This window comes from Phodopus roborovskii, unplaced genomic scaffold, assembly GCF_943737965.1.
Source record: "Phodopus roborovskii unplaced genomic scaffold, PHOROB, whole genome shotgun sequence".
Taxonomy (NCBI): Eukaryota; Metazoa; Chordata; class Mammalia; order Rodentia; family Cricetidae; genus Phodopus; species Phodopus roborovskii.
In genome coordinates, this window is record NW_026125295.1 from 32,654,589 (window position 1) to 32,798,767 (window position 144,179).

General features: G+C 40.2%; 2 protein-coding genes across 4 annotated transcripts; both read right to left on the reverse strand.

Annotated features, from left to right (window-relative positions):
* Positions 1 to 263: 263 nt before the first annotated feature.
* On the reverse strand, positions 264 to 54,128 carry LOC127238872 (cytochrome b5 reductase 4). 3 transcript variants are annotated; one of them, XM_051207638.1, is made up of 16 exons: positions 53,909 to 54,126; positions 49,772 to 49,925; positions 44,847 to 44,947; positions 42,383 to 42,464; positions 32,869 to 32,898; positions 29,821 to 29,881; positions 27,872 to 27,929; positions 26,308 to 26,401; positions 23,447 to 23,479; positions 21,935 to 22,057; positions 12,411 to 12,551; positions 11,015 to 11,167; positions 9,275 to 9,425; positions 9,016 to 9,102; positions 4,004 to 4,168; positions 264 to 625 (listed from the first exon to the last, which is right to left on the reverse strand). In XM_051207638.1, exons 1-16 carry the CDS (start codon positions 53,981 to 53,983, stop codon positions 571 to 573), a joined length of 1,563 nt encoding a protein of 520 aa, XP_051063595.1. In that variant the 5' UTR covers positions 53,984 to 54,126; the 3' UTR covers positions 264 to 570. The 3 variants fall into 3 exon arrangements, with proteins under 3 accessions (XP_051063595.1, XP_051063610.1, XP_051063601.1); XM_051207653.1 differs by lacking the exon at positions 11,015 to 11,167 and having other exon boundaries at positions 53,909 to 54,128; XM_051207644.1 differs by lacking the exon at positions 32,869 to 32,898.
* A 2,000-nt stretch (positions 54,129 to 56,128) lies between these two features.
* On the reverse strand, positions 56,129 to 60,291 carry Ripply2 (ripply transcriptional repressor 2). Its single transcript, XM_051207664.1, is given in 5 exon segments — positions 56,129 to 56,325; positions 59,515 to 59,579; positions 59,889 to 59,984; positions 59,987 to 60,066; positions 60,069 to 60,291. Coding segments are annotated over 5 exon segments (621 nt in total). The 3' UTR covers positions 56,129 to 56,168.
* Positions 60,292 to 144,179: the final 83,888 nt, after the last annotated feature.

Below are 144,179 nucleotides of genomic sequence, written 5' to 3' on the forward strand. Positions count from 1 at the left end.
AAAAGTAAATAAAATTCTCCTTAAGGCAGCTACTCCATTTACTCCATTTGTTATATTTCAGTCCAACACAGGGAGTAAAAGTATAGGGGTATAATTTTATTCTACTCTGTATCAATGCCATGGACACCCATAGCATTCCATGTTTTAAGATTAATGAAGACATAGACCATAGATTCCTGAGTAAACAGTGCAGTGTAAAACTTAATCTGTATTGCTCAGAAAACATCTTGCAGCATAGAAAGTGATCAAAATGATTGCTTACCTTATCATGTCATAAAATACAAGTGTTTATTGCAGAACAGTGATACATTTCAGTGGTAAGGAAAACTTGCAGTTCATAACAAAGGTTCTTGTATGCATCTGCTGCCATGATTGACATCCCAGGTTAGGCATCAGTAGCAAAGTAAGTCACAGTACAAAATTAAACCAAGGTACCTGTACTGAAGACACATGACTTAATTCCATAAATGGAAGCCTGGTTAACCTTTCGTACATACAAAAATTCTTTTAAAAAATCCTAGGCAATCACAAATATAAACCAGTTAAATAAAAGACGATGGCAGCTTTTCGTTATGCTGTAAACCCATGGATCTCTTCAGTGTCAAAGTTAAGATCATGCAGCAACCTGAGAAACAGAAAGTGTATTATTTTTAGGGAAAGTGTTCACAATTAAAGACGCGAGATCAGAGCTTGCCAACATACCTTCCTCATTTTCCCAAGTCCTGTTTGTTTGTTTTTTTTAAAATACAATAATCACCCCAGAAACTTAACAATTCCTGAACAGCATTAGATAGTTAATAAATGTTCAAAAATTCAAATTCCACAAATGCCACTACTTTTAAAAGATTTGAGTCAAGACCCAATTATTGCTCACTCATTGTAAATGGTGAATAAGCCTTTGGATACATTTGATCTCTAACATTCCCCTGTTAGAATGGAAACGGTAAGATTTTTACTGTAGACTCCCCACAGTCATCTCTGCTGCACTCCTATGGCATTCTTCAATAGCATGGCCCTGTGTCCTCTCACTCCTCACACTCAGTAAGTGGCTGGAGTCTAGGACTTCATCATATACAGGTTTAATTCTTTTGGCTACTTCATCAGTGTTGTTGCTGTAAGAGCCACATAATACCTGGCTGCTGATCTTATCTGATGCTAGCAACCACTGGCGACCCATGATAGGTAAGATTCTACTTCCATCATTCTTTCCTCACTGATCAACTGAAGGAGTCTGTAAGGAAAACCTGCTCTGTGGTTGGTGGCTATCCAGCAACATGTTCACACGCTATCACACAGAAAGACAGAATAAAGGAATACAGTTCAGATAGAGAAGGCAGAGCAAAGCTTTATTTTCCTCCCTTTCCTCACCAGTTTTCAGAGTGAGGAGTAGGAAAACATACTGTGGAAATACATTTCGGCTTGGAGAATTAGATAACTAGAGACTGAGACGACAGAAGTGGCTGTGAAAATAATCAATGTTTAATCAGTACTCTCTGTCCAGAGCAGCAACATCCACACAAAGGGCCCATGTGGCACAGGGTTAGGGCACAGCAGTCAAGCCTCTTTTCTAGACATGTATCCTGTCTCTGACTGACAGGCAAGGGCTTCACTATAACTAGACAGTCTACTCATTCAAATGCCTTTAGCACACCCATTTCTCTCTGCCCTTCTCTATTTTCTCTGCATTTTTTTTTTTTTTTTTGGTGTGTTTGTAGTACTGTGAATGAAGATGATAGGCAGATATTCTAAAACTGAGCTGCATCCCTAGCCCCTTCTTGTTTTTTGCTTTGTTTTCATTTCTGAGACAGGGTCTAATTAAATAGCTCAGGCAGTCCTGGCCTCCAGAATTCTGAGATTATAGGTGTGCATAACAGGCCCAGTTCTGACTGGTGTTAGCCAACATGTATAACATAAGTCCTTTATGATCACATGGTTCTGTTCTCCTCAAAACTCAAAACACACCCTCCTAAGTGATAGTACCTGACTATCCATGATGTTCCAGGTTGTATTTTAGTCACATTTGTCTAATAGGACAGAGTGATCCTCTGAAATTGAGTCTACTTATTCAGGTCCTCAATACAAGGTAGTGAGTGGATCAAAGCATCCTTATTGGCCAAGGAATTTTAAGTTTTTTTTTTTTTTTTAGGGTACAGGCTTCTAAACCTTTATTATAGAAATTGACAAATGTTCCTGAGATCACGACATGTCGAGAGTGGGCTTGGGATACAGCTAGTATTCAGCTGGTATTATCTAGCTGGTATTGAGGGGGACTGGTTCTAGGCCAGTGTTTGGTGTTTGCAGAAACTGCATATAAAATGGCAGTGTCCTATGTAAGGATATCACTCAAGATACTTTAAATTACCCCTAGACTAGTTATAATAAATAAAAATGCAAATGCCATACAGCTATGCTGTGCTGCCTAGGGAGTGATGACAGCAACAGTGCACATGCTCAGTAGCATAGCAATGTTTTAGAGTATTTTCAATCCATGGCTTGCAGTGGGAACTGGAGGAGATGGAGATCTGACTTTGATGTAGCAGACATGAGATTAACTCCAGAGTTCTAGGAAAGGATGGCAAGGAAACTTACTTTACAGAGCCTCTTGCCACTGTTGACAGGTAAGACACATTAGCTGCTCAAGACAGTGCACACCTTAATCCCACACCAGAGGCGGAGGCCAGTCAGGGCCACTAACCCAGGTCTCAAAAACAAAGAAAGACACATTCCATTAAGATGGTAAGGACAAGAAATCAGAGAAATGAGTCTGAACTGAAAGTCACAAGGGAGACGCTATGAAATGCAAATACTGATCTGGGTCATATCACCTTGACAGGAAGCTTGGTGTAGCTTGCTCAGGGTAGGCAATCTCAGGCTGACATGGGGTATGGTTAAGAGCCCTGATGAGCCTCCTAGATAGGCCAGTTCAGCACTGCAGGATTAGTTTAGAGGCAACATTTAGAAAGGAGCTGTAGAGATTATAGTTGCTTTACAGCATTTAAAAAAATCAGTCATGACAACCTACTCTCTAATGCACATATCAAGTGGCTCCTGTGAGCAAAGGAGTGGCTATGATGTGTAGAAACAAATGAACAAAAATGAAGATGTGGCCCCGAGTTCGAGGCAGCCACCAATCATGGGAGAGGAATGGAGATGTGCAGATTCCTCTGTAGTCAGCCTTTCTACACTAAAAGTCTGAAGTGTCCATCACCTAACAGCATCACTGCAGCCAAAAAAGGGCTTGGAGACACCTGAGCCAGAGCTGTAATCCAGAGAGAGTGTAGCACTTAGCCTTTGTTTACTACAAAAGTAAATGCTTCTTTAAAATTCAGAGTCAGGGGTCTTTGTAAATAAATTTTACAATAAACTAAGACTCAAATTATCAAGTTAATGATAGGTTTATACAAAATAAATTTAAGAAGTCAGAACTTAAAATCTAAAAATCCAATACTGGGGACATTTAACCAAATATTTTAAAGTGTCATTTTAGAATTAGAGCATCTAAGGTTGTTTTCACTGTGAGGTCTTGCTATGGGTCTTGTTTACTTATGTCGTGCAACCTAACATCCTCGCTTGCTGCTTGGCTTAGGATCACTGTATTTTATTCACCAACTTCTACACAGATGCAGAGAATAATGATAGAGCCACAATGAAATGAAAATGGCTCATAATTATTTACATTAAAGTTGGTAGAGGATGAGATCAAGAGCCTAATGTCCCAAATGAGATTGTGGCCCTGGTCTTGTGACTATTCATGCTGACAGCCATAGGCAGAAGACACTGACTGCTGGCTAAATCTCACTTTTTTCTAGCGATATCTAATGGTAAGCACAATCCATGCCCCAACTCCTGCTCCTAGTATGGTGACTGAAAACACCACTATTTTCACAGCTACCACAGATTTTTAAGAGAATGTTGGCATGGCAGGAGGAACCAAAGAGCTTGCTGAGTGCTCTCTCTGAGCTTTCACATCATATTTCCAGCGCCCTGACTTACTGCTGCTCACCTTATCCCCTCATCTGTAAATGGTGTTGGTCCACAGATGCAAAGGAAGACTCTGGAGTTTTCTAAACTTCTTTGCAAAAATTCAGAGAGAAGAGCTGGTGACACGTGTCCCCTTTTGCCATTCCATTCCGAAGAAGGTGCTGACAGAACAAATTCAATATCAAATCTAGGACAAGCAAAGAAAAGAGTTTTCAAAGTCTGTTCTTTCAAACCCATTATTGTCAGATTTCAAGGTCAGCAAGGCTGCTTTCCCAAAGGACAGCTTCTCAAGACTGGACAGGTTCTATCAATATTAATAAAGATACACATGTGAATGCAAATTCACTAAGTACTGGCCTTTCTATGGGTAAGGGTAATCCAAGGATTAGCCTTGCTGTGGAAAAGGGCAATGACATGTTTTGGTTTTTGTTTCTTTTCTTGACCTCATTAGCAAGACTTCCATGGGATTGCAGAGGCTGTTACTCTGCTATTAATCTGCCTATGTGAGTCACAGAAAGGACTCATTTCCAGTGACAGGTGTTTTAATCCCCATTTAAATCTGCCCACGTATCCCAGACCCCGGGACAATTTGACCAAGAAGCCTATCTGACGTCTTGGTGGCTCCAACTTCATAAGGCAGATGTAGTCTCCTGGTCCAGAGCCTAGTACTAACCCTGTGAGTGGTACTCATTAACTTGGTTGTGTGAGGCAAAACCTTAGCCTTCCTCTTGGAAGCCACCCCTTCTATGCTTTGTATACAGCCTATGAGCAGCCTGGCTCTGGCCTCCCTCCCTCCATCTTCACAACATGCCACTGCCTACTCAGTCTTCCTTCTGTGATGCTCCCAGGAGCATCTTCTGGTCTTAGCTCAGCATAATGCTGAGCAAATGCTATGGCTCCATTGCTCTTGGCCCTTTTACTCCATGTGCTGTAGAAATGGTGATCTCTGCCTTTTCTTCACAGCCCTTACTTACTTCAGGTTGCAAGAGCTATCCCAGCCTTCAGACCTTAAACTCCAGGGAAGACAGGGTCATGCCAGCTGTACCTACTGTATCCCCAGTGACCAAAATATGGGAACACTTAACCATTATGATATCAGACATGTGGAAATTGAAGAGGGCACAGAGTTTAGTGAGTTACCAAGTGAACTGTTGGCTTAAAGCTAGAAAATCAAAGTCCTGCCACACCTGCTCCATTGCCATCTCCACAGTAGCGGGCCTCTGTACTTCCCCAGGGACTGCTCACATCAGGCTAAGCCTTGGGAAAGGCTTCCTGAGTGAGAGGAGCAAGAAGCTGAATGTGAGACTAGATTCACTGCTGCTGTCACAGCTGGCTCAGACTCCCAAGTACTGACAGGCCAGGAACAGCAGCATCAGACCAAGTGAGAGCACCAGGCGGAGATAAGAGAGCCAGTCCAGCTCTGCACACAGCCCCTGCCTCAAGCTTTTCCCCAGGGCATTCACTGAACATGGGGAGGAAACTTGCCCATCAATTACAATGGTTTTAGTTCTTCCCATCAAGGGTCCCAAGTCGATGCAGCCATTGTAAATCATGCTACTTAGATCTGCCTCCCCAGTCACAGTGGTGAGCACACTCACTTGAAAACCTCAATGAAAAATGCTCAAATATCACAAACTTTCTAAGTGCCAACACGACACTATTGTGTTCTATCAGATTCTGGAGCACTTATGACTTCAGATTAGACACCCAGTCAGTGATGTCTATGCAAACACTGGGACACCCTCACACTAAAATTGGAGAACTCTGGGTCCACGCATTTTGGATCCTGGAAATTCAACCCATATCCTGTGTCACTAAAATACCGTCACTATCTTTATCCAAATGCCTTTCAACCATGGTGAATTAACTGTTAAAGATGGTCTTTTATGGCTGTATTTCAAATGAACCTTTCACCACAATTGTTAAGATACAAATTCTGAGTAAATAGGCTCTAATCTGCGATGGATACCCATTCATAGCCTGCATTTACTAGCATGCTTTTTAAAGAAGGCTAACTCACCCATGGCATCGTTTCTACAAGCATCTGCTTAAACAATGGCGAGATGCTGAGCTCCCCGCATAAACAGCACACACTTTGCACTTATTCCCAGAACGGTTCCTTGACTACAGTCTGGTACTCGATGAACAAAATGAAAAGGTCACTGCGACGGTGCTGCTGTCCTGAATGAAAAAAGAGCTTCAACAGGAGTGGGAGCAAGTCCACCTCTCTTTTTCACAAGAATGGGGTCACTGGGCTGCGTGTGCTGGGGCAATCTGCAGACAGCACGGAATTTCATAAAGTGATGCCTGGTCTTCCCTTGGGCACAGAAACAACCTGTCCTTTGCGGCCCATTCCTGAGCTGCCAGGGATTCTTTTCGCTCTTGCTCCATTCCAATGGCAAACTAAGGGCACTAACGACAGTAATGCTGCTGCTGGGACAGCGTCTGTGCTGAGGACTTCTGTCTGAGAGTCTTCCCAGCCTGAGAACATTTTCACCTGTGCCGATTCAGCACGTTCATCCTAAGCAGTCAGGGTACAGAAGAACTCTCCATATCAAACAGCGGGGGTGGTTAAACTGTGTGCTCAAGTGACAGAACACAATGCTGTTACTATTAAAAGTCATGGTACTTCCCAGCCCAAACTTATGGCATTTTGAGCCACTACTGGCCTTTAATAACTACATGTCAGTGACTCTTTCTCTAGTTGTCAATAACAAAAAGGCTCCGGAAGCTACAGCTAGAGAGATGGCTCACTCAGTAGTTGAGAACACTTTCACTTCTGCTCTTGCAAAGGACCTCCAATCTTTCCCAGGACCTACATGGTAGTTCACAACCATCTGTAACTCCAGTTCTACTCTAATGCCTTTGTGTGGCCTCTTTGGGCACCAGTCATACATGTGGTGTACTTACGTATATGCAAGAAAAACACTCACACATAAAGTAAAAATAAATAAATCTTACAAACAGTAACAATGAAGCTGGGTGGTGGTGGTACATGCCTTAAATATTAGCACTCAGGAGGCAGAGGCAGGTAGATCTCTGTGAGTTCGAGGTCAGCCTGGTCTACAAAGCTACACAGAGAAATCCTGTCTCAGAAAAAACAAACAAACAAACAAACAAAAACAGTAACAATGAAACCTGCCTCCAAACAGAAGCATCCCTGAGGATGACTGATGGGGGCCTTAGGCTCACAGAACATATTCTATGATCAGATACACTAAGTGAGGGTCACTCAGCAGCTGAGTACCCTCAGCAGTCACAGGCAGGAATAAAAACAAATCCTCAACACTGTAGTCTAAGTAACAGACAACCCTTGATGTAGACCAAAACAAAACCACTTCCTGTTCACAGGTACATGCTCCTCATAACAGTTGATCAAAATGAACTCTTATCAACAGACTAAGATATAATGCCTAGTCATTAAAATAAATCTCTTAAATTTTATAAATTTTTTCCTTAAGGAACCCAACAATACTTTTGTCAAAAATTTACTAGAAGCACATATTTATTTCAAAGCTTACCCATGTCCATTTAAAATCTTCTAAATGTTGGGGAAAATAGGGGTACTAGTAAGGCAAACCTTTATAGTGGGCCTCTAGCCCACTCTAAACACCCCAGGGAGGGAGTCCCAGGTCCCAAAGCATTTATATGGTCTCTACACCTCACAGCTGGGTAGGGAAGTGAGCAGGACAGGTACCACTGTTTGAATCTCAGACAAAGGAACAGGTCCATGAAGCAAAGCAATTTTTAAAGAAGAGTTCAAGCAATCAGCTTTATTTTTAATTTGTTTTTTATAGGTTGTTTGTGTTTTGTTTTGTTTGTTTCCTGAGGCAGGGTTTCTCTGTGTGGCCCTGGCTATCCAGGAACTCATTCTATAGACCAGGCTGGCCTTGAACTCAGAAATCCACCTGCATCTGCCTCCTAAGCACTGGGATTAAAGGTGTGTGTCACCACTACCTGGCTTAACATTTATTCTTTATGAATGAGTGTTTTGCCTGCATGTACACACACCCATCATGTGAGTGTCTCGTGTTTCTGGAAGTCAGAAGAGGGCACTGGATTCCCTGGAATTGGAGTTATGTACAGTTGTGTGCCACCATATGAGTCTTCTGCAATAGTAACCAGGGCTCTTACTCACTGAACTAACACTCTCTCTCTCTCTCTCTCTCTCTCTCTCTCTCTCTCTCTCTCTCTCTGCTGTATCCTGAAGCAGTAAGGTTTAAAGCTGAGGACCTATGTCCTATGAACTAGGGTTTTGTCTATAGGCTTTCTCAGGGTGAAAGCTTAGAATGTGGTTATTTGTATTTGAATTCATTCTTAGCTCCCTCACCAGAGTAAATTTGCTCAGATAGAGGCTTTAGCTAGGTTAAACATAGTAGTGCTTCAAAGCTAAGCATATTCAAATTACAGCCTTAACTTATAAGGCATTCATTAAAGGAGACAGAGGACTGTGGGAAGGAACAGAGAACACAGCAAAGAGGCCCACAGCATTCCCTATCACTAACAGGGAAGGACCTACCCTATGGATGGTGGCGTCTAAGGGTGTTCAGGCTTTGCAAGGACTGGTGACTTGATTTTTATGAGCTTATATGAACATAACTAATCACCTCAAATATTCTATGCAACTTAGACACTCCTGACATTCTGAGAAATAGATATTGCATAAATGCTTTGCAAAGTATGGTGGCCTATCTAGCTCAATGTTCTTGACTTTGTACTGCTTGCAGCTGACTGTGCTATGCAGCTTTTCTTCTTTTTGTAATGTGTTACTCTCTCCCCCTGAGGTCTGCTTTATCTTGATAATAACAGCATAAAAAGAAAACCAGTGACAGAGTTATTAATACTCAAGACAACTAAAAACAGAGACTGTCTGCTGACAATGGTGGGCCTCACCTCTCCCGTATAGGCACAGAGATGTGGCGTACCAGAGGACCTAAGAAACCCTCCAATAGTCACAAAGTGTGCCACCAGCACACTTTCCCGAACTGCCCCAGGATACAGGAAAATTTAAATTTGAATTAGCATGTGCAATACCTTTTATCTTTAAATGCTAGTTTCTCTAGTTGGCATCTCCAAATTATATCATCCTCTGTTTTATTGAAGAACATCAATTTCACCTTCCTTAAAAGAAAAAAAGGGAACCTCATTAAATCTAAGTCACTATTACATTTAAAATATGCATAGGTGGAAATGTTCGAAGTGAAATTGGTGAATACTTTAGGTAGCCCCCATTATAAAAACATGAAATGAGGCAGAAGAACCCAAACTCAGTGATCAGAGAAAGCAAACGTACCTGAGACTGGACATGTGAGTCAAAGAGTAGTTCAACACATTAACCATTGGTGTGAAGCCTGTCCCCGCTGCCAATAAAAAGAGATCTTCTACTTCCTGTAGTCTAGATAGTTTAAAATTGCCCTCGGGACTGCTTACAGAAACAAAATCTCCTAAACAAACAAATAAAAGAAACAAAATCAGACAACAAAACAATACAAAAAAGCTAGAAAGGAAATAGGCGCAGAACCCTGATGAGTGGAAGGATGGATATTAGAGGAGTTTCAGAGGCAATCATCAGATACCCAAATATGTCAGGATTCTATCGCCACAAACAGATAAATGCGCAATTAATACAAGGTAGGTAGAGAATAAATATTTGCTATTGACACACTGGATAGTAACAAGAGTCAAACCTGGCAAGAGAGAGACTGGAAGCAAATGTAGTGTTATAAGTTTTCCAGTAAAATTTGAAACAAGAGCTCAATTCCTATGAAAACAGCAAGATCAGAAACCAGCTGTACTTAGGCAGCTGCCTAGTTTCTGTGGTGATCAGATGGCAGGGCTGTACACACCTCTCACTTAAGACCACCACCACCAGGGCAACATCCAGAAATCACCAATGTAAACTTGAAAGAAAAAAAAAAAAAACTGTTCACTATTTTCAACTTATTTCAAATACTGTATCAGAGTATTTGGGTGCTTATAATTTCTTTGGTTTTCCACCACAGGATAGTAATAACAGTACTAAGGGACAATCACACTACAGGACTTCTAAGTCAACTTTCAGAAGTAACATAAAGACTAAAGTGACAGATGGCTGTGCTGTCCCAATGTGAGTTGATGCTGATAGAGAAAGAGGAAGGATATTTAGCCATTGAGACAAAAGGAATCAAAAGGAGAGAGATTAAAATGAGAAAACACAGAGAAAGGATCTGAAAGAAGAAGGATAGTTTTTGCATTTTTCCAGGTCCATTTCCTGATAGCCTAGCATGTGCCAACTGTCATGCTAGGTCCTGGAAATAAGACAATTTCAACCTGTAAATGTCAATCTTACAAACAAGCTGTGTGCTCAATCTGACAACAATACATGAGCAGCTGTTATTAAGTGATTCAGAGGAGGGCTTCAGAATGGAAAGGCCATTCTGTTGAGTTTTAGAAGGACTATGGCCAAAAAAAAAAAAAGGGCTGATGGGCATTCTAGATGAGGGGGTCCTATAGGAACCTAAGAATGAGAACAACAAACTGAGACTGAGGCTACAAGGAACACAAAACCTAGAGCCTAGCAGACCTTGTAAGCCTTGCAGGGGCCTGAGCAGTACAGGTAAAGCAGACCAGCCCGAGGCTCCAAAGCTGGAGAGCAACAAAAATTGACTAGTCTCAGAGGAGCTTGGAGAAGTTCCTGGAAAATGCAGATGAGGAGACAAGACAACTAGTGAAAGCCACATGAGAGATTAGTTAGAGGACAAAACAGAAAGGATGAAGGCTTACTTTCAGAGCATGGGGTTGGGAGGAAAGATGACCTTAAACTTTAAAGCAGACTGGATTGGGGGAAAGAGCAAGTCTTCCAGAGCAGGGCAGAAATGAACAGAGATGCTGCAAATAATAAACATGAAGGACACAGGGTACCTGACAAAGAGAAGATGATGTCCACTGTAGACATGCTGAGTTTAAGGTACATAATAGACTCCCACATGGAGACAGCAGAGGGTCTCTGGTCCAATCAATAGTATAAACAGGGCTACAAATCAACATTACTAACCAATCTGAAGACGATCAAGCTCTGGTGTGAAGAGTCCATCGGGATAGATTTTGATCAAAAAGTAGATGTATTTATTTGGGGGAAGAACTGGTTCTTTAAAGTCTGAAAGTAAGGATTCTGACACGGGTGTATATGGCTTTACTATTTCTGCACCTGGAAAAAAAAATCAAAATAAAGAAAAGTGTAATACTTAAAAAGCTCTTAACAAAGATAAAACAAAATATTTATGATGCTGTTGGTGTGTGTTTAAGACTAATGTGTATATACCTCTAAAAAGATGGTCCACATCCATGTTTTAATTCAAGACTATAATTTTAACAAACCAATGCTTAACCATTATATAGACAATCTTTTTTTTAATTAAGTATGATCTATAATAATGAATCTAGATAGATATATAAAGTTTGTAACAGGCCACAATAAAATGGCATTAAAAGTTTTCCATGAAGATGTAATAATAAAAACAGAACAATTCCAAATATAAACCACATATTTAGCAATAGTTAGTAGTCACCAATGAGTTCACTAGGGAAAGACAGGGAGGCATTTCACTTTTAATTATATATACTGGATTGGATTGTCTTAATGTTCTAAAATAATTATTTTGGCAACTGAAAGGAACACTAATCCAATTATCTCATGGAATGTATTACTTTTAAAAAGTAAAATGATTTAATTAAATTCAAAAGAAAAGAATCACCAAACATTTGAAAGACTAAAATTTCATACATGGCTCTAATTATTTCACATGTAACTTAAAGCAAATTGGTTAAGAACAATGCTAAGGAAGATAGCAGCCAGTGAATGGCAATCTGGCATTAATGATGATGAAGAGAAAAACCTAAGACTACCTACACCAAAGCCCAGCAGGGATTCTACAAGATGGCCCACTGCAAACACAGAGTGAAGTAAGGATTCTGCAGCCCCAAGAGGCCAAGAAATGTTGGCTACTAGTAAGAATTGGGGTAACTGAAATAAGTAGATGCAGAGATTTAGGATGAAACGAGGGAAAAAGAATCCACACAGCAAGGAACAGTTTTGAATATCTTGAACTGGCAGCACACCTAAGGAAACTATGTGCATATTCACTTGTTTAGAATTGCTTTGGACTCAATCTCTTAAGTGGTGCAGCCCCTAGGAGACACCAAAGACATGGTCTGTTTCCAGTGGTGCTCTCCGTGGTGCTCCCTGTGGAGGACCACGTGTGCTCACTCCCTCTTTCCTACTGGAGGCAATGTGCTTCAGGTTATCAGTAGCAAAGACACAATCCTGACACTCCTCTTGCATCCACAAGTCCAGAGGCTTCCTGACATTATCGCCAGGTGCCCAGAAAGACTAGTAACTTAGATGAGTGTACAAAAGAGCTTGTCCCCCACCCAGTCTCTAACTCCCTTACCTGTGACACTGAGCTTGAGGTAAACATGGTGCCCAACTGGCACCTGAAGGTGAGTACTTGGAGGCAGCATCAGACAGAAAAGTCTTGTGTCATGAGTAACATCTTCCTTGGAAATTAACTGGCACTTTCTGTAGTACAAGCCTGGAAGGCAACACAACCAGGTCGTTAAGTGAAAACCCACACTCCACTCAGCTCTTTTAGAACTTCACTTTCATTAAAATACCTATACAGCTCTAAAACTCATTAACTGTACAAGGCTATTTTTATTTCATTTTCTAAGATAATTTATAAAACATAAATATATCTATAATCTGAAAAATTAATAATACAGTTATTAAAATGAACATTATTTCTTCATACTTGTAATAGCACATTAAAAACACGTCTCAAGAAATTAAAACCTAATTTCTTCTTATACTTATTTCATAAGTAACTTCATATTTTAGGCTTTATATTTACAATGATATTTTTCCCCAATGAAAACATTTTGGAAGTTGAGTACTTGGAATTTAACAGTACTATCACTGTCATGTAGGCTTAGCAAACATTCTGATGAAAGAAAAATATGTTATTCTATGCTTGTATTTATGAATTATATATGCATATGAATAATAAAACATCCTGTCTAAATGATTAAACAAAAACATAGCCTCTTACTAAGTGACAGCTGAAGATAGGTTTGTGACATGTACTGATTTCAGTAAAAGGAATCACACATTTCTATAAATACTAGAAATACTTTAATAGTCACACTTCCAAAATAGTTTACACCACATAAAACAGTTAACATTGGAAGGATCTGTTCTAGAAATTCTAAATATTGTCATTTATAAATTACCTTTTCATTATAAACGTTATACCCCCAAAGACTGATAATGATTTATCTCCTCTCTCAGAAAATATTATTTACAGAAACAGAATAGATTAATAATATACTTGTTCCAATTACCTTTTTCTCTTTCCCTCTGTCTCAACTAATATTATATAACTTGGTATAGAAAAATTTACTCGAGATCGCAGGAAGTGAAGGGCCTCCAAACTAGCAATCAGTGTTTAAAGGAAAACTAGAAGTCACATGCAATAGTAGTTCTCAGCCTGTGGCTCGTGACCCCTTTATGGATCGAATGATCCTTTCACAGGGGTCACCTAAGGCCATTGGAAAACATATTTATATTACAATTCATAACAGTAGTAAAATTATACAGTAATGAAGTAGCAACGAAAATAAATTTATGTTTGGAGGTTTCCACAACATGAGGACTTGCATTTAAGGGTAGCAGCATTAGAAAGGTCAAGAACCACTGCTCTAGTTCCTGGGCTCCATATTGAGAATACAACCAAAAACTCAGATATTATATGTCCAAATAGTAAAAAATTATACATCAGCCAAAAACTGTCACATGTAATGTGTTCTGCATTGCATCTTGAAAACATATGCCTTTATAATGTCTACGAAGGTTGGGCTCCAGGTCGGCATCCTTTAGCTCCTCAGAGCATCACACATTGAGATAACCAAGGCCTACAGCCCAACTCTCCCCTTTCATTTCTTCATTGTTACCTGTCACCAAGTGAGGTTTACACAGGGATGGATGAATGATTCAGATGTTCAAACTCATCCAAGTTCATTCATCAACAGTCCTGGGCACTCTTTGGATACTAGACTTGGGGCCATTGGGTAGGGAATTTCGAGGATTCAGACCCTGGGAGAATGGTGTTGAAGGACAAAAGGTGGAGTTCAGGAACATACATCTGAACCTCGTACATTCCTCCTATGTGGGAAGTTGTAACTAACTGGAAAACAACCTTATGCACTCAAGTGAGGACCCAGGAAGGTGCCTAGTCCAAGGGTCACAGTGTTTCCATCTAATTAGGTACTATGTATATATAGTTCATGTCATCCTGACTTTCCTGATGGATGAACACTATTCATCTTTTGACTTGCCAATTGTTTTGTACATTAATTTGTATTTAAATTAAAAATAATCTTATTTTATATACCAATCTCAGTTCCCTCTCCCTCCTGTCCTCCCATTCCCCCCATGCCCCCCTCATCCACTCCTCAGGGAGGGTGAGGTTTCCCATGGGGATCATCAAAGTCTGTCACATCATTTGGGGCAGGACCTAGTGCCATCCCACCCTCTGTGTACCTAGGCTGAGAGAGTATCACTCCATAGGGAATGGGCTCCCAAAGCTCATTCATGCACTAGGGATAAATACTGGTTCCATTGCTAGCAGCCCCATAGACTGCCCAAGCCCCCCAACTGACAACCATGCTCAGGAGTTCTGGTTTGGTCTTATGTAGGCTTCCCAGCTGTCAGTCTGGAGTCCATGAGCTCCCCCTTGTTCAGGTCAGCTGTTTCTGTGGGTTTCCCCAGCATGGTCTTGACCCCTTTGTTCATCACTCCTTTCTCTCTACAAATGGATTCCAGGAGTTTGGCTCAGTGCTTAGCTGTGAATCTCTGCGTCTGCTTCCATCAGCTACTAGATGAAGGCTCTATGATGGCATTTAAGGTAGTCACAACACAAGGACTATGTTCAACTATGTCTATAGCAGCATTATTTGTAATAGCCACAACCTGGAAACAACCTAGATGCTCCTCAACTGAAGAATGGATAGAGAAAATGTGGTACATTTACACAATGCAGTACTACTCAGTAGAAAAAAAACAATGGAATCTTGAAATTTGCAGGAACTGGAAGAAACCATAATGAGTGAGGTAACACAGACACAGAAAGACAAACATGGTATGTACTCACTCATAAGTGGATATTGGACATAGAGCAAAGGATCACCAGCCTACAATCCACAACCCCAGAGAAGTTAGGAAATGAGGAACCTAAGAGAGACATACATGGACCCCCTGAGAAAGGGAAAGGGACAAGATCTCCTCGGTAAATTGAAAGCATGGGGGGAGGGGAAAGGAGGTAGGAGAAAGAGGAGGGGAGAAGCAGAGGGGGAGGGGAACATGAGGAATCAGGAAAGTCAAGATGGGGGAAGAACAAAGAAGGAGAGCAAGGAAGAGATACCTTGACATAGAGAGCCATTATGGGCTTAACGAAAAACCTGGCACTAGGGATCCACAAGGATGACCCAACTAAGAATCTAAACAATAGTGGAGAGGCTACCTTAAATGACTTGCCAATTTTTACATTTGCCCCAATGGATTTGCTACAGTAGGTACCCCTTTCTTCAGCTGTCCTTGACCCATTGGGGAACCCAGGCTACTGTGACTTTCAGACTTCCCATGTTAAGAGACTTACATTCTTACCATTCAACATTACTGAGATAACGTCATCATTTAACCTACAAACTGCAGGCCTGGTTTCACATGACCTTCCTCAACATAGGTCCTACATTACAACTTAAAATAAATAAATAAGACTTTATCTTGTAATTGTCCTGTGGGCCAGAGAGGATGAATGGCATGAAGCCGATGCAGTGGGATGGAATGTAGAAGAGTAGACGGTACAAACTACTGTGGGGACAACAGCGTTTCTCACCTGTCAAGCTTATGACTTAAGAAAATGAGCAGCTGAAATTAACACAAGATGGTAAACACAGAACTTCCATTCCAAAAATCTAACCTCTTTTAATAAAATACATACAATGTTGGCATACATGAGATAAAGCTGAACTACTGAGGATAAGATGATAATTGACACATACACACAGATACACACACACACACACAATTTTGCCTAATATTGAAAAGACGTATTTTTTTTCATTGGGGGGGGGAAGAAAGGATTTCATGAGGTTAAAACAGAAAATACAGGAAAGCTTCCAACAGACGAAGCACAGAAGCAACTTTGGACTAACGGTCTGCAGTACCCAGTCAAGACCAGCTTCTTAGCCTTGGCATACTTTTAAACCACGAGGTCAATCTTATTTTCCCTGCTGGAAACAGCCCAACATAATTTGAAAAGTCATAGGGCTTCTGTCTAGGGCAGGAGACACGAGGTAGGATGTGAATAGGCCTTTGCAAGACACTGGAGGACCAGAGCAGGTAGTTTAGTGTCATCCCACTCAGTGTAACAAGGTAGAGATGTATAGACTAGTCCTCCAACATTTGTGACTTCATTATTCTGATCACATTTTCCCAAAGCATTCTTTGTTGTTATCTAAAGATTGTCTCATCTCCTAATTTACAATATTTAATCATTCATTCCTAACAAGAATTTCTTGAACCAATGTAGGACTTCTAAATTAGACACTAAAAATTGTAGTTTATAGAAAATAACTCAAAATATACTAATATAAGCTATTTTAAAATATATAGATATAAGTGACTAAACAAGTCCATGCTCCAAACACCCATATCCTACACATCGTGCACAGCAGACTCCTAAAAGAAACTGTCCCTGTTCTACACCAGTGGTCACCCAATCAATTTGCTCTCTGTTTCTAAGACATTAGCCAATGAGCAGTGAGCCTGACTGCAGCCAAAATGTTCTGAACAAATGAGAACAACTACTCACACATGTCACAAATGTTTATTAGAATTTGGAGGCTGATAAAACAACTCATTCAATAATTCACATATTATTGCATACTGAAGAAAAAAGTCTGAAGTCTTTCCTACTTTAAAAAGAATTAAATTACTGAATGTATTCCACTAGTGAACATTCAACCTTTCCACTAATTTTGAAAAGGCTTCATTTAACTTCTTGTATTATAGTGTCTAAATCAAATCACTCACAAATAAGAGAAATATAATTTTAACACATCTTTTAGTACTCTGAATGACAAATGTTACAGGTACATACCAATTTACACACTGGGGTAAAACATGATGAAACAAAATGTTCAAGAGAGTGAGAATTTTCATGTGATTTAAAGATTAATATTCCTGATTCCTCTTCTTTGTATTGTTAAAAAAAATATAACTGTCTGGTTTTCTAAATGTTGGTGACAAACCAGATCTTAAAAAAATACTCCTAAAGCCTACTAAAATGTTTTACTACTGCAAATGGAGGGATGGGGACTGATTCATTCAGTTGTGACTTTAGATTTAAATACTGGCTTTAAGCCACAGGAAAAATCTTTCTTGAAGGCTAGATTCAATAGAACATCAGAAAACAAAATATGTGGCAAGTCTGCTACTAATCCTATGCCTTCCCATGCCAACACTGTCTTACTGAAGTGCCTACATCATTTCAGTCCTAACTGTGTAAACTCCTGCTTTACACTATAACATAGCAGGGGTTTCTTAGTTATACATCGCCTTATCAGTTTGTATTGCTCTGATTTCATAATTTTCATAGACAGGGAAGCCCGATAGCAAGACACCAGAGCATATCCAAGTTACCTTGCAAGCAACAGCTTTTTGCAAGCTAAGCAGAGCAGACAACTTAAGAGAGTGAAACATTTACTGCTAGTCACAGAATTTACTCATTTCTAGTAAATATTAGAACACACGATGGAAATGACTGCTCACCATGTTCCAGCAAACATTCTTACAGGCATATGCTCCTGTTTCCTGTGTACTGACGTGTAGCTAAGAAGCCCTGGGGAAACTAGCAATAAATATTAGCAATTGCATATAATTCAACCTGAATTTAAGGTGTGTGTGTGTGTGTGTGTGTGAATGCAAGTATATAGATATGTGTTAACCTAAAGGGACACACATGGCTGTTGACATATCAAAATTATGACATTATTAAAAATATTTTCCCTTAATACCAATTTTCTAGGTTGTTTATTGACAGATCTTTAAAACCTCCTTTATCTGTTGATCAAAGTCTATATTACAAGAAAAAAATAAATAAATAATACATGAGATTAGGACTAGAAAAAACAATGGTTCCTCATTGTGTTCACACATACAGGCACATACATATGTACACACACACATACATATAACTATACATTCATAGTCTTCATTCCGGGGGAGGAAAATGCAGTCAAAAGCACCACACAATCTGGAAAATAGTAACAACTGCAGTTGGAGCAAAGGTAAACAATGGAATAATTTCCATTCTCTGATTCATGTGTTTGACTGAATCTCTGATGGCAATAGGATTTGCCCTGAAAACACACTGTACTATAGGTTTTCAACTTATAGGATTGTCTTCAAGCTAAAATTATTTTACCTAAGAAACACACTAATCTTAAAAAGTCAATAACTTAATTCATACACATCAAAAACCTAGGAACCATATGGTGACTGCCTTATAAAGCAAGGTTGACTGACAGAGAGTCAATAATACATTGGCAAGGTAAGAATTCAGCTTCACTACAGTTTAGGTCACGATTTAAGAAAGGGACAGGAAAATTTGTCTTTGCTCATTTGCCAAAGAAAATGGCTGCCTAAACAGTGAGCTATTACAAAGCGGGAAATCTACTTTGAAACACCCCTGGCTCCAATATCATGCAAGAACATGGCTGAAGCTTTCTGCTTGATTTTCCTTTCTTTTTTTTAAATTCAATCTTTTTTTCTTTCTTTCTTTTTGTTTTTGAGACAGGTTTTTCAAGCTTTCATTTTTAATGATGGTGCAGGACTAAAAGTAACTTATAGCACAAATAAGAGTTCACAGAAAGCCTCAAGAAATTACAGGGAAAAAACAGTTCAATGACTGTCAATCTACCTTCAAATGGAGGCTAGCCTTGGTTTTTAGAATGACTGATTTTTGACTAGGCTTTTATCTGGCTCGCTAGGACTTTGCAATCACTAGGTAGTCAGATAATCCTGGGCAACAGGCTCCATTCCCTTAGAAGCTCTTTTCACTTGGAAGTGTCCACTTTCTATTCTCTGCTGGACTGCTGGATCAGGCTATGACTTGTGTGTTCTTTTCCTACTAATACCGCAAGGCTCATATCATACTTCCTGCTTTTGCCAAATCAAATTGGTTTACTGTCCCACATAATGCTTACATTTGTTCCTCTATAACCTGTACAATGTCTGTTTCCCTCTATAGTCTGTACAATGCCTGGCACAAATCGGCCAGTAAGGACGTGCAGCTTCCCACCAAACATCCTCCGAAGATTGTTGCTTTTATGAAAGCTATAGATCTCACTTTCAAAACACTAGAAGCCCACCTTCTTCGGTAGTCACTCAAGATCAAATTCACCTGTCTGTTTACTTGAGGCTCCCTTAAAGTGTGTTGTGTTTGAGCTACATAACTCACCCTTGTTGGTTTCTCTTGAGTCTATCTCATTTTATGTTTGTATATGTCCTTCCTGGGAATATAATTTCTGCTTTTGTTGCACAGTATAGTGGCTAAATCAGCCTTCACCATATGGCATCACACACACACACACACACACACACACACACACAAAACCAGGTTGTTTGATATAAACACAAATTTATATTTATAACTGAGAAATAATAATAAAAAAAGATACTGGATTTTGCCTTCTCCAGCCATGGGAAGTTGGACTTCACGCTAATTCTTGAAGTCTCTGTAATTTCCTAAGTGAGGGTATGTCTGAGACAGAACTGCAAATCACTTGGAACGTCCAGGCAATAGGATCTTTTGCTCTAAGGAGGGAACTCTTAGTAGACTGTACTGGCTGTTGGATGGGGGCCTGAATGCAGAACTGATAACAATGGCCAATGATGTAGCCCCCACACTTAATGAAGTCTCTACAGGAACTCCTGGGACAGAGTTTGGGAAGCTTAAAGATTGCTGGACACATGGTACCTGGAGAAGGGCACAGCTATAGACAGCATAGAAGCTCCACACCTCTTCTCAAAAGCCTCTGTGTCCTTTATAATAAATGCATAAATATGTTGCTTGTCTGAGTTCTGCAAAACACTCTACCTTTTTTTTTTTTAAATACAAGGTGGGGGTAATGAAAAATGTCAGTGTGGGAACTACAATAACCCTGAAGTTTATGAGACCAAATCCTTAAACACTGGGGTCTACACTAGTTCCACTTAGTATCTTAGTATCACAATTGATTCAGACTCTCGGATACTCAACTGCAGTTTCTAAGTAACTAGTTGTTGGTGGTGAGAAATTCCCACCCATTTTTAGTTCTGTGTTGGACTGTGAGAGTAGAAAAATTAATTTGGCTTGTAATTATTTTAAAAATTAAAAGATGGTTAGTTCAATATAAGGAGTTACCATCTGAATCCACTAAATGACTGCAATAGTTGTTCATGCATGCTTGGTTGTTTATGGCATAAATCTACAAGGACAGAAAGAACAAGAGGGATGAAAAAAAATGCTGGGAAGGAGGCAAGCATATGACTATCAAGTGACTCAGCAGACATGAGAAAGTGAAATCCTAAGCCAGAAATGTAAGCAGCAACAGAGTAGCACTCTTTAATAGAAATGTCTCTTTAAAGCCCCAAGGCTAGCAGGATCTACAACTGATAACACCAGAGTCAAGGTAGAATGGAAACTTTCTGGTTAAAAGTTTAAGGAGCTCAGATGCTCTGCCACCCCACTTAATCTCTCTCCTACTTACCACAGCCATGCAGTGGGCCTCTAACCCTCTAACCTGAACAAGACAGTACAAATTGGCTGTCTAAAAAAGCAGCAGAGGGTCTGTGGAATGGACATGCACTAGACTAGACTGTGTCCTCTCAATTAGAGTGATAAAACTAATACCCAGTACCTTGGAATGTAGCTACATTTGAAGACAGGGTTTTTAAAAAGGTACTTGAGGTAAAGTGGGGGCAATAGGTATCCCTTTCCAGGAAGAGTGGTGTCCTTTTAAGAAAAGTGAACACACACACACACACACACACACACACACACACACTCACTCACGCACGCACTCACGCACACACACAGCCATGCACACACCAAGCAGAGAGAATTTAGAAGAGTCTAACCCTGCCAATACTGTGACTGGATTTATAAACTCCACAACTGAGAGAAAACAAATTTCTGTTCTTAAACTACATACTCAGCAGTCATTGTAGTGCCTTAGCTAAATATTATAGTACTCTGGGCACTGGGGGGGTGGGGGCGGGCAGAAGAAGAGGAAGAAAAGAAGGAGACTAAGTCACTTGCAGAACTGTAGGCTCCTTTGCAAACAGGCTTCCAAAAGACTGTGTGCAAGGGAGAATAGTGTTCCCCAGAGACTCACAAATCCTGGCATCAAATGTTACTCAGAGAAAATACTCAACTGCACAGGGAATATACGGGCAACAAGCCCAGCCCTTCATGCACAGCTGTTAATCAGCTGAAACATGAGCAGACATGAGAATCAGAAATATCAAAGACAGCATCTAGTATGAAGCATCAAAACAAACAACAAACATGATTGTGAGACGAGAGGTTATGCAGGGAGAAGAAAACCCTGGAACACCATCAGCTATTAAAACAAAACAAAAACAACAAACAAACAAACAAAAAAACCATGGGCCAATGGGATGGCTCAGTGGGTAAGGGTGCTTGCAGCCAAGCCTGACAACCAGAGTTTGACCCCCAGGACCCATGTAGTAGAAGAGAACCTGCAAACTGTCCCCTGACCCCCCACATGAAAGCCACACATACCAAATAAATACTAAAATGCAATTTAAAGCATTTAAAAAGCAAATATAAGAAACAAGAGTACTGCATACCTGCATCTTTCTTTGGAATAAAGGAATCATGCTTCTCCAAGGGCTGACCAAGACATTTCCAAGGAATATTTTCCCTCTTTTGTAGGATAACATCTACTTTTCCAACATTCTCAATGACCCGTACTAAAAAGAAAAGCAAAATTTCACTAGTTACACTGACACTAAATGTAAGATGTTATCGTAAGACCAAACTTTCTCACATAGCTACATTATCCTGCTCTTATATAATGATGATAAAAATTAACAGAAAAACATAAGATTTTGTTCACTTAGTAAAATTGGCTTTTGTTTTATCGATACTAAATCCAGCTTATTTTAGATTCAGATTGGCTTCTTTCAAACCAATTTATCAAGGCCACATGTTATACGTATGGCTTTTAAGGGGGCACAGATAGAGCCATGGATAGAGATCGAGCCACAGTTTGAAACACGAGTCACATGGAACAGGCCCATCAAACCAAACATGGTTTATTCCCTTTTAATATTTTTAGTTACGCCTGAGAGGTCTATATTAATGAGTTGTGAACAGACCTGAGCCTAAAAACATAAGAACCGACTCAGAAGACACAGGATCTGCTCTGTCAGGAGCGGTCTTTGTGGGGCTGCAGATCTGCCCTCCTGACCTTTATTCTGTGTCTCTGTCTTTTTTTATTGTCTATAGCTAGCCTTTCCCTTACCCCCCCCCCCCCACCACTCAGGTACAGACTTGGGGCTGCTCGGCTGGTTCTGACTGCAGCCCCACAAAGACCGCTCCCGACACAGCTCATTATTGAAAACCTTTTAGATACTCCTCTTCCTTTCTCAGTGACTAGAAAGGTTCCATATGTGGGGCCAATCATGAAACAAGGATTTCTAACTAGTGACTTAAATCTGATGAGTAGACATGCTTTTAAAGTCATAACACGCTTTACTTTTGCTCAGTACCTATCCTTCCACACTGTGAACTTGAGTCCTGTAACTGCAGCACCTCTTTAAAACAGATAAGCAAAGTGAATTCTACTCAGACTTCACTAGAAAAAAACAAGCTCCTCCAATGTCCAGAGCTTACTACAGTGTATGGTAAGGGGAGATGCTTAACCAGTGTGAGAAGCATGGAAGCCAGAAACTCTTTTGAGTCCTCAGCTACCAAGGAACCCACACTGCACATGGCATGTGGTGGTGATCACAGCTCAGTGTGCTCTACCGGCACCCACTTGAGTGTATGTAACAATGAAACGTGTGTCTGGTCTAGTACATGCCTATGAGCTGCATGTAAGGAGCGGAGCAGAGGAGTAACAAAAATGAAACACGAGTATTTTTAAGGGGGAAAAATAGAGGTAAGAGCAAGGAGAAAGAAAATAGAGGAAAACAAACCAGGAAGAGTGTACTTTAATGTATTTATGACATGAAAATGTATATAAGAAAAGTAAGACAAATGCCTGGCATTTTTTTCCCTTCCTATACGTGTGTGTGTGTGTGTGTGTGTGTGTGTGTGTGTGTGTACATAATTTGTTTCTAGCTTTTAGTACTTACCAGAAAAATTTTCTTGAACTTCATGGCTTAGCTCTGAGATTTAAAAACAAAAAACTTTTTAGTTATCACCAAAATTCATTTCAATAAACCAATCTTACACATGTAAGATCATTTTAATGTACTGAAAGACTAAAAGAAAATACATGCTCGAAAAAAGTCCAATTACTTCAATTTCTTGCATTTTTCCATACTTCTGGGGAATAAATGTTCAACCACTCACAGGCTGGTAACCCATCTTCATCCAAACTGACATCATACAGAGTCAGAATCAATTGGGGCAGCCGCGGGAGGAGGGGCAACACCAGGGATTCAGGCCCAGCTGTGCACCCTATGTCCTGTTCACACAGGGTGACAGAGTCTAGCACTTTCGGGAGGAGGGGCAACACCAGGGATTCAGGCCCGGCTGTGCACCCTATGTCCTGTTCACACAGGGTGACAGAGTCTAGCACTTTCAGGTATTAAGGGCTCAATGGTTAACAGGAGACAGATATTTGTACTTAACTAACATCTAGTTTACAAACGGAAAACAAAGGCAAGCTATAGCTTCAACACTCTCTGCTCTAAATCTCAGTATGATTATCTGACATCTGAATTCTGCACTGTTTCAGTCTTTCCAGTGTGGAATTGGCATCCAGGAGTTGCTCTGTTGTTAACTGTGTTCTTTGATAATTTCATATGTATATGGATGTACTCTGCCTGCTTAAAGCTCTACCTTCTCTTCCTCACCTCTCTCCCATCCACTGTCCCCTTCCTTGCTCATCTTTCTCACTTCATGTCTTTTGTTTGTGTCCCTCTGGGTTGGACCATGGTTGTTTGTGTGGTCTTTGCATTGGAATTATCCACTAGAGCCTGGTTCACCAGTGGACATACAACTGAAGACAGTTGTACCTGTTCTTCAGTAGCAAGGGACAGGGTCCCACAGCTCCCTCCCCTACATCCATCCCCCATCTATGAATGACTGTTGAGAAGGCCTATATCATGTAGATTCAGTACAAATAACTACGGTGACTGTGAGTCTGAAAATTACATTGGTTATATCATCTAGAGGATGGGATTTCACTCCCCTTCTCCCTATCTTCTGGTCATGAAATTCCCTCTGCTCCCTCTTCCACAGGGTTCCCTGAGCCTTCTGATGGGGTGATATAAATGACTTCTTTAGGGCTAAGCCCTCATCTGTCACTTACTCTCAGCATCTTGGGCAGCCATGAGTCTCTGTATTCACTACCATTCACTCTGAACAGAAGCTTCTCTGGGTAGGATTGAGATTAGCCTCTCTATAAAGGGTATGACCATAGATATTTAGAAGGCAGTTTGACTTTATGTCTACTTACATGTGCTTTGGGGCTGGGTGTACAGCGCCAGGCATGGTGTCCCTTATGTGGGGCACACTAAAATCTAATGAGGTGGATATCCCTATAACAGCCACACCACTGTTCCCTGGCAGGCTGAAGCTGTAGTTCATAGCGTTCACTGCTAGGGAAAACTCTTGTTGCCTTCTCCCACTCAGAAGCCTGCACCACACCCTGGCACTCTGAAAGCTGGGAAGCAGGGAAGAGGGTTCCAGCTCAGTTCCACCTTGACAACATTTGTTGAATTAAATAATTTTTTACTGGAATTTTTGGATTTTATGTGGGCAGGAGAGACATATTCAGTTTCTCCAACCAACTTCATCTGTCCTGTAGCGTACCAAGAGCTTTGATGGAATCCAGTCGTTACATGTTTTCCTCTGTGGGCTCGAGGTCAACCAGAGGCTATGAATAGTCTCAGACACTGAAATGGTCCAAAACATCTTAAGAAAGTAACTACAGTCCTGAGGCAAATCCTTATATATGCACAATTTGATTCCTCCTCTGCACCACTATAGTCACACCGAGGAACAAAATCCCCTCTTTTACAGTTGTCCTGTGCTGTCTAGAGGCCCTCTGAAATAAGTTTCCCTAGTATGTGTCTAGACCAGTGCTTATCAGCCCTCCTAATGCTGTCGCCTTTTAATACAGTTCCTCATGTTATGGAAACTTATTTTGTTGTTGCTTCATACATGAAATCTTGCTACTGTTAGGAACTGTACTGTAAATATTTTTGGATGATAGAGGTCTGCCAAAAGGGTCAAGACCCACATATTGAGAACTGCTTGTCTAAATGGAGACTGGTGGTTAGGGATTCCTTCTCTGAAGAATCTCATTTAGGACAGTGTGCAGACACTTCCTTTTAGAAATTCCTTCCAGCATTGTTTTGGGAACAACTCTAATTATAACTCAGAAACATGTGATAGTCAGAAGAGGAGAAAACAATGAAACCTTAGACTCAACTTCATTACAGATGACAAACAGATCCAACATTTGGTCTCTTTGGTTCCAGACTTTTAGTGCTGACTTCCTGCCCCTAATAGACCAAAACCAACAATGCATATCTCTGGCTGTGAGGGGATGAGCAAAGGAGTAACACAGTACACACTTGCAGTCCAGGCTGTCTGGTTGCTGCCTCTGACTTCCTGGGGCATCCCAGTAAGGAATGCTCAGACGGTGACCAGAGGTCTACAGAGACTTATTTATAGATATTATGAGACTTACAAAGTGGCCCAACATTTTATGATTGATTCTGATCACATCTGATTGCACAAAGTCAGGGCTCTGTCACACAATGGGCAGCACTTAGACTTCCAGTTGCTTCAATTTGGAAAGGGGACCATACTGCCATTTTTATTAGTATGAAAGCAAAATAGCAACTATAAAATGATCAGAAATAACAAACCAAAATGACAACAGCAGATAAACTATTACCGCCTTCTAGAATGCAGTCCATGAGATTGCCATTATGAAAGAAAACAAAAATATTCTCATTAATAAAAATGAGATACTCACCAATATGTATAAGGTAAGAATGATCATTGATAACCACTTCTGCTCTCAAGGAGTCATCCTGGAGGTCAACCATTACTGAGGCTAAATTGATATTCTTCAAAGAAAGCAAAAACAGAAAGATTACAAAGTAAGAACTGCCCCCCAAACAACTCCATTTGTGTGAGGTGATGAGTGAAGTTTTCATGATGCTACTTTATAGGTTCCCAAAAACATAAATACTATTCCCGGTTCTCATTTCTTCCTCATACAAGTCAATCCCTTCCCTTCTATGAACATCACTGTAACCCTAAACCCACATCTCCTCTGTTTGATAGCCACTGTGGCCATGGTGTTGAAGACATGAACCCTAGATACTATCTGTAGAGCACTGGTCAGCATCTATTAGTTGCTCAAAAATACTTTTTTAAGAACCAATGTAACAAAAAATAAGACTATGACCCAGAAATCAAGATCTTTAGTTGTTTTCACTTTAGTTCTTTTCACTACTGTGTGATGCTGGAAATGTATATAACCCATTGATCTCAACCTACCCCAAAATTGCTCAAGGAACTTCTTAGGTGGCTTTTGTTTCTCTGTAGACCTAAGAAGGGTGCTGGTAGTACTTACTACTCATACCATGCATTGAACACATTGTTCCATTCGTAAGTTCCCCTTTCCTTTGCCACTGGTTTTCAAACCCTCTGAAACTACTGTAGGAACAGAAGCCACTGTCTGTAGGCCCTACCCTCTTGGTTTTAGACCATGGGACTAGGAAACAATATTCAGAGGGAGTAGAAGGTAGGACTAGTGGTATGTTAGACCCACTCATCTTCATCAAGCAGAGGCTGGCCACTCCAGCACAGTGGTCAAATCACTGCTGCAAAAGAGGGAGGAGGCCCTGGCTCAGATAAGGCTCTGTGTGACTACAGAAGAGGCCTGAATTGTGAAAATCCCCAGCTGTCAGAACTTGCCTTTAAATTCATAGGGCTCCTCAAATGTGGAAGATCAGCAGGTGCTGGGGGATGTGGTTGGAAACACTGTAAATACGTTCATCCAACTTTCCAGCTGGACTGTCCACCCTGTGAAAGCCAAGTCTATATGGACATGGCCCAGAACCACATCTCTGACATCTAATAGTGCTTTATATAAAAGAGGTGCCTCTTGAAGACTCATAAATGAATGAGCTTCCTAACCTTTGTTCACTGAGGCATCCAAATGCCAGTAACAGCTGAAGTATATTAAGCCTCAGCAGTATAGTTTTTCTAATCCCACAACGTGTATCTCATGACAAAATTAACTGGGAAGCACACACAATGCTTTATAGGTTTAAAGGCTACACAGCATTTGTGGTAAGAGCATATCTGCCAGGCAGAAGCCTGAATACCTACCTAGTTTCCAAACACAAAACTTCTGGAAAAACATTAATCCTTTGTAAAATAGGGAGAAGCTTGCTTTCTGCCTCAGGGCTGTTGTGGAGAATGAATAAGTAAATATTTTAAAAGATCTTAGAAAAGGACTTGCATATAAATAAATCCAACTCCTGATTTCTATTTGTTTTCCCTTTTGTTTCTGACAGCATGTTTACCTTTCGTTTTGTGTATATAACAATGGTGACTGAGGACTCTGTTTGGAACCAGTCATAGCTGTAAGACAGTAAGGGAAATGAGAAAACATTCAGAATAATGCGCAATAACACATGACATCAGTAATGTTTAAAATCCAGAAGAAAATATATTTCTCCAGGTAAAACTCATCTCTTAATTGTAACCTTAATATGTTATAGTCATCACGATATATCTGACATTTATTTTCAAACAGACCAGCAAAATGGGCAAAATAAAGGCTATACATTTTTCTACTAAAATCTTCTCAGAGTAATAACAGTATAAATCCATGTGTTGTTAAGGAACACAAAGACACCAGCGTACTCATCACCTTCCTTCTCTATAATGAAAATGTCACTACTAAAGAAATTTCATTCTTGCCGGGTGCTGGTAGTGCAGGCCTTTAATCCCAGCACCCAGGAGGCAGAGGCAGACAGATCTCTGTGAGTTCTAGGCCAGTATGGTCTACAGAGAGAATTCCAGGATAGGCTTCAAAGCAATACAGAGAAATCCTGTCTCAAAAAACCAAAAGAAAAGAAAAAAGAAAAAAACCTTCATTCCTGAGCTGGGAAGATGGCTCAGTGGAAAAATGCCTGCTAAATAGATATGAAGACATGAGTTCCAACCTGCACAGCCCACCTAAAATCCAATGAGGAAGTGCACACCTGTAATCCCAGTGTTCTTGTGGCAAGATGGAAGGCAGAGGCAGGAGAATCCCTGAGAGCTCACAGGCCAGTTGCCCTTAGCACATGTGGCAGCAAACAACAGGAAAACAAAACAAAACAAAAAAACCTGTTACAAATAAGTCAGAAGGCGAGGGCCAATGCCCAAGGTTGTCAAAACCTTCACACATGCGCAGGTGCATTTTTGTACACACAATTTAAGAAAGTTCGTTCTTCAAGGCCATTGGGCCAGTAGTAACAAACGTTAAGGTAAAGTCTTCTGTTGTGCTCTAGCAGTTGATCAAATCATTGCTGCTGTTCACAGATTACCAGCCTGAAGAGAACCACATGGATCTAGAGGAGGCATCCCCTAACAAAACTGTCTACAACCTTATTTAACATGTATAGCAGGATGCTGCTGTTAGAGCAACACAGACTAGTGGAGGGGAACAACAAAAAAGAACCTTGAGTACATTTGAGGTATGATGAACAAAAATTTGGTATTAATTAATTATACAAGAAAATTAGTGTCTAAAACATCTTAAAGTATTACCATTAAAACTATAATTAAAAAAAATACCAAAATAGACATATAAAGATGAAATACTGAAATAAATGATGGCTATGTGATGGAATATAAAAAAATGCTTTCACAGAATATTAACAACAAAAGGTATTGCTCACCAATGAGGCTGTGATACCAATACTATAAAAATAGCATGGAAAGGTATTGCCATGAATCAATTAGCCCCAATATTAGGCATCTATGTCTATGGTTTAATGGGGTTACAATTGTTTTTTGTGTTTCCATGTTTTCCAAACTTTCTACCCTGAATATATATTTTATCATTAGAAAACAAAACAAAACAAAAAGGTTTTGTTTTGTTTTTTGAAACAGGTTTTCTCTGTATAACAACCCTGGCTGTCCTAGAACTCACTCTGTAAACCAGGCTGGCCTTGAAAATCACAGAGATCCACATGCCCCTGCCTCATGAGTGCTGGGATTAAAGGTGTGAACCTGGCCAGGAAAAAAAAAAAAAAAAATAGTGTTTTAAATGAGTCAAACTTCAGTTATCCAAAAATCACTTACGGAACAGCCTCATTCTGCAGCCACATCTCATAAGCAATATGCAGCCATTTGTATGCTAAGCAAAACTGGCTGGCAGTAAGCAAGAAACCATCCCCTCCCTGAGTTAGGTTCTTTCCTGCAGTATTTGTGGGTCTGTGTAAAACTGTTCTCTTTTTGAAATGTAAAAAAGAGTTCATACCTTGGAGAACTAGGGTCTTCCCTGGGCAGTGTATCTGTCACTTGGCTCTTGGGATACATGCCTTCACAAAGAAAAACAGTAATTTATCTACACAACATTGAACATGTACACACACATACACAAAGGGCATAAGTGATAAATGTGCTACTAAATGCATTGTCATAAAGCAAGAGAGACCCTTGTCACTAGCATGCTCTATGTGTTTTCCAGTAGCTTGCTCTCTCCCAAGGGTAGTCAACTGTTGTGATTTATGACACCAGACTAGCTTTTGCATTGATGGACATATATTAGTGGCACTATATACAATATAGAAAGAAGATCATAAGGCATGGCTTATTTTGGTCTGGCTTTTTTGTCCAACCTTATACACATTACAGTTCTAACAAGTCAAACCTAGAATTTTCTGTTAAATGCATAAGTAGTCTGTTCCTTTTCATACTGGAAAGTATAGTGCTGTAAAACTTAATCACAATTCACTTGCTCTTCTATTGGAAAGCATTCTGGTCACTCCTGGTCAGGAGCTATTATAGGAACGGTTATAAATCTTGCACACCTTCACACATATTCTTAAAAGGCAAAATCTACATTTCTAATGGACATGGAGTATGCATGAATGTTTAGATTTAGTTAAAATGGCTGTTATGTTCATTAAGGGTTCCATTTCTGTGATAAAACATCATGACCAAAATCAAAATCAACCACAGACGAGTGCTATTACTGGTCTTTGCCTCCAGGCTTGCTCAAGCCAGCTTTCTTTTATCACCCAGGACCACCAGCCAAAGGACGCCACCACCCACAATCAGCTGGACCTTCTCCCATCAATCACTTATTAAGAAAATACCCTACAGGTTTGCTACATCCTATGGAGGTATTTTCTCTATTGAGATTCCCTTCCCATAGATGGCTCTAGCTACATCATGTAGACTTAAAACACCAGCACAGTTGTAGGAACTGACACACTTTACCACAGTGCTTGAGTACTACAGTTCTATTAGATCACCAATATGGTATTCTTTTTCCATTATATTCATTCACATGGGTCTACATCAACATCGCCTTTAAGGGGCCACAGAAACTGGATTTCAAGTCATTTCAGGAAGCTCTGAGACAGGGAAGTGCTCTGGAAAGTCTGCAAGCACTCAGTGTTTTCTCCCTCGAAAGAAGGCCACTGTTTGCACCTGGACTGCTGGTAAGTAACTTTTGAAAAGAAGCATCAATTGTGTTACCAATTCTCAAAGTATAGGAAAAAATAGTCAGCCAGTTAGCCTACACCTTCCAAACTAGTCACAGTCTTTGCAGGAGGCTGCAGTTGGAAGCACCTTCCAGACGAGCCAGGCTAGAGGTTTTCAGAACCCCCCTGGATACACAGGCTTAGCACAGAGCACAGATGCAGAACAGCAATACTGTTTGCAATGGGGCTCCTGTGGAGGCTATGTGTCCTGTCCAGCTTTCTTCTCTTCCAGTGTATCTATGCAGAGCACACTACATTCTCAGACCAAGAAGCCTTGGAGAAGTGACCACAAGGCCTTGTTACTAAAGCCAGAGCTACAAGAGTTATTTTTTCCAAAATGAATACACTAAAAAGATAGTCTTATTAAATTATCTGAGAAGTACTGAAAAATATTTTACTAAAAGATTGCCATTCTCTTTTAGTGGGTCTCTTAAAAAAGGCATCAAAATTTAAATTTTTCTGTGAGAAGAAGCATCAACAGAATACATACATTCCCAGTCATTTTTTGATCTTATACAATCTTGTATGTTTGATTAAGATCGGAAAAGAGCTGAACTTAAGGTTGGTGTTAGCACTGGGATGTTATGTAAACCGCTGCTTTTTCTTCCTCAAACCACAGGAAAGCACAAAGAAGACCATTTCCAGATAGCTTTTAAAAATCAAGAGAGTAGCACAGAAATACAGCTATTAGAAGAGCAATGTCAAACTTGACAGACTTTATCCTGATTTCAACATGTGCAAAAGGAAACCATAAACTAAATCCTACAGCACATCCTTCTGGGAACACGGGGATAAGTCTTTGTTAGAGCAGAGTTAAGTGAGGTGGTCCAAAAGAACGCTCTCCCTCTCAAAGTGCTAATTGACAGTTTAAGGGCTCATCTATCCTACTCAGGATTTTAATCAGCTATTGGAATGAAGACATGGAAAGCAGGCAGATCACATTTGTGAACATATAGAATTACCACATGAAATTAGCCAAGCCAAATATGAGAAACAGTTATAAAATACAAGTATATACATATATGCATAGACACATACACAGAAATAGATACATATATACCCCACTACTATATAGAATCCAAGTCACAAGTTCCACATTACTTGGAAGATGCTGAAAGCGACATGTGCCAGGCAAGGAGGATGGTTGTTTCTGTAGCATCACAAAGAGCCAACCATCAGATGAAGCCTAAGATCAGTCATTCATTTACTGCATTTACTGCAGTATTATACCATAACAATTTCAACTTCATAAATTGCAAATTACAGATTTCCACACTTACAAAAAAGGAGGTGAGTCTTTTGAAAACCCAGCTTTATTATTTATAACTGTGTTTTACACAAACGTAGAAAAAAATTGTCGATCTACAGGCACATTATCATAGTTCAGTCAGAGGAGCCCCATGCATTTCATGAATCAGTATTGACCACCACACCACAACTGGGTGTGAAAGGGGCAGTGCCAACCATGAGGATGACTGTGCTGCTTAGTCAAGGAACAGAGCAGATTAATAAGCTGGTTGAGTCTGTCCTAACATCAGTGTGAACTCACACTCACACCTAAGGGAGCCACCTTAGTCCTGTTTTGGTCACTATAAGCATTTATGCTTTGGGCTTAGAGATTTCATGGAATATTGTTTTAAAGGTAATAGTTGAAATAGGGGGCCCATAAAGTTCTAGCAAATCCCCTAAGTTTGAACAAGCAAAGCAGCTTTTGCATTTTTTAAACAAATGTAAATACCCCAGGCAATTCTGAGAAACAATATCACATATAAGCATGCAAATAGAAGTCATTTTTATTATTAATTTACATAACTTACCATTTAAGACTCTCTTCCCTTCTTTACAGTCTGTATAATGATTTGGGAAAGAAAAAGTCGGGTAAGAATATTACAACAATAAAGATAGTTTTTATTGATTAAACTATTAACAGTCTCAAAGGGTTGCTTTCTTCTAAGGCCCGAGGACAAAATGGACATGGAAAACCTTTGTTTCAAGTAAGTCAGTTTGGTCTCTGGAGACCATCACTTCTCCAAGGTTCTGTGTGTGCATGTGTGCGTGCATACATGTGTGCATGCATGTATGTGTGTGGGGGCATCTCTATGTGCATAATGCCCTTGCCCCAATATCATGGTAAATTTATTTTTTGACCCCTAACCCCAAGTACTGGCAAGAAATCTGTGGACTCTGAGAAAACTCAGCATGTGTTCTACCACTGAGCCACAGTTCATTTCTCCGAAGAGCACATACACCCCAAGTTTTGTCTGAGATGTCATATTCTAAATTAGTATAAAGAAAACATAATTTATCAGGTTATATATTCTATAAAATACAAATATTAACACTCCAAAGAGTTTTTATTATCTATTATAAGTCTGTATGTCTATATCTGAATCTATACTGTTATAAAGTAGCCACAATGAGACAGATATGTTAAGACTTTTATATGCACATACATTTATTAGCAATTAGCATTACAACCCAGAAAAATGTCAAGAGATATTTTCTTTCAGGATAGCAGCCAACTCACAAAGTTCTAATATATCTTAGTAATCACAAAGTGACATAATGATGGTTTAATCCCCTCAGCAAGTTGTTAGGGGCTTTGAAAAGTTTTAAAGGATGATAAACTAAAATACATATCCCAAAGTCAAACTGAAAGGTAACACATGGTAGAATGACATCTCCTTGCTTTACAGAAAAAGAAATATGCTTAAATCAAAGTGCCCTCCCCTATCCCTCAAACCTGTGGCCCTTCTTTCTTATCTTCCCACATGCCAGAGTTACAGGTGTGTGCCATGTCTTCAAATTTCTAATAATCCAGAATCTCACCACAACTCTAACTCACTCATCCTACACAGAGTGACAATGACTAAGCAGACCACCTTGCCATCGTTTCCTCCTTTTAAACAAAATAATCCCATAACTCTTCTTCAAGAATGAAAATAAGAGGCCAAGGCCTAGAATGATCCAAAGCTCTTCAACAATCCAAGAGTGAATCAATCTCCCCTGAAGTCCAGCCCTATTTTTCTTGACATGCTGTTGTTTAATACTTCCTAAAAACATACAAGACTAACACACCATAAAAGTGGGACCTCAAGTAGCTATTGTTTATAACTGTCAAAGAAACATCGAGCCATTGCCATTTCTAAGGGATCACTGATGCCCACTGCCAGGCACTAACTTTCCTCCATCAGTCTTACCTGTTACGGCTATTGCAGCTGTGATTATCTACTTTACCTGACAACAAAAGGCAAAATTCACAGTGCTGTATATTAAATCCATCTCAGTGTGTTATAGAGCCAGCAATCTGATAAATCTCATTCGTCATGAAGGGAAAAAAAATGTTTTTACCCAAGACACTCATAGATTTTGAAAAATTACTCCACGTAATCTAGGAAAAAATACTACATCAGAGGACTATTTCTTTAATATGCACTGAATTTAGTCTGTCAGAACTTAATGGATTCTGCAGAAGTAACCTTTCCCCATTTTTTTAATATATGCAATTTCAGTGTGAAGAAAGTTTGCTCTTAAATTATTTAAATTGCCTTCAAAATTACACCAAAGTTTTAAAAAGCTGAGCCATAGGAACTCTTTTCCATGTTAAACATGGAAACATCTGCTTTGTTTTAGTTGGAAGAAAAATCTTTCCCCTGAGAAGAAATCCAATATTCTCTCTCGATAACTAGTTGAATCATTTGGAAGTCTCCATGAAAAATCAAACTGAGGTCTTTTCCTATGTTGGCAAAATGGTAATGCTCTGCCTGGCCAAAGCCCCTTGTCTCTAAGAGCTCAGTCACTCAGAATTTGCCCTGGCAGCCAACAGCACCCAGTCCTTCTTCAGAACAGGGTAAGGAAGAGGGCAGACTAGAGAGAGAAGTGACAAGGGTGAACAAAAACACGTCTCCAGATCAGCTTTACCAGAAAGCAAAATAAATCCTAACCAAATAAACATCAAAAGCCAGTCACTGCAAAACTGCAAAAGCCAGTCACTGCAAAACTGCAAAAACCAGTCACTGCAAAACACAACTGCAATTCAGATGTGCACCTGCCTCCTAACAGGGGTATCTCACCTCTTGTCTTGAATTATGTTGCTAAAATTCTTCCCCGGGGGGAGACATGAACAATGTCAACCCCTTCTTCCTGTTTCCCAATGGCAAACTAATGAATGATTCTACTAAAGTTCACTCTAGGATCCACTGAGTTTTAGGTTCACTTACAGAGCAATGTGTGAGGAGTTACAGGCAAAAGAGCATGGGTGACCTTAAAGCAGAAACGTCGAAACGTCTGTACCCAGCATGGATGATAATTTCTCCATGGCTGCGTAGATAGCGCCCTGTTCCCTAGTTCTTCCCCACCTATGTCCCCTAGCCCTTCTCTGGGACCCCCAAGGCCATATGCAGTTAGGGCAGAACTACACCCAACTAGTTGGGAAGGATGGCTGAATTCTCAAGTGAATGGTCCATGACTCTCCCTGCCCTTCCTTCTATGAATGAACGTCAACCGTTAACAAAGCCCAGCAATTGTGAACTTCTCAGAGGACTCTTGAAGATGGCAGTAGTTTGGCTCAGAGAAAAGTCCTGTCTAACCATTCATCACCCTTAAATCTGGCATGCATGTGCACACATACATACCACACAAACATACCAAAAAAAAAAAAAAAAAAAAAAAAAAAATCACCCAGACGATTAGCACTATGGCAGCAAGACCAAATTAAGACAACACAACTGAGTCAGCATGTTTCTCATCTAGTATAGGGTGCTTCACGAGTCCCTTTGCCCATGCTCACACCATGGAGGCCTTGCTGGCCTCTAAGCTTGTGCTCTGCCTATCTGAACTTCTCCATTCTACCAAAAAGGAAACTAAGGCTTCAGAAAAGAACCTCTGACTTAACTCTTCACCAAAGCCAAGCTTCCAATGGCAGCAGCCCATTCACCAGTGTCCTGAGCTTGCCGACAGTGCTGTAATAGTTACACTACTCCTTGAAAGTAATGGCCCAGCACCTCAGCCTGTAATCCCAGAACTCAGGACATATAGGTTTAGGCAAGGTGATCCTCAGCTACACAGCAAGTTTGAGACCAGCCTGGGCTAGATTCTCATTCTACAATAATAATAGTAACAATAACTACTACTATCACTGCCAACACATATACAAAGGTTTCTCCATCTCAGCACTAAGCACTAAGTAATGTTTTGAGCTGGATAATTCTCTGTCATGAGAGTCTGTTCTGGGCACTGACCTCCCTGTCCATGAAAATACCAGTAGCATCCATCCAGGTTAGTCATAACAATCAAAATGTTTCTAGGTATTGACAATATTCTTTAAGGATGGAATCAACCCCAAATGATAAGCATTAAGAACAAAGGAACAATAAATTATTCAAACGTGGACAACATTAGGCATGTAAGCAATGCTGTAGTCCTTAGTAAGGTATGTGTGCCCATAAGCCTTGGTATTTCTACTTTTAAATTAAGATGCGGGGGCAGCTCTAAATTCCCATACCCGACTGTCTTGTCCCTCTGATTGTTCTAGTCTATGTTTCTAGCTGTTTGCAGCCATTCACTGTTAGGAAATGATCATAAAACCTAAACACATAAACGTAACTGAAAATGCAATGAAAGATTAAGAATATTCCTGAGACTATACTTGGCCACTGAAACATAAGAGTATTTTTAAAATATGGTATCAAAATGTTAAAGTACACTTATAATCAATAACCATGCACCCAAAAAGAAAAATAGTACAACTCCAAACATAATTTAATGTTCTTAATAACCAAATTACCAAAGTAAAAGCAAGAAATACACTATATTACATTTAACATTACATCTGGAATATTACCACTTCATGTGTAATCAGTGTAAAAGTTAAGAGATACTTCACTTTGATTCTTTTTCATACTAACCTTGAAGCCCAGATGTATTTAAAGCACATCTGATTTGACACAGAGCCCAATAGCCACACCTGACTGGCACCTATCATGGCAGTGAAAGGACGAAGGCAGAGCATTACTTGTTTCTCATATTCACGAGAAGATCTGGTGCTTCTGTGATACAAGTTATCTTATTTCTCCTTTGTTTATTATTAGTAAATCTTTCTTAAGGCATAATACAATCTTTAACAACTAAGGACTAAGACAGCTGAATGTTTGCCTGATGACAATAACTCCTGCCAGGGCTTGGGTTCTGAGTCTGCCAGCTTTGCTGTTTTCATTCCTGGATTCTGGCATGAGTATTCACCATGACCACACTGCAATGTACCAGGTAAACTGAGGACTAGAAGTGCCTAGTGTGGAGATGCCCAACAAAATGGCCACTGTGGGACTCTCTGCACTGGGTTCTAACAGTTTGCCTCATGTAAGACAATTTTAGTAAAAGAGATTCGAATATTGTAGATATGAGATAGCAAAGAGGAAAAGAGAATGGGGGGTGCAGGAGGTGACTATGAGAAGAATACATTATATGCATGTATGGAAAAGTCATGGTGAAGTACTCACTTTATGTAATTATGAAAGTCTCAACCTTTGACACTAAAAAAAGCCACTGTATAACATTCTTCTTCAGCATCTCTACTGCCCACCACCAACTTCCACTGCAGGCAGTCTCTTCACTCTGTTCTCAGACATCCTGATTTGAGCTCTGTTCCCATGTCATTTATTTCTACTATGAGTAAGCTTAATGTATAATTCCTTGAGAGGCATAGAAGCTACTTATTGCTAAAAGAGTTTGCTTATTTCTGATACATCATCAAATCTTTCTCTGTTAACTGTTTAGTCCCTTTAAATGTTCTGCTCAGTCTGCATCTTTCTAGGTCTTACATAATGTGTCTGCCAACCCCATTGTTTGTTTGATTTGACTTTCAATCTTTTGGTTGGGGATCTTAAGACTGGGTTTTAATTAGTCCCTTTACTTGATGGCTAATTACATAAAGTGAGCACTTCACCATGAGAGCTCAATAGCCACATGTGACTGGCAACCATCATGGCAGCGTGTGAAAGAAGGATCTGGGAAGAAAAAGAACAGGATCAAAACATATAAAAATAGTTTTAAGGAAAAAAAGCCCCTTTGTTCACAAACACTGCTTTTCTGCTCTGTAAAATTCTTGTCTTTGCTTCCTAATGTCTTGCATGTTGTTTCAAATCACTGTCTGCTACTAACCCATAAAATATTTCTGACCTAAACAGCCTGACTCTCCCATACTCTCACAGACCCTGACAATAACACAGGAACAAAATCATCTTTTCATGAAACACAGCATCACATACTAGTTCATACCTAGCTAGTAATTGTAGAAATAGACTGAAAAATGAAAAATGGTCTCACTGTTATAAGAAGCAAAGCAAAGGAGGGTCACAGAAACAGCAGTGGCATTTCTAGCTACTACCACCACCTGCAACGTGTACACACACACACACACACACACACACACACACACACACACACACACACACACACAGAGAGAGAGAGAGAGAGAGAGAGAGAGAGAGAGCTTAGATTCTAGGTGGCTGGCAAATTTTGCTTCATTTAATTCTCATGGTGACTTTAAAATATTCCTTCATGTGTGCAAGTATATGAAATAAGTAAGTTGTATCTGTGCTTGTTGATGTGTGGCCAGGGAATACAGATAGAGAACAAAAGGCAGCCTTTGAGTATTGGTCCTGCTTTAAAACCAGGCTACCTGGGTACAGGCTAGTCAGCCTAGCTCCTGTCCCTGTGCTCCACCTCCTTGTAGGAGCACTCTGGGATTACAGATGGGGTACTACCACGTGCAACTTTTCCCTGGGTTCTAGAGATCTGAACTCAGGTTGTCAAAATTGTGTGTTGTGTGGTAAGCACATTTATCCATGGAGTCTTTTTCTGACGCAGGGTGCTTATTTTGTTCGTTTTATCTGTTGTTTGATTTGTTTTGGTTTTGGTTTTTCAAGAGTAGCCCTGGCTGTCCAAGAATCCCTTTGTAGACCTCAAACCTGGCAATCTACCTGCCTCTGCCCTCTAAGTGCTGAGATAAAAGATTAAAGGCATTAAAGAATAAGCTAAAGGTGCTTATTCTTAAAAATATTAAGATCTACTGCGGTACCTAAGAAAATCAGGTGTAAGTAGCAAAGATGAGACTTGGACCCAAACCTGTCTATGAATCTCTGTTCATTCCCAAGGCCAAATTGCCTGAGTAATCAGTATCAGGAACAGAGATGGAACAGGAAAGGAGGCTTTTTATTGGATTTCTGAAAGTCCATACCTCCTTTCCTAAGAAGCATGCTTGTCCTCCCCCAAACCAAGTGCTTATAACTTGGTCCTCTATGATTAGGACATAGTCTGAAGTCCTCACTTCCTACCCCTCATGGGTGGCAATTGATTTTTTTTTGTTGTTGTTGTTGTTGGTCTAATGTACATCTGTTTAACTTATCTACTGAGTAAGTGCACAGCTGTTTTTCCTTAATACTCTCAAAGTGCTTTCGTTCTATTTGTTTTGTTTGTTTTTTAATCCTCTTCTGTTGTTTGAGAACTCAGCTATGGTAGCCAGCACCAAACTAGCTGCTGAATGCGCGTCACTGCTTTGTTGGCGAGTCTCTTTCTGGTTACACTTCATATCTTACCATCTGTGGTCTATACACTTTCAACACAGGGAGTCCCCATGTATGCTATTGTTATTTTCCTTGTTTGGGGTTTGCTGAACTTTAGATATCTGACTTTATTTAATTCTGAGACATTCTAGGCCTTTTCCCCTTCATGCACTGCCTCTTCCTCATTCTCACAACGGCTTCTTCTAGAAATCTGGCTGCAAGCCTTAGGCTTAGGAGACTTCATGTCTCCTGCATGATTTTCCATCTTCTCATCTCCATGTACCATGTACTGCCTAAGTTCTGCTCTTCAATCTTGTGTTCACAGAAGTTTTCCATTGTGCCTAACCTACTGAACTAGTTATGTGACAAGCCTTTAACTTCACCTGCTTTGTTTCTTATTTCATTCCTATAAATCAGTTCTACCTAGTTCTTTTTCAGTTCTGCAGGGTTGCTTTTGATAACCCATTTTAAAATTTATCAATTCATTCCCCTTTCCCTAAATATTTAAAGCACAATTATTCTGGCTCTGGACAGTAATAACAAAACAACTGCCATTTATTTCTGACTCATTTCCTTGGGTGTCCTAAAAAATGACCCACGTTTGAGGGAAGAGTGTTCAGAACTGAGCTCATATTCTTCTACAGACCCATTGAGGCATTTGCTAGGTACACTGGGGAATCAGCAGTGAGAAGCAGTTCTTGGTCTTAGGTTTCTGGGAGCACACAAATAATGTGCTTAAATTCCAAACTTGCTTCACACTAATAGGTAGCCTGAGTCCCCAGGTAGAAATTGGTTGGTTAGGAAAGGCCTGGCAACACTGGTTCAAAGCTAGTAACAGAGAAGAACCCACGTTGTTTCAGGAAACAACCCCAACATCCTCCCAAGCATGGTCTGAGGCTGGCTTTCAAGAGTGAACACGAATAGAAGCAGCAAGCTCTAACAGTCAATGCTCTTCTAATATGAGCTCAACATCCCCAATGGAAAACACACTAACTCTCCTCAAAATTAAATGTGCAAGTATTGTAGATTGGTAGTAAAATGCTTGTTTAGCAAACATGAGGCCCTAGGTTCAATTGCCAGTACTATAATAAAATAAAATAAAGGTAGCTTGCTTGCATAGTCAGGAATGGCGGTATATACTTGTGATCCCAGCACTCAGGAGGCAAAGCCTATAGGACAGCTGCACATTTGAGGTGCACCTGCTCTACACAGCAAACAAGAAAAAAGACACATGCAATCTGTGAATAGGAGCACTGCTCTCCTATGTTTGCAGTTAGAAACTAAAATTCTTTCTTGCCATCTAATCAATAACTTGCTTCTCTTGTCTTCATACAAATCCATGCTACCATCTAAGTGGAAGACAATCCAAGTTGAAGAGCCCCCGGCCTCCTTGCTGGGCTGGAAGTACAGTAGAAATTTTCTTTTACTAAAAACCAACTTCCACAATATTGGCTTCAGTGCACACCAGAAGCGCACCCTCGCGGCTATGAGAACTGTGGCCAGATTCCCAGAGGAAAATTCTTTCTTCTCCCTCATCACCTTACAGAAAAGGCCAAGACAGACAAGACACTCCAGCCACTCCCCTTGCTGTTAAATATATCTTCCATTAAATTTGTAGGTCTACCAAGCACAGACCATAAACAGGGGCTAAGTTCCAACTTCCTGCCTCTTACAGATCTAAGTCCCTGTCTCTTATCCCTATGTGACAATGGATATTCCTGTGCAGATCTAAAACTCCAGGACCTACACAAGAGCTCATCAAGAGAAACTCCCAGCAATGAGGTGTCAAATTACAAAAATCACTGAACTATGTAGTGAAGACTCTGCTTCAGCAGACCAATTCATTCTAAACTTGAGAGTCAAAGTCATGAGTGACTAAAAAGAAATGGCTATCCCCTTCACAGAGGCTTATATGAAGTATCTGTGCTACTGCAATTCCATTCAGAGTCTCAGAGAGTGCTCTTCCAAAAGAGGTCCCGGGAGACCTGACCTTGAACAGCTCTAACTCAGAGGTAATTATGCTTTAAAAGAAGCTTAGCCAAGGATGGGACTACACAGATGAAGAGACAAGGAAGATTCAAGGTAAGCAGGGGATGAAATAGGAGGTGACACTGTACTGTATAACTTCTTATAGTCTTTGATTTTTTGAGTCATGTGAGAGCAATCAGAACAGATAAATTGTAAGCTGAGCATGGGGTCACACACTTGCCATATCTGTAATCCCAACCTTTCAGAAGTTAAGAAAAAGGATTGTGAGTTTGAGTCTAGCCTGAAATAGCACAGTGAGATACCAACTCTAAAAATAATTTTTAAAAAATTAAATGCAAAACAACTACATTAAAAAAAAAAAAAAAAAACAACTCAGCCAACATTCCTAACCAGGACTGTCACTAAACTGGTTAATGACAAAATGTGAGATTACTGAAAACAAGGAAGCAACTACAGTTTTTCCTCCTATATTTATTCTTTACAGCTTTCTACAAAACACATCCTATTTTTAAGGTAACGCCACTATAGAACTCCTTATTTTTCTTTTCTCCATTTCATGTAAGGTGTGTGTTTGTGTCTCACATGTGTGGGCATGGGGGAGCACATGTGGATTGGGTACGAATGCACATATGTGTGTGTGTGCATGCATGTGGAGGCCCAAGGTTGAATAAAATCTTTAGAACATCAGAAGGCCAGTGAAATTGGGGGAAATACCACATTTATTTACTCCTATTCACTGAGATCCAGTTTTATTTTTTAAAGCCCTCGCTCTTTTACTCACCTTTTGGAGCAGCAGGTTTCGTAGCCATCCTGCCAACCAGGCATTCTTTCAGCATAGATTCATAATTGACCCAACGATGAACCTGAGAGACAAATGGCCGACAAGCAACATGACTCTACCTCCAGAGGATGCTCTCGTTTTAGCATGAACCACACTAAAATTTCATACACTGCTCTGAGCCAGCAACAGATAGAGACTGTTTAGAATGGTATTCTCAATGTATTCTCTACAGACCTCTGGGTGTTTCTCACGCCTGTCCACAAGGTTCCAACAATTTCAAAAGAACACACAGACAGATGTAAGTTGTCCTTTAACTTGCGTTAAAAAAAATACCCTACACAATATATGAAAATTGTTGTCATATCTTCCTGTATGATGAAACAGAAAATTCTAATTTAGACTGGTCTGGAACTCACTATGTAAGCCAAGCTGCCATCTAACTCACAGTCATCCTCTTGCCTCAAGCTCCTGAGTGTTAGGGTTACAGGAGTACATTACTATTCCAGCAGCATAACACTGTTTAAATTAGTTCAATTGTAAAAAGATCAGTAAAGAAAAACACAACATTCAAAAACTTCAGTAAAGGAAAACCATTTATTCAATTATCAGTTTATTCAATACAATCATCAATAGTCATAATGTATTGTTCAAATGGTAAAATAATTAGGTCAAATAATATTGTTAACAGGGTCTTAAGAATCCGGAGGGAAAAAACACTAAATAGCAAACACATTACATAATAAACATGAACTTATTGTTGTTAGAAACTAAATTTTATTTGCAATTACTTACAGTACATCCACTATTGTGTAAATTCCTACCTTTGGGAGTGTAAGAATGGGGGTAATTTCAGCAAACAGATATAGGAGACAGAGATTCCAGGAGGAAAGGGTGCAGGGTTTGTCAATCACAGGACTCTAAAACAGCAGGCACTTAAGTATGTTCAAAGTAGAATATTCACTCTGACATACTATTCCATTTAGAGTCTCAAAGACCAGTCAGATGACTAGATTCAAAACTGGAACCAGATAAAGCCAATTAAAATATGAATCAATATATTCTTGTACATCTCTAACATGATGTGTATGGAAATTTATATAGTGAAAGATACCAGAAGTTTATAGAATACACTAGAAGCTTCTAAAATACAAAACTTTATTTCCACAGTGAGTTACAATCATAAATAATAAATTTTATTGGTTCATTAAAGCCAGGGGGATGCAGCAATGTATTAAGTAAAGCATTGCAGTTCTCATGTGTCCCACATAAACTTGGTGCTGGGGAACACAAGGTTTTATTGAGAATCTTCCTCAGAAGAGGTACATTCCACCAGAGAGCACAGGGAGAGCAGGGAAGGAGACAGCTACAGCAAACAAGTTAGGCAAATGTTCCTAAACTGATTTGGTTTGCACTGTTAGAAAGAAACAAACAGCAAACAACAAAGGGACTATCTTTTAAAGGAGCAAGAAGACTCTCCCAAGGGAATGCTAACACAACCAATGAGCAAAGAGGACTTTGTATCCCGAGGACCAGCACCAGAGCAAATAAGTCCCATCACTAAAGCAGATGCACCTCAGTGTTTTTAAACGTAAAAAAAAATTATAGTTCTGACAACCTCATAAAAAATACCTACCTATAACCTCAGAGATAAAGAAAAAGTATTAAAAAAATAACATAAATCAAATTATATTTGATCAAAACAACCATAAAATCCCCAATCTGATTCAGGTATCTTAAATAGTTAAAACCTAGCATTATATAACACAGTTATATTAATACAAAATATGAAACAAAGGCAAATTACTAAACTTCTAATGACTATTATTAGAATAACCATTAACAAAATTGATGGCAATTAACATATTCTATATAACTTTTAAATAATGGGGAAACTAATGTTCTTTTGTAAATTTGGAGAAAAGGATACTGATGTAAACATCTTTTGAGATACATGTCAAACTACTGCTATTAATTTAGAAAAAGAAAGTTTCCTATTCACTAATCAACTTTATTTAACTTCCTCCAAGATGTATGAGTCCCACATAGTAACGTGGACCGATGTACAACAACATCCCCACAAGGAAAGAGCAAGAATGCTGCATGCTAACTAAAAACTAAAATTAAAAAACAACAACAAAAATTAAAGTGATTGGTAACAGCTCTCCCCTTTTCCCATGGATGGGTGTTTTCTGTAGGTCAATTACCATCACTACCAAATTAAATCAAAATGAACACAAACTTTGCTGGCAGAGAAGTCAAAGTTCATGCCACATACTTGAAACCATCTCTAGAATTTTAATACAGTGATTTGAAAAATCACATGAACAGTTGCTACCTGTGAACATCTGCCTGCATTTCAAAATTCAAGCCCACCCATCTCAAATGAATACAAGTGGTTTCTACCTGCAAATGTCTCACTGCTAAATCCATGTGTCCCACGCTCTGACTACCTGTAGAAACTTACCTCATTGAAGAGATCCGTTCCATCTGCTCCTGCTGCCCTCATCAGTTCGTCCTCCCCACCAGGATGGTACTCCATATATGGGCTGACATTGTAAACAAGTCCTGCATCAAAGCAAAGAGAAATAAGATCCAAGTGAACTTCCTACAAATTACAAAACCTATAGATACAAGGTCCAATAAATGTTTCCCAACATTCCACTTAGGAGTTTATTTTTTCAAAGTACTATGAGCTGTAAAAGCTGTAAAATTTGAAATTTCACTGCTCTTGAAAGCTAGCTAATTAATCCGCCAGTTTCCTAGTCTCTTATAAACAATAGAGGACTTGTTGGTTAAGACAGGAAAGTTTAATAATCAATACCTGCACTAGAAAAGTAACATTTGTACCAGCTCCTTGAGCCCCAATTCCTACAGAGTTATGTGAAGAGGGGCCAGTAACCTGCACACTCCTATTCCTGGGGGAGAGGAAATTGGGCCTTAGGAAACTCAGGTCTTTTCTAACTGCCAGTGACAGAGTGCTCTCTACTCCAGAGAGAGACAAGAGACATGATCATTATCAAAATGACCCATGAGCAACCTGTTTTTGTTCTAGGAGAAGATATTATACTAACCAGTTTTTTTTTTCCAGAATTCAAACATCTATGAAAATATTGTCCAGAACACTGTCTCTGCTCATAAAACATAAAGAAATACAAAAGACCACATGGAATTGCCTTCCAGCACAAAGAAACTACATATTATTAATATTTGTACACACACACACACACACACACACACACACACACACACACCACAGAAATAAAATTTCATCCCATTGCTGTCTACTGCCCTGGTGAAAGTCTGATGAGAAAGTTGGATCTCTTCTTCATGAGTCAATCTTCATGATGAGCATTTGGTCTGTTTCCCAAAGAACAAAGGTTATCTGACCTTCATCTTTTGACCTTTCCCAAATATTTAATCTATGCATGTATTCAAGTACACTTTTATCTTTGAAAACAGATGAACAGGGAACAAAGCAGGAAATGTTTTGGAGACCTCATCAAGGAAGCAAGCATTCTATATCTGTACTAGAAAGCTAATAGCAGACAAATCCAGCTGTAAAAACAATTCACAGGTGCAATGAGAACTGTTTTTGTTTGAATATCCAAAACTGATTCCTCATTCAGGAAGACTTCCATACATTTAAACAACCCCAAACAACTAAAACGTTCATTTGATATACTCATCTTAGAGGGAAGAGGATTTTTTGTAAATCCAAAAAAGCTACTGTGATTTTTTTTTATTTTAGGAAATAATTTACAATTCAGTATAAAATTACAGAAGCAAACACAAAAGGTGGTGAATTCACAGACAATACAGCAGTCCTTCCTTCATATTTAGGAGGATATTTTCCTGTTTCTTACTGCTTCAAAAATCCATAGTTCAGAAATGTGAGTTGTAATAGGATCAAAATCACCCCAATAGGGTTTTTAAGACACAGAATACTTCTTAGACAAATTTCCAACTTTCTGGGCAACTGAGTCTTGATCGGAGTACTCAAGAACAAGATGTCCTCCCTGCATGAGTGTCACATGTTTCAGCAGCCAGCATTTCAAGCAGCTTTAATAGCTTTGTCAGTACATCTGGCATACCAGACATGTTCTCCACAGCCTTGCAGACCTTTATGTTAACAACCTTCTTGTACTCTTACCTTCTTTCTGACAGACCAGGACCACTCTGTGGATCTGAGAACATCATATTCTTTTCAGAGGGACAAAAATAAGGACCTTGAATATGGACTATGATATAAGAAAACAGAAGATCTGACCACAAGAGAAATAAATACTATTTGTGACAGCTTAGTCTCCCTGTTACTGTGAAAAGATACCCTGACAAAAGCAACTTGAGCAAAGTGGTTCACAAATCCAGGTGACACCATCACTGCAGGGAAGTCAAGGTGGCAGGAACCTGAGTGTTGTAGAATATTCCTTTACACTGCGTGATGTATGTCACTGTGATTGGTTTAATAAAAAGCTAAATGGCCAACAGCTAGGCAGGATTTTCAGGGGAGAGACAACACTGGGAAGAAGAAAGGCAGAGACACAGAAAGACACCAGGGATGCAGAGCAAACCAATGGCATTACAAGTAGAAGTAACCAAGCCACATATACAGCTTTGCATTGTTAGAGTTAAAACCTTTTCCATTTTATTTAGACAAAAAGGGAAAAATATTGTGGTATATTCTTACATTTTTGGTTGTGAGCCTAGCCTTTAATGACTGAGCCTTCTCTCCAGTCCAATTGTGGTATATTCTTCTACACTGTATGAAGATATGTCACTGTGATGGGTTTAATAAACAGCTAAATGGCCAATAGCTAGGCAGAACTTCGGGAACAGAGAGAATGCTGGGAAGAAGGGTGAAGGAGCCAGACAGATGCAGAACAAGTCAGACACACAAAATGGGATACAGGTAACAGCCATGTGGACACACACACACAGACACACACAGGCAGACACACACAGGCAGACACACACACACAGACACGCAGACACACACAGGCAGACACACACACAGACACACACACACAGACACGCAGACACACACAGGCAGACACACACACACACACACCAAAACATTCTGTTTGGCTAGGCTTCATTATTCTGGGCATTTCACAAAAAACTATGTTTTTTATGACTTCCTTCTTCCACTTACCATATCTGCAAGGTTCATCCATGTTGTTACAAGCCTAAGTATTTCTTGTTTGTTGGCTAGGTAATATGCCACTTTTTATCTACTCATCACTGTCTGTCATGTATATACCAAGTATTATGTCATCCCCCCACATGGCAATTCTGAATGTCTCAGTTTTTTGGAGAGCTTGGTTTTTAATCCTATCTCTAACTCTCCAGAGACAGGGAAAGCCTTTATCAACCTTCAGAACCTGCATCAAGCCACACGACCTCAGATGGCTAGGTTCGGAACTGCAACAAACTCCACTGTAATCTCACCCAGATCTATGTGACCGTGCCTACAGACAACACCATGTTAGACCCAAGTGACACCTGTGTCTACTCATCTATCTCCCACAAAAAGATGCCACAATGGCTCAGAACATAGAATTAGTGCTATCACCATACTTTGGACCACATGTTACTAACTGCAATTTTTCATTTCTTCTTTCTTCTCTTCCATAAGTAAGTCTCATAGTACAGCCCAGGGACTCCAGAAGAAGCTCATGAAAGACACTTCTGGTGATCCAGGGTGGAAAATTTTTCCAATAAAACTAAAATATTATGTTTGTTTAAAATTCTTTATCTTTCATAAATGTGGGGTTTTCTAGAAACTACATGGTCATGTAATATGAGACTGGAGACAGTAACACAATAATATATATATGAGCTGTCATCTATGAAACTATAGATTAGAGATATTTACCAAAATAGAAAATGATGCACTTCTGTATTTTTCTTTTAGAAAAGTTATTTTCATAAACATAGGTACTATTTACAAAACATAGTAGGCTTATTACTTTATTAAATTAATTTTAAATATTCCTTACTTTTTCTTAATTACTGGTAATGTTAGAGACATCATGCAAACAAAAGCCCTTTATTGTTTTTTGCTTGTTTGTTTTTTGTTTTGTTCTTTTGAGACAGGGTTTCTCTGTGGCTTTGGAGGCTGGCCTGGAACTAGCTCTTGTAGATCAGGCTGGTCTAGAACTCACAGAGATCTGTCTGCCTCTGATTCCTAAGTGCTGGGACTAATGTATGCACCACCAATGCCTGGCCAAAAGCTCTTTAATACTCTCATAAATTGTTAAAATATTAGGGAAATTCCAAGACCAAAAAAAGTCTGACTCACTCAGCTAAGTAAAGGTAAACATTCAAAACTAATTTTTGGTTTTAACATTCAAACAAATATTGAAGTTCTAGATTATATTCGTTCAATAAATGTTAACGTTGATCATGTATACAGAAAGTATATGCCATTATAGAACAGCATCTTCACTTACTTAAAATTTTTACCATTGTTAATTATATTGGCCCTAAGACATGATGGGAACAGATATATGTTCATAACGTAAAAACATGGTGTAACTCACTATTTTTCAACTAAAAGATGGGAGTTTCTCTAAGTCTTAAAGTCTAAGGACTGTGACGATTTCGCCATCTTGTGTTCAATAAAGAAACTGCATTACACTTTCATTACTGTGTAGTTTTAACAACTGCTGAACGGGATTAAAATTTACAACTCTCAATGAAAATTTTAATTCCATCCCTCAATCCTACTAATGTCATGTACTTTAAAGCTTTGTAACCACACATTAACAGGGTTTCCTAATGAACTGATTTTTTTTTTTGTGTGTGTATGTGTGTGGTGTATGTAGTTGTTAGTGTAGGTGTGTGCACATGTGTGTGGAAGCCAGAGGCCGACTTCAGCTGTCTCTTCCTTATGCTTTTAGACAATGTTCTCACTGAACCTAAAGCTCATCAACCTCTGGTCTCCACAGACACACATGGAACAGTGTTCTCACAAGCATGCAGGTGCATAAGCAAGCACATATACACATATAAATATGCACACACATGCATACAACACACACACACACACACAGTTTCCTTTAGATTCTCAGAGACCTTTTTTCTAACAGTATTCAAGGCTCTGATGGTGCCACTGAACGTTTAACTCTATCGCCTTGGTGGTAAATTACTTGGTAAACACATGCTTCCTTTCAAATGGAATGCAACATGGGGATGCTACAGAAAGATTTCCATACCAGAAGTATCCTGGTTCTGCATCAAAATGGGAAAGGTTATAAGGAAGAATTCAGTCCAAAGTGAGAATGACATTATCTGTTCCAGTGAGGTAATTTTGTTACCAAAGTCTGAAACACATCCTGACTTGGGCTCTGTACATTACCAATGGAAAGCCAGCAAGTTTCTACCTACCTCTTATGCATATCCAACAGTCATCTTTCTTGTTGTGTGTCTTGAGCTCATCTTCAGTTACATCAATTAACCTGCCTTTCTGTCCAGTTAAGTCCTTTCCACTTCTGGTCAATCGAATCCAGTCCATAAGACTTCTGCCTTGTTTTAAAGGTACCTAAGAGTAGAAAACAGAAATTACATCTGGTTTTAAGTTGGCCATTTCCCTTTCTTCCTCTTTTGACTTGCTTTTGGGTTATGTCAGTTCTTTTATTCTCCTTTAAAAAGAAACCCTGGGAAGCTGAGGTGGAAACATGGCAAGGCTGAAGAAAGGCATCCTGGACCACACTGCAAGATTCCATCACCAAAAAAGGAAGAAAAGACAAAACTAGAGCCCATCAATCCTACCTACAAATCCTCTCATCTGTTATGTTTGGGGGTGTAAAATTTGTTCTACTATATTAGAAGTTTACTTTGTTATCAACAGAGGAGTTCCTGCCACGTAGCTGCTCAGGCTGTTCATAAAACTATTAGCCACCAACCGTCCCAAGTACTGGAATTACAAAGGTAAGATGCCACATCTGGCTCTCTCTTTCTTTTTTATTTATTTATTTTTAAATTTAACTTCCCTTTTATTTTCTTTTACTTTTTCAAACTTTTGGATAATTAAAATGGCTCTATCATTGTTATTATTAAAAGGAGAGAGGGGGCCCTTCTGTCTAATTCAAGATGTCCAAGGAATTCAAATGTCTAGAATTTTAAACAAAATATTATTTAGGATACCTAGCTATGAGATAGGACTTAGAAATGCTCTCACAAATTTTCCTCATAATGGTATTATGGTATACCAGGCACAGTATTGACTCTAAAGTGGAGAACTGGAATGTCTGGGTGCTACCTCTGTTAAGTTATTGTTGCCAATTTGAATTAAAAATTTGTGACCTATCAAGAGATCTGATAGAAGACACACCAATGATTGAGTAAAGTGGACCTTTTCTGAGTTATCAATATAAACAGAACATCAGAAATTACTGTACAAACACACTGATAAAGTTTATCAAGCTCTGGGAAATACTAGCACTGTGCAGAAGGGAGTGGGGAGTGGAGGAATACGGTAAATAAGTCTCTGATAAGAGCAAAGTGCAGCAATGTCAAGGACCTCAGCACCTCAGACACAGGGAAACTGGCAAAGCCATCTTCTAGCCTTGAATGTGAATGCTGATAGTGTATGTAGAAACTACCAACCACAGCTTCCTCCTTTGGGGTGAGCTCCCTGCTGAGACCTCATACCAAGATTAGCTAGCCCTTCCTAAAAGATCGCCTGAAACCAAGGACAGCACCAAACATCCTATGGATACTTTTCTTTTTAATTCATACATTTTCTTTTTTCCTTCACAATTCATGGAAAGTAATTTTACTGTGGGTATTACTGACTAAGAACTGTCACATTTCCACTTACAGGAAGCATTTCATGGTACAGGAGATTTTCCAGTATTGCTATTCCAGAACTTGGGCCTTTATTAAGTGATGGTAACTTCAAGACAAGAATTTTCATTTTCAACTATCTATTTGGTAACAAAATAGATGGCTACTGAGTGACTAAGTGATGGGCAGTACATGCACCTTAGACACAGGACAAGACGACTCATGCTGTTGACTGTGGGTAACAGAAAACATGGGCACTGAATCATGAACTGGGGGGAAACTACTGTGTTTATAGTGGCACCCTTTGCAAAAATGTCTACCAACCCCTGCCTACAGGATTTAGTGATAATCTGAGTTCTGTTTTCTTTTACAAAATAAATTTTCAAGGTTTTAAGATGAAGGATTAGTCCAAATGTGCTCCCTAAAAAAAAAAAAAAAAAAAAGTAATAAACCTACTCTCCAAGGTGGGGCCCAATGAGAGACGTTTAGGTTCTGAGGGCTTATTTTAATTCACCACATTCCAACAAAGCAGATATCTTTTAAACCCCCTCCCTTATAATAAACAAGTCTGTCCTTTATCCATTATCCAATCTCAGGTATTTCCTTACAATAACACAAAGTGTACTGACATGAAACTGCACCAGTATTTTAATTGGTTAAGACAATCTAGTGGAATAATCTGTATTGAATAGGGCCACTCTTTACATCTGTCCAACTACCTCATTACAAAGTACCAGGAGAATGGTACTGCAGAATCATGCACACTCGAGGAAGCTGGTATAACTCAGTTTCCGGAGTCCTATCTCTCTTAAGCATTCATTTACCTCCAAAATAAATAGGTCAGTAGCTCTGAGGTACATTCTATCATATCATTCTGCACTCTCATTCTGGATAGTCATGAAACTCTTCTGGTGTTTCAATTCCAACCAAAGAAATGAAGAGTGAGAAAAACAATGCCTATCCCAGAGAAAATCCCTACGCTCTCTCCAGGCTGTAATCCCCAGGATTCTTTTGGAAATGCAAAACAAAGCATGGGTACAGTGGTTCCGTACAATAATGTCTTCAAATCCCTCAACTGTTAGTCACACCCTTTATAACCTGGTCGTGGTTTGCATTACGTTTTAGCCTCAGCTCCTTCCTATCAAATGCTTTGGCCAAATGGGAATAGGTTACCACACTGGTGTCAAGTACTGGCTCACAGTGCTTCTCCAATCTGACGCCAACCCTTTGTTGGTGATAACACCCTATTGAAGTATCAATTACAATTGTCTGTCTACTTATCTGTACTTCCTGTGAGACCAGAGACCACATCTTCACTACACCATACTGTATTAGTTACTTTCTGCTGCGGTGTCTAAAATCAATTTATGGAAGGAGTTTGTTTTGGCTTATGGTTCAAGAAAGGTTGTTCTTAACGGCAGCAAGGAAGGCATGGCAGCTGGAAGCCAGAGCAGGAAGCGGACTGATCGATCATATGTCACCTGCACGCAGAAACGAGTCAGAGAAAACAAACTACAACCATGGCGGTTATAAACCCCCAAAGCCTGCCCAAAGTGCACAGTTTCCAACAAAGCCAAACCTCCTAAGGGTCCCTTAACATCCCCAAACAGCATTTCCAAGAGGGGACGGCAGGTCCAAATGCCTTAGCCTATGGAGGATATTGCGCAGTCAAATCATTACACGTTTGCTTACCACATCTACGTAGCTTCTCGCCTTTGCTTAGCTTTTTCTTCTTTAAATGACTGCTGAAAACATAACAGTTTTTATGGAGAAAGGCAGTAACTCATTCCCTCATTCTGCAAAGGGTAGCCTTTGACTAGGAAGCCAAGCATTCAGCTTAGGGAGAGCAACAGGTGGATGAGATAATGACCAGATGCACAGACAGCAATGAAGGAAATGTCATAATCACATCACAAGCCTACATGACTAATGGCAGACCTTTGCTAACCTATTTCGTTTTACCAGGGATGTAAAAGCCCCTACTCCATACAGTAGCTACGAAGATTCAATGGACATAGGAAAAATACTCGAGATGCACAAGGCCATAAGTGAGCACATAAAACAACTCAATACTATGTATGATTAAAGCTGGGTCCCCAGACTTAGGAAAAGCAAATGTAAATCTCAACTCATTTTCTGATCTAAGGTCAGAACTCCGGGTCTAAGTGGAGTAAAACAGGAACGTTCAGTGAAGGTCTCACCAAAGTCATGTAAAGTAAAACTCAAAACAGAAATCAAGTGACCCAAAAGAAAAACACCGAGATGTAGTTACTGAAAAAGGAAGTACCGAAATAACGTAAGCAGCTAGCATTTGCCTTGCAGTGAACACAAGGCACAATTTTTACTGAATTTTGTAGATACATATCCGTATTCCACCTGCTGCTAACAGTAACATATTCAAAAACTATTCAAAAACACGGTATCAAATTCAGAGTCAGCCAGGAGTGGTCATAGAAGAGGCAGGGCTGGAGCAACTGGCTATCACAGACAGAGAGTGTGACTTGGAGAGGTTTACAGACTCCAGTCTTCCCTAGCCACCAGCCTTGCAGTGAAGACTCTCAGGCCGCTACTGGCCACTCAGCCTTGTCCTTCTGACAGTAAAGAACAAAAGGCTGGAGAGGGCAGCCCGAGGGAGGGAAGTACCTACGCCGGAAGCAGGGTGCCGGGTTGACCTACAGCTTCAGCAGCAAGAACAGACTGGGATTTGAGTCAGTAGACAGCGGCGTCCCCGCTTACCTTGCTGCGCCCCTGGGAAGCGACGCGCTGCTGGGAGCCGGGGGCCGGGAAAGCCTGGGAAGGGACGTTCAGCATCCTTGGCCCGCCACCCGGCCGCCTCCGGGCTCCGCCACCAGACAGGCGCGCCTGGCGGGACCCCAGCGGCCACCACCGCCTGCTCCGGCTCCGCGGCCGGGCAGAGGCCAAGCCCCCGACCCACTTCCGGGGTCGCCAGGGGTCAGGCGCGACATGACGTAGCACGCTCCCGGGGAGGGGTGGGATGTGGGCGGAGTCAGAGGGAGGAGCCGGCGCTGGGAGCTGGGGTGCAGGGGATGGGTTTTGCGGTAGAAGCGCATGCTCAGTTATTCTCTGGTCCGAAACTTCAGCACCACCGGGAAATGACAGCTTCCTGCTGAAAGATTAGTGAGTGAAGCTGTTCCTTAGGCCTGGTGCTGATCGAGTCGGAGGGTAATTTCTTGTAGACTCCTATTCACCCAGAACACTAGCTCCTGTCCCTTGATAAACAACACCAGACTGCTTGAGATATGGAAGAAAACAGCACTATCAAAACTTTCAGATTGCTGAGTATTTCTCTCCTGTAAAACACTAAGCTCAAGGAAAGAGGACCTCACAACGTTGTGAGCTAAGAAGCCAGATGCAAGCAGCCTCTTCTGTGGATTAAGAAGGAAGTATCACCTTTCCACATCCTCTGTCTGAAAAGCAACTAAAAAACGCTTCCAGCCTCTATCCACACTCACACATTCCTCCATATGTGGCCATATCTAAACTACAGCACATATATGATTACTAATAGGTATCTAACAAAAACAGGGCAACTTATACTAACCTAATGTGTTAACAAGAGAAGCATCTAATGTGTGGATCTGGGTGGGTGATGTCCTGGACCTTCTTTTGCATGTTCTGGGAGAAAATACACAGATCTATGGAGTAGAATTCAATAGAAAGAGAATATTTTCCCAAAGAGCAATTCTGAATAATGCTATCCATTCTCTGCTGGTACTATTTTTCCAAATTCTTCACACATTATTTATTTGAATTATGGAGCATCCAGAGTTCCTGGCAAAGTTATGGTAATATGTTTTAATATTATAAGAGAAAGTCTGTGGCTATATTTAGTTATTCAAGCAAGAGATATTTCTTAGCTGACTATCTCATCTCCACCTTACCAATTTTTATTCTAGAGTATTGCATGAAAATATTTTTGAGATGTTACCAGGCAAGAACCAAGCTTGAGTGTTTCTGCCTTATCCTCACAGATTATAAATTAATAAAAATATGTCTACTTGCAGTTGAACTGTTAATCTGATGATTATATATGACATCATGATTATAGATTGTATGTCACCTTAACCATGCAAATTGCCCGTTTTGTTTGTTTGTGTTATCTCATTAAATGATAGAGTAAAGTGATGGCTATATAAGAAAAACCAATCTGAGAATTTATTTTGCTTCCCATAAGAAAATATTTACATGAGAATATTGTGACCAGGGAAATTAGAGCAAAAAGAAAACTGATAATGTTGAAGTTCATGTCAGCCAACTCTTAGCTATACCTAGGGAAAAAAAAAATCTTTCGTGTTCTGAACGTTTGTAGACTTCATACAAATCATGCCAATTTAAACATTTTATTTTAACTGTAGGAATCCCTCAATATGTACAGTAAGTATTGAACACCAGATCAAGGGCAAAAGGGGAGTAAGAGAGTTAGAGTCATGCTATTCACTGCTCAACTGCAGTCCTTAAAACTTAAGAGACATATGATTGCTTTCCTTTCTCAATTATAGATAATTACTTGAAGTATTTTCACCATCATCTAGCATATACTAATATGTATGAGACTCATGGCATGATGAAATTTTCTTCACTAACTACCAAGATTGCATTATCTGTAACTACAACATCCAATTGAGGTCAATAGCAAACAGCAGACATTACAACAGCCAGTCTTCAAAATCCAAATGAACAAATACTATTATTGCTCTTTGAAAAATTATGACTAAAGATAAACTTTAATAAAGAGACCAAAGTACCCTTTGTTAACTGCAGATATTTACAGCACAAGAAGAACATTTGTACATGATGCCTATCTTAAATCCCAGCATTTAGTTCTAATGTATGGACAAAGAGGAGGCCAAAACACTATAGTGGTTATAAAATATTTTATTAACAATCTATGTACAAATAAATTAATTTTAAAAGTTTATGATACATTTATACACAAAATTCAAATCCTACCCAGCTCAGTTGTCACCAAGAGTAACTAATTAGATTGATTTTCACAGGCCAACCCCTCAATTTCATCTTCACTATCAGAATCTTCATAAAATGAAATCGTAGCTTGAATTGGGAAATTTTTCAGAAGAGTTTCTGCTTCTTGATATAAGTAATCATAACACTTGGACTTGGGCCAGAACAGTCTGAAAGAAGCAGAGGACATACCAACCTTATGTTTTCACATCCAGAATTCTAATAGACACAAAATGATCAATTTCCACAAGGCCCCTATGCCTAACCATTTGTTTACACATTTTAGAGACAGCCTTGAGATGGAGAGTTGAAAACAGCTACCATCAGTCACAGCTTTCATAGAGTCTGCTTGCCAAAGTAAAAATAAGTGGTTGGTTCTTTTACAAATTTATCCAAGCATAGGTTAGATTTGAAAACTGGCTACAACCTCTATGAAGATCAGTGCTTATTTTACTTTTCGAGTTATGTGTATGTTTATTCTTACAAAAGGTAGAAGGATAATTTTCTAATTTTTTAAAAGGGCAAATATATCCCACCACTACATCAAACACATGGGTATGGGTGATAGCCAACTTCTCAGGGAGCACAGAACATTAGACCCCAAACTGGCAGCAATCTCTCCAGCAGAGAATTCTAGGTATAGCTTTTTGTTATAGATACAGCCAATACGCTTGATCAGAAATGCACAAGAACTGTACTTCCAAAAGCTTGTCTACACCTCCACACTTGCTAGGTGGAAAATATGCTCCACACCAGTCTTTATTCCCAATCCCTCTTCTCTCCCATCCAACCAAATCTGAGAACACTATATTACCGTATTGAAATTTTTATATTAATTTACAGGAAAGCATAATTACCTCAGAATTTTCAAAATTTGACCACTATTAATCTGGCCTGGTGGTCCACTTCTATTTTTCAACAAAGAAAAGAAATAGACAGTGTTGAGCTGACAATTCTTGTGAATTCACTTTAGTGTAGGACAGAGAATTCCATCTATATATAATTGAGTGTGTTTAACCAAGGAAAGATTACATTGTGTCTTTAAAAAAATGGGAAGTAAGGCAACAGACTGTACATATATTTTCTAGCATGGCACATTAAAAGCTTATAATCTAGATGCTTAACCAAGTAGTATTTACACATCCAATAAATGTGGTGGTGAACTCTTGTACCAACATAACCCACCAATCAAAAGTGAATAAGTTAAGAACCCTATCCTCAAAGAATTGATCACTGAATAAAAAACATAAGACACACAATATTAGTCAACACAGAGATTAATAAAAATTAATAAGAAAGCTACACTGATTTTTTTCAGCAAAGAAAAAGAATTGTTTACAATACACCAATATATGTTCTAATATGTAACTGGAATTGCCTGCCCCCAACTCCCTGCCTCCATCCCCCAAAAATGGTCAGATGGTCAGAATTCCCTGTGGACAGTTTTTCCGGGGATGCCACCCTTTTTTGTGTTCCCCTGCTCTGAGTTTTCTATCACCTCCTTTGCCCTCCCTTACTCCATGTGCTAGGTGGAGGCTGCCCTTCCCAAGCGCCTTCTTTGAGAATGATCACCTCTCCCTTCTGCACTTCTTTAGGATGACCTCACCCCCTTTCATAACGTCATCCAGCCTTTCGCCTGTGCTTGCACAGCTTTTCAGGCAGGCTCCCGACATGTACACGATTCTTTAATTACTCACGCAATACAACATAAAAACTCAGACTCCTTTCCTCATTCCCCACATCTGCATCATCATAGAACGGCACTCACCTGGTCATCAGCTACAAATGTGAGCGATATTTTGGCTGTGTAGCTGTTCTTCACCTACCTTCCCAGGGCATTATAAAGCCCAGCTTTGTCACCTAAGTACTTCCCACATCTCCACTAAGTCCCTCTTCTGTTTCTGAAGGCTTAGAAAGGCTCTGCTTCATTTCTTACTTGTAACTACTACCAATGCTCTAAGTCTTTATTCCAGACCCTTGATGATTTTCCTGAAACATCGATCTGGTTACACCATTCTCGGGCTAAAATTGATAACCACCAACACCTCCTACAGAGTAAATAGAGTCCATAGGCTCTGGGCACTGGTCTATAGACTCTGGTCTTTTACTACCTACCTGGCTGTCACCATTGCAGCTACACACACCCAAATCCCTGGTCTTTGGAGCTCCAGCAGGAGAGACGCTGTTTCAATATCCTGTCTCTCTTTTTCAACGTCATTTCTTTTGACCAACATGTCCCTTTATCTGACTCTTGGAGACTCAACATGGTAATCATAACTAATTTATAATTTGACCTTTGTGAGCATTCCCCAACCCCTCAACAATTACATATTTAGTGCCCTGAACTTGCTTCAAAAGTGACCAAAGGAAGGCTGGAGAGATGGTTTAGTGGTTAAGACACTGAGTATTCCTTCAGGGGACCTGGGTTCAGGTCTCAGTACCCACATGGCAACTTAAAACCAACTGCAAATCCAGTTCCCGGGGATCCTACTCCCTCTTCTGACCTCTGTGGGTGCCAGGCATACACATGGTTCACATATGTACATGCGGGCAAAATAATAAGACACATAAAAATAAAAACTAAAAAAAAAAAAAACCTGACCGCAGTAAATATTCCAACTTTTGTCATTTATTGTCCTTCAATTACTTTTAGCATATGTAGGTAACCAACACATATCGACTACGATATACCACATATAAATACACAGTCATAGGCCAGGGTTTCTTTAACACAGGCCTTCTTTTAACAGTCCTGTGAACACCACACAACTGTAAACATTTCATCTCAAGTAAAAGGCAAAAAGCAACAAAGAGCCTTATAGAATGGCCGACTTCCTGTGGCAAAACAAAAACAGTAAACAGCTGGACCAGCCTTGGGTCATTTTGAACCCTTTCAGTTTGCAAGAAACTAATACATGCACTCTGCATGCCATGAAACCAGTTTCACACTGTCCTTTAAAAACAATAAAAGTAGAATAAAAATTCAAAACAACTTTTCTGGCACAGGATATCTCCCATCTTATCACCCAGAGCCTCCTGAAGGGCAGGTATGCACACTGTCACTGAATTACACCCCCAGCCCTACTGGCTCGCTTTCCCAGTCTGTTTTCTCTCCTGCAGCCAATTCTTTTAGTGTTCACTCACCATGTACCAACTGACAGTCATTTTAGGGAATAAATCCTGTCTTTTCCTATTCCATGAGCAACAGAATCCTCAGAATGGGAACACAGAATAACTGATGGCAAATTTTCCAAGAGAGAGAAACCACAGAGCCGGCTACCAAACTAGGCTGCTTGATGATGTCCCTATGTCCTCCCTAGGGTTGGAGCTGAAGACCTTCAGTAAGGCCTGTGACTCACCTGACAGGGTGTCTGTATTGAGAAAGCTTCCTTGAGACTTCAGTCACTCCAGGGCCACTGGGCAACTAGGAAGGAAAGGAGAAATCATAGTCACCATGCATCTCTTTGAAGAGATTGGGAAGGTGTATGCCACCCAGTGTCTCTAGTTCAGGTAGGGACTGTGACCCTGGGCCTCTTCTCAGACCAGCTTTTCAGCTGCAAGTGGCTACATCACTGATAGAATTCCCCAGCCTGCATTCATACCCGCAGGGCCTGCCTGGGCAGGCACACTGTTAAGCAATGGACAGATTGGGAGCTCAGGTCACCCTGGGGTTGGGGGTGGGGAGTGGGGATGCTCTGCAGCCTGACCCACTGCGGACCACACTGTCACTTACCGCCTCTGCAGCATGGGGCTCCACCCGCTCCTCTTTCTCACTAGGGGTTCGAAGCCAAGGTCTCCAGAAGCCCTCGGACCTGCAGGATGGCAAGCGCGCAAGCCGCGCATAAAGAATGTGAGCCCGGCCAAGGCACACGACTATGGCCCAGCTCGGACACTGGGTATGGGCAGGGGAGCGGGGACAGGGCGAGGGCTGAGGTGGAGGGTGCGTGGGGATGAGCCGGGGCCAGGCGGTCCTCCGGCTCCAAAAGTGGCGGGCATGGAGCGAGGGTGGAGAGTGTGCGGGGATGGATCCGGGCTGATAGGTACCCGGGCTGCTCAGGCGGCGGCTGCGGGCAGAGGCTGCGCAGGGGTGGGCGCGCTGAGTTGTGTGCGCGCTCGGCGCTCTCCGCTGGGTCCATGGCAGCGCGACCGCTTCAGTGTCGCAGCCAGGTTTTATCTAGTCCTCGCGGCCCGCTGTGCTCCCAGACCTTCGCACCCCGGCTGCCCTCGCTCCACATAAACAAAACGGCAGCGCGTGAAGGCGCCGCGGGCCGTGAGCTGGTGTGAACGCGTGCACATCCCAAATGGCCCGGGAACCTGCTGCAAGAGCCAGTGTTACCAGCCCCCCCCCCCCCCCCCCGACACACGGCCTGGGAGAAAAACAGCATGTGCCCAAGCAGCCAATTTCCAAGTGAAGAGGTTAGGAGGGGATAGAATTAAGCAATTCTACACGTTTTGTGTATTTCTGCAAAAATACCCCAGGGCTTGACTCTTGGCTGGGCTCTTTGGCCTTCAGCAAATGCAGCTGGCTCTCAGCAGCCTGTGTTCTAAAAATTGGATGTAGAGTAAGAAGAAAAAAAAGAATAGCCCTCATTTTTCCCCTCTGGAACAACAAAGACACACGCGCACACGCACGTACACACACACACACACACACACACACACACGTGTCTCTCAATGTGGAAATATAGATCAGTAATAAATGTAGTGGTTTTTTTAAAACTGTATTAATAAGTTCTGTCCAAAATCGGCCTGTTATTTGAAGGGGACAGAAACTCTTCAGCAACAAGAGATGAATTGTGAAAATCTGATTCTTACAGCCAAGAGGGGCAGCCAGTTGTCATGTGGTCTCAGTGCCTTCCCATATCCTCATGACTCTTCCAAATTCGTGCCATATCTGTCCTTCTCCAGTAAGCCCTGAGGGTATCATCTCTACACCTCCACCATCACTTGGTACTTTGTCAGACAATCCTTTTGTAGATTGGGGAAGATGTAGATGATAATGGATCGTGGAAGGTTAGGATATGAGACAAATTATTCTTTCTGTACTACTTCTTGGAAATTATCCCTCCTTTACCTGTAGAGGTTCATTAATCCTGGCTTTAAAAAGAAATGTTCTGTTTCAAAGTAAATATGATGTGCAAATGTTACAACTTCTTTCCCAAACATTTTAAATAATGGAATTGAATTTCCTCAAGCACTGCTGATTAAAAAACTCCGTGTGAGCTGTAGTACCACTTCCATTCCCTTGGTTACTTCATAAGGAAAGAATCAGCTTAATTATTACCAAGGAGGCTTGCAGTGGTGTAACTACCAGGAGGATAAGATACGGTTTTCTTCAGGTAACGAGATCTACCTATCAGCAAAGATGGATGCCTCCTACTTGACTCAATGACTTGGAAAAACAATGCTTATTAGTGCTTGTGCATCTGGCACACAGTAAGCCCTCTCTTGACAGATGATAAAAATTATTAAAAAATATTATGGCCTGCTGGCAAGATGGCTCAGCAGGTTAAGATGCTTGCTGCCAGCCCTAATAACCTGAGTTTGACCCCCAGACCCTGCATGGCAGAAGGAAAAAACTGATTCCCACAAATTGTCCTCTGACCTCACACAGCAATGGCATGAGAACCCACTACTTCCACAGCCAACACACACGTACACGCATGCGTGCGCACACACACAGAAATACATAGACACATATACCACATAAATAAATGTAATACAAATATAATGGCCTTACAACTGTGATCTATTTGATGAAGGGACCTATTCCAGTTGAATAAATATCTTTGATGCATCTGAGATGTGTTAAATATGGTATTTTTATTTTTTATTTACATATGATGACTTAAATGTTCATGTTCTTTCCTTACTCAGGAAGATTGTAATCTATGGTCATTACAGTGGCTGCAAAACCAATGATTTTTTTTTTAAAGAACATATTTAATTGCTAAAGAATATTTTACATTTAGAAATGAAGGTGAGGTGACTTGGTGTGTCTTTTAGGTAGAGTTAGGAAAGCCTGCTTAGAGCAAATAAAACCTAAGTGGGGATTTCTAAAAGGAACAGTTGAAGAATATTGTTGTCTGTGTGGGAGTGACTGGGTAAGAGGAGAAGGGACGAGGCATCGCTGACACGGAGATGTGCCTAAAGAGGCAGGGCAGTCTTGGGCTGTTGAGAATCTAACAGGCTGTGCTCAGACATCCCGACGACTGTGTTCTGAAAGTTCTGGTGGAAACTTATAAGCAGGAGAGTGGAATGGTGGTGATGCTGGCTCAGGCAAAGAAGAGATTACTGCAGACCCACAGCAGAAGAGATACTTCTGTTTCCATGTTTAAAATGGCCCAGAGAGGGGAAAAATCACGAATTTGATACTGGTTCTTCAGTCAGGATAGACTGGTCATGTGGTAGTTAAGAAATAATTTCAAAATTTCACAGGCCTAATGTAGTAGGGGAGAATTTCTCAGTCAACCTGTACACATCCTGTTTTATCTCATGGAAAACTGGCTTTTAAGCTTCTTGGCTCTTGGAGGCAAGCTGATGAAGCTTGATATCTCTGAACTGTTGCCAGTTATTTTTACAGGAAGATGCAAGAAAAATTGCATGCCTAAAGTGATACCCCACCCCCTCACCCCCACCTCCAATCCCCCCCCCACCAAAAACACTTCACTCTCCTAAACTAGTGAGAAGACACATTGATCTCAAAGGAAGAGGGAAATACATTTCCCCAAAGAGGGGAAACAGAAAAACAAAACAACAACAAAAACCAAAACCCCAGCATAAAGAGACATCTTTCCCTGATGCTGCTGAATGGATATTCACTGACCTTCACCCTAAGGACAAGAACGCAGATGGATCTGGTGACTGGCTCGTGAAAAGTCCTGATGAGTATAGATGAAGATACTCAGGGAGCAACATGAGTGCCAGGGTGCAGCAGAGAACTTGAGGCTTAATTAAATGTGGGAGCATCAACAAAAGGTGGTCAACAATATGAATTGATTGGTTTCCTAAGGAAATGTAGCTTATGAGAGCAAACCAAGGCCAGAGCTCTGGAAGAAGACACTCCTTAGATGAGCCAGAATCAACAAAATCACTGAAGAGGAGTGGCGGCAATAAAAAATGAGTTAAGGTTCAGGTGACATTGGAAGAAGACGTAAAGGACCAACAAGGAAGAAGAGGGCCAAACAAAACAATGATGGGTATTCATTAGATTTGGCCACTAAAGGATTCTATATGACTTTAGAAAACATTGTTTGAATGCATGGACAGAAGCTTTTTCCTGCAAGTTGGTTTGTAGATTCAGGCCAAAAAAAAAAAAAAAAAAAAAAAAAAAAAAAAAGAATGTGATTAGGAGAGGAGGGACCTCAAGACAGGAGGGACTGAGTGATGGCTATGGTTCCCAAAGAGGAAGAAGTGGGGTCAGTAACTCTGGAACAAGATCCTCATGAGGTTGGAAATTACTGCTCATAGAGATCAAATAACTGAAAAGTTGACACTCAAGGTGACGAGATCTGGCATAGAGAAGCGGGGAGAGTGTGGCAATGGCATACATAAACCCAGGAACATTGCATCCCCAGAAGGAAGAGACAGCTAGTTAATAAGAATATAGCAAGAATAATTCTTGGCCAAGTTTATGTTAAACTGAGTAGTAAAAATATAGATTACAACTACAAAAGTCCCAAACCTTCCATTTCTACACTGATTTTATTAAACCATCTATTTGTATGGAGATTGAAGCTGGGTCCCAAATGGCATCAGAAACAAAATACTATTTTTCTTTTTATTTATGAAGTATTTATTTTCCTTTTCCTGAACAGCTTATCATTTTCATAAAAGATAGGCTCACATAGATAAATCATGAAGGGAGCATTACTTTTAAGCTGTTCCAGAAGGCAAGAACACTTTCATACTTTCCAGGAACATCGTATTTACTATTTTAGAATGGATGCACGTACTTCTTGAGCTTGATTCAGCATGGGGATATAAAGTCTTATAAAATAGCTACACAGAGGGCCACTGATATGCGCAGGGAAAGGCTGAGTTCAGTGCCTTCAATCCCTAAAACTCAGGGTCAGAGAATCCACTCTGACCTCCACAATGTGCACATACATGAATGCGTGTAATAAAATTTCAAATATATAATAAATGCAGACTTATAATATGATCTGTAGTCTAACATATCCACGTTACAGGTTAGACTTTAGAATTTCATGTTGAGCACCACTAGCGTGTTTGCAGTACATGCCTTCCATGACGTATTAACTATACTCTACAAAACACACCCATAATCTATTAGGACTGAATATTAGAAACTTCACGGAGTCAAGCATTTACTGAACACACACTATGTGGGTGTCCCTTAACTTCTATACTTATACAGTCTTTACAAAACCGCGAGGAAGAGATGAGTGGGGACTGATTACCAGTGAAGCCGCGGTACCTGGGGGCACACGGTGGTGGTTTTTTCACACCACACCCCACCTACAGGGTCAGCTCTACTACACTGTCCAGCCAAGGTGCAGCGCCTGCCCTACCGAGTGTTGCAGCTGGTAGGGGACAGGGACAGCTCTACAGTTCTTATGACCTCAGGGCCAGCTCTCCAACCTGCCTCAGGCATTGATGGGAGTGGGGGGGGGTCTCTCCCCTGCCCATGCCATCACAAGAGTAGTGGGGACAGCTCTCACACACTCACAACGTCGGGTTGCAGCTCCATTTGTTAAGTGGGGAATAAGTCATAGCCTGTGAGGTAGGTCATCCTGTCCCTTGGGAAGTGTGCCACAGCAGTCCATATTCAAAGTGGGTGGTTAGTTCAAATTCCTACAATTTAGGGTCCAGTCATCAACAAAAAAAAGTCATGACTGTCATACTTCAGGAAGCTACATTTTCACAAACACCCAAGCCAACAAGCTTTATGTTCTACTAGAGAAAAATTACAAATTTACTTTACATATGTGTATCCCGGAGGCAAAGAGCTAGGTGACGGTCCCTAAGGGGGGACCCAGGAAGAAAGCAAAACCACATTTTAAACAGATTGAGCAGCAATAGTGTCTGGAAAACACAAAAAAGAAAGATAAAGTCAGAATTTAAAGTACCTACCCACTTTGAATGTGGCCTGCTGTGGCACACTTCCTGAGGGACAGGATAACCTCAGGGGTATGACTTATCTCCCACTTATAAACGGAGCTGCAAGCAGATGTGTGAAGGAACAGGGCATTGCCTTGACTCACTGCTGCTCCCGCCACCGTGTGTCCCCAGATAACGCTGGCTTCACTGGTAATCAGAGGGCAATCCCTACTCATCTCTTCTTCATGGTTCTATGAAGACTGTACAGGTAAGGAAGACTGAACACCTGTTTACGAAAGTAGATGTTTTGTTTTGTGCCTTGCCAGGAAAATTTTCCATTACTATCTAAATACTAATTCAGTTAAATGTATTAACATTTTTAGTATTCTGGTTAATTATATAATTATGTTTTCCTAGAAAACTCATGAAAATTTGAATACAAAGCCCCGAGCCTATGTGTATGAGTCTCTAGGGGATAATTGAGAAGTTGTGAAATTGAACTGTGGTGAGGGGTGCAGAGTTCTGTGAATTAATTCAATGTTGTTAACTTACATGGTTATATAATTTAGTTGCATGCAAACCGATGAACAGATATTAAAGGATGGACTTTTTCTTGAATGTTCTCAGATTGGTCCTGATGAACCAAACAATCAAACCTGTTTTAAATGTTGCAGATCTGTAAGGTTTTTGTTTTTGTTTGTTTGTTAAAAAAACATGTGTCTTGGGGATGGAAAGATGGTTCAGTGGTCAGAGCACTTGCTATTCTTCCAGAGAACCTGAGTTCCAGTTCCCAGCATTCACAGTCACTTATAACTCCAACTCCAGGGAACCTGATGTCTTTTTCTGGCCCCTCCAGACAAATGAGTGTACACACACATATACACATGAATAAATGCTACCATAAGTCATCTTTAAAAGATCAGGGTTTGCACATGTATCATTGATAGAGAACACAGGTATCATACCTACGATGCTATCAGTATCTGTTTTAAAGTATAGCCTATGCTTGTGCTGGTCTCCAGGCAGGCCTAAGTGCCTTTACTGCAGCAATTGTCTGGAAATTTCATATGAATTGCTTGATTTGTCATGGTAATCAGAGCAAGTCCTTCAGGTCTGATAGTGTTGGGTCTGCAGCAAAGACCTTGGTGTCTGACCAGAACAGCTCATTATTTCCTGCCAAGACTTGTCAGCCAGGTCTCTATTAGTGCTGACTTGCCAGCCCAGGACCTCACACCAAGGCTACCCTCATGAAAGGAACATTTATATCAATCAGTCTGGACATTGCATCAAAGAGCAAGCAGTAAGCCCAAGTGATATGAATTTTTTATTAGATCTCTAGGGGGTTGAACACATGAACACGTTTGAAACTCACTTGTCCGACCAAAATGTTCCCCTTTTTCCCCCTTTACAAATGAGATGAAACATCTGTAATCAGCATTTTATTGCAATGAGATAATTAATTTGATGACAATCTTTTTCAGTTGGATGGTCATATTCTTTATCTAAGGTGGCATTTTCAAGCTTGGGGCACTAGAGAATGTCCCCATGTTTCAAATGAAGATAACAGCTGTGACAGAAACTGACTTAGAACTGAGCAGAGCTAGTGTGTGTTGTTTTAAAGCAAGAAGGTGTTCACAGATGGCTCAGAGAGAGACTTAGCAAGTCTGTGCTAATCACACTCATGCATGGGAATGCCTCCACTGAAAACAGCCAAGTTTCCCTGCACTCTTCCAGTGTGTGTGGGGGGGTGTGTGGGGGAGGGGAGGTGTCTTTCTCAGTTAATAACTACAGGAATAAGTGATATTTGAAGACATGGAATAACTAATGTTTCATACTATAGTTACAGCTGAGTGTCTATTGTATTATTCAAACTGTGAAGACAAAGAGACTGTTCATAAGCAGTGGTTACAATAAAAGTTTATGAAGATAAAAACCAATTCCAGAAGCTTAGTTTTGAACAGATAAATTAATATGGGTTCTTGAAGGCTCTATTTCTAGATATTTTTCAACTTCTCTGCTCATCTCAAACAGATTAATTTTTTAATATATGATAAATTATTTAGAATAAAACACAGTGCAAAAAAGAATCTACCCACAGACCTAAAAAGAAACTAGTCTTTTCCACCATAAAACTTTATTTTATTGTTTTTGCAAATCTGATATTTTCTATGAAATCCCCCCAATGATGCAAATTTAAAAATCCAGTACCACTAAGTATCATTAACCAAAATAGCACAGATAGCAGGGAATTTTTATTTTAAAGTTTGCTTCCGGGGTACAACATAAGATGTTTCAATGAGAGATCATTCAGAAAAGTAGATTCATTTACCCAATACTCACTGATCAGGCATGATGAGTGGTAATTGTGGAATGTACAGCACAGTAGGTTAATATGCCTTCCAGTCCTCACAGCCCTCTAGTGAGAAGCTGCAAAGTACACAAATGCACACATGCAATAACAGACTGGCAAAAGTTCTATAGACAGAATTAGGCCGATTTGATGGGAACTAACCAGAGGAGGCCTCTTCTCTACAGGGTAGCTAGGGAAGGTCCCCTAGATAATTTTAAGTTGAGACCTGAAGGAAACTGACCAAGGACCATTTCCTAAATGATCTATACATTATTGCAACTATAACAAAAACCATCGTAGAAAATATATTTCTTTTCTGGTTGGCTCATATTAGTAGATGAGACAGATGCTGTGTGGGCTGTTTCAGAAAAAACAAGGCTGTATTGGATAATATTATTTCTGTATTTGTTTCTGACTTTTGTTAGTGACCTAAACTAGAGACTATTTTGGGTTCTAAAATAAAATTTATATTCCTTGAATGAGTAAATGACTCTTGGTTTTTAACTGACAGAATTAGTTTAAAAGATGGGATGTGTTTTTTTTTTAATTTTTATTATTTTTTCATTTATTTATTTTCAATTTTATATTATTATTATTATTGTTGTTGTTGTTATTAGTTTACTTGCTGAGGCCACTATAAGGGAGAGGGGTGGGTGTGGAGGGATTGGGAGATAACTGGGATTGGGGTGCATGATGGGAAATTCCCAAAGGACCAATAAAGAATTTTGTTAATTAAAAAGGATGGGATGTGTCATCATGACAAGCACATGATGATAGAAGAAAGTAAACAAAAGCATGGTAGTGTGAGGCTGAATGGAATTGTCTATGAGCACTTAAGAAAACACGACTGCAAACTGTAATGCTCTGAGGTATGCTTTGGCTTCTCAGAGACTACTGAGCTACAGGCATCTCTGCTCTTGGTAACACTTAGGATATTACCCAACGTTTTGTGGCAGTGTTAGTCACTGCCACTGCACCTCGTTTGTGGCAACAGTAGACTAAGATCTTATTGGTCAGCTATCCATTCACCATTCCCCCACCCTCATTCTTGCTAAATGAACCCTAATTTTGTGCAGATGACAAGGAATCAAGAACCTTTGGGAAGGCTGCTTCTTCGGCTACAGATAGGGAAGGGCTATTTTTGACATGAGGAATGGGACTCAGGTGATGAGCCACCTTCCTGAGCCAGCACACTGAAACAAATAGATGGGGAGGCTGTAAAAGTCTTGAGATTGTGTTTACACCATTGAGTCTATGGAATTGTCATCCGTAAATATATGCCCCTGTGCTTCCCAGTAGATAAGAATATGAACTTCTTTATTTTAATTTTATGTCTTTAATGAACTTTCTATTTGCTGCTTTGTATATCCCAATCAGTAACTAGTTTTTACCAAATGTTATTCAGGAGATTATCTGAACATACTTATAACTAAGAAATTCAATTAATTTGGTGTTTCAACAAGGGTAGTTAAATCATCTTCCCACCAAGAGGATGTGTCCTCACAATGATCCTATATTAAAAATACATGTTTCATTTTTTTCTTACTGATATTTATAATCTCCACAAAACAATGTTTTAATTTATTTTCTATATTAGATAATCTATATTTGTTATATATTACAAAAATATTTTTTCAAAACTTCTTTTGTTTTACTTTCAGTCTAAGAAGATGCCTGGTTTCCCATGTCTTCTTTGTATTTAGCCTCTTACAATATGTTGTCTTGCTTGGAAGATAGGGAGAAATAGAAATGAGAAATGTTCTCAAATGAGTATGTCTGAGAAAGGAAGATTTTTTTTTTGTGGCCTCCTTGTGTTCTGGAGAATCCCCAAGAGTCCTGCCTACCTCTCCTACAATCTAAGATAGCACATCAGACTACATCAATGAGACTTTGAAAGCTTACTTGACTCTGTCATCAGATACTCACAATTAAATGTCTGCTATCACCCCAACAAAAATTCCTTTCCTAGAACCATGGCAAAATACAGCTGGCTAATTCTATTAATCAAGAAATCGGTGGGCCTTAAAAATAACTGAGAGCAAGTTCAGGAGACTAAAGGGAAATCACAAGGTCAACATCTTTATAAAGCGTTGTATCTGGGGTGGAGGCAGAGGAGCTCTCCATTTTCTGGCATCTTCACCCTGTGTATGAAGTGGAGTTTTACTTCCTGGCTCTTGGGTTAAGCATGTGGCTGTCTAATTTCAGCTAATAAAATATAAGCAGAATTGATAGATTTCACTCCTGGTTAGAAGTATTAAGAACCAATGAGCATAGGAGAATAGGGGCAGAGATATAGATAGATAGATAGATAGATAGATAGATAGATAGATAGATAGAGAGAGAGAGAGAGAGAGAGAGAGAGAGAGAGAACAGGGTCAGAGTGCTTGCTGGACTGGCATGAGGAGCATTTTTCTTGAGGTGATAAAGGACTAGACCTAATGTTTCAGTGAGCACTGAGAAACCTGTCTCAAAAAATATAAGGTGGAGAGTGACTGAGGACACCTGGCCTGAATCATCAGCACCTATATAAAAATGTAAGCATGGCTGTGCATGCCTGTAACACCAGGATTAGGAAGTGAAGACAGGTGGATCCCAGGAACTCACTGTTCAGCCAGCTTAGCCAAGATACTGAGCTTCTGATTCAGTGAGAGAGCATCACACACACACACACACACACACACACACACACACACACGGGGGGGGGGGAGACCAACAGTGGGCAATATGCCAGGTTCCCTTCCCTATTTGGATGGAGAAGATGGCATCAGCTTCAATAAAGATGATGTGGACCAGATGCCCCTACTAAATTGAAATAAATCTTGGTGTGTATGTGTGTGTGTGTGTATGTGTGTTCAGGCCAGTGGTCAATGCCAGGTCAGGTGTCTTCTTCAGTCACTATTCACTTTATTTTCTGAAACAGGATCTTTCTGTGAATCTGGACCTTACAGTTAGTTTCTCTGGGCATCTTGATCGTCCTGACTCTACCTCCCCAGTGCCTGGCAGGCACCTTTACATGTGGTACTGCCAAGTGAACTGGGGTCATCATGCTTGTACAGCAAGCCGTGTCCCTTGACTCAAATCTTTGTAGTTTTGCTTGTTTGTTTGTTTTTTGATCTTTTATTATTATTTTTTATTTTGCATATCAATCCCAGTCCCCTCTCCCTCCTTCCTTGCCTCCCTCCCATGCTCCCCGACCACCCTCCCATCCCCCACCCCTCAGCCACTCCACAGAGAGGGTGATGCCTTCCAGGAGGAGTCATCTAAATCTGTCAAGTCTCAAATCTTTGTTTTTACAAGCTAGTACTTGGGGGTTTTATACTGGGCCTAACTCAGCCTATTCTCCTGAGTCATGTAATTTCATTACACTTTAGCTAAGAATAGTATGGAAATAAAAGTATAATAAGAAAGTTTATAATTTAAGCAAACTGAAGACCAGGGAAATACTGTAATTATTTTAAATCAAATATCTATTTTTATGTCAAATATTACATTTACATTTACTGTAACATTTTAGCAAAGAATAATGAACACAACTTTAGGTTGAATTTCATAGCTGTTACAGGTAACAATATGAAGTTATTTTTATAAAAAGAATGCTAGTTAGTTCAAAACATGTTTCTCAACTGGAACTCTGTGAAGACAATGAGGCTCAGGTGAACACACTGATGACAGCCACCCCTGGGGAGTGAGCTGGCTCCTGAGTGTCATAGGGAAGCATAAGGCTTAGGTCAGTCCTGGTTTCTTTAAATATTGTTTGGTGATAAGTTGTGTAAGAGAAACTTGCAATGACTTAAGAAAAACTGTTTAATTTTCTCTTCTATAAATTAATCATCACACACTTGCAGGAAACTGGGCTCAGAAAGACAAAAATGTAGATTTAAAATTACATAACTGTATACATAAATCTGTGTGCATGTGTGTGCAAGTGTGTATGAGATAAAATCAGGAGAGGGAAGGAAGAGATCTTAAGGGACAAGGAGAAAAGAGAATGCAATGGAACCAGAAGAGGGGACAATATGGGGAAAGGGCAGGGAGGGAGCGCAAGAGGGGCAGGGAGATGAATGAGAACAAAATATGACACATGTATGAAAATGACACGATGAAGTTTATCTTCTACCTGGGGTCACTCATTCTTAAACATTCCTCATACCTAGATGAGTTCTGTCTTAATGTTCATTTCCCCCTCAACTACTTGACAGTAAGTTACAAAGTCTGTGTTCCTTCAGTCCTAAATACTCCATCGTCTATGTGACAGCTAATCTTGGTTGTCAACTTGTCTGCATCTGGAAACATAAAACTCGCTGCTGACACTTCTATGAGGGATTTACTTGATCACATTATTGAAAGTGGGCAGACCCACCCTAAACATGGATGGCACCTCTGGTGGCAGCCCAGATAAAAGGATGTGGAGAAGGAAGTGTTTCTGCCTGCTTGCCCTCACTCCCACTGCCAAGTCTGACTATCCCGTAGCTGCGATGCCCTGTCACTGACATGAAGCTAACTCCTCTTCTATTCCGGTGTACACTGAAGAGCAGCAGCTCTCCAGGCCTTCAGTGCCAGATCAGGATTGCTGAGACATTCAGTCGTGCATACTGAGCAACTGAGCAACTACTGAATTCTCAGCTTCTCCAGTGTGAGACAGACATGTGTTGTAAGCCAGTTTACACACACACACACACACACACACACACACACACACACACACACATTCTCTCTCTCTCTTATTCATTCATTCTCTGAGTTCTGCTCCTTTAGAGAACCCTGACTAATAGAACCTGTATTCTAAAATCAACCCCTTTTATACAAAATAATAACTTATCTAATTCCCAGACAGTATTCAAATATTCACCAGTGATCCCTGTGCTGTGTTTTACACCTCTTCTCCTCCTCCTGCTCTGGGTTCAATGTGGGACCATGAATTGGATTTAGTTTATATATAATCTTATTCCTCAGTCTTTCTTTGTCTTTCACGGCCTTAGCATCTTTAAGCTTACCAATGAATTATTTTGTAGGTTTTAAATATTTAAATTCATGACACATAGCCTGATGATTAATCCAGGTTCTGCACATTTTGTAGGATCTCAGCAGTGACATTTACGCTCCAGGTCTCCCCAGAGGTGGCAATGAGGATTTGTCTCTCTGTTGTTATGCTAACTTCAGTCACTTTCTTCTCCTGGTGCCTGCCCAGTTGTTTTCCATTAGCGATCAATAGGGAATTATGTTGAGATGCCCTGAAACTACGTAAATATTCTGTTTCCCAAGAAGCTTTTACCTCTGGTTTTGTTTGGCATGTCCTTATTTATTTACTTCTTTGAACGTGGTTTCAAAATGAGGTTTCTAGCTCTATCATCCCCACCCCACCCCCCAGGACATTAGGAGACACTGTGAGCCTCTAGTTCTTCATTTCAAAAACAATCTGGAGAACCTACACTGGACCATGGTTGTCTGAGCCATAGAACTCTGTTTGAGGGTGTTATGGCTCAGTGTGAAATGTCCCCTGCAGGTTCATGTGCTTGAACACCTCATGCCCTTGACTGTGTTATTTGGGAAGGCTAGGACCATGCCCTACCTAGCAGAAGTAAGTGGCCTTGAAGGTTGTTCAATTCTGGTTCTAGCTAAGCTCTCTGGTTTCTACTACCAGGATGTGAGGCACCATGTCATGCTCCTCTTGCCTGGATGGAGCCACTGTAGCACACCTCTGAAGGTGAGGGATAATGAATTTACTAGACCCAAGACAAATAATAAATGGGTGTTTTATTGGGGAACAGCTTACACAGAACAATAAAAAACCACCGCAGGCTTTTTCTGCCCTTCCGATCTGATCCACTACCCGACACTCACGCGCGCGCGCGCACACACACACACACACACACACACACACACACACACACACACACACACGAGAGAGAGAGAGAGAGAGAGAGAGAGAGAGAGAGAGCACATGAGAGAGACCAGGCCTCACACCTTTCCAGTTCAATTTCCACCTGAAGCCACGCCCAAAGGGGTGTGGCCACTGTTAGAAGTTCACAGGCAAGGTGCTGCTACACACCTCACCATCCATAAAGGATTGTTTTCCTGAGACCATGAGCCAAGGTAAATATTTTCTCCTGTAAGACTTTTTTGGCAGACATTTTACTCATGGGAATGAGAAAAGTAACTAACTTGGTGGGTGAGGGTAAAAATAAAGCAACCTTTGATATTTGAGAATAAATCACTTGAAATTCTACCTGAGAGTCTGTCAACAGAGTTCTCTAGAGGAATTCTAGAGAATTCATGTATGTGTATTCAATGATAATATATATGTATATATATAAATACATATATGATATATAGTTCTTGTTTTATAAAGTCAGATAAACCCCTTTACCATATATAGCAATATAATATTATATATAATTTATATATAAAAACAATCTAATGAATCCCCCTTTATAATCTATGTGCTATATAAACATGTTATAATAATATATATTTTATATATAACATAATATATAATCTGTGTTATATATTACATATAATAAAGGGGGATTTACTAGATTAATATTATAATGTTCTATCTAATATAAATGGAGACTTAACAGATTCCTTTATGTAACAAGGGCTAGGTCCTGTAACAATGGCCATCTGCATGCTGCAGAGTCAGAAAACTCTGTGGCTGCTCAGCCCATGAAGCTAGATGCCTCAGCAATCTAAATCTAATGCTAAAATCCTTACTCCTTAGAGTCAATGATATTCATTCTGTACTGGAGAGGGGAAGATGCTGGTGTCTGATGCCAGCAGAAGAGGGCAGTGACATCACCATTATTGTCATCACCACCACCACTATCAGCAGCAGTGGCAGAGATAAACAGACTCACTCATGAAGAAATGAAGGCAGGCAGAAGTGAGATCCCCATATCATTTCATACCTGGCCCACCCTTTGGAAGGTACTGCCCATTTTGAAGGAGTTACTTCTTCCTTCCATTAATTCTGGAAAAAGCCTCACAGACATGCCTGAGAGCTCTCTGTCTTCAGTGATCCTAGGCCCTGCCCAACTGACATTCGAAATGAAATTCTGATGCATTACAAAAACAAAAACTGTAACAAATTCTGGCTATTTGCTCGGAAGTTGTGCAAGACTTTTTAAACTTTAATACAATGAAGCTAAGACATGGGGAAGTAAGTTGTCTTAGGAGACCAGGGGTAGAGCTAAGTTTTATAGTCACTGTGTTATAAGTAACCAACAGCCAGTATGGAGCCCTGTTATACTCCCTGGAAGGCCCAGCTTCCAGGTGACTGGTCTGCAGATGGCCAGGCTCCTTTTCTGGGTTCATGGCCATGCATTGTTCTAGCTCCCAGAGATCAGGGCTGTTCTTGGTTCTAGAGACCCTGAAACTGTGTTTGTAAGTGCCATGTAAGAGCAATAATATGGGAACAGATAACTAGTTAGGTTTCATTGTCATGACAAATGATGTGAGATAGTAAACTGACATGGAGAAAGGGTCCAAAGGCTTCTAACTCCAAAGGCTCAGTGACCAGGTGGCCCTGTGACTTCTGAGCATGTGGCGAGGCCACCATGCAAGAAGTACATGGTGTTTGGGAGCCAGGAAGCAAAGAGAATAGAGGAGGGACCAAAGTCCTAGCATCTCCTTTAAGGACACACCCCCTGACCTAATTCCCTATGGCTGTTTCTCATCTCTTAAAGCCCTACCACATGCCAACAGTACCACAGGCTGGCTTCCAAGCATGACCCCTCAGGGGACAGCATCGGCCTCAACAATAACAGCATTTAGGTACTGAAAATTCTCAAATATTCATGGCAACTCATTGTGCCCAGTGCTGCTGAATCTGAGTGCTTGCTTGTGATGGGTTAACGAATGACCCCATCGTTTCAGGACAGTACCTTGGCTCTGATCCACAGAGCTGTCAGAGCTAACCTTCCCAGTCTGTGTCTGTGGTGGACAGTGGAGGATTTTCCTGGTTGGTGGGGAAACGGATCTAACTGTGGCAAATACACTTTCGTCTCCTTCTGTTTTAATGTCTCCCTCAAATTCTCATTCTGCCAGGAACCCCACAGCTCGCTTCTTGAGTCTCCCCAGAGCTCTGCAGCGTGAGTCAGCTTGTTTCTGTCTCCCACTGCTGGCTCAGGTGTCCCTTTTCCTCACACTGATGAGTCAGCCAGGGCCTGCCATCTCCTCCTCTTCCCTTTGTCTCTGTGCTCACAGCCTATTTTGGTTTCCTTACCACCCTTTGAGCAGCACTTATTAGGGAACTGAGAAAAGCGTACCTGCTCAATCCACATTTCTAGACTCTCTTTTATTACATGATTAAATTTAAGTCACAGCAAAGCAGAACCAAGGACATCTCTAGATCAGTATAAATCAGAAGTGGATATCCGTTCTAATCCAATTATACTGACAGATTGCCAAAGAAGAAATTAGAGGGATTTCTTTTTTCTGTTGATGATGTTAATTCTAGCAAGATAGCACAAGAGCTAGTTCCTATATACAAGTCTACTTACAAACTTGTCACAACAAGCTTGCTGTACGCACGCACACGTCATACACAATGCCTACTGGGGTTTGAGTACAGTGGGTTCTCACACAGATTGTTAAGGATCACAGGTAGGGCTGGAACTGATTTCTTTCAAGACAGCAAGGGCCTGGCTTCTTCCTGCCCTACTTCTAGCCCTCTTTCTATACTGTCCATCGTTCTCCCCATGACATTTAGATATGGCTTACCAGAAGGGGAAGTCCCCAGAAGGGTAAAGTACAAGTGAGTGAGAAGAATTAAAGGTAGAGAATGGCAAGACTGAGGAGACTTGAAAAGCTGATGCAAGGGTAAGAACCCACTCAAAAAGGGCAGAGTGCTGCTGCTGAGGGCATTGCCATGCCAGACCCACTGTCCACTTCTTGCTTTAGTCTCAAGACTCAAGACCTATAGTTGGCCTACGGCTGTACTCAGCCATTCCAAGGGGATATTACCAAGTTGTACTCTAGGGTAGTGTGATAGCTAGTACTTGCTATCATCTTGGTAAGATCTGGAATCACTTGAGAGATGGGTCTCTGGACATGGCTGCTGGAATTGTCTTAATTAATTATGTTGGAAGACAGCTATGGGAAGGACCATGCCTTGAGCGGGCATCCTGAACTGTATAAAATGGAGGAAGCTCCTTTAGCATTATTATTCATGATTCTTGCTTCCTAGCTATGGATGTAGCCAGGCACCTCCTTTTGCTACTGTGACTTCGATGTACTGCTGTTAGGAATACAGCACGAGATGAATACGGCACAAGGTGGAAACCATGGTGGTCTCACGGTAGGTGAGGGACAGAGACCTGTAGATGTAACTTACATAGAAAGGTTACTGGTGAAGGCTTTTCAGAGAAAGAGGGAGAGACAGAAACTGGGACAGAGAGAGGCAGAAAGAGACAAGGAGAAATGAGAGAGAGAGAGAGAGAGAGAGAGAGAGAGAGAGAGAGAGAGAGAGCTGGCTTCTCAGAGGGAACAGGCAGACGAAGAGAAAGAGTAAAGTGGGTGGAATTTTCCTCTTAAAGGGCCAGGGTATGTGGTCTTCCATGCTCAGAGGGGTGACATGCTGTGCCAAATTACCTGGCTTACAACATTGCACCCTCAAACTGTGAGCCATGATGGACTACATCCTCAAACTGTGGTTTCTTTTGTCAGAGCATTTTAACACAGCAACTGAAAAGACAAGTAATACACATGGAAACGGGATTTAATCCTGTCATGTTTATACCTTCTGAGGTGTATGCACCTTGTCTCTGAGAGTTATCCACTCACCAATAAGGTGGGCTGACATCAGGCAAGGGGCATACCTGCTTCTGGGAGATGAGAGAGCAGAGCTAGGAATTCTGACCTCCAAGAATTCTCCATGAAGAAGTCAGGCTGCTGTGAGGAAGGAGGCAGTGTACTCGACACCTGCAAGGTCCTGACTCACAGGCACCCAGCCTCAGCTCTGCTCAGCTTTGACTTTGGCAAATTCCCTGGAATTTGATGCTCTCCTTTGTCTTCCTATGGCACTGGCTATATGTGGTGCACATGCGCACATGCAGGCAAAACATTCATAAAAGTAAAGCAGATAAATCTTTCTAAAAACAACTAAAAATCATCTCCTTCTCTTTCTGTCCCTTCCTTCTCTTCTCCCTCCCTGTCTCCTTCTCCCAGTACCCCCTCCCTCTCTTGCACAAAGTTTAAAATTCCACATTGTAGCTACTCTGCCCCACTGGGTCCCCAGCCCCAGCTTCAGACCTCCAGGCTTATTTAGGCGGGGTAGGCATGGCAGAGAGTTGAGTCTGAAGTCTGCTGTTTCTTTTCTTCTTCCATTTTTTTAGCTTAAATTTTTTATTTTAAATGTTTTCCATATAAAATGCTTTAATCATATTATTTCCTATTCCCCAGTTCTTCCCAGAACATTTGCACCTACACCTACATGTTTGTTCTCTCTCATGTTTCCCTCTCTCTCTCTCTCTCTCTCTCTCTCTCCATGTTACTGCTAGAGAGAGATTTTAGACTATTTTAAGTTACTCGAGATTTGATAGAAAATCTATTCACAGGAATATAATAATTACACACAATCTGTGCATTGTCTTGTGGTTGAACATATAATATATATTGGCAAATGCATATTTCAAAATAGATTTTTGGTGGGTTTTCTTAAATCTGTCATTTGGTTTTAATGTATTAGTATACAGAACTTACCACCAAAATGTCTAGGGGCTTTTGGCCCTTCCTGAAAGCCTTCTGCCCCCACCACCAACTTCACACCTGGAGGTGCCTTCCTCCGGTGAGTAAAGGTTATAGTGGAGTACTCATTCCATCAGAAATTAGTGAATGACGGGGTGTGTATTCATGGATGTATGCATGCATCCTTCTCCCCTGAAGCAGGCCAGACTGGTGCATTTAGAGTAAAAGAGGCACAGAGCTAGCTTGGCAACTTCTGCCTCCTCGGTCTCTCGAGGATTTTGGCATGGAGCTATTTCCTGCAAGCAGATGCCAAGAGCCTACTTGCCATGTTGAGTGTTAGAGTTCATATACTAGAAAGAGGAGCAGCCTTGCCCTATGTGTGAATGGCAGTCTGTTTAATAACTCCACAAACTCAGCAGAGGAAAGGATGCAAGATGGAGCCTCAGCTCTCTCCTCCCCCGGCTCTGTGACCACATTGCTTATGTTTCTTGGGTCAGGAGTGGGAAGGGATGAAAGAAGTCACTTTCTTCTCTCTCTCTTCCCTCTCCCTACTCCCCCTAACACACACCTTTGTGCACACACAACTTTTCCAGGATTTGTGACATCATGGCAGTTCTGAGAGTGGGACCTATTAGAGCAGTCCTTAACCTTGGCTCTTATTATTATTCATAGCTACCCTTGGCTAGTTTTTCTTACTAGCATGTGCACTCAGGGTGCAGTTCAGAAGCTCTTCCCCTCAGAAAAGAGCAAACTGAAAATTTATATCTGCATTTTACATTGAATTGGATTCACAGAAATAGATCAAAGTCTTATGCATGACAAGTATAAGATAGATGGATAAGAATGTGCACAATGAGTAGTTAAACCACATCACACTGAAGTTTCAGAACAGAGCACTTTTTAAATGAGTGAGGACTACCAATGAGATGTCAAATGAATAAAGAACGTACTCTTTTGGTTTGTTCCTGTTTGTGACTGTCTCATGAAGCCCAAGTTGACAGTTGAAGTTTTTACATAAGCCAACTTAACCATCTCACCTCCTTGCCTCCACTCCCCAATTCTGGGGTTACAGGCATGCACCACTATAGCCAGTGAGTGTATGATACGCTTACAAATGAAAAAAAGCAACTCTATGGTGTACTTACTTAGAAGTGAAAAGGGCAAACTAAAGGAACATTGGAGTTTCCATTGTTTCTTCTTTATGCACATATCACTGGAAACTGTTTTTAATGGTAAAAGTCTGAACAGGTACAGGATGCAGTAGAATGTGATGTGATAATCTACACAAATGTCAGTGGCATACTCATTCAGAACAGTAAGGGCAGAATTCACTGTGAACCTTTGAAAATTGTACTTCTATATCTTATTCTCATTCCGGTACCATATGAAGGCAGTAATCAAAGACGAAATGTATGCATTAAAATAGTCATTATTCATAAAAACAAGAAAATTGTACTCAGATAATGACCCTAAGACATTTAAAGTCTGTGTTCAGGGGTCGGAGAAGTGATTCAGTAAAGAAAGTGTCTTCAGTGAAGGCGTGAAAATGTGAGTTCAGATCACACATGACACAGTGCCCACCTGTAACCCCACACTGGGGAGGCAGGGATGTGAGGATCCCTGGAGCTTGTTGGCTACCTGGTCTAGCCAAACTGGCATAAGTAAGTGATCCTATCTCCAAAAGTAAGATAAAGTGTGTTACAGGAAGATACCCAGAGTTGACCTCTAGTCACCACATGGATACACTCAGTAAATATAACCCTATCCAAGCATATACATATTCATATTATATAAGTACACCCAAAATATGATGCCCCAAACAGAAATTACACAAAATATAAAGTCATATAAAGTCACTCAAAGAATATTGAGTGAAAGACTAAAATTTCATTTTATAATGTCTAATGAAAATAGAAACAAGAAATATATATGGCATGAATTCAGTCCTGGAAGTAAATCAGTATCTAGGTAATATGCATTCATTCAACCATAGACGGGTGTCTAGAAAAAAAAGGCCAAAATATTTTTTAAAAATGTAGCTAGGATTGCAATTGCCACTGTTTCTTTTTATTTTAAAAAGTTTTACTTTAATAATATTCATGTTTTCTCTCAAGAGCAAAAACAGTAATAAAGTTAAAATAAAATATAAAACGCTGGAGAAGGTCCTGAAGATGCAGGTCTATGAAAAGTCCTGCATTGGTGGGTAAGAACCTAGAACCAATCCTCATCATGGAAATCCTGAAAAGTAAAATGCTCACCACCTATTATCAATAGGTAAGCCCTTGGCACATTTGGACAGTGTGCTTCTCTTAGTGAACTATGTTTTGGGGGAAAAAAGATACAAAAAAGCCAGTCATATCCACTTCTAACTTCCTCCATACAATTGTGTGGGATACCCTGCATGTCCTTTTGAACTTGAATTTATATAGGTCAAATGTACACACACACAAAACAAACAAACAAGGCCTCCAATATCCACCCAGTTCAGGTGGGTCACCTGAGGGCACCTTCTACATCCTAGAAAGTTTTAAGTAAAAATATCATGTCCTGAAGTGTTGTACCCTGTGAGTCAGATCCATGTCTGACAAAGCTCTGCACAGGGGTTAATGGTAACTCTGAAGATCTCATCTTATCTCACCCTGCTCTCCAGGAAACAAATGCTAACGATACAGTCAGGACATCAGCAAATGCTCCCCAGTTGTCTCCACTAGTGCCTGTCCTTGTACAAATGTGACTTTTGCTGTGGGACTTTTTTTTTTTTTTAAATAAGAGGAGATTCTTGGGGCAAATGTTTTTTTACAAACACAGTTGTCAGAAAACAGAAAATGAAAACAACAATAAACTATGTTCTTTGAAATATACTTCTTAAAATCATCACACTCTATACTAAAGACAGGTCACCTCAGAGTCACCATGTTTAATAGAAAAATTCCCACCAATTATTTCTTTCTTGGAGACTTGGAGATCATCAGAGAAAAGTTATGGAGCTGAGCCTCAGGGGTTTCTGCTCCAGATTGCTCTATTAATAACAAAACACATTTAAGTGCATAACAGAAAGCAGAGACAAGCTAGGTTTGGTAAACATTTGTACTTTGCACATCCTTTAATGTAAACAGAAAGTCCTGGTGTGGCTGGGGGTTTGCCTCTATGTGCTAATGAAAATACCCACAAGGCCCAGGGCAATGTGACAGGCCAGTGTTATTCACACAGTCCCCAAGAAAATGCAGAGTTACTGTGGACTAGAGGCAGCAAGCAATGAACCAGTAAACTGCTTTCTCTTCAAAGTTTACTTTAAAGTTACCTGAATCTTAACCTTTAGTTTCCCTGTATAATTCCACTGAGTGCTGATCCTCTTTACTCCTGACTTACAAATGTTCTCCCATCTATCACTCTAATTCTATCTCATAAAAGTGTTCAGTGTTGGGGATAAAAGAGACTTGAAACTAAAAACATCTCCACATTTTACCCAGTCCCCATGTAACTTCAGGCATCTTTTTATGGAAAATTCTCCAGAACTTTCAAAGGCACTTCATGTGCCCTTCTGTGCCTTGCTGAATTCCCAGCAATAGTCAATGGGAGAATAATCTCAAGTATGTGTGAAGTCTTAGCAGTTACTGATGGCTGTGATATGATCATGGTGTGCTACTGTATAGTATTTACATATATAATGCAGGTGACCTGTGTGTACTGAGACATCTTTCTCATGGGACACTGGACTAGCCTACAGATAGAAAAGCACTGGTTCTCAGGTATGTGTTCTCTCTTCCCCTGTTTTATCTAAATGGTCTTTGAACGTAGAAACTCTTTGAAACTGCTTGGATTCTGTTCCTGGTGAGTTATTTATGTCTAACTTAATCTTTTATATTCTGATCACTGCATGCTAGCTAATCAAATAAAAAGGCTTTTTCTTTTTGCCCTGAAAGATATTAGATCTTGGTGCAATTAGGACAAACCACTTGTTTTCAAACATAAAGAAATAAATTTTTGGTGACCCACAAAGGCATTCAAAAGCCTCCCTTGAAAGCTGAATGTTTCAGGCCACCTATTTAAGCATGATGCAAACAGTGGCCAGTGCATGGCTTCTGAGGCAAGCACCTGCCTGATGGGTAAAACACTTCCACAGCCATTCACCAGTACAGTTACATTACTGCCCCTTGAGATTTGCCTTTATCTGAGATGGTCAAATACTTGAGTACCCCACTCTCTCTTCCCAAGTTAAGTTCCTCTAATTCCCGTGTGTGGACCTGATTCTCCCATGGGCCCTCACACTTGACTTGGTCTTAGGAAACCTCTGCTCACTTATCTATAAGATTCTCACCAAGTCTATGATAAGAATTAAATGATAAAGATCTTTAAAACCATACAAGACTATATACAATTGACTAGCAAACATATGAGAAAATGTTGGATGCTTCATGTCATCAAAGAAATGAAAATTAAAAAGACAATTAGACATCATTCCATATCACCTACAATGGCTAGAATTTCCTTGGAAAATGTAAAACAGCAAGTTTGGGGAGGATGTGGGCACATTAAAGTCCTCATATGTTGGTAGTGATAAAGTCACTGGGGACTGCATGCTTGGTGGTTCAGTTAAGAAAAATAATTACATCGGGCTCAGCAATTTCAGTTGTGAGTGTATAGCCCAAAGCACTGAAAACAGACATGCATGTGAAAAGTGCTACATGAATGTTCAGAGAAACACAACACACAATAGCAAAATAACAGAACCCATCTTAGTGTCCACTACTGATGACCAGATAAACAAATGGGAATAAGATACCCATAAGGTGGAATATTATTCATCCACAAAAATAAATGAAGTACTAATAAATGCTACAACCTAACAAACATTATTCTAAGCAAAAGAAGCCAAGGCATGCATATACATACATATATATACATATATACATATACACACACACACACATATATATATACTTACATATATATATATACTTACTATATATATATATATATATATATATATATATATATGGGAAGAATGGGAACTGTAATGGGGCTTCCTGTGATGAAAATATTCTGGAATAGTGATAATTGTTACATGACAAATGTGCTCAATGATGCTAATGGTCAGTTTTATAGTATTTATATTTTACCACAATAAGAAACTCTGTCACATTGTAAGTGTTCAGCAAGTATCAGTTATTATTAATAAATGACTTGTGACCTTTTTATGTGCTCTCAGGACACCATGAGCATTGCTTGTACTGTTATTATCTGATTGATGTATCTGTTTTCCACCTAAACACCATCAGATCCTTACACAGGGCCTCACCTCTTGCCAGGCCACCACTGTATGTAGGAAGTGACTAAACAGATACCTGGTCTGTCCCTGGTCTTTCTCTCCTCAACAAGCCTGCTTTTTGTCTGACATTATTTAAAAGATTCCTTTGTGCCTGGCACACTGTCCCCATAGGAGGCTCGTGCTCTTAATGCAGTGTGCTGGGCAGAGCAATGTGATTTAATTTAGTAACACCACACACACTCTCCTTGTGTCTCTCCCTCTGTCTCTCACTCTTTCTCCAGGGACAGGGCTCTGTACAGCACATTTTTGATGAGAGATAGTTGAAGTAACAGCTTAGGGTGTATCTGTAGACTTAAGTGAGTGGCCCCAATCCTGGACAGCAGCAAGGGCGTGGGGAATAAATTGAACAAGACAGTTGTCTTGGAAGGGAAGTGAGGGATCCCCAGAGGCCAGTTTCACCTGCCTGACAATCTTCCAATTGTTCAAAGCAGTGTATCCATCTACGGTAACAGGCACTTGGTGTGACTGCCAGTGAAGAAATGAAGTGGTGATATTCTCAGGAGGCAAAGCGAAACTGCCCCCATTCCCCTATTTGCTGCTACTACAAGGACCCAAATAATGTCAGTACCTCCACAGACTCAGTATTTCCTATGATTATTATGTTCAATGTGCCGGTAAACCTATCAGATGCTTTCTGTTATTGTCCACAATTTATAGAAAAGAAGAAAAGAAAAGAAAAAGGAAGGATGAGAGACTAAACAATGTGGCCAAGCTGCAGCCTAGGGAAGCAGATTCCAGCCACCGCATCACTATTGCAGCCTGTATGATCCAGTGCCCTCCTCCCTCCTTCTCAGTGAGCAGAAGTCCGGTCACATGGGACCAAATGAGTCAGAACCAAGAGCAGCACAGTGCATGCTGAGCTCCATGTTGTGTTAGGACCCTTAGCCATTCTCATCTCTGCCTCTGCCCCTGGACTTCTGGCCCCAGCTCGGCACCCACAATCACCATCACACAAGGCCATTGGCGTCACTGTGAGGAGACTATATCAAACGCTCACTTTAGTGTGTGTTCACAGTTTTCCTAATGGAAAATAATGAAAGTGGTACATTGAACCAAGAACAAGTAAAGTGCGCAGCCCGTATGGCCCTTGAAGGGGCTGACTGATTCTCATCAAAGGTGTTAGAATTAGCACTGTAGACTGGCTATCATCTTTCTTCCTTTTTCTTTATTCCAATAAAGGCTGTTCAGAAGTCACAGTAACTGTCTGGTCTGTTATGTGTATCCTCCAGTGATTTCTATGAATATCTTGATAAATAGTAACTAGATAATCAAGACTCTAGGTTTACTATTTCCTAGATACAGAATCAAGTGGACCCTTTATCCTTACAGCTTTATTTCTTAATCATATTTATGCTCTTTCATCATGATTTAAAGGAAAATGAAAAGTTGGTTGAAAATACCTGTATGTATAATGTCGTAGAACCAAATCATTTGAGAAGTCAGGATAAGTTTAACCTTTGACCTAAGTAGTTGAGAAGTATGAACAAAGTAACCTACATATACATAGTTTTAGAATACATACATAGTATGAGATTATCTCACATTAATACATATATACATATACATATACATATATATATATATATATATATATATATATATATATCAAGAAACTTGTCTTTCATTCAAAATCACCATTATTTCTTTGACCTGTAGAGTTTACTTTCACAGCTGACAAATTGACAAACTCTAACTTTCCGTATAATTCATCACAAATGTGTATTTCTTCCCCACTGTGATGCCCTCCAGAGACACTGAGCAGGGCATGGATCCTAGTTTAAATCCTAGAGCACTGTGACCAGGGCTAGCTGTTCTGTCCTGCTTCATGAGGACTGACTGAATGGCTCCAAGTTAAAACCTGACCGTGCACATGTGGTAACGTGTTACCCCAGACACCCAGCTGCCTCTGTCGCCCCTCACCCCTCACACACACACACACTTACCCACATGCTGGCAAATGGCAGAAATAATGGAACCAGATGGGTGAGTGGCCTGAGAGTAGCTTGGACCACATGATGCAACTGGAGATTTTACTTGATGGAGATGTTAATTACTTTGTGTGGAGAAAAGTACTGTGTGTGGGGAGGAGAGCTGTGATTTGCAGTTAACTTGTATTTAGAAGAAGCATGGGCTGTCAGGAGGCTGCTCTGGTTGGTAACTTTAGAATCTACACATTCATCAAGGATTCCTGAAAACATAATTAAAGGGCTCTCTCTGTAGCCGAGAACAGAATGTTGTATCAGGCAGATAATCATAAAAAAAAAAAAAAAATTCACTTCTCAAAATTTGTAACTGACCTGCTGTGGGCATCTAAACAAAGCATGTTAAATTTGCATCTTTCCTCTTCACAGAGTACTGGTGAGTTTTCTTACCTAAAAATCTGTAGCTTGTTCTGACTCTGAAATGGACCTGTGATAAAGATTCTGATGAGGTTATAGTGAATGCCCAGCCAGGGGCTAAGGGATACAAGCACCAACTGAGTTCTCACTGAGTGGCCACTGTCCTTCAGACTATCATTGCTATCATATATCCAGATGTAGTGTTTCCCTTTCAAGGAAGCCATAGTTGAGAGAAAAATGTAGGAGGGCAGACACTAACCTGAGATGCCTACTTGAGTCTTTGTTTGCCGCTGAAGAGATGGCCTTGTGTGCAGACATGGAGGCCTGAGTTTGAATCCCCAGAAACAGAGTAAATGCCAGATGCCAAGAAGTCCTGAAAGAAGAGAACATTTCAAAAATTCATGGAACAGACAAGGGGGTTAGGGAACGCTTATTTTCCTAAAACTAGAAGCTATAAAATAAAATAAATAAAAAACAAAAGCAAAAACAAAAAGACATATTGCCCAACAATAGGATCTCTGAAGTTTTGACATTAGATCCTGATTTAAATTTCATATATATGTTTCCAGACTATACTCACTGGTTCTCAAATATCTGATTTTAACTCCCCTCTGCCACTCCATTATAACTTTCCTTTGGGAGAGAAAAGTGAGTTTGTTTCCGTCCCAGAACTATAGAGTTCAATATGGTAGCCATGGTAACCGCATGTGGTTGCTTTAAGTTTTCTAGGATGAGTCAAAGTTTAAAGACCTGTTTCCTCTCTTCCACTGCCTACATTCCAAGGACCATATGAGGCCAGAGGCTACTGTGTATGGTGGCCAAAGCAAATGGAAGGCTTACGGGTAGTTTTAGGCTCTGCAGATTTTGGGTATTTCATAGAATAACAACTGTGGGCTACAGTCTTCTGCCTACATGTTATGGTAACTCTTTGTAATGCCTAAATAATTTCAAACCTTTAATTTTCTTCTCCTGTTCAAATTTCCACCTCAGTGAAATGATCTCTAGAAATAGCTATGGTAATTCACCACTATTCCGAGATGTTTCTGACAATTATAAGTGTCTATAAATTTCCTATTATCTTTTCATAATATTTTATTCATATTTAAGGATCTAGATCCCTCAAATCCCAAGCTCCTGCTTATGACATGAAAGGAAGCCATGAGTATTTCCTTGAGAACCAAGGATTTTGTTTTGTTTGTCTAACTTGAGCATTTAGGTCTATTATGTAGACAGCAATGCTGCATAGATATGAACAAAGTCCCCATCCTAAATACATGCCTCCAAGGCAGTGTTTGCACTAGAGAGTAATCAGAGACATGTGTTAGAGAACAAATTTCAAAGAACATTAAATAAATAAATGGAATTCTTTTCAACCAGACAAAAGTAAATAAGCCCAAAACATGTGGGATGCTCACAATCCTAAATCAGTGAGTACTGACATCAGCTCTCCATTCATGTAAAACACAATAGTATGCATATGCTGTGCTCCAGGAAAGTTTGTACAGGAATGCATGTTACCTGGAAATGGATGGTTTAGCAAAACCCTTGGGTCACTGTGTTTTGCTTTCCTGTTTCCTACATCATTTCTATTCATATACTTCATACCTCTGTGGGTTTTCTCTCCAGAGATATAAAAGAGAAGTAAGCAAGAGTCTAGTTACAACTCTCTGCAAGCTGGCTTAGCAGTCCTTCCCCTGTACACATGTACACACATCCACACAGACACATACACCTGAAGGTGAGGCCCATTGAGAGCATAGCAGCATCCTTGCAACTTCTCCACACACAGCATGTCTGCCCTCCTTAGGGCTTCCCGAGGACCATGGGAAAAACATTTTTCATTCTCCCCTTAGGATCCTGTCTTCCAAGATGCTTAGAAGATAAGCACTATGCTTAGTGTTCATTTAAAAAATACCCGGTATTTCCTGTGAGTAACGTGATCTTTTCTTCTCGCTGCGTGAACCCAGAGATCTAATTTCAGGCTAAGAACAAATTTCAAATTGCATAAATATAAATCAACCCCTTCTTTCAAGAAATCTCACCAGCATCCAATAAGAGGATTAAAAATCACACTTATTTGGGCAAATTATTTCCTACATTTAGTCTTCTCCTCTTTCTCCTCTTCCTCCTCCTCCTTCTCTTCCTTCTTTTTGTTGGAGCAGGAGAACAATATAATTCATAGCATTACTTTCATGAATGCTTTTGTTCCCAACATGGGGAGAATACTTACTTTTAGAAATGGAAAGATAACAATGAGTTGAGAATATTTCAGAACAAAGAATAAGTGTGTTCTTTATGTGCATGTTGAGGCATATGTATGTGTTTGTACATATGTATATGGAGAGGGTTGCATGCTTACATGCATGTGAAGGCTAGGCATTGGCAATGCGTACCTTCCTTTATTGTCCCCACCTTTCTTTTGACTTTTAATTTTTAATTTATCATTACTGTGTGTATATGGTGTGTGGGGAGTGCACATGTTCGGATGTTATAGGACAATGTTTGGCCGTCTGTTCTCTTTTCACCATGGGTTCTTGAACCAAACTTAGGTAGTATAGTAGTTACTTTTCCATTGCTGTGATAAAACACCATGACCAAGACAACTTATAAAAGAAAGTGTTTAATTTAGCTTACAGTTTAGAGTGTTAGAGTCCACATGGCAGAGGAAAGGCAAGGCAGCAGTTTACTGAGGGGTTTGAATCATTACATACCTTGGTAGTCCACTTTCTTTGTGGAATGCTGTTTGGACGGGACATTTATGGAAATACCAATGCTGCTGCTTAACTTGAAAGGCATCAGGGAGGAAGGTCCCCTGGCTTGCACCCCATGTGCTTGGGCTTCTGCTAACAGTGCCTATCCCTTCTCTTGCTATTGAGCTCTTCTGCCTGCAGGATGACAGGCATGGCAATTGGCAGACTTGTCAGCCCTCTCAGAGCAGCCACTGAAGGGATAACCTTAGAGGAGTGAGCGATAGAGGTACCAGTGGTCCCTCCCTTCCAGCCTGTCTGTTTTGGGGATAGTGGTTCCACAGCAACCCTATTGCATGTCCTTCTTCCCAGTCTCTGTCTCCCCTTCTTATTGCCCTGATCTTCTCCAAAGGTATCTATCTGCACTTGAGTAATCATCATCTTAGGTTTGTCTTCTGTGGCTGGTCCCACAAGGTAGGACTTTATATTAAAAATTTGCCTTAATATATATGTTTCATTTGAGAGGAAACTTTTAAAAAGTGGTTTATGCCAGATTCTCTCAATCATTTCATACATGGAAATCCCAAAAATCTTTTCCAAACCCTCTGAGGCGAGGGGCTAACTAAAATTTGTCTATTTTAGTTCTCTTCAGGGGCAGAAAATAAGCTCTTTTTCTTTTATCTTCACCAATTCATTAAAATTAAAAAACAAAAACAAACCTTACGCACATACTAAGGTTTTCAAATCAGCTATAAAACTCTATGAAGTCTGAGAAAACTTGGAGATGAAGTGGTGGATAGTTAAGTGTGTTAATATTTTACAAAGACGTTCAGCTATAGTTAACATGTTTTAACCCCTTAACTAAAAACAAAGTGGGTGTGGGGGAGTGGCTCAGTGTTAAAATGCTTGCTGTGGAAGTATGAGGACTCGAGTTCAGATCCCTAGTACCCACGTAATCTGGGGCACACAGAGAGGTGGATCCTGGGGGCTCATTAGCCAGCCAGTCTAACCAAAGCAGCCAGTTCTAGATTCAATGAACCAGTTCTAGGAGCCAAGGAAGACCTTCAAACCAATGGCCTCCACAAGACCTGCAGGGGTGAGCAGTCAAGCATCACACACACACACACACACACACACACACACACACACACACACACACACTGAAGCAATTATGTGACAGCTTCACCCATTTCCTCTGAACTTTCAGCTTTGTGGACATTTAACAGTAAATGAATTCACATGAACTAAAGTGTGCAACACCACACTACAATACATTATGCAACAAGGATGAACATTTCTTCATTAAAGCAGGAAATCGGAAAGCAGACCGCCTGGCTTCAGACCCTGGCTCTTATTTTTTTTTTTTAAGTTGTTTAAACCTTGGGCAAATTATTAACCTCCATGTGCCTTGGTTCCCTCTACTATCAATTATACTGTTGTCCAGAGCTGGGTCAGCCATGGATCAGGAGGTTCTGTTAGGGCTGAGCTATGTTCCTAGGGAACATCAGAACTTCTCAACACTTCATCCCTTTGTCCTACCCCTCCCCACCATGGCTTACAGACTGACTTCACCAAGCACACTGAAGCACAGTGAAACAAGAGCAGGCCTTGAAGGGAACTTACCCAGCCCCCTCCCCAGCACTAGGTTGCTAATGATGAGGCCTAGTTTAGTCATCCTTCCCTTCATCTTCTTGGCTGATAGCTCTGTAGGAGCATGGCAACTGGATAATTATCTGCTGTCCTCCCTTCTCTTTCCCTCCTCCTCTTTCTTTTCCAATTTGCCTCCCCCTCTCCCACTTCTCTTCCCCATCCTTCTCTTCCCTCTTTCTCCTCCCTCTGCTCCCCTCCCCCTCTCCTCCTCCCCTCCTCTATCCCTAGATACTCTGTGGTTTCAGATTGCATTACTCATTATATAATGTGTTGTCACCTTGTTCTGAGTCATCAATTGAATCAAATTACTCATGCTTTTGGTTTTACCATTCTTTGGAAGGCAGAGGGTAGCATTTGACAGCTTTTCTCATCTAATGAAGGACCACCCCATTGAATTTTGGGCCGATGCCATTATGATTCTTAGTGATTACTTCTTCATGTGTTAAGATTTCCTCAAAGTTTAGTAAATATTAAGTTTGCTAAGTCAAATTAGGCAAAAAAATACAAAACAAAGCTATCAGGCACAGACTATAGAACCACCCTAATATTTTTTTAAAAATGTACTTGAATTATTTTTTTTAATTTTTTTTCGTTTTCTGTTTTTGTTTTGAATAAAATTACTTATAAGCCACTAATTTATGGGTCATCCATTATGTGACCATCTCTGCTTAGGAATTTATAGGAAAATGAGGAGGAAGGGGTAGAAGAAAATACATAAGCTTATAGTCTTCTGAGAAAAAAAAAACAAAAAAAAAAACAAAAAAAAAAAACACCACAATTCCATGTCAGTAAATAACTAAGTTTTACAAGTAGTTCGACACAAATAGTGGTACATTTAAGAAGAGCAACTATGAGGTGCATAATGATTGACTTAGAGGCTTCAGAAGATGGGAAAATGAAGTCGACCACGATGAAAGAATAAGATGGGGGCCTAAGGCTTAGAGATTGCCCATGCAGAGGACTCTTGGTACTGAGAGACCCCACCCCGACACTCACAGGGCAGACTGACTGGGTAGAAGGTAAATAGGACTGCAGGGATGACAGAATTGCCAGCATGTGAGCCTGAACAGGGATAAAAGATCGAATCTGGTGAGGATGGTGACCAAGTTGCTGGATTCACATTGAAATAGCAATGTCCGTATTGCAATAGAGTGAAAAGCTGGAATGGAGGGAGAAGACATAATAACAAAATCCAAAGAGCCAGTCAGAGTATGACTAGAAATCAGAAGCAAAGGTGAATTTTAGGGGATACTCACGGTTTAAGCTGTAGGCCCCTGGCGTCCATGGATCTGTGCAAATCTCTGGGAGGAACCCTGGCCCTGTGTTCACATGTTTAATTAATTGTGCCTTAGGAAAACATCTTGACTATAGCTGGCTAGAGGATCATTGTCCCTCCACTTTACCATTCCCCTGGTAGTATGAGATGCAATTATTGAGAAGGTGAATTGGAGAGACCTGTCCTGGAAGTTTTGCAGTACAAACTATGGATATAATGCTTGCTGAATACATTCTAAAACAGCGTTTATCAGCAGTATCCCATACTCACTCTGCCAAGAATCATGGAATGAGAATAGCAACTAAAAATTGATCAACTGTTGCCAATTTAATGTGAGTTTAGCATACTCTAAGTTTCTCAAAGTAATTTGTAGTTATTAAGGAAACAAGATTTTAAATTTTTCTAAAATTGGAAATTGTTATAAAGTTCAGCTGTACCAATAGTGGAATTATAACCCAGGTCTAATATGACCAATGTTTCATCGACTTTGCTAGGAGAAATTATAAGTTATTTTTCTTTTTTTGGTATAAAAATATGCTATACAATGTTGACAGATTGTGTGATCCAAAAGTATAATATTTCTTCTACATTTTAATTAGTTAAAAATATTTAACATGATTTATATTTTCCCTTAGACAGTTCCTGTTTGTACGACTCCATTTATTCTTGCTACAACGGAATGCCACAGGTTTTTTTTTTTTAAATATTCATTTTAGTTTTTATACATAAATACAGTAAATGTTTGTTTAGCTCACAGTTTGAAAGCTGGGAATCCCAAGAGCATGATGTTACCTCATGACATGGTGGAGGGCATGGGTAGGTAAACAAGAACGCCAAGAAAATTTTTGTCTAGAACAAAGCCACTTTCTTGATACTCGCTAATCCATGAACTGATTAACCCATGAATAAGGGCAGAGCGAGCATCAGGGCTATCACATCCTCAAGGTCTCTTCTCTCAATCTACTGGATTAGGGACCATGTTTCTAATAAATAACATTTAAGGGTGCGTTTAAACCTTAGCATTTTAAAAGCTGACAGTTTTCTTAAGCAGTACATCCCTGAAAAGTAGGACACACTCTAACAAGTCCAGGTTTTGTTGTTATGGTTCATGAAGGTGGAAGAGGGATTTGAGGGAAAATGGTGGCTATTAAACTCCCCTTAAGTGTGACACATTTATCTTGATTTTTATCCTCATTATACTAATTATATTATAATAATGGAATTGATGGTCACTTCTCAAGTTCACCCAGATGGTAAGAAGAAGTGGGCCTGGAGAAACTTGTCAGATTTCAAAGCCTGGATCCTCTCTGTCACACCACTTGCACAGCTGCAAATGTGTTTCTGATGAGAATAAAGCGGGAACTGTAAGTACCAACTCCTCCAATTAAATGTAACACTGTGAGGGAGGAATTGTTTGCAGAAAAATACATTTTTTTTCTTTTGCTAACTTTACCTGTTATTCTTGAGAGAATGCATGGGTTTCTCAATATATATCAAAGAGTGACAGTATATGCCCATAATCCTAAAATAATGAGTATTTCTATCCACAAGTTATATTATATTTTATTCTGTGTAACAAATATAGCACTGTACTTATGAAACAAATGTATGAATTACTACTAAGGGATCTCAAAGATATGGGCAATGAAACATGTTCGTAAAGTCTTAAGTCCTATGACAAAATTGGAAACCTGGTTGGATATTTTTCGTTAAAGCAAATGCTCCCCCATTAGTCACTATGAAGTGTGCCAGTTTGGACTTCTGGCTTGTTTCCAGTTTTACTCTGCAGACATCTGTCAATTCTCAGTGTCAAGATGTCCATTGGCTGATGCCCATGTCCTTATGTAACAGGAAGAAAACAACTCAAGCAAATGCACACTCCTTTGTGGTGGGGCCTTCTGCCATGAAGAAGAACATTCTCCCCCAAGGTCTTCCTTACTGTAAATGCTTTCACAGCCAAAAAGACACCTCATCTAGTTGACAGTGGACTACTTCATGAATGTGGATGTGAATTTATCCTTCTTGGGCTGTTCAGAAAAGACATGTTAAATGTTTGTGATTATATTTCATTGTTTGAGCAATGTCAAGTGTTAATGACATCTCTAAGCATGATCTTATTTATAGCATCTGAATATATCTCATTGATAGAAAATAACCCGTGGTTGACAAGAACTCTATCAGAGGTAATTACTATTTGGCTTAAAACAACTCTTTCTTGAAATGGACTGCATAAGAATTTCTGGGTAAGAATTCTCTTGTAGTATTTTATATTTCCTTTATGAGTCTACATATTATCTATTTTTAGAAGGCATGTGCCAAGTTAGGCTATTTTTGAAAGATTATCAAAATTATTCATTTCCACCAATATTTTTAGAAGACAGATAATAAGTGAAGAACTCTGAGGAATGAGAACTAAATATAGTGACTCTTTGAAGTTAATTAAATACAGAAACTTGTTCTGAGTGTCTGTTTGGGAAATTCTTCAATTACGCTTGGCTTATTCCTTCATATAGGACTGCAGCTTATCTTATTAAAGCTTCCAGAATGGGTTAACAATACAAATTATTACAGCTTGAACATTCTCTCCAAACTCATTTTACGATTTAACTACTATCATAACAATATTAAGAGGGAGAAAAAAAGAATTATGAACCGAGATATCCTGTGTTTGTTACTTTTCTATTGCTGTGATAAAACACCATGGCCAAGGCAACTTATAGAAAGGAGAACTTACTTGGGACTATGGTTCCTAAGGGACAAGAGGCCTTCATCATCCATCAGGGAAGTGTGGAAGTAAGCAAGCATGGTGGCAGGAACAGCTGAAAAATTTCATCTGGAACCACAAACACTAAGAAGACAGCAAAGCAGGAACAGTGTGAGTCTTTGAATTCTCAATGCACACCCCCAGTGACATACTTCTTCCACCAAGGCCATGCCTCCCCAGACAACACCAACAGGAGACCAGCTATTCCAATGCCAGAGACTGTAGATGGCATCATCACTCAAGCTGCGACAGCCTCCTATTTGGTTGCTCCTCTCAGAAGTTATGTTTTTTTTTTTTTAAATTAAAATTCCAGTATCAGGTGTTGGATACTTCCCTATAAGTTATTGTACAAGATGTCGTCACAGGCCCCCAAAACAAAACAGGGTATTGCTATTGTTCTTGGTTTCCACCAGAATTAGATGGTAAGACCTCGTTGCTGAAGACATTACTCACTTTGGATACAAGACCCAGAAAAGTTAAGCTGGAGTTGAGCTAGAAGTGTCCTTCCAGCTGATTCTCTATAGTAAAGCACTATATTGATTCAAGGAGAGAGAAACCATCAACAGTATTATCCAGCTGTGAACCTCCCTGGCAAGATATACAACAGTTGCTTCATTCTTTTGGGGATAGCCAACCACCTTTTTATTGAATTTCAGGCCTGCTCCATGAGAGAAAATATATACACGATACTGTATTTATTTATTTATTTATTTATTTTTCTTATTTTACTATACCTGATACTGTTAACCTACTCAAAAACTTATGGATGGAAGGGTACAGGCTCTGATGGGGGAGCCATATTGGGGTTTAGCCAGATGCGCATGTAGTCAAACTATCTTGTCAGTATTGATGTTTGTCTATATAGACTAATGCTACTCTCAGCTTTGATTAGAGAAGCTTGCTGCACTGAGCAATGGTTAATGCAGAGACCCATAATTGAACAAAGTGAGGAGAAGAAGGGATTGTTGGGTACCCTGCTGCAGCACAAATAATAAAATCCCAGAGACAGATATTGGGGTTAAAGCTGAAGACCAGGGAAGCAAAGCAGCCAGCCACTAGAGAGTTCTCACCTCTACCAATGCTCAGGACTAAGGGGTGATCCAATGAACCTCAGACTGCTTCTGACTGAATTGTTCCTCAGACTACAATCAGCTCCTGTCTCCTCCTGCCTTATATTCCTCTCTAGTGCTGGGATTAAAGGTGTGGGATTCCAAATGCTGATATCACCTTTGTGTGAGCTCTGTTTCTCTTTTAGACTGGATTAATCTCATGTAGTTCAGGGTGGCCTTAAACTAACAGAGATCCATCTGCTGCTGTCTCCTAAGTGCTGGGATTAAAGGTGTGTGTCACCAATGCCTAGCCTCTATGGTTAGCTAGTATAGCTAGCTTTACATTCTGATCTTCAGGCAAGCTTTATTTGTTATATCATAAACAAAATATCACCACACCCTGCCCTAGACAGAACAGATTTTACCCTTCCTGAGGCCCAGGGAACAATTCAGAACAAAGACTGGAAAGATTTCAAGAGCTGGAGAATGGGTCAGAATGTCATGCATTACTATCTCTTAGATGTGATGTGGCTATTGCAATCATGAACAAACAAAGCAGGTGTGATGTCTGCATAAGACTTGTATGGACAAAAGAACATGATAGAAAGTGGACAATTAACTGTGAAGACGAGTCATCAGAGGGGAGAAGGGATAAGAAAGCAAATGTGATTGAAATACATTGTATGCCTATATGAAATTATCAAAAATTATAAGAGGGGGAAATGAATTAGATCTTTAGTAGGAGATCGGCTATTGAGGGGTCTGTTCTAATGAGTGGATTAATGCCACTGTCAAAGGAGTTGGGTGTGTTCTGGGGAGAGTGAGTAGCTTGCTACAAGAGCAAGTGCAGCTACCCATGTTTTCTCTGCTTATGTGTAATGCCTTCTGCCATGTTATGACGGCAAGAAGTTCCTACCAAACACAGGCCTTGATCTTCACTTTAGCTTCCAGTAGGATGAGACAAATAATCCTTTACCATTTTATTTTATTTGTGGTTTCCCTTTACATCAGCAGCAGATGGTCTAAGTCACATTCTCTTGTGTTATAACTGTATATGTGGTTTAGTGTGAGTCTAAATACAGTTTTAATAGTGTTTTATACATTGTTCCTTAGCTGGTTTTATTCTCAAATTAAATTTTGCTTAAGTGTGATCACATGCTTTCAGACACTATATTAACTTAATCAGTTATTTGATTTAATATCAAGCCACTAATCAGAATTCATTTTGTGAAATTAGGACATTAATTTAAAAAAAATTGATAAGTTTAGGTCTTATGTTAGAAGCGAATATTTTTGGCGTTGTACAAAGAAGCATGTGACAAAAGTGAATGTTACCCAGCAAGGCAATCTTCTTACAAAGAGGGGATTCCACCCAGGTAGCCAGAAGCAGTACACCTGGCCAAGATGGTCCCTTTCTTTTATCCCTAAGGTAGGGAAAGCTTGGATGCTCCTCATTGGCTAAGGTCCATTTTCACCATCTATTCCCAGTTAAGTGGCAAGAAAAGGGGGATAGGGTAGAATTCAGAATTAGCTACATCTAGATGTTTAAGCATTTCAGGAATTCCAGCTAGCTGATTACACCCAGCCAAACAAGCATTTCTGACAAAAGACTAACAGGGACAACTAACAACGGGGCTAAAGACTAACGTGAGGAGAAGCAGGTACCCAGCCACTTAAACCTGTTTGTAGGAAAAGAAATGACCAAATCTTTCACATTTAAAACACTTAAAATAATCACCAAATTTGAGCCCTGGCATTTACCCCCCCCCAGATGCTAATAACTATAATTTAAACCAAGGACTGACTCTTGAAGCTACACCCACTTGATGACCATGGGCAGCTAAAAGGGAAATAGAGAACTAATGGAAACACATTCATGGGATGGGAGTTCCTTTATAGCATAAATTATGTAGCATATGTCATTTAATTTTTCATCCTTCAATAATGCTTTTGAACATTGTACCCTAGAGAGGAGAGGAGAGTCTGCAGACTCAGTTAGACACAGGGATGCAGGACTGAGGAACCTAGAAGGATGGACGCTTTTAAAGTAGATCAGCATTCTCCTACTGACCCAGTGATGTAGTACTGAAGCTTAGGGGTGAGCAGAGAATGAATTTCATCTTTTCTCAAGGAAACTTCCATGTGATTAATTCTTACTTAACTTTACCTAATTTAGCAAAAAAAAAAAAAAAAAAAAAAAAAAAAACTCGTATGAGTTTTAAGAGTAGAATGAAAATTATTACCCAGAGTCTGTATACATTTTAGTATGGGTTGATACAAAAACTTGGGTGCACTTATAAAATGTTTGTCATACTACACATTTATATATGTAATACTAATAATGAAGAAGAGGCCATGAGTAATGATGTCTCATGCTCATTTCTAGTTCATAGTAAAAATTCTATAGCTTTCCAAGGCCACTGCATTTCCATGATTCAGAACAGTGGAAACTTAGAAATCTTCAAAGAATGTCATTTGGTCATCCTTATTTTCCCAAATTATGTTAATAAATAGCTAGTGTTAATAGGGTTGAAATGACAAGATACAGATGAGACTTTAATGTAAATATTAGGATATGCTTTTTTTGTGGATTTTCAGGAATTTTGATGAATAGTTTTTGTACTTACAAACAATGCAGAATCACAGATAGCATCAAATGTGGGAACAAGTAATGAAATGTTTGGCTGCCCTTTAATTTTACAAGTGAAAGGGAGGAGACTCAGGCAGTTTGTTGGCTTGCCCTCCTAGACTCTCAACAATGAAAGCTAGAAAGTCAGACCCCTTAAATTATTTTCCTGATCAGATATGCAGCACTCTATACCCCATAGTGAATGACTCTGGATCCTGAGCATTAACAAAAGAGTATGACTGTTTTTTACAACGTTGCAGTAATGTACCATCTCTAAGACTTCTAGATCAATGTAAAAAAAAATACAGTTATAGGACTGGGGAGATGGCTCAGTGAGATGGCTTGGTAGGGTAAGTACTTGCTTTGCAAGCATGAGGAACTGAGCTCAGAGCTACAGAATCCACATAAAGCCAAACATGGCAGTGACTTATTATATTCCTGACACCAGGAGCAGAGACAGGCCCATTCCTGAAACCCACCGGTCAGCCAATCTAGTGAAGCAGTCAACCTCTGCTCTCCACACACGTGTACATACACACAAAGAGTTATATACAATAGTCAGTAACTATAACATATGTACTAATCCAGGAAAGTTAGGACATCAAGTATAATTAAAAATACACAAACCATACTTTATATTTGATGCTAACGATGTTTGACATCTATTTGAAACCCAAGCAAACATGAACATGGTTGTATTTCATAATTTCTTTCTTTCTTTTAGATGGAGGTGTAGAGTGGAAATCTCTCCTCATTAAAGTGTTTATTAGAGGCAATAGAAGGAGCTAGCTGTCTCCTCTATAAATGTGTTCTCCAGTTTTTTATGGTATAGTATATTTTTTTTAACCAATTCCTGTTTCTGTAAGCTGTGCCCCATCCTCCTAAAAATGGTGGGAAAGAATTGGGACCAAGACAATTTGTAATTCAAATAGACCCCACTAGAGTGCACCATGTAACCCCCAAAGTCAATACCAGGATTTTAAAAAGCTCAAAGGAAACCATTAATCATAACCCTTGTAGTTATGGAGCAATTTCTGAACATTAAGTAAACATGTTCATGGAAAAATAGTGACTTGGAATCTTCTTAAGAACAAGGTTACATGATTTATTTTTGCTAAATATATAACATTCTGTGCCAGTAACTTGGCTCTAAGCAACACTATTCCTTAGAAAGGAAAAATTTATTCAACCACGTCTGTCACATAATAAAGAAGTATTGACTGCTTGGTGGAGAGGGACATTGCAGATGTATAGCAAAGGCTTAGTGGGCATCAAATGGCATAATACTGATGAGAAGAAAGGGTGTGTATGGAATCTAAGAGAAAAATGAAACCCAGTACCAGAAACTCTGGACCAACATTGAGACAGAAGTCAAGGTCAGCTGAAGGAACACGGAGTTCAAGCTTGGTTCATTCTAGTTATATATTACCTTAATCTAGATAATGCTCCCAGACCCCATGGGAAAAGGTAAGGAAAATGAAAAGCCTGGCTGATCCAACAAGGATTGGAGAATATGCCAGGACTCAGGAAGAGCATTAACAACCCTAACACACAGTGTCACCCTCTGAACTCTTGGAAAGCTGGTGGTGATCTAAATGAAGGAGGGGTGAAAAAGACAAGGAAGGGAGAGAATAGAAGGTGAGGAGGAGGGAGGGCTGGGAGAGGAAGACAAGGAGGAAAAAGAAAGTTGATGTTGAAGAAAATGACAGAGCAGGGTTAGGAGATGGTTAAGCTTTTAAAAGAAGAAAATGAAGCGGAGTAGTTCTGAAAAACCCAACCAGAGAGGCTTTGGTTCTACTTGTCCCTGTCCCCAGTTACCCAAACCCTCACCAGGAAACACTTCATGATCTGGACCACTGCTCCTCAGGAAGAGAGAGAGTGTGGCTAAAACTCAGGAGAAGACTAAGAGATGTCAGTACAGATGGTTTCCTGGTCACAGAACTCTTAAAGTATTGCCAATGATCATAGAAATAAAATGCTTCTGCAGTTTCATGGCTCCAACAGCTGAGTGGACCATATGTGTGAAAAAAACCCCCAAGGAATTGCAAAGAGAACTAAAGAGCATAAAAACACAGACTATTCAAGAAGACATATATAGCTTCACACCTGTGTATCCTCTAGCAAATTTAAATTTTGAGTGACTGAGCCACAGAACTCACATGCCCAGAAGTAGTAGCCAATTATTAAATGTTTGTGTTTATTTTTACTATAAGGGATCTAGGCTTAGCCATGTATACTACAGGAAATGAACGACCTTGTTTAAATTGTTGAATGGGTTAAATCAACTGAAAGTCCTGAAGCTATTGACACCAAGTTTATATTTTGTAAGGAAAATGTTTGTTATCTGATATTTCCAGTCCATCTCTCTAGGTGATAATAGAGACAGGTACTTACAGTTCTGGGATAGTCTGGAGGTTGTCAATAAATTTGACTGAATGATTATGTACACCCACCTGAACTTTGTGGTCTGGGAAAAAATGGTATTTACCAGGGAAGGTCTGAGGTCCTATGGTGGGATGAATGGTTCAGGGCACAGATAGGAAACTACTAAGGAGCTTTTGTGTGTGGGACTGATATGAGATGTCCTTCTAGATGCTGCAAATATGTGTTGTTTTAATTGGTTGATGAATAAAGCTGTTTTGATCAATGGCCAGGAAAAAATATAGCCATGCTGAAAATCCAGAGTTATGGAGGGAAAGAAGGCGGAGTCAGGGAGATGCCATGTGACCACCAAAGGAGTAACATGTCAGAGCATCACCAGTAAGCCACAGCCTCCTGGTAATATATAGATTAATAGAAATGGGTTAATTTGTAAAGGAGTGTTAGCCAGTAAAAAGCCTGAGCCATTGTCCAACAATTATATTTGACATTAAGCCTTGGAGTGTTATTTCCTAAGTGGCTGCATGGACCTGAAGCAGTAGAGAAACTGGTCCAGTAGGACCAGACAAAACATAGAAAAATACTCAACTCTAGGGGACACATGCAGGAACCTTCACAGAATGGGACAGATTACATTCTATAGGACTTGCTGCCATAAGAAGCCCATGGCATGTGGAGTGGCAGACTCATTTCAGAAATCACACTGAATTGTGTTACATGGACCAGTGCTATACACCCTAGGAATTCAATTACAATAGCAGTCTATTTTCATTTATATGCATGTTCACATATGTGGGGGCACATGGATGTGTGTGCACATATTTTCCTCCAGAAGCCAAAGGCGTCATGACAGGAGTCTCCCCATTGACTCTCTGCTTTATGTACTCTAGTAGGAGTCTCTCCCTGAACCCAGAGCTTATAGATTGGGCTAGTCTAGCTAGCCAGCTTGTCCCTGGGATCCCCTCCTTCCTCAGTGCTGGGATGGGTGATGGGTGACCTATCATGCTCACCCAGATTCTATGTGTGTGTTGGGAATTCAAGCTCCACTCCTGCATAGCAGGTACTTTATCTACTGAGCCATCTCACCAGAAAAAAAAAATGCCAAATCATAATAATTGGAGTGGATGTCACAAAAGCTCTGAGACAAGTTAGGAATTGTTGGTTTTATTCAAGAAACAGAGCAGGAGCTATGGAAATGACTCAGTGGTTGAGGTACTTGTCACCCTCCCAGAAGACCTGGGTTTGTTTTGTAGCACCCACATGGTGGCTCCCAACCAACTGTAACCCGAGTTCTGAAGGCTCTGAAGCACTTTTATGATCTCCATGGATACAAGGTATATACCTGATGCACATACATGCATATAGGCAAAACACCCACACACATAAAATAGAAAAATGGCTCTAAAAAAGTTAAAGTTAAGGGGAAACTTCAAAATATATAATCTCTTTTAAGTCAGCCTGTGCTCAATTCCTTTTGCTGTCCTGCTAGTTATTCCAGAGTTTTCATCAAAATTATTCATTGACTATGGCATTCAGTTTGAAATCTACAGCTGTGTGTGTGTGTGTGTGTGTGTGTGTGTGTGTGTGTGTGTGTGTGTGAACTTAGTCATAGCAGGCTTGCCTTTCATGCACCATGAAACAAAACCCTGTTGTATGATTCAAAATGGGAAAAAGCACAAAATTAAAGAGATGTCAGATTGATCTATGAAGGGAAAACAGAAAACTTCACTCCTTGGAAGTGAATGTATCTTTATCTATGATATAGTAAAGCAGGAAAACGGCAACCAAACGACAGTACATGTAATAAATAGGTCTATATATTCTAATAGATACTGGTAAATAAGTAGATAGCTGTAGCTAGGTAGGTATATTGATCATGTGAACAGTGCATAAGATAAATAGACACACCAAAATTAGTTCAGGTTAACTACACTCATAAGGAAGTGGCAAGTACACAAATTCTCTTATTTCCTCTTTCTACTTATTTCCATCTTTCTGACTTTCTACAGTTATTTTGCAATAAGTTAAATAAGAATGTTCATGTCCCCAGTATAATCTAGAATGTCAGAAGGAATGACCTAGAAGGGATTTGCCTGCTGCTCTTTTAGAGTTGGTGGGTTCTGTTTTGATTTTTGTGTGCACCTGCATGCGTGCGTGCATGCATATGTGTGAGTCATGGCTGTTTTACTCAGTGTGAAATGGGGCAGAAGGCAAAGTACAGGCATTTTTGCAGCCAAGCACATCACTTGAGGCTCCTCCCTTCCCGCCCCCAACTCTCCAGTCCTGCAGAGGCTCTCAACCTGTTCCCAGGAGCCTGTCGGTTAGAGTGTCCCTTCAGCATGAGTTCTTCGGTATACCCAGGGCTCTCTCTATCAATGCACTATTTGTCTTGACTCCTGTTTTGCCTAATTTTTTTCCTTTGTTCATTCTTCCCTTTAACCTTGACACATCCATACTTCCTAAAGGTCAAAGCATGTATATTTCTGATGAATTGTTTGTGTTCCAGCTGTACACTATACCCAAAGTCACTCTTTCTGAAGATTTCTTGAGGGGTCTTACATGAGGTCTGGAGACAAGAATTGGAGCTGGGTGCCGGTGCCTGGCATCCTGGTTTGAAAAGCTGTGTTCATGGCTCAAGCACGGGGGGGGGGGGGCTCCTTGAGTGGAGACACTCCAGATTTTAAGAATTCTCCTAGTAGGCTGATAGAGGCGGTATAGTGATGGAAAGTGAAAGTGAATGTAATACAGAAAGTTAGGGTAAGAGTGAGCTGGGCAGGGGCACCAGGAGGTGGGATGTCTGCCTATAAGACCAAGTCTCCAGCTTCTGTTAGACTTACAAAGAAAATGAAGTATGGGCTGGGGACATCGCTCAGTGGATAAGAGTACTTGTACAAGCATGAGGTCCTGAGTTCAGATCCCCAGCATCCATAAAAAGTTGAATGTGGTCACATGCACCTGTGCCTATGACCCCAGCAATGCCGGAGGCAAAGACTAGGGCTCTGCTGGCTAGACTACCTAGCTAAAAACAACAATCACCAGGTTCACAGAGAAACTGGCTCAAGGCAATCCGAGAGCGTGATGTATTGCCAGACACCCAGTGTCTTCCTCTGGCCTCTGCGTAAACAGGCACAGATGCACCCACCCCTGCCCCCTCCCCTGCCCCCACTGCACATTCACACATATATCTGCCTCACACACATTTCAAAAAATATTGTTTTGAAGCAAGATGTCTTAGTGTAAGGAGTTGGGTTTTTCCACCCAACGCCTGGTCTTGCCCCGCCGCCACGCCAGCCCCAATTAACACACTGAGACTCTGTATTTGATATAATTCTGTTGGCCAGTTACTTGTTTCTTATCGGCTAGCTCTGTCTTAAGTATTAACCCATTTCTGCTGATCTATGTATTTCTCTTACCTGGGAGCCGGCCCACATTCTGCTTTCTCCAGACTCTCCATCTTGACTCCTCCTTACTACTTCCTCTTTCCTCCTCCTAGTCCCACCTATCTTGCTTTCCTATTGGCCAGCAGTGCTTTATTCATTAACCAGTATGAGAAACATATTTACATAATGGCATCTCCCATCATCTTAGTGCTCTTGCTACAGAAACAGTAAATGAAACAGGTTCAATGTCTAAATGGTACCTGAGACTGGCAGGAGTTCTTTATCAAGAATTAAGGCTACAACAGAACCCCAGCCAGGAACCACATACTAATAATGTAAATATAATGCGAGGCAACTTGCAGCTTTGAAACCAGAAAGAAAAATCATTAGGGGTTTAATATTGAACCCCCGCAGCAGAATCAGGAGGCAGAGGGGATTGACTCCAGAGCTTGGAAGTGTGTAAGAGCTAGGCATAGAGCAAGAGTACCAAGATGGCCCGAAGATGATGAAAGCAAACCAAGAAACCGAGGAGCAAACCCAGTATAACTGCAAACATTTATCATTAATATTAAAATCAACTCAAGGAAACACCATTAGAAAAGCCAAAATTTTCTCACTATCCTTGCAAACATTTCAGAGTTTAAGATTGCTTTTATTTTGAGTTAGAAAAGGAAGATAGCAGAGTGGTTAAAGCCTTGGCGATTTAAGGTTGTATACGTAAACGAAAGTTGCTGTATAGTATCAGAATTCAGAGTTCTCTTTTCTGCACGTGTGTGTGCACACACACCCAAGTACACACACATGCCCGCACAGGTACACGTGTGCACACAACACACACACACACACAAGTACACACACACACACCAACTAACAAGTGCTTCTTACATTAGAATTTCATTCAATCAATTAAATAATTTGGTCTATATAAAAACAGACACCTGGAGGTCAAAAAGATGGGTCAGTGGTTGAGATCATTGACTGCTTTTCCAGAAGATGCAGGTTTGAGTCCCACTACACACATGGCAGCTCACATGAACTGTAACTCCAATTCTAAGGACTCCAATGCTCTAATCTGACCTATGATGGTTACCAGCATGCTTGTGATGCATATACATACATGCAGACAAAATACTCCTGCACACATATTAATAAATAATTAAGAAAAATAGAAATCAGGGCTGAGGAGATGGCTTAGTGTTTGCCACAAAGGCACAGGGACCTGAGTTCAGAACCCTAACACCCACATAAAAAGCCAGGTGTGATGATACATACCTATAATCCTCACACTTGGCGGCCTACATAGGGGATTGCTGACCAGTCAGTAAAGCCAGCTTGGTAAGCTTCAGGCCCAATCAGGAAACTTAACTCAAAAAATAAGATAGGGAGGCACAGAAGATGCTCAACATTGACCTCTACATTTTTCATGTGCACATACATGTTTTTACACCCACCCCACACATGTGTGAATCAGAACATATACATATATACACACACATACACACAAAATAAGTAAGTTTTCAAAATAATTTTAAAAATTGTTTAAGGTTATTAATTAGATCAATTTCCCCCTTCTATCCCAATCATTCCCATGTATTCCTCCCACAGCTATCTTTCAAATTCATGACCTTTTTTTTTCTATAAATGTCATTACATGTGCATATTTGCTAGCATGGGTAGTGCATCAGAGATGTGTCCATCATTGACAGTGGAACGGGAACATGAGGATTCTGGGAAAACCAGAGTGGCAGAAAAGAATGAGCCACTCAGGAGATGGGGTACCAAAGGTTAAAGGTACCATCGTCTGGGTTTGCTGTGCCAACACTGCATCTTTAGAATAAGCTGTGTACTTTTTACATTCCCATTTAGGTCATTCCGTTGGTTTCCCTCCAGGGAGTTGCCCTCTGACCTCCACACAAGTGTCATGACACACATGCGCCTGTACAACACTAGAGCAAGAGGGGAATGTTCTAAAGGGACAATGATGGGTAGCTTGGAAGATGTTGGGAATTCTTGATTTTTATATTCAGCTTCTTAATGAAAAAGTACATTATATGAATAAATAACATTGCAGAGTTTTTCCATTATATTTTAATATCACACATGACAGTTCATCACTAAAACATTTCTATGTACATAATTTAGAGAGATTTAAGTTTTCCCTATATCACATGAAGAAGATATAGTTTGTCATTGCTACATGCAGTGAATATTAATAGTCACAGGTTCAGTGAAGAGCTTTGAATACAGGATATTGTGAGATGTAGAAAGGACATTCAACTCTAAAAACACCGAGGGCAGTTGTAGATCATGACTATTCAAGACTAGCTCAGAACTTGGTGAAGAAAAGAGATCTCCCTGTTGTCCTTGTTTTGAAACATATGTACAGGAATTATAAAGGTGATATTTCTCACATGTTCATATCATCTAAGTTTTATAAGTACAAACATAAACATTGACTAATTACGCATGCCTCATCTCTCAAGTCTCCCTTCTGGATACCAGTCTTGTCCTCCAGCACACCTTCTATAAGTTTTGTATAAATCATATTTGTCCTTTCATGTATTTACCACATTCCTCTAACCAGAGTCCATGGGTCTCTTAAAAATGAAAATATAATTAGGAGCATTAGGGACCCTTAGAAAGAGTCACTGAGATTAAAAATGAGGAAGGAGCTAGTACAAACCCCTGAACATATTGTAGGGGTATGTGGTGGAGATTCACCTCAACTGTTACTGTATGAACAGCTGTCAACCCTGAAGGTCAGTTATTCAGACTGAGCTCACCTGGGGCACTATGCTGATTTGTGCAGGCTTGACCCATCTTTACTGGGGCTCCCCCAAGCATCTCCAGGTGTTCTGTGAGTCACCTGGAGGCTGACAGACTCTTGGGTACAGCATCTGGGTCCCTCTCTCCATGCCTCTTATTCTCTATCAGGCTAGCCCTGTCTATCAGCCTAGACACTGGTAACTTCTATCACTTTCAGTTGATGAAAGCAAGTCACAAGGTCAGTCCACATTCAATCACCTAAGAGGAGGAGGCATGGGGAGTTTGCGGTGTTTTTAAGTTCACTGTAGTCTTCAATCCATTCCCGTTACTGCTTGCACTTTACCAAGATATCTTCACTATTAAACTTTGAAATGTTTCACCCTTTATTCACTCTGAAATCACACACATCTCTCCAGGGCCCACTCTTGCTTCTTTTCCCTCCATATCTCCTTTCTTCCCGAGGTTACATTTACACAATACTTTGTCTCTTATAAGGTCCTTCCATCAAATAAACTGTTTTATTTAATTCTTATGATCACACACAAAGCAACACATTTTGTTTCCATTGCATGCTAAGGAAAGTGACTTGAAATGATTTAACTGGGCACTCTTGTCCATACAAACTGCCTCGAGAACCAGCTGTTCCATTTTTAGACCTCTCTTTTTGAGCTAGTTGTTAAATACAACCTTTAAAAAATGCAAGTTTTATAATCTCTTCATAAATAAATTAGAGTGATAGAAAAAGTGGTACTCAAAATTCAGCACATCCTGATTATTTTACATTTTGCTATGATTGAGGCTATTTCCATTCATCTTACCTCTTGGGAGAGATGCCATATAATGGTGCGCTCCTCACTGTGGATTGCAGACTATTGTCTAATTGCTTTCTGTCTTTGACATCTCATCTTAGAGGTTCACTTTATTCTAAAGGGCTCAGGCATTTGGGCAGGCCAAGTGTGTTAACAAGAAAGGATTCTGTACCACTGATTTTATGAGAAAAGAATGTCCCAGCTGATTCTTCACAATGCATTCTACAACTTGGCAGACAAATCAATAGTCAGGCTGTGCTTCCTACCACTTAGCAGCAATTATGCCATTCAAGTTTCCCTTTCCTTAACCTTAAAACAAGAAGAGTAAAGACTACTGCACAGAACTTTGTTTAGTTTAAATGACGTTTGTATGTATATATGTATGCACATACACACACACACACACACACACACACACACACACACACACACACGCTTGGCATACTCTAAGTATGCCAAGAATCATTAACACACCTTTGCTACATTTTAGGGAGCCTTAGAAGGAATAGAAAAGTGTGACAGATACCTTACTTGTTTTTTCCAGGCACATCCATAACAGTCTCCGGGCATTGTTATGGGAATTCTGTTATTGTCATAGTCCATTATTCCAACTGAACAGGGCATTTGGTTCAAGAGGTGAAATTCACATTCAGGTGGTAGGAAAGAATCAAGGAGTTCTTGGAGGACCTAGGATGAGAGAGAGAGAGAGAGAGAGAGAGAGAGAGAGAGAGAGAGAGAGAGAGGGAGAGAGAGAGAGAGAGAGAGACCCTGAAGTGAGTACAAGCCGGACGTGATGTGACTGGTGGGTGAATCTCGGCCATGGTAACTGTCTCAGGTTCTAATATTAGTCCTGGAGTGTTATAATTAATAAACAGGAAAAGAAATCCCATCCTAGCATCTTCCAGTGATGGGTGTGGAGATGGTAGGGTAACCCAGCTGAGGTCCATGAGGTAGGAACAGGTGACTTTTGCCATTCTTACTATTGATGTAAACAGTGGAGCAGCTGTGCGGCAGTAACCCTGAAGCTGAAAGCTAGCACGCTACAGATGGCATCACGTGGGAAAAGGAAAGGCCCATACCCTTGAAGATAAAATCAAGTTGCCAAGTGTCCTGTACTGCCAACTTCTGGACTTGTACAGGTGCAAGACCTGTTTGCATCAATCTGTGCATATGTTCTATGGTTTTCACAAAAAAATTCTTAACTAATGAAACATGCCAGACTTAGAGATGAGAGGGGAGGGGTGCTCAGAGAGGGGCAGCGTAAAGAGGAAGGAGGCTGGAGGGTGGCTGAGACCGAGTTAAGGAAACCTGTGAAGGTGGTTTTAACTCAACAATAAATAACTTCTGTGTGTGTGTGTGTGTGTGTGTGTGTGTGTGTGTGTGTGTGTGTGTGTGTACATCTAGAAGCCAGATGTCAACGTAAGCAAGCCTCAAGCCTCTTCCTTTTGTCCTCCCAGGTCTGGAGTTATAGCCACACCTGGCTTCTTTTTGCATGCTAGAGGTCTGGACTGAGGTCATCATGCTTGCATGGCAAATGTCTGACCAGCGAGCCACCTCCACAGTCCCAATGATAAATACAACAACATATAAATATTTCCTAACCAATTGTTGATTACAAGCCTGAAAAACTCATAAATGATGGCAGCACCAAATAAAAGGTTCTATAAATGAAGACATTTCCTGTGGAGAAAAAAAAATCAATTTTATTCCTAGCCATGAACATGCTCAAAGATGACAGACAACATAACAGGAAATTTAATCTGAAGAACAGTGACCTAAGAATAGAACGAGCCACATAACTGTCAGAAGAAAAATTTTTATAAATATAAAACATGCTGCACATGCAAATGGATCTATGCATCTTAGCAGAATTTTACTGGCATTCTAATGGGGTTCTTCTAACAGACCATTGCCTGCACACAGGAAATGTGGGCTAATTCCTTTCTGGCATTCTTTATTCAAAGCAAGTGGGCAGTTATGACTTCCTCTGGAACATTCATCTTGTGCCTACAACAACTTTTTTTTTTCTTTTGTGAGACTTCATGTTTAGTGACAATGAAAAGCTTGGTCCTTCTCTGAGACAGCACTGTCTAGGGTGCTCACATTACTGTGACAGCAAATTGCAGACCTACAAACAATGGAAATTTACTTCTGGACACTGGAAAGTCCACAATCAAGGCACCAAGGGATTCTGTCTGGTGAGAGCTAATTTCTTGTTGATGGGCAACGTCTCTTATTTGTGTCTCAGATGGTGGAAGTGTGCAGGGGTCTGTGCGGAGCCTCTCTTAGGGGCCCTAATCATGCCCATAAGGGTCCTGCCCTGTGACTTAATTACATCAAAAGTCCCACTTCCTACAGTCATCCCTTCTCACTACACAGAATTTACATAACACAACATCCAGAACATAGCAAGCATCTTAACTCACAGTACTTTAAATTCTGTCTTTTTTCTAAACATCTCTGTTTTTTCCCCACAGGATGAAGTTAAAGCATTTGGGAAGGGTTTGGAGAGTGAGGCTCAGATGTGCTTTCAAAGGTACATGGTCCTTAGCAGCCCAGAAACCTCGAAATTATCAAAATATGAGAGACACCTTAGCTCTGTAAATTCTGCTTTGATTTGCCAGCCCAACTTACCTCGTCTTCATTGGCCTGGGCCTGGCTCACAGGTCCTTCAACTCTACACCTGCCCTCCCTGTCCTGTGCACTCCTTTTGTGGGATGTCTGTCTGAATTTCCATTCTTGTTCTCTTCCAGGATATAGAGTGGGCCATTCTTTCCTTTCTTAACTTCTTTCTTTCTTTCTTTCTTTTCTCCCTTCCTTCCTCCTTCCTTCTTTCTTTCTGTCTCCCTTCCTTCTTCTTTCTTTCTCTTTCTTACTTTTCTGTCTTCCTCTCATCTTGACAATCAGAAAAGCTCCTGGCTCCTACCTCCTCCAGCCAATATTATGCCTAGCTGCAGCTTGGTGGTGAAATTTCCATATTGTTCAATGTCACCTGCTTAATCATTTTTGTGAGCATTAGCTGGACCTCAGCTCATTATCTACATGGCCAAGATCCACTCTTCAAATTTTGGCTGTTTCAGAATCATAGTATTTTTTACTTCTGCCATCTGAACTCTTTCCCACAAGCTTAAATGTTAACAAACACAGGCCCTGTAACCAAGAACCCTGAATATAATTTCTAAGAATCTGGAATCTTCAAAACATGGAAGAAGCTGCTTAGTTTCAATGGTTGCCTTACACACACTGTGTATGTATGTGGGTGGGACAGTGCCCTTTAAACTGCATTTTCTTTATGAATCCCAGGTTAAATAGTGTGTGTGTGTGTGTGTGTGTGTGTGTGTGCGCGCGCGCGTGTGTGTGTGTGTAAAAGAAGAAATACAAAAGGTAGCTGAGTTCTTCTCTCTGCCACCTGTTAATACTGCACCATCTGCCCCAGGCCTCACCATATCACTTTTATGCAGTTCTTGCTTTGAACTTAGCTTGAGGAAAAGATCATTCAAAATCTTTGGGAAATGTTCAGCATTTCTACAGGATTTAGCATGTCCAACACTCGAGTCTTCCCAATACTGTTCCTTTAGGCTTGTGACAAATTGATTCCTGATATTTTAGATTCCTTTTTATGTGTGTGTTTCCTTGTAAAGGTCTAGTCAGTCAAAATGAGCAGTGGATGCTCTGAAACTGGGTATCCTCCTGCTTCCGTCTCCCAAGGCTGAGATCAGAGGTGGGCACTACTGTGCCTGGCTTGTGCATTTATAGCACCTCTATTCTTCTTTCTCAGTCCTCTCCCAGTCTTCCTTTCCCCTTTCTCTATCAAATGTTTATTGAGTATTTAACACATGCTACACATACAGGGAATAACCATAAATAAGAGTTTATATTCTTTTGGGTTTGTAGCTTGAATATTGAATGGGAACTTTGATGGTATTCAGTGTCTGTTTACACAACTTACTATGACTGTTGAATTCCTAGCAAACCCATAGAATCGGGTCCAGTGGTAAATGATCAGAGTGAAATGTATAGTGAGGTGTTGGGGTAAAGAAAATGGGTCGTGAGTCAGGTGGAGGATGTCAAACCCTGGACCAGTAGTAGTACCTCAATGCTAGTCTTAGGTGAGTTATCCACCATCTCCTCATTTATAAAATGCAGAATGATCATCGAACCAGTGTGTGTGTGTGTGTGTGTGTGTGTGTGTGTGTGTGTGTGTGTGTGTAACAGAGAGACAGACAGAGAGACAGAGAGAGGCAGAGACAGGGAGACAGGGAGAGAGAGATAGAGAGAGAGAGAGAGAGAGAGAGAGAGAGAGAGAGAGAGAGAGAGAGAGAGAACCGGGAAAAGGATTTTGGATACAGTATTCACAGAAGAGGCTAAAATATATTCTCTATTTTATATAAAAACTCACTAGTTTCCCCAAGTTAGAAAAAAAATCTGTCTTAACCCAGTATTCTGCTCAAAATGATATGTTTGATTTATTTCTAACAAATAGATCCACATGTTTCTCAATCCATGACTCCACAGGAGTCACCAGCTTTACAGTTTAACTTTATACCATTGACTTTTGGCATATTATTTTATCTAAGGTGAATATACATAAAAATTTGGGTTTGGGGGAGAAGCATGTATTTAGTAATGTTTTACTCTTATCTGATTTTACTTCATAGACAGAATCCTATAGGTAAAGATACAGTGACTTGATATCCAGTTCTTAAGTTTGCCCCTCCCCCAAGGAAAACTCGGCCTTTGTCTGGGACACTTGCAAGCACAGTCACTCCTAGATTCCCACTTGCTATCCAGTCATTCCAGCTCTTGGGCCAGTGGAGCACGAAGAACAGACTGACACTGTTGTTGGCTTTTCTCCAGCGCTCCACATACTTGAAACTAGCCCACTGCCCCCAGCCTCTTCTCCCTACTCCACAGCCCATTCCCCACTAAAGTTTGATGCCTCTTTTGCATATCAGCTACACCAATCTCAGTCCCAAGCCCTTGGAAGGCTTGGGTCACCCACATCCTTTTGGATGGCCCCACTGTTACAACAACAATCCGCTCTTCTCCTCACAGTCACCCCTGTGGACTTCTATCCAATGCTAATCTGAAGAATGGGGCTAGTTTTGAGCATCAGTTAATGCTGGTCCAATCTACTGGATCAGCCCTAACATTACACCATTTAGAACCCAAACATATCACCTGAGGTATTTCTTGAAGTCCTTTTCCTCTTTTCATTCCCACCCTGAGAGCTCTCCTCTTCACCTCACTTTAGCTTCCTATGCAGTCATACAGTGTAACAAGCCAAGCTTGTGTGTTATGGCACGTGCTAATAATACTAAGACAATCATTTAATCTGTCACCTAAACCAGGAAGTTTTAAAATGAAATGTGGTTCAATTAGTAACTCCACCAGAGCAACAGCTACTAACATGAACAAGTAAGGGACTCTAGCCATATCACAAATGATACGTACTCCATATTCGAAAAGTATACAACACTAACTTTAAAAAAATGTACACTTAAGCCTCTTCCCCAGATTTCAGTAGCAAGAGGTCCTGAACCAGCAAAATGGGCCAGTGGGTATAGTGTTTGGTGTCCAAGCCTGATGAACTAAGTTCAATCCCCAGAATGCTCATAAAGGTAGGAGGGACCAACTCCACAAAGTTGTCCGCTGACCTCCACATGCACACTACAGCATTGTAGGAACCCGCCCAATAAATAAATAAATACATAAAGCCAACCAGATCTTCACGCCCTCAAAAATCTGGGCGTACCAGGCCTTTTCTTTGGGGCCACCACCCAGTTCCTACATCATGACACAAAGACTTATTACAAATGCTCAGCCTAGCTTAAGTCCATTTCTGGTTAGCTCTTTTAACTTAAATTCGCCTGTTTCTCATCTACCTTTTGACTCAGGGTTTTTACTTTTCTTTTCTTCTGAATGTCTTACTTTCACTGCTTCTGGCTGGCTGGTGGCTGCCTAGCTTCTTGCTCCAGACATGTCCCTCTCTTTCTACTCAGTCTCTTCTCCTTCTTTCTCATTCCTTTCAGTCTAGATAACTTCCTATTTATTCTTTCTGCCTGCCAGCCCTGCCTATCATTTCTATTAGACCAATAAGGTGTTTTAGGCAGGCAAGGTGAAAAAGATGTAACACGTCTTTACATAATTAAACACACATCCTTACAGCATTAAACAAATGTAGCATAAGCAAATGCAACATATCTTTACACAGTTAAAGTAATATTCCACAGCTTTTTTTTTTTTAAATTTGGTTTTGGCTTTTTGAGACAGGGTTTCTCTGTGGCTTTGAAGGCTGTCCTGGAACTAGCTCTTGTTGACCAGGCTGCCCTAGAACTTACAGTGATCCACCTGCCTCTGCCTCCCAAGTGTTGGGATTAAAGGTGTGCACCACCACTGCCCGACTTTCCATAGCATCTTTAAATAGTCCACAACACCTGTCAACTAATTAACTTGACTACACTTCTCCAGTGTCCTATGGCTATGTTCTTTGGAGCAAATTTAAAGAGAGACCATTCTCCCCCAGATGGTTTAGAAACAGAAGTGTGCCATATGCAATCAAACAGCATTGCCCACATCTTCATATCATTTCTTCTTAAGTAGTTATTTCATTGGAAAACTCCTCCATTTTACCATGTGACAACATCCGGATCTTTTCCATAATGTGACTAAATGAAGCCTACTCATATGCTATCCAGTAGATTCTTGGAATAGATGACTGAAGTTCCACTCTCCTTTCCAAGTGATGTAGAGTCCACCTTCCTGAGCCTTTTACTGCCTCAGTGCAGAAAAGAAACTGGTGGAATCTAGACTGAGATTCTCACTCATGTATCTTAAGTGATTGACAGCTATCACCTCACTTTATTGTCAAACCTATGAAGAAGGTATAACTAGCCTCCCCTTTATAGAAAAACTAATGTAGACAGAAAATAGCATGCATTTCTGCTCAAGGTTCTCCAGGTACTCAGTGATAGATCTGGGATGTGGACCAACTTACCTGACTCCCAAGTCTGTATTTCCATTCATTAGACTAAACTGATAGGTGCGATAAAAAGAGAAGTTAAAGGTCTTGCTAAAGAGCTCACACTTTGTGTTTATGTATGAGTGTTTGCTCCTGTTTCCAACAGGCATTAGATGGGGGCTCCATGGATAAGTTAGTTGTTGATCTCACTATCCAGGAATGGCATTTATGGTAGCCTTTCCACAGAAGCTCAAATTGTTAGTTGGCGGCAGTCTTGTAGTTCTCTAGACCTTTCTTTGTGTTCAATTTTTACTTCAAACCAATATTGGCTCCCTCTTTTATGCTCTCTCTATCTCTTTCTCTCTCTCTCTCTCTCTCTCTCTCTCTCTCTCTCTCTCTCTCTCTCTCTCTCTCTCTCTCTTGTCTTCTATTCCTAACCCGGCTCAATCTTCCTGGTCACACGTGTTTTCCTTTCCTCCCCCTTGTTTTCTAGACCAGGTGGCAGAAACACATAGAGACAGCTTATCTGAACAAGGAGGAGCTAACGGGCCACCAGAATGATAGCTGGGAAGCCAGCATGGGACTGACTCAGGCCCCCCTGAATATGGGTCTCAGCCAGAAGGACTGAGCAGTCTAAGAGACCTCAGACAGTGGAGCCAGAATGTATCCCTGGTACACAAAAGGCCTTGCTAACACATCCCCCATGGAGGGATAACTGCCTTAACCTAGAGACAGGAGAGAAGCCCTAGTCCCTACTTCACATAACCTGTCAGAGCTACATGACCCCAACTGGATGGCATTCCCCTACATATGGAATCAGGGTGGGGGGATGGGAGGGGAGGGTGGTTAGGGTGCATGTGAGAGGGCAGAGAGGGTAAAAGGGAGGGAGGAAGGGACTCCAAAATTTAAGTTCAAGGACAAGTTACTGGGGAAAAGGATTTCTATTTTTGTTTCCACAGAAAATGAGAAGCTGTGGATTCCTTCCAGACTAATGTGGTTTGATCAAGCCAGAGCACCTGAAACAGAGTACCAGGTGATCCTACATTCAAAACAGCTGGACAAAGCAGCCTTACAGACTACAGCCAGGATTTCTGCATCTTCTTAGAATCCCCCATGACAGTGCCCCTTACCAGCAGGAAGTAGTTTAGAAAGAACGACGCCCAAATTCCCAAATATTGTCTATAAATGTTTGTTTTCATTTAAATGGACTTGTTTATATAAAATAAATTTAAAAATTTTTTTAAATAACCACAAAAAAAAAAAAAAAAGAGCTCACACTTTAAAAGGTACACAGGCTACAAAGGCCACATGGACAAGTCACTGTAATATAGTCTCACAACTGCTGCATCACAACTGCCTATGAGATAGTTGCTAAAGAAACACAAGCAAAGCCAGTGGGATACTCGTTCTACTTGGCAAAGCTTGCCCTCTTCGAGCTATCGAAAGTAACATCTGAACTGTCCATAGCAGTGAACGACTCTGTCAAGTAGAGAAAAGAGGAAAGACAGCCAATACCATCCCTCTGTGAGCTGTCACTGGGCTGGAGAGAAGATGGAACAGGGATTGCAAGGCCTCCTGCATACCTTGGATTTTACTCTCAGGATAATGAGGTGTCCTTGAAGATCTGTAGTTAAGGCCCAGAGTTGGTAGCGCTTGCCTTTAATCCTAGCACTAGGGAGGCAGAGGCAGGTGGATCTCTGTGAGTCTGAAGCCAGCCTATAGAGTGAGTTCTAGGACAGGCTCCAAAACAACACAGAAAAACCCTGTCTCAAAAACCAAGGGGGGGGGGAGGGCAAGATATCCTTGTTTGACAGGTAATTGGGGCAGTGCAAAGCACTTATTGGAAGAGGGAAATGGGAGAAACTAGAAGGCCAGTTTGAATAACCTTTATTAATTTAAGTCACACATAATGAAAGGCCAACATAAGATCATCACAATGGGATCAGCAACCAGGGGAGAAAGAGGAAGATGGGGAAAGGCTTCCCAAACCATAACTACAAAGGAAAAGGGTGAGAGCCTAGGGGGCGTGAATAAAGCAAAGAGATCTAAGGACTAAGCACAGGGTCTTAGGACACACTGGCATGTAAACAAAGTTGGTGGAAGGCATAGAACTGATTGATTCCAAATTGACTATCAGGGGATGGGCAAGGGAAACACCATGTGCATTATTCAAATAAGCATACTCAGGTGTTTATCATGCTTCAAAGATCTGTGAAAAATACTTTAGTATTCCAGGATTTGAAAGGTATTTTCTCTGCTAGAGTCAAGAGTAAGAGTATTATTCTCCAAGGAAACAAGCAAGTGTGTAAAAGCTGTAGCATGGGGGCCAAGCAAGTGCTTTACTCTGATGTTCCAGCATTCATCTCATAAGAAGCTGGACTGATGGTTGTCTAGGACTGAGGGTGTGGATGTACAGACAAAGATTCAGGGAACTAGGCTCAAATACAGGTTAAATATAATTTGTTTCAGGGAGAAGTCACTTACATAAGAAGCAGATGGCTGCCACAAGCTCCCTATCCAAGGATCCACCCAGGCTGTCCTCTGTGACCCGACCAGAAACAAGAGAGGGCCACCTGTCCCCACCTCAGACCTAAAACCTACTCTCTGACAAGTCCACACCTGTGACCATGCCCAAATGGGTGTGGTCAGTGCTACAGGTGTGGGCAGGGTGGATATCTTGCTACAATTCCCCTTTTAGTCTAAAGAAAAAGATTTAGGCTTGATACGATTCTATATACAAAGATAGCAAATATCAAGTATGCTCTAGAGGAAGGAAAAGTAAGAACAAACACACTTAAGACCTGTCGCCAGGGAAGCAACAAGAGCAAATGGCAAGAACTACATGAGGGTTGTCCCTTTTCCAGGATGTAAGACATCTGTCATCCTGGCTCTGTACTGTATTTTATTGGGGATAGAAATCTCTCTTTTTGCTTTTGGTGGCAATATTCTGTTCTGTTGTACATGCTGTGTCAAGTCCAGGCATCAGCTGGCCGGGAATTCTTGGAATGTGCTGATATGCTATGAAGATAATGAGAGATGTGAGTACACCACACCGAGCATTGTGGTAAAGAAGCTAAAAATACATTAAAATCCAAAACATTCATTATATTACCTTAGCTAGGGATGATGTGGGATGTCTTTCTGTATGCTGCAAATATGTGCTGCTTTTATTTGGTGATAAATAAAGCTGATTTAGTCAATGGCTGAATAGAATATAGCAAGGAAGAAAATCCAAACTGAGAAAGAGAAAGAAAGAAGGCAGAGTCAGAGAGATGCCATGCAGCCCCCGAAGGGGTAAGATGCCAGAACACTACCGGTAAGCCAGGGCCACATGGTGATATGCAGATTATTAAAACTGGGTTAATTTATAAGAGAGATACAGCCAGTAATAAGCCTGAGCCATTGGCCAAACAATTATATTTAATATTAGCCTCTGAGTGATTATTTCATAATTGGCTGCAGAAACCCATGAGGGGGAGAGAAACTGGTTCAGGAGGACCAGCAGGACAGAGAAAAACATTCAACTACATAGGGACTTTGTTGGAGAACTCAATTAGCACACAGCCTCTTAAAACTCCCACACTTAAACCTTAACAAGATGTGAGTTCAAGGCCAGTCTGGTTACACTGAAAGTTATAGACCAGTCGGAGTTACATAGTTAGGCCCTATTTTCAAACACATCATGTCAGGGACATGCCGTCTTAAGTTTACTCACAGGAAGCAGGCAGATTCTCCCTGCTCATTACACTAGTTTGTCAGTTTTAGGTAAGGCTGAGATACATAGCAGAGGACTTGGAGCTTCTGTCATTATCAGAAAAAAATAAGACGCTTGGTGGTGGACACATCGGCGATTACATACAATGTCACGTATACTGGGCCTGGAAAAAGACTGCCTGTGGTTAGATCATATCTAGGCCACTGAGCAGACACATGGCCATGAACAAGTAAGTTACTGCACACCATTGACATCAGAGGATTCTAGTCTGTAAAATAATGATGTATCCCTACCCCACAAGTTTATCAAAAGAAATAGCATCTGTAAAGTGATTTATAGGAGTATCTAGACCATTGCTTAGTGAATATTAGACATTATTGCTACCAAACAGAACCAAACAGAGCAGGCCTTTGGGACTGACATCTCATCCCAAGAAGACGGTCATCTATCGAATTTAGAGATAGTCCCTAAGGAATCCTAAACCTAATGCCAAACCCAGCTAATGTCATTGACTCGGGTGACACCTAAGAGGTGTGAGGAATGAACATAGCAAGAGGGCAAGCTTGGAAGCATTCTCTAACAATGCCTTAAGGAAACAGCACGTGCAGGCGTTTCTGGTGATTCCCGAGTGGGAGATAAGTCGCCTGACAGAAACAGGCTCTGTTTTGGAAGACTGTGACATGTAAAACTCCCCTTTCACTGGGAGCTTCCCACCCATGTGTTTAAACTCTGACAGAGATCTTGTGAAATACCTCCTCTGAACAGGGCTGCTGCTGACACTCCACAGAAGTTTGTCAAATGATCCCTTGCACCCTATCCACACATCTCACTTCCTTATCCAGAACCTATTTTAAGTCAGATTTGGAGAGAGACACTCAGAGGGATTTGTACACAGGGTCTTAAACAGGACAGGCCTCATGGGAATTAAAAGCAGTGAGCATCACATAACATTTTAGATTTACCCATTTGTTAAATATCTTCATTGGCCAAAATGCCTTAATATTTGTAACAGGCTGGGCCTGGGTGATAGAGGAGAGTACTCAGTGTGGCTTTTGTGTTTTCAAGAATAGCATAGTTTTAATTGGTGTGAAAAAGCCAAAGGCAAATAATTATATTGTAACACAGTAGGCTTGGTGATGGCCATTTTCAAAGTGATACAGAGAAGAGAATAGGAATAAACTATGCCAGTCTACTGTGCTTGCCTCAACAGTTCTGAAGAGTAATTTAATGCCTTGAGTTTGCTGCCTTATCTTTGTATTGTGCAAGGACAAATTCCTCCCATAGAAATTACCTCACTTTCCAAAGCAACCATGCCTTTCTGGTTTGCTTTGCTGGGTTGTGAGATTCTACACCTGATTGAGGTTTAACTGCTCAGCTGAGGTATCCCCACAGCCATAATTATTGATAAGAAACTGCTACACATGCAGGAGCCTGTAGAAGAATGGTCAGTGTTAGGAATAGCCAATCAATAGACAATTTCTGCCATCTAATGGTTTTGCAAAGTTATTTGCATGCCCTGTATAAACCCCTTACATTCAAGCATAAAGGATATATTATGGATATAAAGTAACAAGAAAAAGTGTACTTTAATGTTTCATCACAACTGCCAAAAGATAAGTGTACCTCAGCACTGAATTTTTAAGATGTAATGTTTCACTATGAAAATGCCAATATTAACTTTAATAGAAGCAAGGGATGCATAGAAGGGGGAAAATCAATGCAGTTCTTTCTTAAGCCCCCCATTAGCAAAACTGTCCTGTCTTTGAGGAGTTATGGGGAGTAATATCAGAACGGCTCCTGGGGAGTGGAAAGAAATGTCATTCGGGAATTTCAGGATGCTTTAGCGAAGTTCAAAGTAGGGGGCCTTCAGCCTCATTGTAACAAAGCCAGGCTGTAGTGGTGTACGCCTTTAATCGCAACAGAGACAGGCAGATCTCTGTGAGTTCCAGGCCAGCCTAGTCTACAGAGTGAGTTCCAGGACAGGCTCCAAAACAATACAGAGAAACCCTATCTTGAAAAACAAAACAAAACAAAAAGATGGTAGCAGAAGATCTTCAGTCCTGAATAATGATACAGAGCAGTGCTGAGGCTATGCATGCCTGTAATCCTAGCATGGGGCCACTGGGCCAAGGCCCTCTGGAATTACAGGGCAGACCATCTCAAAGGCAAATACAAAACTGATACATCGACAAAAACAAAAAAAAAAAAAAAAAAAAAAAAAAACTGGGATTAAATCAACAGACTGGGTGAAGTGGAAGAAATAAGGTACCATCTTACGTTGACTCGAATGAAGTTTTCTTAGGGAAGGGACACCTTGGCTGGCTGGCACACACAAGGATAATCATTTATTACTAGTTTGTCTCTGGTAAAGACATATTCTATCTCTGAAAAATGATACATGAACTAATAAAAAGAATGTGTTTTACCAGGCCCGGTGGTGCAGGCCTGTGATCCCAGCTACTTGAGATGCTGAGGCAGGAAGATCTTAAGTTTGAATCCTACGTGGGCCATTCAGTGAGATCTGCCTCAAAATGGAAAACAAAAACAGGGCTCGAGATGCAGCTCAACGCAGTATGAGGTCCTAGGCTCAGTCTTCGGTATACACACCAAATATGCCTCTTACATCAGTGGTGGCTTTTCTTTTCTCCTCTTCTCTCTGCATTGAAGATACTGGCATGGTGTAGATGCAGCATGATGCTTTGAAGAATGGCTGTCACTCAGACTTTGAGGAATCCTCATGGATGGGAAGGCCTCACCTTCTCTGGGGAGCAGAAAGGGGATGGGATGGGGGTTGGTTCTGGGAACAGGAGAGGACTGGAGGATGCAGGAATTGGGATTGATATGTAAAACAAGCTTGTTTTTAATTTAAATTTAAAAAATTATATTAAAAAATAAAGAATGGCTGTTGCTCAAGACAGATGCTGCCTTCATGTTGAGCCTTGGGAGGAACTGCAAACCAGCACTGTGAAATATTGAGCACATTAATGCTCTCGTTTCAGCAGGAATAGAGTATTGGAATATGCTGGGAGGGTAAAGTTGATGTGTTTTCTTCAGTAACACCCCTGCTCTCTAAATAGAACTGGTTTCTATTTAAAGGAGAGACCAAACTGAAGTCATATCCTGCAATAAATTCCTTGTCTCTTTGCGTTCTGTTACTGTGCATTGCTCTTGAAAGCAGGCTGTACCAAATCCAAGCTGTGCTGAGATGCCAGGGAGGGATGATGTTAACTCTTTCTGGACAAGTTAGAACTTTATATTGCTCAGAAATTGAAGAGCATAAAAATAAGTTTTTAAATGTTCTCAGGTCCCCGTTGAGACCAATGCATTATATTTTGTGAACTCAGAACTCTTTATTTATGGAGTCTGTTTTGTTAGGCTTATGATGTCTTGAGTTGGTTACTAAATGAACAGTCACCCAGTTTCCTAATCTATAAAATATGTTTTATGAAATGTTTTCTAATTTTTTTTCATACTTCTGAAAGTCTCACCCAATCATGAACTTCTGTGACCACAAAAAGCAATAATCAAATACTGGTAAGTTGGTGATATTTATATGTTTATATGACATATAAACTACCAAGTAAAATATGATTTAAGGCCAGGTCTGCCAAATGATGTGACAGACTTTGATGATCTCCCATGGGGCGGGTGTAGATGGAGGGTGGGATGTGGAGATGGTGGGCTGGAGGACAGAAGGGAGAGGGAAATGGGATTGGTATGTAAAATAAGATTGTTTGTAATTTAAATTTAAAAATTAATTAAAAAGAGACAAGGTCTGGATTAAGACTCTTTAGAGGGACTGGAGAGATGGCTCAGCAGTTGAGAGCATTTGTTGCTGTTATAGAGGACCTGGGTTCAGTACCCAGAATCCACATGCAGGCCAAACATCCATACACGTGAAATAAAATAATCCAACAAAAATTTAAAGTCTACTTAGAGCTTTGTAAGTGCTAGGAGAAATTAATTTTTACTAGATTCAAACACTTCCTTGACATTAAACATGAAGTCATGATTCTGTTTGTCGGATAGTTGAATTCCACCTGACCCACAGAGGCTTGCTAGCCAAGTCTCCAAAGAACAGCAGTTTCTTATAATTTAAATCATCAGGGTTGGCATGCATATTGTACAATTGCTCTTGGTGCTTTTTCTCTGAGTTTGTATTGTTATTGTTGCTGTTTTGACCCAAGGGAGGAGTACAGAGTGGCATAAGGATTAGAAATCAGAACCTTGATAATGAAGCAAGAAGAAGCCACTAGCTGGTGCAGCTTCCCCCTGCATCTGTTCTAACATAATTGACTGGAGCAATGCAATACCCCATGTTCCCTGAATAAAAATCTCTAATCAGCTTTGAAGTTAGTAAACTTTTAGAACCCCCCCCCCTTATTTTTTTTTTGGCTTGTAGGAAAACTTAGTGAAAAAACACAAGAAAGTCACCACCCACTCCCCCAAAGGAGGCAAGCATACACGTCTTCCCTTGGTGACAGCACCACCAGAGTGGTGCATTTGTTACGATGAGTCTACTATTATACCCAAAGCCCATAGTTTACATAGGGTTCACTCTATGTATTAGAGTTTACGTGAATGTATAATGACACGCACCCACCAATAGAGCATCAAAAATAAAAGTCTTACCCTGTCACAATCTCTATACCCAAACTTTACATCTTTCTTCCCAATGTAAAGCCTGGGAATCATTGATCTTTTGATTTTCTCCTTAATCTTGCTTTTCTCAAGATGCCCTATTGTTGGAATCACAGAATGTGTAGTATTTTCAGATGGTGTCTTGCACTAAATAATATGTACTGAGTTGTCCTCTATGTCCGTTCTTTTTAAAGCATTTTTTAAAAGGTGTACAGGGAGAGGGGAGGTTGTTGTATGTGCAAATACATCATGCGTGTGCTATAGCATCTAGGTGGAAATCAGAGGGAAATCACCACCATGGATGAAGGAATCAAATGCATGTGGTCAGGTCTCTACAGTAAATATTTATCTGATGTGCCACCTCACAGGTCCCTTCCAAGCATTTTCACACTAGATAGCTCATTTCTTTAAAGTATGGAAGTAATAATCCATTATTATAAGTCTGGATGTTACACATTTACTCTAATCTATTCTTCTATTAATATACATCTTTATTGCTTCCAAATTTCATTCATGTGTGTGTTTAAAAGTAGCTTTGTCATACACACGCACACACACTTTTTTTATGTTTTCAATTCATTTAGGCAAATACCAAGGATTATAATCACCAAGTCTTATAATAAGGGCATATTTAGTCTTGTAAGAAACTGCCAGGTTGGTGTCTTGCATTTCCATCAGCAATATATGGACATTCCCAGGGTCCTGCACCCCCATCAGGACTTGTCGGTGCTATGGATTTGGCCATTTGGATTGTCAGGTCAGGCTACCTCACTTTAACTGGTGATGCCCTAAGGACATTTTTTCACATGTATCTCTGTGTCTTTTTGTTGAGGCATCTCCCTAGTGATGTCTTTCACATGCTTTTCACATGTCTCTGTCTTCTTTGTTGAGTTATCTATTTGGATCCTTTCTTTAATTGGGTTATATATTTCGTTACTTTTGAGTTCTAAGGGATCTTTGTATATTCTGAATAAAAGATGTTTATTAAATGTGTTTTTACAAATATCTTCCCCCAGTTTATAGCATGTCTCATCTTTCTTTTAATGTTGTGTTTCACAATGCAGAAAATTCCAGCTTTAATGAAGCATAGCTTCAGATATTGCCACACCCAAGAGCATGTAAGATTTCTCTCACACTGTTTCCTAGGAATTTTAAAGGTTTGTATTTTTACATTTTGATCTGTGATCTTTTTTTTTTTCCTTCAAATTCTGTGAGGGGCATAAGGTTCGTATCTAGCTTCACTGTTTTACATATGGATGCCCAGTTATTTGAGACAATTTAATTTTTTCATTATTTAGGAAATATTTTATTCTAATAATCTGTAATCAAACCCATGAAGATAATGCCTTCTATATTTAACAATGTTTTACCCTCATGTAAATTGAAAAAATAGGTTCAAAGTTTCTAGTCCAAGATGGCTGTTCATTTCTGTACAATGCCAACCCAATACAGCAAGGAAGAGTAGATGTTCCCCAAAGCTGACAGCACAGCTAATGATTCCAAAAGTTAATAATTTGAATATACATAATATTAAATTCAAATTAGATATGTGAGAAAGAGAATAGCAGAGACCATTTATTTGTTTCATGGAAGTGCCTTTGCTCCTGTATAAAAATCAGCTGGCTACACAAACATGAGAATATTTCTGGGATCCCTATCCTGTTCTAAATACCCTTTCTTTCATAACTAACACACTGCCTTTATTGGTGTCATTTTAACCTAAGTCTTGAAGAGGATTGATATTAGCAGACCTCTTACTTCAATCTTCACTGTTAAGTTGGCCATTCTTGGCCTTTTGTCTCTTCAGAAAAAAACCTTTAGTATCAGTTTGTCAGCTACCCATGAAATGGCTTCACTGGAAATGTTATTGAGATTCCACTGAAGCTACAATGAATGTGGAAAGAGCTGACATTTTGACAATATTGTTTTGTTTTCCTTGGAGTTTTAAAGTCTCTCGATTGCTTAGCTATTCTTTGACACATAATCATAATGTTAATATGTGGTAGATTTTATTGGGAAAGGTAAGGGTTCCGGGTTTTACATCCTGCTTGTTTATTTCTGGCATCTAAAAGACCACTTGACCTTTGCTTTGTTTTGGTTTTGTTTTTGGTAGTGAGGATTGAGCACATGGCCCTGAGCATGCAGTGCAAGGATTGAGTTTTGAAAATATCATGATTATTATTTTATGTATATTCAGTATTTTTTCTGCATGTATTTCTGTACATCATCTGTGTGTCTCGTGCACGTGGAGGCCAGAAGGAGGCATTAGATGCCCTGGGACTAGAATTATAGGCAGTTCTAAGTCACCACATGGATGCTGGGAACTGAACCTGGGTCCTCTGGAAGGGCAGTCAGTTCTTTTAACTGTCAAGCCATCTGTCCAGTCCCCGCAATTGATGGCTATGTATTATATTTTGAATCCTTGTTTAATTAACTCCAAGGTTTTGATTTGGGAGTATTTTGGCTATTCTTTCAGATTTTCTACATGAGTTTTCTTTTCATATTCATTATATGAGCTGCAAAGAAAGATTTTTTTCTTTCCTAATATGTATACCTTTCATTCCAAGACTGCATTGCTAGGACTTATAATATAAGACTGAAAAGCAATGTTAAAAGGGGGTATTTTCTCCTTTTCCTAATGATAGAAAAAAAGAAAGAAAGAAAAAGAAAAGAAAGAAAGACAGCAAAGCAAATTTCTCTTCATTACCTACATTGTTCGCTATAGGATTTTGGTAGCTACTCTTTACTAATCAATATTTTCCCATCTATTATGAATATCATGTGTTGGATTGTGTTAAGTGTTTTCATATATCTTTATATGTTTTGACATTAGCCTTTTGATATGATGGGTTGCTGCAATTAATATTCAGAGATGTAATTAATTTTCAATTGCTTGGATAAAGCATGTTTTAGCTTTCATCTTTTCTTAGATGTTTTAGCTTGTTTTGTTTGGGTAGTGTGGATTGAACTTGGGGCTTTGTACATGTCTAATACATGCTCTGTCACTTGGGGCTTTGCACATATTAGATACATGCTCTTCCATACCTCCATTCCTATAGCTGAAGTTTTATAGCTCTCTCTCTCTCTCTCCCTCTCTCTCTCTCTCTCTCTCACACACACACACACACAGTTATGAGATATATTAGTATGTAATATTCCATTCTTAATTTCCTGTTTTGTTCCCAGGGCAATGTTGAGTTCATGCTCCCATGTAAAGTAAACTACCACTTTTATCTGTTCCCCAATAAAAGAAACTTTTAAAAGTATGTGGAATTCCCCCCAAATAATGCAACAGATTTTCTACTATATACCCACCATTTTAGATAGCAGCTTTTAAACTTCTGCTTTTTATAATGAGAGAATCCAAGAACTGAATATGAATCTTCATTTTATTTAACAAAAAAAAAATAACATGCGTTGGAAATTTTGGTCATTTCCAAAATGTTTTAGGAGCCTTGTTTCTTCTTTTCAGAAAAGTATTCCCCTGACTTATCTAGTTAGTGGGATGTGTCATCTAACACCTTGCCATAGACTTGTATTTATTTCTTATAAATGTACTCAAGTACTATCATGCTTCTAACTACAAGCCAATGTTCCCTTTTGTCAGTACTTTTGAGTCTCACATAAGTATATTAAGTCATGTTCACCAAGGACTATTTGAAAATACTGAGAATCCTTATAAAATGTCCTTTTCAAGAAATTGCGTTAGTTAAATCTAGAAAATAGTAAGTAGAGTCCTATCTCTTGGCATTATAGAACTTTCTGTCGATTTGATATAATAAAATGGCAAGGGTTTTTATTTTTAATGTGTGTGTGTGTGTATATGTGTGTGTGTGTGTTTGCATGCATGTATGTGCTTTGATGCCTACAGAGGCTAGAAGAGAGCATCAGATCAATAACAAAATAAGTCATAAAAATAGTTTAGATACAGAACCATAAACAGAAAAATCTTTGTCGTCTATTTATCACTTTATAACATTTTCTGTCAGTATTTACAAACCTTTACTGAGGAGCTTTCTTTTTGACTTAGTGCCTTGTGCATGCTAAGCAAGTATTGCTTTTGCTTTCTTCACCCTTTCCAGCATGAAGAACAAACTGCAACAGCAGCTCTGCAGAGAGTGGAGGTTCAAGGAACGTCTTAACTGTTCTTTTCCTTTCTTTCCCTGTATTACTCTCCCTACCTTTAGCTTCTGTGTTTCAATGTAGACTCCTTTGCTTAGAAGGAAGAGAAATTCATCTAGATTCATTGACATAAAGTAGGGATTGGTAAAGATGTGAAGAAACAAACCCTGGCACACTATTGGTGGAGGTGTAAATGAACACAACCACCACTGGAGCACTACACCAATGTCCATCAAAAATCAAGCCATAGGATCTAGTAATTCCACTACTGGCCTGTATCCAGAGAATACAAACGCATTTCATGGCAAACTCACAGCCCCCCCCCCCTTCTTAATTTGCGGGCACTTTCAGATTCTGGTAAACCAGAGCCATTTCCCTCAGCTCCCTGTTCAAGGAAAGGGTGGGATCCCTTATTTTTAAGTCACAAACTCATCATCATTTCCAATTCACACTGTGACCTGTTAATTTGCTTATAAAAGTATCCCAAATTATATATCCCAAAGAGGCCGTGTTGAAACTACTTCTTCCTGATCAAAAACTTTCCCTAAAAGCCCCTACGTTTGCCTCTGATTTCTCTGGTGACCTTTCTCCCCTATGCCCTATAGTCTCTTTAGTCCCCAGAGAGCCCATACTTCAGTGCCTTCTTTGGGGCTATACTCTCTACACCACGGTAAACACTCACAGCCCCTCCTCAGAACTTCAGTTGTCAAACTGGTTCCTCATTTTCTTTTGTGAAGAGGTATATGGTTACTTTGCCCTCTGTTGTGTTGAGAGAACAGGTGAATGCCAGGGAGATCCCAGGAGCTAAAGAAAATGTAGATTAAAGCCCACCCCCATTGAGTGCTTGTGTGTGTTTGTGTACATGCAAGCCTGCATGTGTGTGTGTGTGTGTGTGAGAGAGAGAGAGAGCCCACCCCCATTGAGTGCTTGTGTGTGTTTGTGTACATGCAAGCCTGCATGTGTGTGTGTGTGTGTGTGTGAGAGAGAGAGAGAGAGAAAGAGAGAGAGAGAGACAGAGACGGAGACAGAGACAGGGACAGAAGCAGAGACAGACACAGAGAGAATCTCTGTTAAAAAAAATTCCAACCTGCTCCAGTAGCTCAGCCCTTTCGGTGTCTGCACTAAGTTAGTGGAGGAAGTCACTTCTCTCCTCCTTCTGTGGAAGGTGGTGCTGATCTTTGTTATAAATATTTGAAAAAGGAATTCATCTCTGTCTGAAACAAAGCCCTCACAGTTCGGCAGGTCCACACATTTTCATTCCTTTAATTACAATGCTTATTTTTGAGAACAGGGGCCTATAGGGAAAGTGAATTTTTAGAAATTTAACAAATAAGCAAGACACAACTCCTGTTTGTACAAAAAGGTAAGAATATTTATCACACCTGCACACATTTCCATTCCATCCACTTAAATGCATTTTGTGGAGAAATAACCTGATTCCTGATATGTTAAATTATAACAGGAATTTTCTTTTGGGGAATTAATGTAAGTACACTCCAAAAAAGAATCTTCCATAATGGTATTTAACTTTATTTTAATGCTTGAGAATGGCTTTAAAATGGGGGAAAAAAGAGTTTTGAAAGGAGGGAGGTAGGCAGGAGAGCCTCAACACTCACTAGGCTACAAAATGATTAGAAAGCAGGTGTGGTGACCCAGCAGGACTCTGATGCAGGAAACCACTCAGATGGCTTTACTAGTAAGCCTTCCAAATATCTAATGGAAAAGTAGATACGAATCTTACCTGATTTTTTCCTCTCTCCTTTCCTTTCTTCCTTTTTTTTCTTCCTATCTTCCTTCCTTTCTTCTCCCCTTCCTCTCTTCCCATATCTCTCTTCCCATACAAACTTTCTTAGATTATCCCTACCATGTTTAATGACATGAGAGTATTCACAAAATATGGGAAATCAAACACATTTCTCTTAGCTTATTTGAATATCCACACTTGACATTTGTTAAACCAATATTCTAATACACACACACACACACACACACATATATATATAGTGTTCATGTTCCAAATTATGACAGTTTTAACTTTCTGTTCATTAAAAGAAAAATTATAAAAGTATTCTAAATTTAGTGGTGGAGAATTCCTTCTTTCTCAGGTGAGAAGCACAGAATCGGTTCATTACAAAACACTTGCTATGTTCATTCAGTGTCTTAGTCCTACATGTGCTAATATTTTCTGTTTGGGATTCTGCACGTGGAATTAGTTAAGAATAACAAAACTCAAATCATTGCCAAGGTAAGCAGGGGAGGTATTACCAAGTAGTTACTACAGCTCAATGAAAGGGAAGTGGGTAGACTTGAACAGGTTTGTGTATGGGAAGGATTTAAATATTTACAGCTGAAGTTCACATGTGTGGGCACTGATAACTTCGAGCACAAGGAAAGGTAGAAGGGTTAATGGTAAGAGCCACCAGAAATTATCAGTTATATTTCAGCAAGATACACTAGAGAGAACCTCTGAATTTTTAAATCCTTTCTAACTTTCCAAATTCTGTGAGTTTCTGAGTTCTCTCTCCTACTCTCCATCTCCTTCTCCTCATCTCTCTCTTATCTCACTTCCAGTTATTTTCCACCTCCCTCTCTCCACAACCCTCTTCTTCCTCTCCTTGCCCTTCTCTTTCTGTATCTTCCCTTTTCCCCTCCCCCCTCCCCATTCTTGCCCTTCCATGGAGTCACTGCCTATAGGGAATACTCTGTGGCTTGGGGGTGTGTTTCTCTTGTTTGTCTACATCTTGGTTTGTTTTCTGTTACCAATAGGAGGGCTGCTCTTAGCCTTTAGCTTTAATCTTATGTTTTAATGCCATCCAGTGACATTTTGGTTTTACTCGCTGTTTTCTCATACTCCCCAAGGTGGCTGGTAAACTGGAGCTGACAGTAAACCTTCTTCCTCCTGCATCTCATCTTAAAGCACAGTCCTGTCTGCCTCCGTGCTCTGTCAATCATTTGAGCTAAAATCCTCCCAACCTGCTGGGAACTGAGTGGCCAGCTCCAATCTCTGCTCTGTCACCTGTGATCTCCTGGCCTCTCTGGCTGCTGAAATCAATCTGTGTAAGGTCAGGCAGACACAATTTAGGCATGCCTGCATCAAACTGCGAAAGGGCTGTGAGGCAAACCCAGAGGTGCTGACAGCAGGCTATGAAGGCTCTTCTGAGAGGTGGATGAAAGATCATCAGTGAGTCCCTGAGGCCAACGTAGAGACAGACACGGATGAGGCCTTATCCTCCAAACTGAATTCCAGACATCACTGGAAATAACAAAGATGCCATTCAGACCTTATCTGAATTTGTGGTCCAGAACATGAGCCAAACCTTTCCCATTCACTTTGAAAAACATCCCAAATCTCAGTAACCTAAATACTTGGTGCACTGTGCAGTAACTAAAGCAGGTTTTTTTAAAATTTACTTTTGAAAGAAATTAGTTTGCTTGTCAAGAAATGCTACATATGAGAAAAAGCTTTGAGAGAAAATGATGCACCTTTGATGCAACTTGAGAAAGTATTAAGCATTATTAGGGAGAAAAGGATTAAGAAAGGAATCAGCATCATGTAAAAAGACATTTGACCACTGTTAGGCACTGCCTTCTGAGGCCCAACCAGATAACATCTCCCAAACAACCCCTTAGTCATTTCTGTCTTCTGAACTGAGCCCAGAATCATCCCAGAAATAGGTGGTTTTATTTTCATTCTAGGCACTTAAAAATCTTCAATGACAAAAATTAAATCCAATGGATATTTTTATGGTTGTGAGCCTAGCCTTTAACTGCTGAGCTACCCCTCCAGCTTTGGAGATGCCATTGCCTTTCTCTCTTGGGTATTTTTTTTTCCTTCTGTCTTATCATAGAACTAAGTGCCATGTTACCAGTACTCGATACTTAAGCAATGTAAAGTACTTTAATATATATATGGGAAATTTTAGATTGGCTTACACAATATTGTCCCCACAGTCCAACAATAGCTGTGTTATGCTAGAGAGGCCAATGAGAAACCACAGTTTCTCACTCTACAAGGATGGATGCCTCTGAAATCCCACTCTGGTACTGAAGGCCTAAAGGGTTCCTGAAGAGCTGTTGTTCTGATGAAGATGGTTTCTGACATTTGGGAAAGGAATGCAGAGACACTGCCAGCAGCTGCAACACAGCAGATGAACTTACCAGTGAGAGTGAAGGCAATCAGATCAAAGCAAAGGTTCTTTCTTCTACCTCCTTTATCTGTTGACCACATTTAGGGTACATCTCCCCACTTCAAATAACCTGACTGAGAAAACCCCTCACAGGTGTCCCTAGCAGCTTGCCCTCTAGTTGATTTCAGATCCAGTCAAATGACTGCCAAGACTAACTAACCATCACAGTCCATTAACCAGGAGAGCAGCCTAAAGGAGCAAGAGGCCCGCAGGACCAAGGATGGATGTACTCATCAGAGCTTCGCTGTTAGGTGACTGGGAGTCTGCTTCTATGCATTACATTTCCTAGGGCACATGTACAACAGAAATCAGGCCAATAAAAATACCTATAATGCCAGTTTCAGGAAAAGGAACATTAGAGTGTTTCCAATTGCCTTATGAAGTATATTTTCTTTTTTTATTTTGCTGTGTTTTGTCATTTAAAACAATGTTATATTTTTGGGTGTTTTGCCTGCATGTATGTCTGGGGACCATGTTATGCAATGCTTCAGAAGGTCAGGAGAGGGTGTCAGACCAATGGGACAAGTTACAAATGGTTGTGAGCTATCATAGGTCCCAGGAATTGAACCCAGGTCATCTGGAAGAGCATTCAATACTCTTAACCACTGAGCCATCTCTCCAGTTCTCATTGTTTTGCTTTGTGTGTATATGGTGCTTATAGCTATTTGCATGTCTGTGTGTGGACATGCTCACCCATGTTTGTGTGTATGTGAGACCCATGGTATCTTCCTCTATCATTCTCCCGTTTCAGCTGATGGGGACGGCCCTAGGATTGGCCTGTATCCATCCCGCTCTAGAACTGAGTTACTGACGCTTCTTACCACACTCAGATTTTTGATCAAGGAATGATACCTTGGATGCCTGAACTGGGGTTCTCATACCTCGAGGCCAGCACGTTACTTACTGAGCTAACTCCACAGCCCAGATTTAATCCTTGAAATAAAAACAAGGAATTGTCTAGTATTATAAGCTGTCCTTCATCCAAATGCCCTTTAGCCTGTTGAAAATCCTTAATTCAGTGAACATAAAAAGGGGAAAGGTATATGTTTAACTCAGTCTTTACCTGTTACCTGGGCCTGCTGCATGGAGCCTGTGGTGAGGTAGTGGATCATGGGAAGTGCTTGCAGGGTATGCAGGCCCTTTATAACCATAACCAGTCACTTCATGATAGCTGAGAAGCACAGTGAAGGAGAGGAGAGCCTGGTGTTCCAACACCATTTCCAAGGACACACTCTCAATGACACACCCAAAGGCTCCACCATGCAGTAGTGTCACAGGCTGAGGACCAACCCTTTAACACATGGACTTCTGGGGAGCCTGTAGGATCCAGACTGCAGTCCACCCTATTGTTGCCTGCCACATTTCATTCCAGACAGGAAGGATGGACTCTAGATGTCTAAGTGTTGCTATGAGAACTCATACTGTTATTTAGTATTAAACATATTGTCGGGACTCTTCCTATTATACAATTAACTTGATTAGAATAAGTCAGATAATATATTCCTTTTTATTAATTACCTAGCAAAATATCTTCTATGTTAACATTATGTCCTTGGTCAATAAGAATGACATCACCCAAATTTTCACCAGTTTTTCATATTGCTTTCTCTCCCTCTTCTACCTATTTAACCAAGTACAAGCTGCTTGAGATTACAAAGGAAAAGATACATAACCTTATTTCTGTTGCCTTCAGTTCCTGGCACAGGTCCATTGTGTAAAATAGCTCCTAGGAGCTAGACAATTCAATATAATTCTACAATTTAGAGGAACTGAAGCTGTGTCACACATTAGCCTGAGGACCTACTTAATTAGTTCCAGGGAGAAGGCTAGGAAGGATGTGGTGTCAATAAAAGAGAATGCACGTGCTGACCTGGGCATGGCAGCCTGTGGTCCCCTTTCCTCCTCCCTCCACAGTCATTGTCCCAAGTCTCTTCCATATCGGTGATCACAGTGGCAGACAGCATGCCTCTCTGCTGTTCTCTAACCAAAGGATTCAAGGTGATAAAAGATGTTGGTGGGGAGAAAATGAAGTGACCTTTTGAAAATAGCTAGCCCTGAGTCCATACCCTCTGTGGAAATCAAGGCAGGAGTGGATTGTGAATGTATGAAGATGTTGGAGGCCTTGGAATTCTCTAGAATCTGGGTACCAAAAATAATGTACTCTTTGGTCACAGTTGGTACTGAATGACCCAGAGCTTGCAGATAAACAAGATGGCCAAATCACCTTAAATACAGTAAACTTTGTAGTCAATTATATCCTATGTTCTGTGTGCCACACAGACAGTGATACCCAAACAGAGTCTGTCAGTGGCTCAATTTCACTATAAAAAACAGCAACATTAACCTCCACAGTGACATAAGTAAAAGCAGTGTTTTGGGGGCATTAGCACAATATTGGCCAAGAAACAATGAGAAATCGGTTATTTTACAATCTGTGGAAGTATAACAAACCCTATAGTTTATGGATACTTCTAAGCAACACCATAGAAACTTCTCACTAGATACCTGCATGAAACAGAATGAAAATACTACTTTTGTTCATGTGTTTGTTACTTTGTGTTGGTTTTTGCCTAAGTCAATCCATGTAACCTCTTAAGACATTCGAAGATGGTTATCACTTGACAAGTTTTCCAAAATCATTGTTTCCTTCATCTTTAGAGTTTCTGGTTGATCAGAATAGCTCCTTCTGCCATATTTTTTATTCTAATTACTCATTAATAAAAGACAGAATAGGTGCTACATGGAGAAAACAAGAAAATATTTCAAAGAATAAAAATTATACCTCTACCTCCAATGAAATGACATCTTTACTTTCTTCTAATTTTCATGTGATTGAAATGATTCTGTGTCTATAGTTTAGCGTGCTCTATTGTTTTAAACCATGATAAAACATTGTGTCATGTTATTTCCTGGAATATAATCATAACTTCTTGCAATCACACTAGATAATCATTATGTAATTAGGCCCTTTATAGACATAACATTAGCGATGGTCCAGTATTTCACTGGAGACTTTAAAATACTTAATCATCTCTCCAACCTTAGACAATGAATAAATATAACTATGCAAAGTGAAGGGAAGAAATGTTCATATTTGAGTTAAGAATAAAGCACTACTTACACTTGATAGAACCTGAGTCCCAGCTAGGTAGGACCAATGGCCTTAACGCATATACACAGGTCCTTAATGCAATTACTAATTTGAGTAAAGAAAACAAAATCTCATGGTCTACACAGGAAATTCAAAATAACTTTTAAAAGTGCTCATTTAATTAATTCCTGGCATTCATGAACTTTCCAAATGGATACAGACTATAGATGTCTGTGTTTAAATCTATGTTAAAAAGCACTTTTTTTAAGCTGGAGGATACTTTTTAAATTATTGCCCTCTCCAATTTTTTCTTTACTTTTTTTTTCCCAAAGTTGATAAAGTTATGTGTGTTATGGACAGGAGAAAGTTTGTGAGAGTTACTACTCATCATGGGATCCACACTTGGTGAGTAGTGATAGATCCTTGATGACATTACCAGTCACCAAAAAAGACAGGCACATTAAAAATATAAATATTTACTCTGAAATTTATCAAGATCATTTATAAAATATAATCATTTTAACTATTTCTTGAAGTAACAAATAATACATAACTATAGGCAACCTACAAATGTTTGTTTTCATAAATTTAACATAAATCAAAGTTTCTATCATAACAAAATTATTGTTGCTAATAACAACCCACACCAAAAACAAACATCAGAAAATCCCACTAGGCAGAAAGGACATAGCCAGACTGTCTTGAAATTGGATGTGTAATTATCTCCTTGGAAGCCACAAAAATCAATTTGCCACAGGATGAAACCTTTTCAATGAAGCATTTTTAATTAAACTAGATATTATAGCACTCCATTACCCTATGCAAAGAACTAGACACAGTATTTATAGATACTTAAGAACTTGAAAAATAGATGCCAGTAGTCATTAAGTTCTACACTCAAACAAAACTCCTGAGATACAATACAGTAAAGGGATTTATTGTAAGAAGGGACTTCTGACATGTTACTCATTTTTCAGTGGTTACACTGAGTGACCCTTCAAGCATCATGAAAAGACAAACCAAAGACATTTGGAATATTCTTTTGTCAGAATTATGTCTCCATTGTTTGCCACAAATCATTAACTTAAAACCAGAACTTCAGAGTGATTACAACAGTCATCTGAGGCTTTAACTCTGTTTATACTGTTACTCAAAGCACATTTCATGGCCCTGTGACAATTACCAGATCAGGAAGCAATAGATACATTATTCTCTTGGAACTTTGGAGGGACAGGTCTTTTATGGTCACAGAAAATCCCTAGCTCAGAAGTTAACTTTCTACAAATAAAAAAGATTCTACTTTAAAATATATATCAAGTGCATCCCTCATCCTCAAAAGTTGTGAAGTTCATGAGCCCATTGCTATTTCTCCAGGTTTTACAATGTGCCTTCAAGGATCCCTTCTGATGATTCAAGTGTGGTTAACTTTTGCTGGAATGAATTTATTAAATCTATTCCTCATTACAAAGTTTCAAGGACTGCAATAGTTGCTATAATGTAAGTTATTCTTCAACCAGCTGTTTTTTACTAAATAATTTGATGGTAGGAACATCTCTCTACATTGTTCTTCTATTCTTAGGTATCAGCTTCTTAATTTCTGTTGCCATTCTACTGTCTTACCCTACCTACCCTGTCACTGTTAAGCCTAACAACTACATGAATCCTAAATAAATACAAAAGAGAAGTAACACATAGCGTAGAGGTGTCTTGGGGAGGCATGCCAAGTAGGGATTTCTGGAGAGAATAATCTGAGTCATATTGGAGTAGATATTTTAACTACATTTATTCCAAACTTTTAACCCCTCTGCAGTATCCTCAATGGGTTGTCTATGTCATCTAGATAAACCAATCCAACTCTAAAGACTTCATGATCTTCCATGACAGAACATAATATTAAAGGGACATATGACATCAGCTCTATAATCCTATCTCTTCCTTTTGTGTATCATCCAAGGAGTAGAACAAGTGGATTTACACAAGTCTTCTACTAGACCACTAAAAGTCTTCGAAGATAATCATGACATTTCTTCCTCAGGTTGCCTTTCTCTTTCCCAGCTAAAATCAATCTTTAACTTGATTCCACCACCCTATTCTGAATGCATTCTGATTTGTCTATATCTCTTTTAAAATATAGCTCCTTGAACAAAATGTGTGTGGGTCTGGCAACTTATAACTAAGGTGGGTCTCCCATCTCCCTGCTATAAGGCTTTTTTCTCATGCTTTTGTTACCAGTATGGAATTTTCTCTTTTGTGGTGTTTCATCCTGAAGTTCCCAGTTGAACTAATATTGTTCACAGTTTAAGCTAATATTGGTGTCAAGCTAGTTTCTTCAATCTTAGTCTTTTGGGACCCATATCAAAGTTTTTTCTTTGCTCTTTTGGTACGAATTATTGAAAATAGAATCATAAAAATGTTAAATTCCTCAAACTAAAGCATGTCAAGACAACTGTCTGAATTTTTGCTTCAAGTCTTCCTTCCATGTTTGTGATCAGAGCATAGACACCAGATTGAGGAACTTCACATTTTTGTCTTCAATGTGTTTCCATATTTCCACATGGACTCTAAAGTCTTAGCCCATTGAAAATATGCAAAACATCATATAAAATTTATGTACCATTAGTTTTTACCATGAATACTTATTTTTAAACAAATCCCCAGGAATATAAGCATAAATGCTTTCATTTAGAAATCTATAGTACTATTGCCAATGTACCTTCAAAATGATAGGAAACTGAGTACCAGCTAGATTTTGCCTAACTCTTGAAGAGTAATGATGAGCCCACAAGCCATACTCTCAGCATTTAAGAACACCTACCTCCCTCAGATCAAGGAATTACAAGTGTAAGACTTAATGCTACAGGGTGAAGAGCAGCTATGTTCTTTATTTTATGCCACATATCTGCTACTGTCACACACACATCTGTTATAATCTTCCTTAAATTACCATCCCTGGGTTAATTTCCTCAAATTCTTCTTCTTCCTGACATAACTTCTGTGTTCCAATTGTCTTCATGGGAATGTGTAGGAGAGCACAGAGAAGATGGCCCACTCAACACTTTGCTTCATGATCGCTGTCTACATGCTTTTCCCTCACCTAGACTATGGAGTTTTCAGTGAAGTATGGGGGTGGGGGGTCTCCATTTTCCTATCTTTGATATCTACAAGTGTGCCTAACATGAAGAGATGGGGAGGTATGAAGGCCTAGAAAAACATGCATGGATTCATGTCTATAATTGTACTGCAATTGCAATGGCACTTGTTCCTATTTGAGTTGTATTCCATCGATTTGATTTTAAAATGAACTTAATAGTGTGATTAAAACCCCTGGTTATTTACCGGGAACTGGTTCAAGGGTTCCTCACAGATTCCTGTGCCGAACACAGTACAGGAAAAGACATAAGATACAACGCACTTAGGGAAACAGTGGTGGAGAGGGACTGAGGGTCTATACCCTGAAAGGAATTCTAATACATCATTTGTATTAAGAAAGGAAAAGATATCCCTGGGGATTTCTGTCATATAAATTCCCTTTCATCTACTTAGACATTTCAAAGTTGATTTGGCTATCCCATAGACATTCATCTTTATTCCACCCAAGTAGCCCTGTATGATTCAGGGGTAAGGCTACCCTACTCTCAAGTGCAATTGTTTCTCAACATTGCTCAGAGTTGGCAGATTTTCTCAGGAGAATTAAAAATAGTTCAGAAAGTAGAATTGATTGTTATTTGACTTGATCCATTGGATGTTGTCAGTCACTACATTTTGAATGAAAATAGCTTTCTGGTAAGTGCTGTCAAGAGATAGAATTTTTTTTAGAGTCATGAAGGTATATTTGAAATTATCTTGAGAATACAGTAGATTTTTTTCATAATAAATAGTGAAGCTGTCTATTTCAGTTGTTTAAACAAATCTATTTCCATTTATTCTAGGGTAGTTCTACCTTCATAAAACTTCTGCTACTTCTCTCCAGTTCTTATTATCTTTATTGACCTGTTTAAAATAATTTTTTAGCCCAGTAGGTCTCATCACTCACAGAATTCAACCTCAGAATAAATTCTGCCTCAGAAATTATTGTGTGGTTACAGAATAAAATTGTCAGTGCTTCAGATTCAGAATAGTTTCAAGATCTTAAAACTTAAAATAAAAAAATATGAAATGACTACATGTGAAAAATAATCCCATCCTATTCAGGGTTAACCCTAGCCACAGGGAGCAGAGGAGAACAAAAACCTGCCTTTTGTAATGCCTGATATTTTCCTAATGTTGTGGGCATTTCTTAGCTGTGTCCACACAACTTGAAAGCAGCAAGCCATCATAGATTTTTCATCTTGTGTTCCATAGCCAAACAGTTAGTCCAACCCCCTCAATAGTGAGAAAACAATCTAGTATACAATTCCACTTTTAAGTTTCTGTGCTTTTAGAGCAATGCTTGCCTTATTAATCAGGTAATCTCTTGCTTCTGGAAACAAAACAACAACAAAAGAATCCTGTGACTAGAAAATTGAATGACATCCCAACCCTAATTACACAAAACCATGATATGAGAAAGCCAGTGTTGTGTCTGGTTCCTTCTTCACACAGTACCCTTTTCCCACAATCCATTGGCAACACCAAGTTGACAACTCCTCCCCTCCCCCAGTGTGAATGCTAGCCTTCCACTTGAATGTGTCAGCAAACGACATATGCAAAACCCCTGTTCTTGAGTTAATTATCAACTTCTATTTTGTTCATACAGTGTATGAAATCTGGGCTACTTTTGTTTAAAGCCTAATCATAAAAATAAGCTTGCAAAATATATACCTAGTTCTGCAATCAACAGTAATGCTCATAAATGAGGAATTAACACCTGTATGCATTTAGTTGAAGAGCCAGCTTTATTGTGATACTAACCACCTACATTACATGGTAATTTATTTTAATGTGGCCATCAAACAAAACACTGAATCAACAAAGTGAATAATGTATATGTGGCCGTTTTAGAAATTACTTATGGCTGGGAGAGAGAGAGAGAGAGAGAGAGAGAGAGAGAGAGAGAGAGAGAGAGAGAGAGAGAGAGTGTGTGTTTATGTGTGTGTGTGTGTGTGTGTTGAGGATTTGGCACTGTGAAAGAGTGTTTGTCTGAATTTTATTTTCAGCCCTGAGTAAAATTAAGCATATAACCAAGGAGTGAGAATGTTTAAGCCCTATATTGCAGCAATGAGGAAATTTTGCTCTATGGCCATGCCCTTGGCTGCATACTAACAGAAGGCTCACATGCTTTTTATACTGTAATCAGTGACATTTCACAGCCTTCAGGATCCTACAGGCTAGAAAGAACGACACAAAGCAGCATTATCTAATGTGCCAGCAATGTTAATGCACCGGTGATAAAATGGCTGCTTTTAGCACAGCACGCTTGGAATGAGGGCGACCACTACCCAGCAGCAGGTGCTGGGTATAAATACACATCCAGAGCTGTACAATCAGCCTCTCCCTTTCAGCGTCCCCATCTCTGTTACTTTTCTGTTTCTCTTTCACTGACTTTATTGCTAACTCAAGGGCAAGTTATCGTCGATTGTCCTGTTCTTTGGATTAGAATAACTAATGTACTTGGTTATTTGGTGCTGCTATGAAATCTATCCACAATGCTTATTTTAAATGGAGGGAATATCCACTCTCAGATGACATTGATTTTATAGAAAAGAGGCCCATTCGTTTGGTTATTTTACATGTAGAATTCTTCACCTAGAATATCATCTTCTGGTTAAATTACAGCTAACAGCACATCTTGTACTCTATGCTTTTGACATTACTTATTCACTCCTGGGATCCGTCATCCACTCCTAAACAGGCTAAGTGCTTGTTTTTATGCCTTCCAATCCATTTTCAAAGACACTATTATTTTTGAAGTTTTGAGAAATGATGTATGCCAGATAACAAAACGGACATGTTCTTATTTGATTCGTTTCGAAGAATCAGATTATCACTTTACAAGCTGTATCGCCAAATGACATGGCTAATGATCGATCTGCCTCAGCCCAGTGATTTAACACTGCACTGGAATTCCAGGTAACTCCAGCTGTGAGTGTCTGAAGAACCAGATTAGATCTGCTAGCTCCACAGCATCTAGGACTGAGTCTGCAGATAACAGGATATCAAGAGTGATTTGAGGTTTGTGGCTCTGAGTACTGAATGGTTTGATCAGCTGAACCACTCTGCAGTAGAGGCTGTGTGGGGACTCATGGGAATCATCACTGACCTATAAAAGGCAGAATTCAAAAGTTTGCCCCAGGTTAGAGGCAAGCCATTGGAGACAATCCTTTGCCTGTTTTTAATCATGGAAAGGTCTTCTCACAGTGACATGCTAAGTCAGATTGGGTTGTAACAGCACTTTTGGTTCTGATAAAACTATTCTAATCATCCTGTTTGCACAAACATGGCCTGATTCTAACCCCAGAGATTAAAAAGGTCATCACAGTATTTGTTCATCAAAATAATATTTATAAATCTGTTCTTAATGAGACAGGAAAATACTTTCAGTTCAAACAGCATGGGGAAATTAGGACAGTATATGATTTCAGCCGTGTATGAATCAGTAGGAAAATATATGGGAAGGAAAGATGGCAAAATGACTGATTTTCTCTAGGTGGCGCAATAGTTGATACTTTTTTCATTTCGAATACCCCCTCTCTTCCTCCCCCTCTCCCTCCCACCCTTCCTCGCTCCCTTCTTTCCTTTCATTTCTTTCTTGTTTTGGTGCCTGTGAATGAACTCAAGGTTTTACAAATTCTGAACTTAACATACCTTGCCATGAGCTACATCTTTTTCCAGAAGAATTACTTTATAATATGCACCTGTTTCGACTTTTTTGTACGCACACATGCCTGCACACATACTGGAGAAGCTTAAACATGTGGGTATTAACCATTGCTTAGTGTGATTCCTTTGTGGGAGAAAAATCACAAAACTAGCTTTTACTATTATTATTAGAAAAGCAACAGCAGCTGAGGCTGCTGAACATTTTGGTTCCTGAAGTTACAAATAGTGACTAAATTTGGAACAGGTTCCCTTTGTTGGGGAAATTCCTCAGAATGGAAACTGTTTAGTTTTGAAATAGCATCTCACCATGGAGCCCCTGGCTGTCCTGGAATTTGCTATGTAGACAAAGTTGGTCTAGAACTCACAGCAATCCTCCTGCCTGTGTCTCAGCCTTGGCTTCCTAAAGTGCTGGTAGATTAAAGGCCCAGACCAGAATGGAAGTTCTAATGGCATAAAAGTTCCCACCATGGTTTCTGGAGAAAATTGGGCCTCCACAAATCCTCATAGCTACAGAGAAAGCCTTCTCCGTTGCAGAAGCTACAATTTTAAGTAGACTGTACATTTGCAGGGTTCCAAAACTGCACGTGTTCTCAGAACACGGGAAAATACCAAATGTCAGTGCTTCCCCATATTAACAATGAGTATCTGCAGACATAGGAGATGCATTTTCACTTGAGATTGAATTACCTGTCCTGATTTATGATCCATGCCCTGCTTTTATTACATGTATTGATTGTCCCCATCACTACGGCTGCAGCGAGACTTGGTAGGTCTTGTCCTTGAGGAAGGAGGAAAGATTATGAGACATGGGGCTCTTTAGCTGGAGTGAGTAGTCTGGCCTCCATAAACACAGGGACCTGTCGGGAGCTGGGATGGGACCCTGTAATGGTTTTGAATGAGAACATTCCCATGGGCTCAAATATTTGAAGGCCTTCTCCCCAGTTGCTGATGCTATTTGTGGAAGTTTAGGAGTAGCTTTGCTTCAGGAAGTATGCCACTGGGGACTAGGGGGAGGGGGAGCTTGAGAGTAAGAAGCCTCCCTTACTTCTAGTTGGCTCATCTACTTTGTGCTGGTAGCTGTGAATGTCAGCTCTCAGCTTCTTATTCCTGCTGGCAGGCTTCCTGCCATGATGGACTCTGCATACCTCTGGAGCCACAAGCCAAAACAAACTTTTCTGTAGCTTGCCATAGTCATAGTGTTTGATCATAGCATCAGAAAAGCAAGTGATACAACCCTTCAAAGGTAACAGAACTTATCATCTCCCAACCTTTCAAAACAAAAGCAAAAAAACAAAACAAAACAAAACAAAAACAAAAACAAAACAAAACAAAAAAACAAAAGCAAAACCAAAAACATTGTTATCCCTCACTGTGCTGAGATGTGGAAGGGCTAAGAGGGAAGGTATGCCCATACTTAGAACAAACCAGTCCAGTGTGAACAGCAGCACTAGAAATGACAAAGGTGACCTGGAGTCCTGGAATGAGTTGGCCACTATGATGAGCTAGAAGGGTATGGATACATTCCCCCAGGGACTCCCAGGGATATTTATAAGAGGTAATCTAAAGAAAGGTATATTTTAGGTTTAAATGGTTCAAGCAGTTAGGAGTTGCCCATCATAAAGATGGCTAGGGATGGGAGCAGACCCCATTCTCTCTGCCTTCTGTTCAAATGAGGCAGCTGAGAGTTCTAAAACTGCTGCAGTTATTTTATGTTTGGGAGGAAGGTGGCATGCCAGGAAGTTACTTCCCCTCAGGACTTCATGAATGAAATGGGGAGTTCGGGGTCTACTTTGCTCTTCCCCTCTTTCTCCAGAGACTATGGCTTCTCTCAAAACAAGGAGATGTCTAGTTCCTTTACTCAAGCTGCAGACTGTGCAGCACATGCAGTGCAATTACCCATATGCATCCACAGCCATGCAAGGGACACAGAGGTAGTGACCTCTTAACAGCTAGACTCTAAGCCATTGGTTCTCAACCCGTTGGTTGCAACCATTGGAAAACATATTCCCAATGGTCTTAGGAACTGTGACACTACTCAGTAGCAAGATCACAGCTATGAAATAACAAAAAAAGTAACCTAATGGTTGTGGGTCACCACAACATGGGGAGCTGTAGTAAAGTGTTGCAGCATTAGGAAGGTTGAGAACCACTGCGCTAAGATGAGGGGCTGGCAGCTGGGAACCTTGCTGAGCAGGGTGGCCAGCAAGAAGAGAGGAGCAGGTGAAGAGCAAAGAATACTGAGGGGTTATACAGCTTAGCCAGGAAGAATGTGGTGGGCATGAGTACATCTCTGTCCTCACAGCTTGGGTCATTTCATCATCAGCTTTTGCAACAGTTTGATTACCAGGGACATTAAGTGTTCTGATGGGTGGCAGTTCTTAGTATGCAAGTCCATGGGGCTTTCTGAGCCCCAAGCCATACACTGCTGGAAGCTAATTCTCTTCCCAAGGAACACAACGGTGACACTTCTGGTTTCTAAAAAATGCTTCACTGTGGATTAGTAAGGAGCCCACTGGTGGGGCTGTTGAGGAATGTAATTGCTTTCTCTTCTGTGAGTGTGGAACTCCATTTTCTCAGGGGGAAGGGTTCTTTCGGGCTGAACGAGCCTCCTGCTCTGTGCCACTCGAACAGTGCCCCTGACTAGTGGTTTCTGTATTGTCATTTCATAGGCACATTACCTCCCAAACCCTTACCTTCTTCTGGTTTACTTTTCCTCTATCTCAATACTTCTTCTCCTGAATTTTCCTTTCATTTTCTCAAAACTTTACTTAATAAACTGAAGGAAAGCAATCTAAACATAGAGCACCTGCCACCCTGTGCCAAAGAAGAAACCAATCCATGCCTCAGAGGATCACAGCTTCCCTTGCCTAGCAAGTCCCTGCGTCCTGAACCCTGGGACTAGGGTTGGCACTCAGAATCTCCTCTCCAGCAAAACCACTGGGTGAGCCTAATACCAAGGTGCCAGACCTCCTGTGTTAACTCTCTCCTTCCACGGTGGCATTCATGTCTATCTTGGTCACCAGTATCCAGAATAATAAATACTGAATAATAAACCAGTGATTAGCAAGTGACAACCAATAAACTAACCAAATGAAGGAATTATTCCATTTCTTTCCATTGTACTCTTTCTCCATTTTTATGGTGTGTGTGTGTGTGTGTGTGTGTTTCAATCAGGGAAATGCAAACTACAATTACATTGAGATTCCATATCACCCCAGGTAGGACGGTAGTCACTAAAAACAACGGGCAACAAATGCTACCTATTACGAGCACTTTCCACCAGCCTGGTCCACAGCCACATCAGCCCCAAATAACACAGAGACATTATATTAGGTATAAAGCTGTTGGCCTGT

What these genes read in the sequence shown, in the direction of transcription:
- LOC127238872 (XM_051207638.1), bottom strand. Translation starts at nt 53,983, where the DNA reads ATGCTGAACGTCCCTTCCCAGGCTTTCCCGGCCCCCGGCTCCCAGCAG. An exon ending in CTTCCCAGGGGCGCAGCAAG is followed by an intron (nt 49,926 to 53,908) that starts GTAAGCGGGGAC and finishes TTCTACTCTTAG; the next exon opens with GTACCTTTAAAACAAGGCAG. An exon ending in CTGTTGGATATGCATAAGAG is followed by an intron (nt 44,948 to 49,771) that starts GTAGGTAGAAAC and finishes GCTTTGATGCAG; the next exon opens with GACTTGTTTACAATGTCAGC.